Here is a 144179-nt window from a genome sequence, read left to right on the forward strand (position 1 = left end):
ATTAAGGGCCGTCATTTCAACAATATTGTTTGCTCTGGGTCTAAACAGCGCGTTGTGTGTGACATCTTCTTTTGCGCATGCGGGCCGCTTTGAGCGTTCACACTAGAGAGCGTTTGCTGTCGCATTTTATTTGTAGCGTGAACAAGCAGACAAAAAAAAATCGGATTTGATCAAAAAATCGGAATTGAGCATTAAGACCTGCAGTGTGAACGTAGCCTTAGTCATAGATAGTATTAAACACAGTCAAAAAAAAGCCAGTGGAGTACCTTAACCTACATTCTATCCAAAAGACACCAGATTGTGTGTAGTTGCAAAACGACAGGTTTATGGGAAAATGTATTTCATACATTATCTCTGTAAACACTTTCCTGGTAAATTTATGGTACCACTCAATTGTTTTATCTGTTTTGTAAGTGATTATCTTTGGTATGAAACAGCCCTCTAATTGGCTAATTGGTTGTCGGTCACAAATCATTAGCCCTTCCTTATCACATGTTTGGTTTTACAACCAGCGTGGTTTTGCTCATCTAGAGGCTTCAGAAACAAATGGGTGACATCACTGTAGTTACATTCACTTTTTAAGCTGCCTGTGTTAGTAATATATTTATGAGAAAGCACAGCTTCACCTCTAAGATCATGATTATATAACCATTTCTAAACAAACAGGCCCTATTTAAATGAACACACTTACATAATTTTATCAAGTCATTCATGCAATAAAGAACCTTTCCATTAATAATTTCAGTACTTTGATTGTAACTACATTGAATTCAGGACACGATTAAGTTCTCTGAGTAATTCTGCTTCCTTCTCTAAAAATTATTTCTCAGCACCATGAATGACTGCTTTCATTTTTTCCCCCCCAAGGACAACTCTCTACAGTGGGTTATTCAAGTGTTTGCCTTGGTTTCTAAGATACTGGATGTGCATGCGTGTGTGCCTGTGCATGTATGTGTGTGAGCTGCCAAGTTTCATTTTCAATTTTGCTCTGTTTATCCAGCAGATTCTCTGCAATCTGTTGACAAAGAGGCAGCCATGACAGCTAGGGCAAATGTGGCAAAATTGCATGGAGGCTGACAGAAAAAAAATGAAACTGATGGCTGTCAACTCTGAACAACTCTTTATAAGAGGACAGATCTATAGAGGCAGTATGGCTGAGTGCTGTGCTGCAAATAAAAATGTCGCTTCTGAACTAACAGTTGAACCGCAACTGTATCTCAGTTAGATGATCAATTTTCTCCTCTTATCAACTTCAAAGGTTGAATTTTAATTTGTTGTGTTGTCATTGGTGGTTGAACTCTCAAACACGTACGTGCAGTTATTCAGGCAACAGGATTTTCAGTATAATGGAGTTTATTGAGGATGTGCAGAAAACACTGTTGTGGGAAAGAAGCCCTGAGGTGATGAATACATCGATTAGCTTCACGGCGGTGAAATAAACAGGTGGTGTCAGAGATAGGCAGCTTTTCTCAGCTCTGAGAGGCAGTGTTTTCCATTGCCGCTGACAATCTTGGTGACAAGGAGGGTACCAAGGTTGAGGACTAAGGGCTGTAGAACACAGGTGTTAAATGAGAAGTTATGAGTGGGGAGAGGGGCAAGTAACAGACTGCAAATTTATGATTTTAAATTTATTACAGTTGTGTTTGAGGAAGATTACTTTCTCTTAAAGCAGGCAGTTGGTAAGGAATTAGGAGGCGACAGAGATAATGAATCTGCTGGTGAGGCGGAGCTCACTGCAGCAGTGGATAATTCAGATTTGTTTATGGAGCTATATCACTGTCTGTCACTATAAAATTTCACTGTGCGCAAGGGGAAGATGCGTCGCTCCGTGCCAAGACATAACTTACTGTGGCAGATGAGAAGCCAGGGGTAAGATGTCGAAAAGCTGCACTCTAAGCAAACACGGTGATACCAGAGCTTCATTGTGACATCACAGTTAGCATCAGGGCAAAAGTTTTAAAACTGGCAATTAGTTAAGAAGATTATAAAGTGATATTTTCTGACAAAGTGAAAGTTTCTTGCAGAGTTTGTAGAAAGCTGTTTGCTAACATTTATATTTTAAGAGCAAATGGATAATATAGTGGCAATTTATCAGTTTGATACAAACAAATATTTTCAACCAACATCATTATTAGCCATTAATCTTTTTGAGGGGGGTCTTAATTCATGGTAACGATTGGTACATGATGTTGTTTGAAAAAAAAAACCCATCTGCATGATAATCTGTTTCTATTTTGTTCTAAAGAAGTTTAATTGCACTAACCCAAAATACATTAATATGGGGAAAAAGATCTACATGTACCATATGAGTACATACTTTCCATTACATTTATGTATGCTCTTTATCATCGTGTTTGCCTTCCAGGTTGTAAATTGCCAGTGTATGCATATCTTAAACTTCAAGGTGAACATAGCTAAACACCCTTTAGCACATACATGTGAAAGTAAAACCGCCTTCTTATGTCAGGCTTGCCCTGGCTCAAAGGAACTCCCATGAGAACACCAGAACACAATAAAGCCAAGGCTCTTAAAAAAGCTATTTTGGCAATAGTACAGAGACAAGCTAACAAGAGAAGCTAAAATACAGATTTTACTCTCTTGGGGTCCTCCAGTAACTAGAGATGGATTTTGTTGCCAAGAATAAACAGCAGAACTTATCTTGGCTGCCACTTGTACACCGCGAGTCAGATCAAGTAGGCATGGACAAAGATACATATCAATATTGGCATCCATTTGGATTTACTTAGATACCTTGTATCACAGACTGCCAGGAGAGGCTTCACTGCTTCATGTTGGTGGCACAATGTGAAGTGGTAACATGAAGGATGAACCATTAGGGTGAACAAGATGAAAATAAATTGGCCACTGAGGGAGCTGAAGGCCACTGGCCTTTAGCTTACCCTCAGGGTAGCGGAGCCACAGAGCAGGACTTGGGGTCTCAGGTGGGGTGCATGTAAACCACCACACTGTTTGAATGTTGCAATTAGCCAAATGTCATGAGTCACAATTCAGCCTTTCGAGGCAAGGTTACACATACTCAGACTGAAAAGGTTGTCTGCCACATGTTGGGAAAATTTCATGAAATGACACCGCTCATGCTGAACTGCGATCTAAAAAAAAGCGAGCAAATAGTTCTGTTTTTTCTCCTTTGAAAGTGAAAATAAACAAAAATTGCACAGCTGTTCATGTGCTATCTGAACAGCTAATGTAATTAATGTAAAGTTGAGCTGTCATGTACACTATTTCTAAACCAAAAATGCATTATAATGAATGCAGCTCACTCTGATACCAGCTTATATTGGACTTTATAATGTTCTTTGCATTTCAATTTATACAGTGGCTCTTTACAAGCTCTTTAATCACTCTATCCACATTTCCTCTGAAAATGGATTATTCTGACATTTCATGTGTCTAAAATTGGCTCTGCTCTGGGGTGAAAGCGCCACAGATATGAATATCCTGTACTGAAATGTGTTAATATCGCTTTACATGTTTATATTATCTTAAACAAAAATGTCTACTAACAGGAACTGTGTGAGGCTGACTTTGTCAGTGTAAATAGCAGACTGTTAATATTTCTCTTTTGCTGTTTAAAGTGACAAACCAAGCTGAAATTACTAACAACCTGCAACCGCCAAATCACAACAGAAGTCGCCTCAAGGTGCTTCATAGTTTGTGGTAGCAATTCCCCTCCAAAAGCTGGAAGAGCTATAACATCTCAAGCCCTACGATTTATTATAAATACAAAATGTTATACTCTACACATCCTTAAAAGATAAAACTTATTCAACAGTGTGCCCAAGCCTGCAAACCACCAACGATTCCTCTGAACACTTAACTTTTTACCCAGTAGATTACTTCCAAATGGATTTTCCATTAAGAAATGAAATATAGCCTCTATAATCAGTTCAGTGTTGTTTTCTCATAATAGTGTTATTACTACACTAGAGTTCAAATAATATGCAGAGTGGATTGTTTCATTTTTTTAATCAAATTGTTTTAGCTGTTTTGTTGTCATTATTACTACTTGTACCACAGTAAAACAGGGACTTCATTATGAGTATTTTTCATTTGTTCGCAGCAATATCTGAAGAAGTGAAGCCGTTTCAGGCCAAATTGGTCCCCTGAGAGCTGAAAATGTATCTCAGCAATAAATTTGTTACAGTAAACTGAATTTTTATTGAACCAAAAGCCATAATGACCCACAAAGTCAGCAACATCACCGCTAGACCGATATATTAATGTATAGCTTTTATCAGACTGAGGTGTAGGTATTGAAATGCAGGGACCTTGTAATTGGGCTCTGTGGGCTAAGTTGTGAGTCTGCTCCTGTATTAAAGTCACATGTAGTACAAATTGGGTAAATTAGGAGGAGTCACATTTGGTGATGGGATTGCGTCTGTGTGCAGTGTTGTCCTTGTGATGGAATGATAGGTAGCTAAATTGAGTGAAAGTGTGACAAAATTGTCAACATGATGCTAATTTATCTGTCCTTGTGGCGCTTCTGGAAACCTAGGCAGTTGGATTATAGAGTTTAAATGGTCAATTGAACATTGTACTCCTTGTCTGCACAGTATCTGCAGCCTATCCTAATCCCTGTCCATCCATTTCCGAGTTACTAATGCTGACAGGCTGGCCCACCCTGTGCATAGCACCTATTGCAACATTGCCCGAAGCAACTCTCCACAATGCCGATCGTCTCCAGCAACAACAAAAAAAGCTATCTCTATGTAACATTGAGCTGTCATGGGGTCCCGAGATAATGATGATGGAAGTTGAGCCTGAAACTCTGAAAAAGAACCAGCGTCAGACAAAGTTAACAAGAAGGCAAAGAGGTATTTTTTTGTTGTTTTTTCTAAGACACGCCAGTGTTTGAAGTGGGTACACTATTTTTACATATACAGGTATGCCTATAAAAGTAGATACATTGATGTTACACTGTTTATAATACATCTTTTTTTTACATTTATGCACTGGTGTGCAGCTTATTTTTGAATTATTGCTGAAGAACAATTGGCGTGGTTTCTAAAGTTTGTTTTAAGATTCCCTGGGTAAACAATTTACCATAGCTTTTATATATATATAAAAAAAACACCCAGCACGCCCCTGCGGGCGGTTTATCCTTCAAGCTCGGGTCCTCTACCAGAGGCCTGGGAGCTTGAGGGTCCTGCGCAGTATCTTAGCTGTTCCCAGGACTGCGCTCTTCTGGACAGAGATCTCCGATGTTATTCCCGGGATCTGCTGGAGCCACTCACCTAGCTTGGGAGTCACCGCACCTAGTGCTCCGATTACCACGGGGACCACCGTTACCTTCACCCTCCACATCCTCTCGAGCTCTTCTCTGAGCCCTTGGTATTTTTCCAGCTTCTCGTGTTCCTTCTTCCTGATATTGCTGTCATTCGGAACTGCTACATCGATCACTACGGCTGTCTTCTTATATATATATATATATATATATATATATATATATATATATATATATATATATATATATATATATATATATGGAATAACATTTCTTTAGTTTAAACTGTAACTGTGGAGTATCTTTTAAAACCATTTGTAATGTAAAAATTGCTTAAGTGTTTCAGAAAAATCCAAAATGGGCATTTCTTGTTAAATACAAATCATATTTCAAACTTTGTTAATTTTCACATACACATTTTATTTTGCATCATAGGATTGGAAAAAAAAATGGCCCTACTGTATGTGGCTGTGTATTCCTGAGGGCAAACCAATCTGGCATGTAAAGATTCTTCATAGGGAGAGCCATTACCAGAACAACGGTCAGAACATAACCATCCAAACAAATGCAAAGACATCACATTCCCAATCTCACTGGCAGAAAATGATAATTGGCTGTATTTGTTTTTTAAAACTTTACAAAACATCTTTCAATTTGGCAGTCATTCAAGTCTATACATGTTGATGATAGTGGAAATCCATAACCATTCTGCTCTGTCGTTCATAACAACAAATTTGAACAGTACCATTTCTTTGATGTTTAACATCATAAACACATGTCATTAAAACATCCTATTTCTCTACAAGTGACATTGGACATTTTTAATTAATCTATCCAATGCATTATAGGTGACCTGCTCCAAATTCCTGTCAACTGTCATATTGTATTTTTAAATATTGCACTATCATCATGTCACTGAATGTAACTGTAAAAGGAACAGATATATATATAAATATGTATTAAGAGATTAATGCTGGGAATGGCAGAGAAGTATATTTCCATTTGTGTTTGCTTTGGATATCACAGCTGATGTGTTACTTGGTTACCATACAAAATCTTCTATTAACCATTTGTTGAGAAACATTTTTAGTATAATGCATAATAGGTTTCCCAGCAAAAGAAGTATGAAACACAGTTAGTTATTTTGGCATATTAGTTTTCGCCCGTGTTTTTTGCCTCATAATTCTCAATAGATGACCATTTCTCAAAAAAACAAAAAACAAAAAATACCGCACAGCCAAGTATACATGTCTTTTTGTTTATGTTCTCGATTCCCCTCTTTGCCATTATGATTCTCCTCCTCAGCTTAGCTGACAATGGGTTTGTGCTTATTTTCACCAAAATGCTCTGTGCAAAAATACAATGATACAGTAGCTTCATCAAAACAAGCTAACAGTTTGAGCATTAATGAAAAAAAGGACTCACGGTAATAAATCACAAAAAAAAGACAACATTGGGTTTGGCTTGCATAGCAAAGCAAAAGAAAGAGAAAAACATTAAAAAATCTATTTACAAATTATGCAAGTCCTTTTTCATTTGAATCATTAGTCATTTTGTTAGTTGTGTGTTTTCTTCCTCATCTCCACTGTGTGAATTGTTGTACACCATGTGACAGAAAATAGAAGCGGACATATAACGCACTGTTTACTCTTTTGAAGAGGGGGATGAAAATAACACTGTGAGAGTGGTGTCTGTGTCTGTACATGACATTTACAGCTCTGCATTTTATCCTGCACAATTTTGCTTCTTTGTCTTTATTCTGTCTTCTCTCCATCTTCCAAACATCATACAGTGTCACTCGCAGAGAAAAATCTCATAGCGCTTATAAACAAGGTGTCCTGGGACAGGCAGCAACTGCGGGGAATGATGCTTCACATAAACTCTGAAAGAAAGACAGACAGACACAAAGGAAATGATGTAAAGTCTGAATGATATAAAAAACTTTACTCGCACAATCTGGATTTACAGCTGCCACTCTCAGGATGTGTCTGAAGTGACAAGACAAAATATTTTGTTTAATCTATACCAAAACTGTATTTGTTTTGGTTTTTATGTTATGTATGAAATTTAATAAAAAAACCCACCAGATTCTATAGTTTCTTTTAACTGAATTTTACCATTCATAGGAACAGCCTTTTTAACTTTGGGGTTCACTGTTAGTAGAATATAACATCACTGCTAATATTGCAAACCCTTGAATGTGGTATACTGTTCCAGAGAACACTTAGTGTTTGTTAGATTTAGGAAAAACTGGCAAGGATAAGAGTGTCAGGAACTTTGCCAATAGCCAAAATGGTATGGCTACACTACTGGTCAGAGCATCTCAGTCCTGTCAGTTGATCTCACATGACTGAGATGCTACATTTTGATCATTACATACAAAAAATACAACAAAAGATAAGTTTGAACTGGTGGCATGAAGAGTGAATTCTAGCCTGTAGCATCCACTGCTGAAAGCCTTAAGGCTGCTTATGAGAGAAAGGTGAAAACACAATGGAGCTGTGCTTGGTGGCCTGATCTTATACATCACATTTTCAGTGAGGTGTGTTTCCCTGTTATGCAGGAAAGACACTGGTGCATAACAAGAAGCTATTATACATTGGGAGAGTGATGCTCTGGCCAATGTTCTTCTCAGTAACACTATGTAAAGGCACTCATGTAGTTTATCCCTTAACATATATCAACTCCCTAAACACTCTTACAGACTATCTACACCCCTTCCTGTCCCCTTCGATTGATGATTCCTTCATACCGTAAATTTCATTCAAGACTAGGGTTAAAGTTTTCTATCTGTCCTCCAAATTTTCCAGATCTCAACTCAACTGAGCATCTGAAGGATGTCCTGGAAAAAGTCCAATCTGTGGGAGCCTTACCTTTACATGCCACTAGTCATATTCAGAGGTTAAACGGTATTACGGAAGTGGTTTTAATGTTGTGTCTGATCAGTGTATGTAGTATATATGTAGTATGTAACTGAACCTGTCTAATGTTAATCTTTGCAGAGTGAAAATTATTAAATGCATCAGAATTCATGAAAACTTTTCTTGCTTGTGTTTGCTTTACAAGAGGATCAATCCAATATTTGTAATGTGCACACATGTGCGCACACACACACACACACACACACAAATACAGTAGATCCTTTTGAGGATGAACACTCACAGTGTTCCCTTTTCTCTGTGCCGTTTGTGGAAGGATGCCCGTTGTGGGAGGGTTCTATGCCAGCTCTCTTGTTTGAACCCCTACTCAGGGTGGCCCTGCTGGATGATGTCGTGCCACTCCAGGATGCCATATGCTGCCGCTCCAGCGTGGACACACTCACCATGCACTCCTCAGAGGGGTCTGAGGGAGCAGCTGCCCACGAACTGTGCATGTGGGAACCCATGCCGTGCAGGGACTTCATGGCTGGTGTGTGGGCTATTGAGTGGATGGTAGATCAGGGTGTTTGGCAAAGGATACGAATCAGACGTCACGATATGGGCATTCTCATTAAATGTACTAGAAAGACTTAAAATAAATAAAAAGTAATAGCTGGGGGTATTAAAGTCCAGACTCACCGTCTGTGTTAGTGTCTCTTCGTCTGGGAAGAGTTCCAACCTTGTCTGTCTGAGGCTTGTTAGCAGTGAGTGGCGCCCTCTTGTGTCCAAGGCTATGCGAGCCTTGTGTACCATGGTCTGCTGTGCCAAAGCTGTCTGAGAGACACTGCTCAGAAACCTTACCTATAATGGACCGAAATGAGACAGTTATTGAATATTAAGGTTTGGGTATGAATTCAAAACCAAGTATTTGGAAAACCCATAGAGGATCAGCAGATCTATTAACAAGCCAAACGTGTCAGTTGGAATGATAGCGGACCTCAAAGCTGCGATTGAAATCAACAAATACTAGAAATTTCAAAAACTGTCTGTTCTACATCCTAGCCTATACGTGATGTCGAAACAGAAGGTATGAGAGCATATTGCTACTGAATGCCAGAATCAGAGCACAGAACTGTTTTTCTTTGTTTGAGTGACAATAAAATCAAGCTCTAAAACCAGACAAGCATTTGAAAATAAATAAACTATTTAAAGAAGTACTCCACAAATGCAATATGGCAGCCGCTGTGGAAATACTGCCACCACTAAAAAACCTTATTCATGTTTTGATTCACTGGACTGAAATAATTCCCTCGCTGTGACTGAATGCACTTCTAAAATAGGAAGAACTCTTGACAGCTAAATAGGAGTTCATAAAATGTTTGCATTGCTAATGTTGGTAAATATTTTTAGTCACACTGACCTGCATTTTACCCTGCAATGGGTTAATAAAGGGGCTTAAAAAACACATATTCTCAATTCACATTGCAATCTTAACCTTTCAAACAATGGAGTCTAAAAATGGTACAATCCTGTCCCTGTGGGAGAAGCCATCAAGTTTCTCTTTAAAGAAACATTTTCACACAGTAAACCTATTTATAAATGCATCAAATCTTAAATGCAAGATGTGTTTCTTACTACTAAAGATGTTGAAATATCATATATTATTGCTTTGACATCTATCCACGGAGGACTTCGAGCAGCTTTTAACAGACTGTCTGAATATTTCTTTGAAAAAGAATAAAGAGGTATTAATGGTTAAGCCTAAACTATCTGAATATCCTTGAGATGATGAAACTGTTTTACATTTGCCCAAATGTAGTGTCTGCATCACATTCCGCGCTAATCGCGGTCCAAACGACCAATCAATGTCCTAAAAGACCAGAACAGTGTACGGGGGGCTTGCATGCATGTGATTAAATGATCCATTTTATGCTTTTGTGTTTGTGTTGCCGACCCATAATTGATTAGCAAGGCTACACACTGCAAAACATTTTCACTTCAAGCTTCAGTGGCCCAACCACATTGGCAGATAGAGTGTTGATATTGAAGAAATCTGCAATACCTTGAAAAGTTAGAAAGCCGATTTTCCTGATTATTCACTGCTGTTTTTACATTATTTACGTGTGATAATTGGATAGTGGATATTGTTAAAAAGACAATATTGGTTGTCACCCACCATAAAAGGCACTTCTTCTTGTTGCGAGTTAAAAAAAATGTATTTCAGAAACTATCTGACATGAATGCAGTTTCTCAGATTGGCTGAATGTATGAAGAAGAAAAGCAGAATTGTCTCCTCTTTGATATCGTCCTTTTCTTAAGTACCCCATTCAAAATCTCTGATAAGAGACAGATTTTCTTTTGTTGCATTTTGACTTCTGTATTGTTATATGATTTAAATTTACACTTTTGTGGTTTTTCAGTAGTGATGACAGCAAAACACATGTTTCCTTTCAGTGAATCATAACTATATCCACATGTCTCCCATTCATATGCAGTCATGGTGAAAAGAAAGCACACCCTCTTTCAATCCTAACGTTTTCCGTATCAGGACATAACAAATAATCATCTGTTCCTTAGCATGTCTTAAAATTATTTAAATACAACCTCACATGAACAACAATGCATGGGATATTAGATAGTGCCATTATTTATTTGACAAAAAGTAAGGAAAAATGTTGAAATGATGTGTGAAAGTCTAAATACAGCCTCACTTATAGCCTCAATTAGGTTACTAATCAAATGCATTAATAGCAACTACTTTTTGCAGTTTTAGTCTGGAGCATTCAGGTGTGTGTTAACACAATACCAAGGAGGAAAACCATCCACAGTAATCCTAGAGAAGCCGTTACTGCTGCCAATCAATCTGGAAAGCATTATGAGGCCATTTCCAAACAATCTTAAGTTCATCATTCCACTGTGAGAAAATTATTCATTAGTGAAAAACATTTAAGACAGTTGCTAATTTTCCCAGGAGTGGACTCTGCAGTAAACTCACCTCAAAGAAACTGAAAAAAAGAAAAGAAAAAAAAAATCTACATCTCAGATACTACAGGCCTCAGTCCGTATGTGAAAAGTTAAAGTTTGTGACAGTTTAATTAGAAAAAGACTGAATATGTATGGTTTGTTTGGAAATAGGTTGCCAGGAGAAAGTCTCGTCTCACGAAAAGAACATGGCAGCAAGGTTTAGGTTTGTAAAGTTACATCTGGATAATCTGAAGACTTCTGAATGGAGATGTTTGGCCATACAGCCCAGCACCACATCTGACAAAAGCCAAAGACAATATATTACCACCAACACGTCACACCAGTTGTCAAGCACAGTAATGGAAGGGGGATAGTTTGGGCTTGTAGTTTGCCATGGGACCCAGGAACCTTGCAGTCACTGAGTCAAATATGGACTCATCTGTGTTCCAAAGTATTCTAGGGTCAAATGTGAGGCCATTTGACCCTAGAACAGCTAAAACTTGGTGCTAAAGGTAATTGCATAAGCTACTGATTCATGGCTTAGTTTTTCACACACTGCTTCAGCATTTTGGCTTATTTTTTGCTACATGGTGTAATATGCAATGCATTGTTGTTCATCTGAGGTTGTATTTTTAAAAAAATGTTTTTTTAGTTATGTCCTCCAACATAAAATTTGGAAATTGAGAGAGGTTGTACTTTCTTGCTTTCTCGATGCTTTTCATCGACTATACTGAAGATGTAAAACTTCTACTAACTACATTCTTACATGGGAATAATATTATTCTTAAAAGTGGCATGCCTTCAGTGAGAACACATCAAATGAAAGCTATGAATTAAAAATGGGCGCCATAAATAAGTAATAATCATACCTCAGTTTCACTAATTATCCATATTCCTAATGAAAGCGCTATCGGTGAACTTGGTGTAGGCGTATAAAAATATAATTAGAGCATGCATGTTAATATCTGTCATATTTTCAGCACCTATGCATTATTATTTACCCATATTTCCATGTGAGCATGACCTCATAGTGTCAATGACTCAGTGGTCTATTCACTTAAAAATGAAGACAGCAATTAATTTTTAAAAGATTTTTACCTGAGCCCTCAAGGTTATCCATGCTGTGACCAGGAGTGTATTCAAAGCCACACAAATTCTTTGACACCACAGCATATCTTTCATCCTCCTCCTCCTCTTCCTCCTCGTCTTCAGAAAGGAGAGTGGTTCCCAAATCAGAACCCAGTGTACTAGACATGAAGTCGATTGGAGAGTTGGACACGTTTGGACTGGTTTTCATATGCCTATTCAAATGTGGGGAAACAGTGTGTATTAATAAAATGTTTTTAAAGCAACAGAAGTCAGATAATGGGCGCGAAAAATGCTGCAAAACAAGCATTACAAATTCAGAATCAGTAGATATTCAGGAGGGTGGAGATGCAATGTGCATACACTATGAATGCCTGCAGTGATTTTACTGATTACTTTCTCAGTGCTGGTGTGTGTTGTGCTAACACAATGGAGTTGTAATTGGACTGGATTAAGGATATCTGGATGGGCAGGGCTGTCACCAACATGCCTGTTATCTCCCGCACAGCTGTCCTCCATGATGGCTCGCATCCCACCATAGAGGAGATGCATGCATAATTACTAACTCTATTTACTGATGTCAGAACAGCATGTAAGACTAAACCCAGTCATTACCCTCCATGTCGCCACTGACTTGTCAAGTTTTCCAATGCTCCATCAAAGGTGTAATCAATGGAGAGATGTTTTTATCGCTTGCAAGACACACGGGCCGCAGGTCTGAGCTGACACATGTAAATACCAGCATTGAAAGGCGCTCAGACATTTTCCATTGATATGCAAAATCCAAACTTTCACCAGAATAAAATGAATAAAATTACATGCATCTCTCTAACAGAGCAAAGCAAACATAGTTGAATGGATCTGCGTTGCCATGCAAAGCTTTCACACTTTCACATTATTACCAAAAACAAGAATATGAAATGTGGTCTTAAAAAGCCATCTTTGCATTTCCTTGTTTGGTGTTCTAGCATTTTGGTTGTGAAGCATTTTGTGATGCTTACTGTATATTGAAAAGTGCTATATAAATACATTTTTATAAAACCTAGCTTTACAAGGGATTCTTACCATGCCTGCTTGGCCACTTCATACTGGTAGGCTCTAGTCAGCTCATCCAAGTGAGCCTGCAAGATGGACTGCATTTCTTCATGGTGGGCAGAGCTGAGAGAGGATGACGAAGGCTGACTAAAAGTAGCTGCCGCCGGGGAGGAGGACCTTCCTCTCAGGGGAGGAGTGGGACCTCTCTCTTCCTCTACTTCATTTTCCAAATTCTGATGGCGGTAGGTCTGGACAGACATTGGTGGTGCCCAGCTGCCGTTGTCATATCTGGCATGTGGACAAAATGTTTTCATGTTAATCATCACATTGACTTTCCTAAATAACTGATTAGAGATGTATGCCAAAGACAGAAAATACCTGTAAATATTCCACTAACAAAAGTGTTCTCAACACTTTTAAATGATCAGAAAATAGCAGCCACAATATGTTTAGGCTTTACAATGCCAGTGTGACTGTGCAATTCAGGATGGAAAAATGTGGTCCTGAAGACATCTGCTCTAGAAGATTTACCACACAGAGAGTAGCACTTTAGCCACCATTCAGAAAAATCTGAATCTGTCATATCTCATCATCATATCATATTATCCCAATAGAGCACTTTGCTCTCTAAGTGCAGGCCTACGTGTGGTTCCTAGAGCTTCCAACAATACAGTGGAAGACAGAGCCTTCAGCTGTGAGGCTCCTCCCCCGTTAAACCAGCTCCCTGTTTGGATTTATCATAATCCAAAGACAAGCACCTAATATGGATATCTTTGGTGTGAACCCACACAGGCACAGAAAGATCCCCAGCTAGTGGTTGGGTTCAAACACACCCAGTGGTTTCACAACTGTAGAAATCGTGCTAGATAAATAACAAAAAAATTTAATTCACTCCAAGAACTTTTTCATTTTGTTGAGTTAAATTATAGTGTTTTGTTTATATGTTAATTAGCACTTATTAGCAGCTATGTTAAGGATACAGCTTGCTAACTAAGCTCACACTGTTAGCGCTTATGTGGTTTATATATAGTCACTTCTAACTCGAAAAAACATGGCATAGACAAAAAACAAACAAAAAGGCTTCACATTGCAGAGTTCAGAAATTAGTGTGGGGCAGCATGGCGACCACATCCATTTTTCATAACAAAGACTTTAGCTTAGTCTTAGCCAAAAGGGCTAAATGTAGGCCAGCAGTCACTCAACTAACTAGGGTACTAGCGTTTAACAGGCTAATACAGCTAATTTTTTTTTCTTTCACAAGGTAAATTAAACAGGAAGCTTATATCCAAATTCTGATAATAACACAAAGCCACCCATGCATAATAAAAATGGATTGGATTTATATAGCGCTTTTCAAAGCACTCAAAGTGCTTTACAATGCCACCATTCATTCACATTCACACACTGGTGGAGGCAAGCTCCAGTTGTAGCCACAGCTCCACAGCCATATTGCGCCATCGGCCCCTCTGGCCAACACCAGTAGGCGGTAGGGTAAAGTTACTTGCCCAAGGACACAACGACCAGGACAGAGAGCCCGGGAATCGAACCAGCAACCTTCCGGTTACAGATTCGCTTCCCAACCCCCTGAGCAATGGGGCATACACTCTGCCTGGCAAACACAGAGCCCAAGTGCAGGCTCTGTGTTTGCATGTGTTTCTTTTCTGTTTTTATGTGTTTTAGTAGAGACTGATGACATATGAAAGTACATTACCCTCCTCCATGATTTTCCTGGGGGTAACAGTCAAGGTCAACCTCAGTCCCAGGCAGGGGGTTCATGGGTGGTGGTGGCAGAGGCATATTAGCCCAACATGTCCCATTTGATTTAGAGGTTTTTGTTCCACTTTTTAGCTTCTTTTTCTTCCCAGCCTTTGCACCTGGGGATAGGCAAAGAGAGGTTTAGCTTCCTCTATACAAAATACGCAAGAGTATTATTCTACTCTCAGTCCACACACATTCGGTTTTGCTTGGAAAAAGGTACCTTCTATCTTCCTCTGCTGCTTCTCTCAGTGAACTTTTACCCAACCTGTCTTCTACCCAGTTTTCATTATTCGTCTTTTCTGTGTGCTGACAGCACATTACAACATTTTCTAAATGTTGACATTTCTTAAATAGGCATCAAAACCTGCGGCAAACCACTTTAAGTTGCTTCTCCACTTGTTCTCTTTATCTGTGGTTAGCTTGACATTTAACTGAGCACACGGCCTATAGTGCAAAAAAAAAAAAAAAAAAAAAAAAACACACACAGAAAAGCCTCCACGACTTTACTAAATGTATAGAAGCTACATAAATAGCTCCAAACACTGAGGGATTTTCTTCTTCCATCTAATCAAATTAACCCAAAAGAAATGTGTCATGATTGCGTGACATTTCTAGGCAAGATAAGCTCCCAGGGTACAATTGTGATGAAGACAGAAGAGTAATTAAGGACATTATCCTAAGGGTTTATTTTTAGTGAATATGTAAACAAATTCTCTCCTTCCTAGTTTGGTCTTTCCTTGGTTTAGCTCCCAGTAATTTAAATGATAGGAAAAAAAGTGCTTGTGATTTTGCTGCAAAAATGCTGCACTTAGTTCACAGAGACCCAAGGAGTTTATCATAAAATGAAAAACCCCCAAAACAAAACCAAAAACAATCAAATAAACAAAGATCTTGATCATTTCATCGTGGCTCATACCACTGCCAGGGCGTCTGTCAGTTAGCGAGTAGCCCAGGTTTGCTATTTCCTGCTGGGCTTGAAGAGAAGCCTTCCAGCGGGGATCTGGCCTATCCACCGCCAGCTCGTGGAAACTATTGGACTGAAGTATTTGAGTGGTGGCATAGGGGGTGGGCTGAGTGCCTCGTGCTGGGCTGCTGTAGCCTGCCTTCCCCATGAAGTCGATACTGCTGTAGATGGCACCATCAGACAGCATGGTACCAGTTTTCTCCACCGCTGCAGACGGTAAAACATCTGAGGCAAAAAAAGAGGATGAACACAGAGAGGGGAGGGAAATGGAAAAGGCATCATGGAGAGATAAGTTGACATGAAGTTAACGATCTTTAAGGTCATTAACACTCCCTGCTGCTCCAGCACTCTGTATTAGTTAAATACATTTCTCAAATGGACTTGATATAAATGAAAGTGATTATCAACAACCATAATTAGCATGCAATGCTCTGTGGGAGCCGGGTGGAGTGCTCACAAGAGGGATGCTCAAACAGTGCTAACCTTCAGCTCAACAGTCTTGCACGAATAAAGCCTGAAGCTCACCAGGGTTCCATTGAACTTTGAGAACATGTAGGCATACAAACACATAATGGAAACCAATATACTTCAACCACTGTGCGCAACCTCGAAAAACGCACAATGGCAGAGCATGACAAAGAATGATGGGGAAAAAAATATATCTAAACAGTGCAAATTTAAGCCAGATATCAGGCTTGTCACATCAAATTAGTAAAACAGAGCCCTTAAAGGCTGTTTTAATTTGTGCGTGTGTGTGTGTTAACCTATTTGTGTATATGTGCTTAAGTGTGACATCCTGTCAGCATGCTTCCCAAGGGATCAACATCAAAACTGTCCAACTAGGCATCGCTAAACCGTATTCTTCATCGCTCCGGCTTGTTTATGTTTCTTACCTCCTCGGCCAAAGTTGCTGCCGCCTTTTGGACTCCCTAAGCCCCCGTTAGCTGGGAGACTTGTGGAAGGCCAGGAGTCAGCTAACCAGGGGAGGCCTGGATCACCTGCTTTTAACAACCCTGGACGGCTGTGAGAAAATGTTTAAAGTCAGACAAAGGTGGATGAGAGGTGGAAAGGACACCAGAGAACCAGTGGCATTGTTAAATATTCAGCCTGCCCTGCTCATTTTCTTCCTGCTGCATCAACAACAAATTGATGCGAAAACTCATTCAGCATATTCTCGCCCGTGGAGCAGCCGAGCACGCAGGCAACAATAAACAACAGAGAGACATAAAATGGCAAGTCTATAAATCAGACTTCTGCCTCCCCTCGACTCTACCACCCCTAACTCTCCCCGGAGAAGCAAGGCAGGCCTAAATACACACTAAATCCACTTTAGAGCCTTAGCACAACAGAAATTTACATTTTAAATTGAGAATCATGGACAGCCTCTGGCAGATCAGCTACACTGCTGCTCAGTCTCCATAGCAACAGAGACAGCAAAAGCCCATTAAGTGGTTTAGGAACGCTACCATGTCATTTTGTCTTTGTGAAGTACAACGTCCACGAATAAAGGCGTTCGCTTCAAGGTAGGAAAGTTGTGGGCAGCAATTCAGGGAGGAACAAAAAATAGAAAAAGACATTTTACACCCCCTCTATATCAGCTGCTGTAAAAATGGCAAAACATTCACATGCCTGCACATTAAGTAAACATACCGTGTGTCTGCATATGTTTACTTAATGTGCAGCTTTACAGTGAGTTTTCCACTGAGCCTGATTTACCAAGTGCCAGGGGAGTTGTTCACAGCTGACTTGGTGATGGCTCAAAGGTGTTCAAACAATTACGTCAATAATTTCCATTTTAAACTACACAAGCATAATACATATATTTACATATATTTCCTTAGAAGAACAGGGCAAAGCTACGCACAGTAGCGCGAGCAGTCTGTGCAACTTCAGTGTGGAGAAAGGCACTCATGCGAAAGGGTTTTTACAAGAAAGCGTTTATTTTTAGTCTATTACTTGCAACATTTGTTCTGGCTTTGGGCTTATCTGCTTGCTTAGGTGTAACAAATATGTAGAGCAAACCACTGTCCACAGAGCAAATTCACCTCTTTCCCCCTGTTGTTTTCAGGAATACTTTGATATTCTGTGGACACGCTGTCTTTGCTTTGGGCGTTTTGAGCGGTCTGAAAATTCTATCGGCCACTGAGAGGAGTCTCAAGGTCCGACGCATTGTTCTTCTGTCTCCACATAAAGCCCATGACTCTACTTACTCTGGGCCAAGCTTTTTAAACAGCACATTCATCACCTCTCCCCTCCTTTATTGACCTCTGGCACACTCAGATGAACTGAGAAGCGCGCCGGTGACTAAAACACCTGCATTAATTGGTAGCTCCCAGTTCAAAGGAGTGATTAATGATTTCATCACAGTGAACAACAGTGGAAATTGTGCACTGATACAATATGAATAGGCGGGGGTGGGGGTAGGGGGGGGCATAAATGCAAATTCCATTCATCAGGAGAGAACTCTTCATATTAAGTTTTACAATAGCATGTAGTCATTAAAAAGTTCACCGTGTGAAACCGGAATGTCAGCTTGGAAGCTTTAGCAGTAGGGTTTCTGAAGGGTTTTAGTGGAGAAATTCTCACCTTCCATTGCGGATCAGGCCTCTGTCTCTTTGGAATGTCACTTGGAGGGAAAAGAGGGAGGAGAGAGAAACAATTAAACTGTCAAGTAATCAACAGCATGACTGTAGATTTGAATGGCTGATACATTACTGCTGTCAAGAATGAAGGCACCTAAATTGCCAGGATATTGTATATATAATGGCACAATGTAAAGACATACCTGCTCGAGTGAAGGTGAAGGACTGAACTGCAATTTAAAGAGACATAAAGAACGTACATATCAGAAGGCATATCAAGTGGCATAAAGAGTGCGTAGAAATATTAAAAAAGATTCAAAATGCTCTCGTGTTCGAAAGATGTAGATTGTATGCCTTCATTTTTGCTTTGTTTGTTCATCCATCACTAATATGTCAGCACTGTGATCATATTTTGATGAAGCTTGGGCAATAACGCAGCTAACATTTCAGCATTTTCTGATTTACACTGACTGCCCTGAGGGAGAAGTTTAAATGAAGGTGACATTTTTAACCTTTTTTTTTTTATTTTTACTCGCCTTAGGTGATCTGCACTCTCATCATAATTCTATTTTTTTATGAAAGCCTTCCAAAATACATCTTGAAACAATACGTGTGCAACAAGAAAGACAATTTCTGATGCAATAGCATTTTAAAACTATTGCTATAAATTATTTAAAAATGAAGAAATCAATGATTTTTTTAAGTCAATGGTTCTTATAGAAAGAAAAAAAAAAGAATCCATTGTTTTCCAAATGGAAATATGAAATTTTGGACTTAAACTCTCCTGCAGTTTTTGAAGAAAGGGATCAGAAAACCAGCCCTCAATCACATAAATCCCTGCTGAATTAGGAAATCGCACCGCTCTCTCCCCAAGTCACTAAATAAAAGCTGCAATACGCAATATGAAATTTGCACACAGCTTCATGCTCGACTCGCAGTGGAATACAAGAATATTCCATACATAAACCTAGATGTACCTCATGTTAATGTGCAAACAACACCAGGCATGGTCTGATAATGGAAGGGGATGTTAAATTACTTATCTCGCATGAATGTATTAGAGTGTTGAGGTGTGCTGCTGATGGAACGCAGCACAGTCGATGCACATCAGTGCACAGTGAATTAAAGTAAATAGGGCCTATTTCCATCCGCGCTGAATACATTTTCTTTGTTCTGCGTTTCAGCCAGCTCAAATGGAGTCACATCTGTGATGGCATCAGCTTCCGCTGGAGAGAGACCTACTTTGCTTTGTGAGCCAGTTTTGATGCAGAACCATGTAAATTGATTTTTTTTTTTTTTACCTGCATAGTTGCTAAGTCCTTTCCTCTTTTTTCTCCTCCAGTACAGCCAGGCACTGAAGCCCATGAGGACAATCCAGCAAGCCCCTCCCAAAGCAGCGATGAAGGCCGGCTGCTTCACCACATCTGAGATGCTGTTGTTGCTGTCCGATCCTGTCATTACGTCCCTCAGTTCTGCACCTGGAGGCACCACACACCCACACAGCGAGAAAAGGGAAAGAATTTAGAATTTTAATTTCAGTATCAGTGACTGAATGGGATTAAAAAAAAAATATTGAGCAGGAAAAAATACAGTTCAGAGAAATTAAATTGTAACAAAATTTTATTCAATATCATCACAATGTTTGACATAGAGATAAATAAATATGGTGAAAATGTACAAGTTTAAGCAAATCAAAGAAGTGTGGAACACACTATGTATCAAACCAGGACACATGGACTACAGAGACCACCGAAAGAAGAGCTCGTGAAAAAATACAAACACAAAGAGATAAAAAAAAAATAGCATCAGTGCATCCAATATAGCGTTAATCAATTCAGCAGTGCACTTATCAACTTGAGCTGCAAGACACAAGATTGACAGAGCAGCTCTGACAGAGTTTGATTTTCTGTTGCGGCTACTGTGCTGTGAAATTAGATTCACAGTCTCCAGCAGGAACCACCCCCCCATCATTAAGCTTCATTCCACAGGCCTGTTTCCCTTTCTCTGGGCGTTAGGGTGTTATTATATATCAGTCAAAAGTCACAGATGAAGAGCATCTGGCCTGAGCTCCCATATTGATTCTGGGCTTATATACGCTGGGCATACTTTAGTGATTTCATAAGATGTGATAGGCTGATAAGCTCCTACAAAAACACTGTCTACTTTGTTAGCGCCAGCTGCACACATATTGGAGAGGATTATTGATATGGCTAACAGTACTTGGCACAGTGTTACCAGGCACTACACTTAATGAACTGCTATTGATTTCTCTATAGACATCTGGCGTTGTAAAGCGCAATTTTCTTTCTTCAAGTGCGATAAATTGATAAATCATTTTCCCAGACCCCCAATCTGTGATAGAGACCTAGGTCTCCTATCATGGGGTCATTTTATTTGACTCGAGGTTTGGCGTGTGTGTGAGTGTTTGTGAGAAAGAGAGAGTGGATTACCCAAAGTGATGAGCTGGGGTATGCTCTTGACCCCCACCCCTGCGCTGGTGCCTGCAGCCACCTCTACACGGTACTGCACTCCGGTCTGCAGACCCCCAACTACCACTGAACGGATGGTCGCGTCCACAGACTTATTGACATGAAAGCGAGTTTCGTTGGCCAAACACCAGATCTGACAAAGACAGACACACCAGACAGATTTCATTGTGAGGTTGTACATCACTAAATCACTAAACTATTCAGTCTGGAGAAGCCTGGGCTCACCTTGTACTCTTGTATGATGCCATTCTGTTGGTCAGAAGGAGGAGGGTCCCAGGATACACTGATGGATGTGCTGTTGTGGTTTCCCACTGTCAGCACTGTCACTTGCTGTGGAGGCGCACTTGGTGCTGATGGGTCACACCGGGAAGGGGGGGGGGGGGGGGGGGGGGGGGGGTAAAAAGATTAAAGACAGAAAAGGTAAAAAAGAAAGAAAGAATGAAATCACTACACATAGTTTATTCTGAAAAACGAGTGTGTCTTGTTTTATTTATTTCTTTTGTCATATGTCAAAGACGGATTTGTCTCACTCGCTACCTCAATTCATATTAATTCAGCAAGCCAAACAACATGGGTTTTTCTATTTCCTACGCCAGCCTGGCAGATGGCTGCTGGGAGTACTTCATCTCAGTTTCTTGTCTTAATAGTGAGATTCTTATTGTGTTGCTGAACCCAGTAAGTAAATCACTTTCATCATGTCCTACGCGCACTACACCATATTGGCCACATGCAAATGCTTCCAGTGTAGATGCACTCAATTTAGCATGTCTGTTTGAATAAAATTGTTCAGTACCCATGTCTGATAATGAGTTTGAGGTGATTTCTTGGTATGTATGTGGAGACTAAGGGCATAAAAAAAACAAACTTTAATAGTTCTTTTTTTAGATTAGAGATTGTGGCACCCTCCATAGATAGATGTAAAATTTAAAGAAACTATAGGCAGCAGGAGGCAAAAAGATCATATCTGTGGAACTGTGCAAAACAGGCAATCCCTGGGCACATAGTCTCTCTCGATTCCTAATAAAATCATCATTACGTTCTGACTGAATGGATGAAACAGCTAGTTTGAGCCCGATCAAGGAGGTTTAAAATAACAATACTAATCACAGTGTTTCAATATATGGAAGGCACTGTCTTACTGTACTGAGAAGTAAAGGCAGGTGGGCCACTGTGGAAATGGGCCTCGTGAGTCAAATTCTCAAAATGGACATGGTGTCTGTACTCGGCCAACTCAAAGTCAAAAGCGCATGTATTAGCGCATATGAACTAATGACACAACAGCATATTAGAAGTGTATGACAGAGCATTTGTGCAAGATTTGATCCTGACCTCTGCCAGTTATTTGACATCTGCAAAGCTCAACATCAGCCTCGGGTAATTTACATAGCAAAAAGATGACAAAACAATAGATTTCTTTTGTTGCCAGATGAAACAAATCTCCCTGTATAATGTAGCTTGTGCTTAAAAGAGCGGCTATGAACAGATATGGCTGTGTCTGCAAAGTACTTGACAGGCTGGCAGGACAAAGGAATTAAATCAGCCATAGGAGATGCGGTTTATTTTTATTACATTTAACAAATTAACTGAGCCCAGTTTGAGGATATCTATATTCAGACATTTAGGCAGTATTGACTTTCCAAAGCAATTACTGTTAAACAGACTCACACAGATGTACTGTCCCAGTATTGAGATGACTATTGTTCAGAAGGAAGGAAAAAATACACACGCAATGAAGGAAGAGTCAAATATAAAATACAGGATATTATATTATACCATATCATCCTGCCACAAATCTCTACTCCTTTCATTCAAGTAAACATTTACAAGTAATTCCAATTTGATTACAGGTGAAGGAATTCAACTTTCTAAGTCATCAACAGTCTGAACAAAGAAGGCTCCTAATATTCATCTTTGGGCTCATAATATTTGAGGCAATCCTTTTGTCTCTGAAAACAAAAATCTAATCATAATAACAAATCTGATGGAGCAAAAAACAAATAAACAAAGCATTCCATAAAACACAGACCTCTACAACTGTTTGAGGATTTTGGGGGGGCTTTCAAAACCTCAGCCAGGAACAGTTTATTTGTCAGTTTTGTTTGTTTATCTTTTCAGTTTTGATTTTCTGAAAAAAGGAAATTACACATATACAGATAAAATCAGAAGGTATGCTATAAGTCAGAAAGTACACAGAATAATGGGCATGTACACGGTTCCACATTTTTTAAAATAAATGAAATGATCATAATTTCTGATTATACCACGTTTAACATTTTATTTCAAAAGTATTCATTCCTTTTGTCACTGCATGTTATTCTGGAAATACTATCACTGTCTGTATATTTTATAATAATGCTGCTTCATACACTTTCCACAAGGCACCTAGTAAGCTTCGAGCAAGCTTAGAGCAGTAGTAGAGTGACCAATAAAAAAACTGCAGGAGGGCAATGACCACTAAATGCCTTCAGTGCTCTAAGTAGGGTAATATCAGGTCACAATTATCCAAGTAACTTTCAGCTTTCCAGATGTCATTTCAGAGGTGCTCTTTTAGCAAACAGTGCCTTTCCAGTCAGTCAAAGGTCTGCATTAGGAGAAGACAGGAACCATTACGTGTAGTTCTACAATTTCCATATGTACCACAACAATCCCCCTGGATGAATAATAGCTAGAATACCAGTAATGACTCGGGATAATGTTACTATAAATGGCTGCAAAACCAAGAAAAGGTCAAAGATTATGTTCTTACTAATGTGACTAATACTTATATTAGGACTGATGTGAACTGTAGCTAGAGAGTAATTTCAAGCAATTAATGCTTCCAATGTCTAAGTAAACATTTCAGGGTTTTTTTTTACCCACAGCTGTGCAATTAAACAAAAGCTACTAAAGCTGCTTAATGTTCTGCTATGCAGGATATGAAGTAGTAAACATAACCTGTTATGCAAATGGATGCATAATTTAAGCTAATTAATTCATGAACTGGTGAACATTACTCTACAACACATCTGCCCCCGCCCCCAAAAAACAAAAACAAAAAACCAGTAATAAACTCTATCTAGCAAGAGAAGGGAGCTCTGTTTCATATGAGAATTTCAGCTTTTAGCTTCACTAATGTCCATATGAGACCAGGTCAGATCAGAGGTTCTCTTTTTAACAACTATACAAGCATAGAACCTTGACTCATGGGTTCATTTGACTTGCTGTGAATACTGGCTGAAAGCCTACTCTCCTCTTTAAACTCACTGAAAGGTTGTGAGGTGCATTAGTATACAAATTCTCCCTTGTGCAGTAGGGAACTTCATTTCCAATCTACCTTTGATGGATAACAAGTAATTTTCTTGCAATTTTTTGCAAGAATTGCATTTCTGTGCAGTAGAGAATAGGTTGAGCGAGGCAATTTTTCCCCTGTACCACAATGCCTTGTTTCTAGGTATCCCTGAGCAGACCATATGCCCCCATCTGCAAAGACCTCTGTGATCCTGTGTGGCCATTTTAATTGGGCTCCAGTGAGGTGAGTCTCTCTTTTTTCCACCAGCTGTATCCCCTAGACTAAGCTAGCCCTGTTCTCCTACTGGGGGGAAGATGCAGCCCTGTGATCCACTCATCATCAAACACAGATGCTTTGGGCTAATATTTTCTCTGACATTAATGGCCTTGTCATTACTTGTTTTTTCAGCGCAAGCCAAGTTCCACACCGTTCAAATGATGCAACCCCTGAATGATGCAATGAAGTAAGTGAAGATATTGTCTTGTTCACCCACAGGCAACATATGTAGCCGCTGTAAATGAATGCTGATACAGTGCATTCACTTTTTTTACTCTTGAAGTCCAAAATGCAGTCTCACCTTCAGGGGAATTGATTAAATTTGAAAACAGTGTTAACCTTAATGCCATAGCCTGTATCACCCGATCATGTTTGCTCAGTTGTTATGGAGATCTTTTGCAAAGAGAGGACAGTAACTCTCATTGCTTTTAGCACATTTTCAGATGAGCCGGTAACGGCTTGCAATTTCGGTGAAAAAAAAAGCTAGTGAGTGGATGTTTAGTTGGGATTGTCACACAACCATATTCAAGGTTAAAGTGAATTTTCACATCAGGGGCTTTAAATAATAAATATTGGGTGATTTGACTGGAAGGTATAGAGAAAGTTAATAAGAATCAATGAGAGCATGAATCCTTTAACCTGAATGAGTAGCACTGATTCAGTGACTCCACCTGTAAGATTCATATGCACAATTGAAATTTTGTGCATATTTCTTTCAAAGTTGTCTCCTCTCCACCTGCCTAAGATCCTTCACTCCACAGCTGAGTTGGTGCATCTAAAAGCCAGTGTTTTTGACACCACAGCTGAGATAGTTTCCACCAAATGTTCAAATGCTCCTTAGAATTTTTATAGTTAAGGTCTGTACTGACAGGTTGAATCCGGGGGTGAAGAGCCCATTCAATGTGAAAACACAACGAGAGTGATGCAGCAAATGAAGTCGCAGCCATGACCTGATTCTCTACCTTTGGGCTTTGTGCACTGTGGTCTCTTTCACTTCAATCTGCTTTTTCATCTCCGATCACAGAAAACCCAACATAAAAGTTGGGGTTCATCTCTTGTGATGTTTGCATTGGCCGCATTAAATAATTTCTATTATAGCATTAGCATGCACAAATAATTCTTATCATTTCCTGTTTGCAAAGAATTGAGAATGAATAGAGAAGTCTGATATTAATAACATTTCAAATACCGATGAATAACACGAGGAGAAAGACGAAACCAGGAAGTGTAATTAGACAAAGAGCTCATTGGTGTGTGAGTGTAAGTGAGGTGGGAGGTCATATCATGTACATTTAGACAGAGACATGGCAGCAGGCACAGACGAGGTGAGAGAGAGTTAAGCTTTACTGCTCGCCCTCTTTGCCCACCAACCCACAGAGGCTCGGGGTTGTCATAGAGCCCTACTGCGCTGTCTGGGAGAACTGCTTTCACACACTGGGGACATAGCACTGCAGCAGTGTGCGTATGTGGGAGGGTGTACTTGAAATGCCATTATCCATTCCTATCTAGCCAAGAAGCCATTAGTAGGAGCAACTAAATATGAAAGTAGGTAGAAACATTTACACAAGAGCTCCTGCTCATGCATTAGTAACCATATCTTACTTCTTTCGAACATTAAGTCAGCAGAGAAATTAATTTTTATCAGAAATGCGAATTAATTTGTGGCTCACCTTCTTCCATGGTGCGTGCTGTCATGGATTCACTGTCGGCGCCCTGAAATTCATTGAAATACGGCCGCACTTTAATCTCATATACAATGCCTTTCTTCAGACCAGAGAGAGTTATGTCCCTCTCTGAGGCAACCTTCAAGTCCTGTATCTGCCACGGCCCTGGGGAGGGCAGCCCTGAAGTTTGCCGGTACAAAACACGGTAGCCTTGAATAAACTTGGATGGATTCTCCACCTGACAAGAGAGGAGAAGGAGAAAGAGAGAGACACGCTGTATTGTAATAGTGCGGAAGGTGTCATAAAAACTGCTATGACTCAACATCCGTTTATTTAATCACACAGTTCAATTAGCAGAAGAGAAGCAAGAAACCGTACAAAGACAGTAGTAGTGCATTTGCCAGATCTGCTGCTAAGTAGTTAAATCTAGGCTAAAAATATGGGATCAGAGTATGTTTTTCCTCTTGTTTTTTTTAATTTTCCCAGGTTCTTTTAAGGACAGGTACTTCTTGACAGGGGGAGAAGCAAGAAAAAGCTTTTACAAGGAAAATAACACACTGGATTATCACCAAAACAGTGCAAGAGTGGCTCTTTTCTGGCTTATTTCTTTTCTTTCGCTGTCTCTCTGTAGTCTCAGCTTGTATGTTCTTAACAAAATGATTTGTGCATCTAAATGTCCCAAAAGTCATCTCTTTTTCCTTTTTTGCCTATGTTTAAAAAAACGGAATTGCTGTTATTGGGAGTGTGAATAAAAAATAAACACAAATTCCTATTTTCTTCAAAAGATAGAAAAAAGTAATACAATTATTCCAAATTTGTGGAAGTTTGTGCACACCGGTTCTTATGTTCTCAAATCTCATTACTACCAAACCCTTATCTTTACAGAAATGTGATTTTTCATAAGGCAGGAAGAATTTGCTTTGTGATTTTTGATGTCTTAGTGGAACTGTTTCTAGTAAATGTAATGTCTGATGTAATCCTGCATAAGTTGTGCATATAGGCCAGAAATGTGGAGATCCAAGTTTAACAAGACGTATGCAATGAAGTTCTCAACTACCACACAGACAAAGGTGACTGACAACTTTATGTTCTGAGCAACAAACTACTGAAATTAAAGTTGAGTAAAATCCAAAAAACAAAATGGGAAATGCTGTTTTTCCCAAATAACATGCAAAAGACAACAATTAAAAAAATTATGCTGCAACTGTTTAATACATAAAGTTTGGGCACTGAAAAAAACTTCTGTTAAATGGAGCCAGGTCAAATAACGCCTGTGAACCTATTCAGATCCACCACAAACACAGTTGTCTCAGTCTAAAAGCTGTGTGACAGTACACGGTTGTCATGCTGACAAGCATGAAATAGCAGACTGCAGTAAATGTATCCAAGGTGTGTTATTAACCTACAGCAGCAGGCACTGGGACACCTTGCCAACAGACAGAAATAACATTTCCCAGATAAAGCACTGCAAACTGCTTCCAGAAGTGACACATGTAGTGCCTAATGGTGATGTATTTGTCCTGAATAGAAACATTAGTCTTGATTCCTGCATCGCTTCACACCAATCAAAATTGATGCAGCAGCAGCTGTTCATTCTACAAATGTGTATCCATCCCCTCATATTTATTCTGTGTGTGTGCCAGCTAATCCAAAACAAAGTGACGTGCCAGGTATAAAGTTCTCAAACAAGCTTAGACCAGATTTGTTTTTCCTACACTGCTCCAAAGGTAACAGTCGGTACTTCGGCTATACTTTTACAAATCTTTTAAGGGTTGTGGGTACTCACAGTCCAGGTGACCTGCACTGACGTGGAGCTGAGGACAACAGGATTGTGCATGTTGACTACAACATCCCCCAACTCTTTCTGCACACGACGGTGGTCCACTCCCTGTGCTGTAGGACTAATGTCTGTGACAGAGAAAAAAACCCCAAAACACAAGCAATGTAAGTGGGAACAGGAATTCTTATCGCTAAAAATTTATTAGAATCCATTCTCATTTCTGTACCTTGAGTGCGAACGGGCTCAGACATGGGGCTCGGATCCCCGAGCCCTTGAGCGTTGACTGCCCTGATGATGAACAAGTAGACGGTATTGGGTCGTAGATCTTTGACTGTGAACTCTGTGGTTTTCACATGATCTGCCACGGTCTGCCAGCTGTTACTCACTGACTGACTGTAAAAAGAATAAATTAAATAAGCAGTGAACAACTTGAAATGCAAGAAATCCAGACAATTCATTTGAGATAACTAGATGTATTGCTGAGAGGGGGAGCTCAAATGATGTGCCACATAGTAATGAAACGCCAGAATAACTATTTGAAATGAAAGGCTTTGAAAAACATTTTGTTTGGTGAAAGAATAGTCAGTCCAACAAACACAAGACACACACACAAACACACAAAAAGTGTGCTAATCATATTCTGCTTAAAAACAACCAATAAAGTTATTATTTACATATAATACAAGCTACTTTGTACTCTTTGGAAACTAACTGTATAAATAAATAAATATATATATTTATATATAAAAGAGCTACTCATGAATGTTCTCCTTCAAACTGCCCAGGCTTGCTTGACTGCCCACAGAAACACCCACATCTGTTACTGCCATGAAAGTTCGGGGTCACTAAATGTTGCTCGAGGCCATAGGTCACAGACATACCCAAAAGCCTCAATGACATAGGAGGACACTGGGGAGCCCCCCTCTGGTCCCGGTTTCCATGACAACGAGATACTGCTCTTGGTAACATTAGTAACCTCGGGTTTGGAGGGAGGCCCTGGGAGGGCGGTCGAATTGTGAGATATGAAGTCAACGAGGTCAGTAGCGTCTAAGGAAACAAGACAGACACAATTAAAGCAAAAACCCCCCACAAAAACAAAACAAATGCAAGCCATGTTATAAGTGATATGCATAAAACATGTGAATCATTTTCTACTGAAGCAGACCTCTGACATCCAAGTAGGCACTCCACGATGTTTCTCCACTGGAGCTGGTAGCAACGCAGGTATACAGCCCCGAGTCAGACAGCTAAGAAAGACACAATTTAAATTTCAAGTTAATTCAAGCTCCCATTTAATCTGAAATCTACAAGAACTGGGCAGATTTCAAAACTGCAACAGAAACCAAATTCAACACTAAAAAACAGTAACTAACGATAAAAAATAATAATAATGATTGCAGACACTGTGTCTATTAAACTAACAAACATTTTCTGCTCATCTGCATCATAATACAGCTTTTAGAGTGTACTCTGTTGCTTTGTACAGCTGAATCCAACTCTGATCCCAGATGGTTTCCAGAAGCTCTTACGTCAGTCTGGGCTTTGCACCTACTAGTACAGTAAAAACGCATTAACCTCCGCTGGCCTGCATTTGGCTCGAGAAAAGCCGGAGAGTGGATGAGAGGGAACTTTAATGCTGGCCAATGAAAAAAAAAAAAAAAAAAAAAAAGACAGATCCCAGTGAAAGCTTACATTAATTTTCTTAATTGATTTGCTCCAGTAATGGTCACCCGCCATTCCAAAAGCCATTGACATTATCATCACTAGTGCTGACACAGGAAATAGTAGATATGACAACCAATTTCATATTGGCAATGCCTTAGGAGAGACTGACAACTATGTTATCTCTCGAGAGAAAGTACACGAGTGACACAGGAGGAGCACTTTGACATTGTGACAGTACAGCGTATATTGGAGATTCTCCATTTTATTCCCCCCTTAAGACTTCTGAATTCAGACTATATAAAAGACTTTAAAAACTAACAAAAATCTATACTCACTATTTACCATTTAACAGCAACCTGACTGTACCTGTTCATCTGTAATGCATTGAAGCTGACATCATTTATCAGATACGTAGATTCCTCTTTATTCTTTCACACGCAATGAAGGGTGTGAAAGCTACACATGCAAAAACAAACAAAAGCCCCATAGACTAAATATGCTGTTTTGCTTTCATGTGTTTATGAACTGCATTCACATTCACTTCAATGTCCTTCTCACCAAAAGAGAAAGATTGCACTGCAAAATATATGAATAATTTGCAGGTCAGAGGAATGTGAAATATGTGCAGTGGGATTAATTGAAGGCACAATAATCAACAGGAGATTCAATTGATATGCTGCTGAGAAGATAACAAGGGCATTTTAATTTTGGTGGTAAAACACTGTCTCCAAGATTAATTAACTGTCCTTTATTTTGATTAATTAGTCCTGAGGACCTGATTGAACTATTGCAAAGGACACTTCAATTCCGTCTGCCACATCTGGCATGAGGAAATATAAAGGTCGTACGTAATGCTAACTGGCAGAATGTTTGCTGCAATTGTGGTTTATCATTTTATATATTTGGTAATTTTTTCATCTCTTTTAAAAAAATTAATTAGACTAAACCAAGTGAACAACTAAAACCTAGGAAAACAGCTGACTGGCAACAAAGATGGATTGAATGCCAGGAGCCCAGCTGGCATTTAAAAAACAAAAAAGAAAAAGAAAAAAGAAACACTACTATATATGCTTTAAACATCCACAGACTGAGCAGAAAAGTCAGATGTAACTGGAAAGTGATGTCAGTGAAGAGTCTTTTAAAACTCAATTCTTTCTAATGACAGGCATGGAGAAACGTAATTTGTTGGAGACAAGATTAATTATCTAGAAGTCTAGAAAAAGAAAAAATACAACTTTTCACTCAGCAAGTAGTTTCTTAATATGTCTTACGTCTGAATCACAAGTTTCATTTAGAGTTAAACGAACACTTAAGTTGAGCATGATTCACGACTATTTTGTGGCAGATCAGTTGCTACTCTTTCCAATAATATAAGAGAAAATGCCTTTAAAATAAGAGTCCAGAAACCAGTGGGAAACTCAGCGGTGATCTATGGTTAACCCATCAACTTCTTCCAACTGGACTTCAATCATTTTTTAAAGCAAAGTTATGGGGAAAACAATTAAAATAGCAATTAGAGCTATTCTTTGGTGGTTAGTAGGCCACTGTCCCCAGAAGAAACTAGAGTACATATTACAGATACAAGGTATCACTCGCTACTTCAACATAACCCACCCTGGTACTCTGGATCTGAAGGCTGCCATGTTCCAGAAGGGAAAACCTTGTGTCCTTTCCAAGCAGATTGGCCCCATTCTTCCGCCAAGTGATTGTAGGCTCTGGGTCCCCAGACGCCTGACACCTGAGTAGGGACATGCCTCCCAAAGCCTGAGTTTGGTTGGATGGGCCCTGCCGGATGATCGGTGGTGGGCGGTCCTTCAGGGCTGAGTATAACAATCAAGAATCCGATGTTATTATTTGAATGCTTTCCTAACAATGTAATTTGAATGTCATAGTCTTGGCAAGAAACATGCAACTGTTTTCTTGGTAGTTATCAGATATGTGGGAAAAAATACATGACCTTATCACAAGGTGTTAATTTGTGATTGCAATAATTATATTTGTGGTTACATGCCCGAGATGTTAGGGTTCAATCTGGTGGATTTGTTGTGAGAGGAACTGACTGTTTTGTGAGCCTTTTCCACAGTAGGGCGGAGTGTTCATGGCACTGCATCACACCTTTGAGTTTTAATTACTAGGTGAGGATTAACGATGCTTCACCCGTGGTGCTAATTACCATACCTTCTTTATAACACCTTTCAGCACATTCATGCCTGTCCTCTCTCTTTCCACTGTGACTCATGGCTCTATCTCCACCCTTTTGGCAAGTCCCCCACAAACACACATGAACGAAACTCAGAATTAGCATGCCAAGCAGAACAACAATACAACTCTTTTAAAGCTTTTTAGAGCATGTTATATCATCCAGAAAACAGCCTCTGCACTCTCAAACAGTAATTTCGGTAGTGTTGAATCTCTCTAGGCCTTGTAACTATCCCTCGCTTCCAATTTCCTCACTGCTGCTCTCCACTGTTATCAGGGCTGTCTCCATTCACACAAGTGTTTACAGCAGGCTCTCTCTGCCTTATCTTTCATCACACCTCCTTCAGGACAATGTGCAATACAGCAACTCAAGCAGAATAACAGAAAAATCATGTACAACTAGGTGCAGCGTAGTGTACAGTAAGCAGAACCGCATGTGATTTTCAGAGAGCTAAATTGTTTGCACATATATGGCAATATTATCACGTTGTGTTGTTGAAAAGTATATATTAAGGTTTAACTTAGATGTAAATGTGAACATTAAATAAATGGGAAGATGCCATTATTACTTTTTCTAGTTCAACACAAAATTAGTTTATGTGTTATCTAACAAAAGATGCTCTAGCAAACGTTTTCTAATATTACATTTGCTGTAGAGCACGCTCTCATTATCCCAAGTGATTACGGTATAAACAAAAATATGATATTGCGTTTCCTGATTTAGTCTGCTCTGTGAAAAATGCAATCATACTCACAAACCTTGGTGACAAAAGAAAAAATTACAATACTGCTTTCCAAGGTTGTTACAGGGATGCAAGAGAACACTCTCCAGTATTAGTCCCTGCTGCTACTTATTGAACTGTATCAAAACACTAATTACTGATTATGCATAAGAATATCAATTTCTACACTGCTGGTCCAGGTTTGTAGTCCTCAATCAAACATCACAGCTAAAAAAAATAGCTAAAGTTATAGCTATACTTACATAGTTATAAAGTACTTTTACACTCACGCATATTAGAGAAACCAGCACTTCAGAAAATCCTTATCTAGTGGACACATACAGTATGGCAGCTGATCGTACAAGCTTAGTGCATGCCACAAAACGATACAATTCAAGCTTCCAAACATCCCAGGCGTCACGCCAACTCTATCCATCTTTGTTTTCAGCCATCAGTCAAAGGAATTTCTCCTATCCCTTGCGCTCTACACCTTACATTTGGATATTTATCCATCTCCTCTGAGTGACAGAACAGAAGTCATTTGCTCTCCAAAAAAACACTTCAACAGATGCTAATTTAATAATGTGTGGGAGAAAAAGCCAAGAAACAAATGGGGAGAAGGGCATAAACAGCTCCCAGCTGGCAGCAGCTCAGCACTTAATGCTGACATTAAAGCTTTGTCAAAAAAAAAAAAAAAAGCGTTGCGTCTCTCCATGAAGTAGATCGTTTTATTTTACATGTTTTCAGTCTTTAAAAAAGTAAGGTGCAAATGGAAAGGTTCATTGTCAGTGGCTGGCTTTTAGAAGATACAGATGCATCTTTGTAAATGTGGGCAGATAAATTATCTTTGATACAGTGATGTTCAGTGTTTGAGTAATGTTATAAGCTATATGTGCCCCATCAAAATAATAAACATTAATGAGACTCTTAAGTTATGCACAATGTTATTATGCCGATATACTTTACGCACAACATTGCGAAATCACTGTAACTTCAGGAAGCAAAGTTTTCTTTAACATCTCTCATCTTTCTTTTATCCTATTTGCTCTTTAATCCAGCTAAACTGTGTATATATAAATCGCATAACTCGATAAGTGGTATTTTCCTTCATAGGTAAACATTTTCTCTCTCTCTGAGGATGGTGTCTGCTATATCAACTCTCGTCTTACCGTCTGCTACTTCAAGCTGGGCCTTGGCCATGATGCTTCCGGCCACAGTGAGGGCTTGGCAGATGTAGTACCCCGCATCTGAGCGCTGTACAGGAGAGATGGTCAACTCTCCATTCACAGACACAGACACACGGCTGTCTCCTTGTGCTTGCTGACTGGGGAAAAGAAGATCCTATTGGGAGGGACAGTGGAGAGAAACATAAATAAACTAGATGATGTACTCGTTTAGTAGCACAAAGGTTTGGTTCATATTAACACGACAGCATCACACAGTTGATGTAGATTTGTCAGCTCCACATCCATGACACAAATCTCCTGTTAAACCACAGTGCAAAAGTGCTCTGTTGGATTGAGATCTTGTGACTGTGGATGCCATTTGAGTACAGTGAACTCTGTTTAATGTTCCAGCATCCTGCTGGAGGCAGCTATCAGAAGATGGGTATACTGTGGTCATAAAGGATCGACATGGTCAGCGAGTAGACTCAGGTAGGCTGTGACATTTAAACAATGCTCAATTGGTACTTAGGGCCCCGGTGTTTGTCAAGAGCATACCTCACAAACCATTACACCTGCAGCCTGAGTTACTTAGCCAAGGCAGGATGGATCCTGCTTTTATGTTGTTTATGCCAAATTCTGACCATACAAGCTAACTGTCCAGGCAGAAATTCACACTCATTAGACCAGACAATGGAATTCCAGTGTTATCCAAAATTGGACAATGTTGAGCCCGTGAAAATTGTAGCGTCAGTTTTGCGTTTCTCTGATGCGGTCTTCTGCTGCTATACCCTGCTTCAAGATTCAAAATGTTGTGCATTCAGTGATGCTCTTCTGTATAATTGCAACAATTGTAACGAAACAACCTTATCTGACTAACTGTTGCTTTCCTTGTCAGCTGGGAGAGGTCTGGCTATTCTACTCTGACCTCTAACATCAACAAGGCATTTTTTTCTCAAAGAACTGCCACTCATTGGATATTTTTGGATCATTCTCTGTAAATCCTAGAGACAGTTGTGTAAGAAAATCCCAATGAGTCAGGGTGTTGTTGCTATTCCAGCCTGTCTGGCACCAAGAACCATGCCAAAGTCACTTAAATCTAATTTCTTCCCCATTCTTAAGCCTGGCTTGAACTTTAGCAGGTTATCTTGACCATGTCTACAAGGCTAAATGCATTGAGTTGTTGACATGATTAGATTAGATATCTGTATTAAAGAGCAGATCATGTTCATGTAATTAAGTGGACTGAGTGAGTGTTCTGACAATGCTCGGGTCATGTGTTTAGCTCGCCAGTGGTCGAATATGATGATACGCACTATTCCTGACAGTTATAGTTATTATTAATTATTTCAAAATGATTCTTCCGACCAAAACAACATCAACACATGCTTTCAATATACTTGAATATTCACTCCCCTGTGTACAATTCGGTTAGAAAAGTGGGTCAATGTCTGTTTCCTACAAGGTCTGAATAGCTGTTTACCACAAGAGTGCTAATTCTACTGTGATAACCTGAAGTCATGGTCATAAAACTGAGGCATCAGCGTTGTCCATTTCTGCACCCTAGGCAGACAAGCTGATGGGCAGGAAAGGACATTAGCCTGCTTTCATTATGTCTAATGACTCTAATGCAGTACATGACATTGTCTCTTGCTAAGTGAATTGGCTAGTCAGACCAGTGTAGATTGATGATAAATGACCACTTCATTATATGCATGTGGAACAGAACCGCACTGCTTACCATTGGCTTGTTCCATTTAGTCAGATTTTGACCATTTTATGAAAAATTATTATGCTAGTTGTGTAATCGATGCCTGTATAGGAATGCAAGCCTAAAAGAGACACGCACACCACCCTACAAAACAAATAAAAATAAGTACATATCGTTCAAATCACAGTCTTTATCCTTACCTGGCTCCCTTCTCTTTGCCAGAAGACAGTGGGTTGAGGTTTTCCTCTGGTCTCACAGGGAAAGGTTGCTGTTCGTCCTTGAGCGACTATTTGGTCACGGGGACGCACCACAAACTGAGGTGCCTCTGAGTTTAAAGGCAAAATAAACCATAAAACAACTGCAAAGCAATTTTACAGAATTCTGATTGTGTTTTTAACAGGACTCCAGTTAAACTTTCAAAGTAAAATCCATAAACTGAATGTCCAGCTGCTAATTAAAGGGATTCATGCACTGGGTTTTACTGACTGAAAAGCTATACAGCTAAAATGAGCTAAATCCAGCTGCCAAAGTATCAGAATATTTAATAATAACTCATATATCTTCATTTTTTTCTAAATAAGGCACATCTCACATATCTGTAACTCATTTTATTTCTTTTTAAAGTGACGTGGTAAATTTAAGGACTGCGGGAATAGATCAGTGGTTGACTAAAACAACCTATATATGCATGTCTAAAATTAGTTTGATGGTTGCGTTTGTGGAATGCCACAACGGTACATGCATACTGAACAGGTGTGTGATTAAAAACAAAGAGCAGCGCATGCACAATGGGATCAGCTCTTACTTACCAACGGGGCGAGCTGATGACACAACAATGGTGTGAGTGAGATTTACACACAACACAGAGAGAAGGAAAGCAGAGGAGTAGAACAGAGGGACAGAAAACAAAAAAGAAATTAATGAAAATCAGAGATGAATGAGATGGAGTTGGGTTTCCATCCATGAAACTCAGGGACAGGGAGGGTAAAAATCAGTCACCAAAGCAGGTGATGACGTGGACCTTGAGGAAATAGTACCTTGTTGGTGTTTGTGAGATAAGAAACTGATGGCAAAAACTGCTGAACAGTTATATCGCTAATGATTTATCAGTTTTAAGACTAACAGACTTGCAAACTTAATAGATCTGTTGGTAGATCAAAAGTCATGTAAATGAAATGGATCAATGATGAGAGCGGGCTGATTAAAGATGAGATATGTTGTGTACATTATGCTGTGTTTTCTATGTATTTGTTGTTAAGAAGTTAAGAAGATAATTTTAGGTGATTCAAAATCAGCTGCACTTGGTTTCCTTTCTTCTGTCATACATACAGTCTGTTCTATCATCAAAGTGTCAGCTGACATTTAACATGTCCAAAGTTTAAAATAAGAAGGTCGGAATATGTGCTGAGGTAATGTAATCCTTTTTTGGTTATGTTTCGTTAAGAAAGTTGGCTTAAAGTGAGGGAAGGAGAGCTAAACCAGCTCATTTTAGGCAGCGGAGAAAATACACCAAGGACAAGTACAAGAAAAATAAGGATTATTTTGATGTTTGAGTCACGTGAAGCTACATCAGTAGAGTCCAGGAACAAAAATGTGGAGTGTATGCAAATGAGTATCCCCTTTTAGCTCTGTCAACAATGTTTTTTCATACAAAAAAGAAGGAAAGAGAAAAACGAAAAGCGGAGATAATGTTATTGGTCTGAATTTGGCTTAATTTTTGCTCGAGCTTTTCAAATATGAAACAGCTTCTTCCCACTGATAAGGTGTAAATATGGAGTGAGTGGCTGGATGGAGAATTAGCCCCCCAGGAGAGGTCATAAAAGTTCACTTAAAGCTGGTAAGATTGTTCATATCTGGCGCCTAGCTGGAGATCTAGAGCAATCAACTACATCAGCCCACTGTATGAAAGAAAAGCTGAGGCCAGGCCTAGCCTTTCAGCAGGGGGGCAATAATGCTCATAAAGTGGGCAATAAAGGACTGATTGTCCTGTGGCCTGCTTTGGGAGATACAAAAAAAAAAATATTAGGGATGGGTTATGAGCTTTGCCAAGTGTGAGTCCACAACCAGTTACCCACCTCTGATAGTCAGATAGGCGGAGGCCTCCGCTTTACCCACACGGTTCTCTGCGAGGCACGTGAAGGTTCCCTGATCAATCATGGATGCTTTCTTTATCCTCAAAAGGAAGTCGTCTTTTTCATATCTAATGTCATACCTGGTGACAGAGAGGAACAGTGACAGCAAGTCAAGTAACATCCCCAGCTGATTTAATAAAGCTGGAAGCATGATAACGGTTATATGCAAATTAAAAATCTCACTTTTAAAGTGTAGTGTAAAAACAACAAACAAACAATGATATCAAATTGCTGTTGTATAAACTACCGTGTGATGTTTTAGATGGAAGCTTTAAACGGGTTGTGTCTTTTTTTTTGATACATTAAAGGCAGACTTTCTAAGGCAATTTCTACAGTGCTAGAAAAAGGGAAGTAATTATATTGCGATGAATGCATGGCAAAATGAAAGGTGCTTTCAGCTGGAACCCTGACTGTTCCACTTTTTCAATATTTATAATGACGAACCACCCACTGTGGTGTGGGCTGTGCAGTATACCTACGTGTGTGTGTGTGCCTAAGTGTATGAGTGTGGAAGAGAGCAACGAAAAAAGACAGAAAGGCAGAGGGAGAGAGAGAGAGAGAGAGAGAGAGAAAAAGAGAGAGAGGAAGAGATAGACAAACAGTCTGAGAATAAGGGAGTGGCATAGTCTGACAAACAGAGTATGATGAATGAGCTGAGCAGTAAGAAATGACTAATTCATAGAGATGTTCCATGCATCAGTGTGTATCCACCAGTGCAGCATACTGTAAGTCAGCATCACTGAAGTTAGAGGGAGAGAAACATCTAAGCTACCAGAGTTTAGATAAGTGCCTCATAGGGGCTACAGACAGAATGAGTAAAGGAGCAAGGAGTCGGGCTCTCCCTCTCTCGGGTCCCTTTTGGCGTGAGCGATCCTGTGAAATTGTCTAGCCAGCCATACTGATTCAAAGATGGGAGACAAGTCGAGCAGAGAAATGGCACAAGGGGTGAGAAAAAGTCACATCAGAAATAGCTCTTCCAAAGGGTGTGGGCGGAATATCGATGGGAGTTGTGGGGTCTGTCCAGAGTCTGGTGAAGACTCCATTCACAGCACATCCCTGACCCAGATACAGACTTCCCAGGAGGCTGGTGGGTTTCGGAAAAGAATGAAAGAAGTTGAAGGAGGGAAGTGAGGCGAGGTAGGCCTGAAAGTAGGACATGTTTCTGGAGTCAGGGGGTACTGAGGTACAGGACATAACATAGGTAAGCAGACAGACTGCCAGACATAGGGCGGCAATCAGTTGTTATAGTCTAACTCAAAATATAATCTAACATAGAGGCACTTTATAGCGTGTTAATGGCTTACACCATGTTTATTTCTTTTTAAAAGTAAAGCCATTAAACAGCATTCATTTCGACATGAATAATCACATTTTTGTATAAAAAAGATGAACTACTATGTTTCGGCTAAGGAAAACATACCCTTCAATGCTTTAATTAACTAATATAGCTGATTAATTTCGAAGCAGCTCCAAAAGTAATTGAAAACATCTCCAAGAACAAAACCTATAATTATTTTTGCATTACAGCTGCAAAATTGAATCTCAGAAGCAGTTCAGAGAAACAAATAAACTAGTTAAACAGTCATAACTATAGACTGCTGTTGCGATTAGCATAATTGCAGCGTACCTAGTGCTGTACTGGCTGATAGGCTGATAATATTTATAATGAAATAGTTTAGACAGAATGCTTGCCATGGTTGTTTTTTTATTTAATTAAATGTAATTGTCTGTTACAGTTTGTGATAAAAATCTGATTCATATCACATCTTGCAAAGTCCTTGAAAAATGTCTGAGATGACGAGCTGATGTAAGTTACATACTTCAGACAATGACAATTTATCAGTCTTCAGACTTCAAACTTCAGTTAGAGAAATGTAGTGACTGAATCACACTGTTTCTATGCAGAGATCATATATTAAAAGCATATAAAGCATAAGACAAACAATGATAGGTTAATAATAACTTTTTAAAATGAATACTCCTATGTGATACACGAACTGATGCATATGATGTGGCCTAAATGTGTGGAACAAATCGCAGGAACACTACATATTATAAAGCAATCCATTGCAAAATTACCATAAACTGGATTAAAACATGACATGATTAAATAAACACCATTACAGCTGAATATCCAGTTACTAGGCCATTGTAGTTCGTTTCCTTTATACTCTAGACAGTATATAGGATCCTATTGTGTTTCTTTTAGTGCCTTTTGTGCCACAATTGAATTGTACAAAGCTGGCATTAGTAAAAAGAACACAGGGACAGACATTCATGTGTTTTTTGGCTGAGGAATTTAAACAGCAAAAAAATGAGATTCTCTGCAGCTAATAAATTATTTTTTGACAGACTAATTAAAGTCTCCCATGAGTAATACAGTATGTTAAAACTTCTTTTCCTGATGGGACTCATTAGCTCTCCTCAAACATTTATCTATTATCGTTTTAGCATCGATACACATTCACACAAACGCGAACGCGCACATGGCACACAGACGTGCACTAAACACATTCAGTCACAGTCCTCACCTGCCACGAGTAATATCCACATCCTCTTTTTTCCATCGCAGCGCAGGCGGCGGGTCACCGTGGACTTGACACCTGAACTCTACGCTCTCGTCAACTAAGACCACCTGGTTCACTGGCCGTTGCACAAACACTGGTCTTTCTGGATGTCAGCAGGAACGATAATACAGAGGCGAAATTTACTTTTGATATACTGGTTAAATGATGTAGGTGGCAAAAAAAGAAGAAGCTATAATCTATTATTTTCTGAACGGAGCATATGTGAGTGTCAGACTTCTTACCAAAAACTGAGAGCTGAGCTTTTTCACTATCTCTCTCCCCAACCATGTTGGCTGCCACACAGACATAAATCCCTGAATCACTCTTCTTGGTATTTGAGATGGTCAGCTTTCCTCCACGGACCTGAGGAAGAAAAGGCACCTGTAACTAGAATGAACCGGTTCAATGCAAAGTCCTTTACCCCCGTGACAGTTCCGGGTTAATGTGAGTAGCTGAGTATGTGATTTAGTGTATAGGTCCTGAAACAGCAAAGGAGTCCCCTCCCTAAGGGAATTAACCTACTGTGATCCTGTCGTCCTTGAGGTCAAGACGAGTTTTATCTTTCCTCCAGAAGGTGGTAGGTTCGGGGTGCCCACGTGGCGGCTGACACTCAAAACTGGCAGTCTCTCCAACTGCCACAACCACGTCCTGTGGATTCTGCCTGAAGTCATCACGCAACACTTAGAAATATAAAAAAAAGAGAGCAAGGATTGTTACCATTTCTTTAAGAAAATCTACTTCAGGTCACTAGTTTAAATTTTCATTCAGGTTCAGCTGTTCCATTATGTGAACCAAAAATTACCTTTAAGATTGAGCTGCCACAGGCTAACAGAACTCTATGACTCTTTTTTTGTAATTTAAGAGTTCAAAGATAATTCTGTCAAGTAGACTGTCGCAGGAGACAATCGCCCATCTGTCTCCGATAATACAGTCATCACTCTGAGGGCATAATGAAATGTATGGGCTCTGCAGATAAATGCAACACCATGTATATATCTAGGTGGGGTTAGCAGTACAATGTGCGAAGGAAAGACACACCGAAACACAGAAAGAGACATGAAAGCAAAGCACAACTATTAAAGACACACAAACAGGCAAGTCTAGATAAGAAGTAAAGTAAATGATCATGCATTAAAAATTTAAACTGTAATAAGTCTGACTACTTGAGGCTGAATCACTCAGTGTAAAAGTACCTGATAAAAGCAAGTGAGCTACACTCTGGTAAGTGCACAAAAGACATTGGCATACGGACATAGACATCAGCCTATACTAGCAATGATCCGGTCAACATTGAAATACCTGATTGGGTGAGGTGAAAAACTTTGATCATTTTGCTACAATGCAATGCTATCCTTTGAGTAGAATCTACACAAAACAACCTTGATTCCATGAGGTCACCTACAGCCTAGGGGATGCAAGGCTCCACAGCTAATGGGCTAGTGCTGGACACCACAGTATCCTCCTCAAACTAAACACACTCAGCAGGTTCAATCTCAGGGTACCATGAATTATCCCGGCACTTTAAAACTAATTTTTCTAGAAAACTTTGATAGTAAAGTACACACTGGCCTGAAATTCACCGAGTCCCTAAATCATTAAAATTCATATTCTGTGAATTTTGAATACTCCAAAAGCAGCCCAGTAAAAACATGAATAACTCTCTTCATAAATTTAATAGCCAGAACTTACTATTTACTCACTTGCTAATGAAAGTTCATGAAAATGGATACTATGGTTCAAAATGATATTAGGCGTCGGTGTGTTATGGCTATGGTCAAATCAGGCACCTTGAGATGATTGAAAATATTCACTCTCCAATTCATTATTGTGTTTACTTTAAAACGCTACCAAGCTGCATCAAAGGCTGCACAGCGGTCTCTTAAATAATTCAAACAGTTATTGAACATTTTCTTATACAAAATTTATGATTTTCAATGTTTTATGAAATTCATTATAACCATAGTTACATTTCCAGTAATATTTCTTGACATAAAATATTTATTTATTTTTTCTCTTTCTGAGACCTTGGATGACAACAACGGTTGGTAATGGGCCTGAATTTTTCAGCAGACACAGGGTCAAACTTTGGTTTCTTAAAAAGAAGTTGAAACACCGCATATAGGAGTTAGGAGAGGTAGTGCAAATAGTGACTGGGGATGCCAATTAGATCAGACTCTGTTGGTGGATGTCTATGAAAAAACAGGAGCAGGAACAAGGCCAGATTTAGAACTAAGAATAAAAATTTGTTTCAAAACAACATCTTTAACAGAGATGCTCACGTTATACTTGAAGTTATACACTGACATGATATGCTATGACACCTGGATGAAGTATGGTGGTTAAAAAAATATGCCTTGTTTATTCTAATTTTCTATCTAGGGAGCTGTAGTTCATTAGAATGCCATTCATGAGCACATTCTCCTTTCTTCCTCTCTTGTCAACATTTTAATTTACCCACGGCAGGGATATCTGCTCTTGATTTTGTGTGTTCAAAGGATCGGAAACATCAAGGATTGTCAAGCAGTCCCTGTAAAAACCATGCATTTTGAACAGATGTATGTGATAGCCGCTGCTAAGTTAAAGGTTAATGCTTCAAAAACTCCCCAGTTCTGTCACAGTTGTTTTCCACATATCATTTTTAAAACTTGTTTTTTTTAACTAACCACAGGATTGACTGTACTGTAAGCCATCACTGAAATAACAGTTAAAAATAGATATCATGATCTGGTTCATGCAATGAGCTGTTGCCTCTTTACATTAACAACTTTTGACGTCTTTTATTTATTTATTTATTTTTTTAACAAGTCTTGCTCTAGGCCTGTTTTAAATTACAAAGTGTGCTGTATGGCAACAATGATGATTTACAAAATTAAAAAATAAATAAATGAATAAAGGGAAGTTTTCAAATTAAATAACTGTCTGTTGTTTAATACAATTCTGCTGTTTCTAATTTTCAGTGAGATGAATTAATGAAAAACTAGAGCACTTTATCATATCCCACACTAGATGATAGCCTGTGTTTGCTTTTCATCCACATTACTGCCATAAGCTATTCTGCTGATATACTGTAACATGAATTCCAAGTCCCAGAGGACACCTCTAGTGAAAAAGCAAATCAGGAAGGAGCCAACAGCCCTTTTGGCCTAACTGTCAATCACATCCAGTAGCTAGAGTAAACGAGCCTCAGTCGCAGACACTACTTTGGCACAGACATATGCCTAGCTGGCTGTCACGTTGTACTCTACGCTTACTGACCCATTCCATGAAGGCAACACTGCACTCATCCAGTCACACAACTGCTTTCCTGTTTTTGTGTTGTCACATCAGAGATGCTTCTCTAACAGCTTGTCCCAAGAGACCGTGAAACACACAGGAATAACTGGAAAACCAGTTAGTTGAAGATGAAGTGAAAACCCAATTACAAGAAGTAAGGCAGGGGAAAAGGCAGTCTGTCTTAAACAAAGGTTGCTGGTTTAATGTAATGGTGGAATTTATAACTGTCACACTATACTGGCAATACACTACAAAAGAAACATATTCTAGGCATGATGTCTGGTGTCAGATACTAATCCATTATCAGCCACTTGCAGCTATACAGTATCTAAATCTAAAGTACCAAATTCTCCCTGTCTCAGTGTGAGCTTGGTCGAGCAGCCAAGAGCCGAAATGTGGAGGTCACAAGTCCAAGAGGAGTTTTTGAAATATGAAGCACATTTATTTCTTCTTCCAAAAGACACAAGAAAACATATTTCTAGCCAAACCCTCTACCCAGACACCAATTCAAAATGCAACTAACATAATCTCTACTCTACTTTAATCCTATCTGGTGCATACCAGATAAAGAGTTTCTTGCACACACACAAAAATGCTCAATATTCACATAAAAAGCACTTCCAAAGCAATTTACAACATCTATCTATATTGACAATTCCCCAAATGCAAGTAAATATCATTCAAATAAATATATCAATACATCTAAACGGTAACACTAAACACCCTTCTAACTAATACGCACTTGATATTACTCTCCAGGAAATAATAAAAGACTGTAGTGGGCCTAGGCTTCTGCTTGAACATATCAAGACTGAGGAAGAGGCAGGGGCAAATTTGTATAATGGATGGATTACATTGTAGTGCTTGTGTGCCAGTAGCTGGGCAGCAAATATCTGTGTATCAATTACTCCCATTATTAATAGCAATGCTCTGTGGTAACTGAATCTAACTAGCAGTTACATTCTGATACACTGTACCTATTGTCTCTGGGCTATTTTTTACTTGTGATGCCACACATGATTTAAAATAACAATTTATCTCTTGATTTACTTTGGTTTGCCATGAATGGTGCACACAATTATCTAAATAGTTTTGGAAGAGAGTAACTTACAATTTCTTGATGATGGACTACTGCAAACTTGAAATTTGGTCTCATTAATAAAGGTTGCATAGTTACAAATTATACATGTTACGGCGCAGCGTAGTAGTGCAGGGGTTTGCACTGCTGCTGCATTGTAAGCAGGTTCTTGGTTCAATCACCTGTCAGTGTCCAGTTACTCTGGCTCCTTCACGCAATCCAAAGATATCCAAGTTAGGTTAATTGTTGATACTAAACTTTGTGACGTGAGATACTTAAAGTGTATGAGTAAAACCAGAGAAGTGCTATGTAAATGCCATTCTGTGAACATTATCAGACTATACAAAAAGCAAAATAATAAAGCCCAGCAGTCTGACTGCTGCTTTCTCTCTGATACACTGAAGTAAACCTGTTTTCTTATACAGGAGAGATAAGATTGTCACAGTACACAGACTCATCCTGTCTATTTCAAATGATTTTGATTCCCTAAGAAGAAAATTGTTCTTTTTGTATGTTTCCAGAATTTTCCATGCTCACTTATTCTCTGTGCAAGGAAAGAACATTTCTACACAGGTATTAGTGACACCCACTGAGAGGTCTAGGCAGGTTTCTGTGAGTGCTAAACTCAAACTTATGTGAGGAATAAGGTTAAGGTGATGTTAATCTGTTGATCCTAAATGTGGAACCCCTGTGGAGGCAGCATCCATGCGTAGGCTGTTGTCAGATGGTAATTATTTCAGATGGTGGGCTGCCACCACTGCCTAATGTTGTCTGATTGAGTACTGCTCAATTATTCAAACAAGGCATTCAGAGGACTCACTCATTTGCCAGTTACATTTATCAAATCAGAAGGAGAGTGACTTGTAAATGGGCTTCATTTCGTGGCACAATGGGTGGTAAAAATATGTGACAAGGTAGAAGTGTCTGAATACAAATAACTATACAGAGGCTCATTCTATGACTAATAGAAAAAGGGTGTTAATGTGGCAGTTGTAAATTCTGAGATATTCCATCTCACTGTTTTGATTTCTTGAGACTCTCTACAGGCTCACTCTACAACTGAATTTCATTACAGCATTTCACCAGCACATCAAATCTGTGAAGATCCCACTTGAGCACTGGATGCATGTTGCTCAGTTTGCAAGCTGCCCAGACGACTCAGAAATAGAAAATCATCTCCATTTTGTCACAAGTACATGGATTTAAAGCAGTATTTATTAACTTACAGCAGGTGATGTTTCAAAACATGCCTTGCTCTATACAGACAGGGCATTTATTAGACGCTGCATTATCTGGTACAACTGCTGTCTCATGTACCCATTAGGCATGCATACATTTACTGCAGAGTCTATCTCCAACAATGCACATCAGCTTAATATTAGTCATAATGCATCCCTTCTGAAAACAAAATGCAATGTTGATATTTGTATTTTAGCTACACCCATCTATAAAACTACTGAGATATTTTGCTAATTTCAGGGCTCACATAGCATGCTAATAAATTAAAAGGCGTGCCGGGATACTAAAAGGATTGCAGTGCAGCAATTCTATATTTAGCCAAAGTCCTTATAATGTCTCTGATATAGGTAAGGTTGATAATGTTCACTTGAAACCCACAAAGTAATGTTCACACAGACAAGTCTGACTAATGAGAGTAGCTGTTCATTAACCTTAGGTGGCTGAATGTTCTCTTTTAAATTCCTCGAGAAAATACAGTAGAATTTAGTACAGATAACTTTTTCCATGGTGCAAAAATCAGTTAAATTCAATGTTATTAATATAGTGCCAAATCACAACAGACACCTCAAAGTGCTTCATATTGTTAGGTAAATACCTGCTATACCCACAATACCAGACCACTAGATGAGTTCAAATATACAATTTAGAAACAGCAGCTGCACAGAAAGCTGTTTAGAAATGCATTTAGCCTTCATTAGTCATAAATCCATAACGAATAAAATTCGATTTTATTAAGAAAAAGTTAGCCCAGAGCAGCTCAATTAGATAGCTAGATAGGTGAGGTAATGATGTAGATGTGTAAACTGGGAGGTTTATTCTGCGTATTTAAAATATCTGAGAAAAATCTTTCAGGTCAATGTAAGAAAATGCAGATTACATTTTTTAAAAATCACTGTGGACCTGCTAGTCGAGTCATTTCAGAGCAGTAATTAATCATAAAAGGCATTTGTACAATATACACAGTGACAGATGGTGACTGTGTATATTTAAATTACAAGCAAATTAACACAGGAAGAATTCTGTGTCTCATTTCCTAACATATAGTGTTTAGAGTGCCTTTATGAGTCAATGTTATATAAACTGCTTGAGGTATAGCAGCGCTATACCTCAGGAGCCAAAAGAAAACAAATATGTGCACAAAGTATATGACTAGCGAGGAAAGATGAAGATAGTAACATCTGAGTTGTTGTGTGTAACAGATGGTTGGATTTCCATTTGGGACTCACAGATGCGGTGAAAAAATGAGGTGCTTCATGTAGACAAAGCTTGACACATACAGTCAACATATTATAAATTCAGGTTTAAACAGCATATCAGCCTTTATTTATAGAAATTGTTATAGCAGCTCTATTTCTGTGAATACATTGTATTTGAGCATAAGGAAAATCCTGCTATTGTACAGCCTTTTGCAGTCAATGATCCAGTGTCCACGAACAAACTACAGCCGTGCCATTTCTTGTGACAGAGGTCTATTACATTTTTGTTTTCTTTTTCAAGTTTGCTTGAGGTTTGTTTTTGTTTTTTTGAACAAGATAGCCTGTAGGGAAATGTCATGTTCTCAGCAGCAGTCAAGGATGTCCCATATCTGTCACATGCATAATATCTACACTGACATACGCGCACATATACACATAAACAAACAGCAAAACAGCTGCCCTGTTCCTATATCACAAACTGTGCTGATGACCATAACACATCATCACTGTTCAAGAGATAGAAACAGAAACCAAGACAGTTATGCCGACACGCACTCAGGGAACAGGGACAGGGAACATGGAGTCAAGAAGGCTATTTGCATTGGGCATTTTTTTTTGAATAAATAAACAACTTAGCATGTCTGTGCCCTAAAAAAGTCATCAGTAATCAGTCAGGACTAAGATCAGCAGGGAGATGAGGAACATTTACACAATGTCCCCTGAGGCTAACAGCCCAGTACAAACGTGCATTACCTATTATATTTCTGGCTTCCCAACAGGAAGACACAACATGAGTAAATTAAGCCCCCCTTCTTTATGTAGACAACACGGTAGCCTGAATATATAACTATATACACTTGAATTTCTGCCATGATTGCAAGGTGTAAGAGTATCGATGACATCAAATGTAGCAGAAAATAATAGACTGCATTGGCTTGAAGCCTTATTGGTATCTCTACACACTTTCCAAGTATAATTTGTATTCCTGACAGCTCCTTAAATATATATGTGAAAATCTTTATTTAATTCAACTATACTTATTAGTGCACATTACTATTAAGTCCAATTATGACCTAATTTTATTTCCATTCTTGCAACGTGAAATATAGAGGGGGAAGACCAGGAGGTACATAGTAACTGAGGTCAGCAGCCTTCAAAAGTATGTTCAGACAGCCCTAGCACCGCTTTGCTTTGCTTTTTTGGCATCATTAGTGTCAACACCAATTAGTGTCAATACGAGAGCTGAAAATAGATGAACGGTGAAATCTGTGTACGCCTGTGGCAACACAAAAATATAGCAGAGTTTTAGATGCAATTTAGTTTAGTTTTCACTTTGACTTTAGCTAGCACAGGCAGAATTTAGTGAATGCTATTTTGAATTGCTGTTTGTTTAAACGCTCCTCCTTAGCTTCATTATTAACCGCAAAAGGACATTTTACTTTTCCCCTCTTTGCAACCAGATATGTGACACACACGACCACAGGGCACATTTTACCCATATCTTTACTCGTAACCTTTCTTTCCACGGAACGTTTGAGTGAGAGTTTACACCTCACGCTATAAAAATAGTCATTATGAAATCTTTGGCCTTTGAGTTAGGAACCAGTCAGCCACCGTGAAGGGTTAAGAATAAATGCCCTATACCATTGTCATGTTTAATTAACCTCCGTTCTCTTGTCGTGTAAAGTAAATTGAAGTTGTGGATGGTATAGGAGGAATCACCCCTCCTCCCATTACCCACTCCCTCATCTCTCACTTGCTTTGCCTCTAGTTACTGTAACAGCATTCCCTCGGACCACATTTCCACATCTATAATTAATTACTCCTGTCTGCATGAATTTCTTCGCAAGAACACATTCCTTTATCTCTAAGAGTAACCTATGTAAATCTGCTTCTCCCTCCTCTCCAGAGTCACAGTTTCAATCTCATCTATATAAACCGCTAAATCCAGATGCACTGTTGTTTGTACAGGAGTGTTCAAACATTTTTGTGTGGACTTAGTTTGTGAATTTGCATCTATGGAGACTTAATTCCTACCCATTCTTACCAGTGTTCTATCTTTCTATTTGGTATCTAAAGATAAAGAAACCTGCTTTGATACTTCACTGTTAGTTATTGGAGAAAGAAGAAAAGGAGAGAAAAAAAATGGAAGAAAGCAAGATATATAAAAGGTCAATCACAATATTTTTTTCTCAAAAACCATGGGTGTCATAGACCCTTAGAGCAATATTTTCAAGAAGTACAACATGAGGGGAAAAATGAGTCAGGGATCAGAATCTCACATTTGATTCGCCTTGTTTCACTAAAGCAGTGGTCACCAAGGGGAAGAAACCTTACTTGCAGGCACTAGTTATATCTAACTGAATTTATGCACCCTGCTGTGTTTTATATTCATCATTGTTGGTATCATCACAGTACTGCACAGGGTAAAAACAAAAGCTATTGCAGACTTTTAAAAGTTAAAATGGCTTGATCTTTTCTAGCAACCACTTTTTTCTCTTCACTTTTCTGTTCACTACAACCTTGTTCACTGTCTTCTGTTTATACCAGTAGAATATATGCAATTTCCAAGCTGTCTTGAGTCATGTGGTAAAAACTGAACTAAAAAAAAAAGTCAGAGAATATCAGAAACAGAAAAATCCAACTGAGATGCCATGATCTAAGCACCTGCACAATGATGTCCACCAGAGATAGTAGTAGTAGCCTATATATAGAAATATATGATTGAATTTGAATAAATTATTGGAACAACTATGTAGGGCACAGCTCACTACAGCTGTCATTCAACACAAAAAAGAAAACTAATTAATATGATAATCTCAGTCAAACACATTAACTGATGATATATGGGAGGTTTTGTTACTTTGATTGCATGGATTTGACCTTTGATCTCTAAATGAGAAAATTAACTGAATTAATCAATTATATATGAAGGCTGGATATATAACAGGCTATCAGAATATAAACTGATAGCCTGTAAAAAATGTACCTACATACCATTTCTCATTCAGGTCTCTGAGTTCTCATCTCTGAATCTGAATACGTAAATTTTAATGTTTTGGCTATGGCCATTTTAAAATTTTGGAGTCAGATTTGGACGAGAGAGTAAAATGCCAAGTCATAAGCTAACGGGACTTAGCTTGGTTAGCAAACTGTAACCACAGACTGAATGGATGCAATATACGGACACAGATATCTGCTAGTTAGAAACAAAAACCAAAAATGCACACTACACTTTTATATTAAAGATTCTCCCAAAACACCACAAACATGGGACAGAAGATGAATTCTGTGTCTCAAATTAGCCAAAGGAAACTTAGCAGAAAGCTAGCAGCTAAGCTCTTTAACTTGCAATAGGTGAGTTATCAATACTATATAGCCACATGAGACCCTCTTCTACGGGCTTCAAGTTTTCAATAAGGCACAGGACCTTATTATAAAAATTATAATAATAAAAATCATAGTAAAAAATAATAATAGAAAAATAATTTCTCATAAAAATGGATCACCATCAGCAAGCCTAAACTTATTTCTTAGCAGCTAAGAGTTTTGACTAGAATATAGATAAGCTATTTAACAAATAATCAATTTAAAAAAATCAACTGAACAGGACAAAATTCAACTTATTTTTCATTCCTTGGTACAAACACAATCACGCCGAACATCTAACATTTACACTGATTTAATAGAGCTGATGAGCTAAAACTGGCTGCCCACAATGCTGATGTATTAGTCAAAACCTCATTTAGCATTTCAAAGTGATAATCCCGAATGCACAAGGAAGGATAAGAGTCCAGTTATATCTCCCAGTAATTCTTAAGCTTCTCCCACAGCCAACTAGCCTCGATACAAATACTCCCTTGAGCAGTTTAGGAGATTATTCACCACAAAATGCAGTTAATCACATCTATATACACCTTCTGGTAAGCCCCAGGTCACCAGTTACATACTCTGTATGTACACAGCAACTGGAAGGGAGCAAGTGTTGGTGGCTGATCCATACCTGCCACCTGCAGTACCTTCCTATGATCCCTCTGTGTGTCCTCCATAACATAAAGCAGATTAAAAAGCACTATCTATGAGACAAAAGACTTCAGAAAATGGCATCAATTTTTCATATATGACATTTCCATAGAGAGATAGGTATGGAGAATCAGACCAATCTTCCAGTGATAGCCCATCATGGGGTGATCGGTCTCAGCTGAGAGAGGGCGTCCTTTCCTGCATGAACACACACAAGCATATTCATCCACACACAGGGAGGTACATGTGCAAACACAATCACACCTAACTCCTCTATCTTTCTCTCACACACACATAAGACAAATCTGCTCCGTTCATCAACATATTCTTGCTGCTGACATCCACATTTCAATTTCATGTCTCTCTTCATCCTCTGTCTTCTATTTTTCCCCTCACATTCTCCATCTGTGGTACATTTTTGCAAAACAAAACAAAGGAGTTGGCGTCTTTCAACTCTTCAGAAAGTTCTGTTTATCCACGTAACCAAGCATTATTCTGTTTCACAGCAATCTAACCCGTCTATCTCCATCAAACCATGCTCCCTGAATCCCTCCGCATATCCCTCCCTAAACACAAAAAGCGCATGTCATTTTTCACGATGAATCCAGTGGCAAAAATGTAAAACAAAACAGACCAGGAAAATCAAAAATCACAGTTCGTTATTTGAGCAGAGCGTGTGGTGCACTGCTTGACAAAATAACTGTAAATACTGACACGGCTAATCTCAACACAGCTGTTAGTATTAGGTCCTTTAATCCTGGTCCAGATCGGTGATGTGCTCACACTGGCTTGGGGACAGATGAGCAACAGCCACCAGGCTGCCAAGTAGGCTAAAGGCAGCAGACTGGCCTGACGCTCACTTTTCGACATGATAAGCCGGGAATCCGTGAGCCCTGGAGCGGGGCTCTAAAAGCAGTCTTTGTGGTGCATCATACAGCCTTTGACTAAATATCACTGGCCATGCTGCAATCTAACACCAGATCGCTGCAATGTATTTTTTACCTTTGATCATGCCTGTTACATACATCTGTGCTGACAGAAATCCTACTTCTGAACGAAAACAGGGGTGCACGACAGGAGTGGCGCACAATTTTTATTTACCTGGTATTATTATTTTTTTCATTTGTTAATATTAAATTATTAAAAGACAAATAATTTCAGTGTAAACAGCACTGATGTGTCAGGTTGAATTAAAACTATGTAGGAGATACCAATTTTTTAAAAAAAGATCCTGTAAGCTATGAAGTGGCACTATGCTAATAACAAAAAGATGACAGCTAATGCTCTGCTCAGCTTTAGCTTTCTTCTGAAATTAGTGTAATGTTTTTGTAGTATTATAACAGGAACATCTAAAGTGAATTCTCTTTGAATGTCCTGCAAACCTGTCTCTAACTATGACTGAATAAAGCGACAAACAAATCTGAGCCGCACTTGCTCTCTGAACCATCTATTGTTGATTCATCAGTTGCTTTCTTTCCACTCTTTCTTCCTCTAATTATAGTGTGAATACTAAGTAAATCCTTTTAAGCCTGGCAGTAAAGGGAAAAAGTAAACACACGCTACATATGACGTGCATCAGTACAGTTAGCTCAGATGCTCTTCATATAAAGAAGGATAATACCTATTTGATTTTCTAGTCCAATGTTTCCTCTGATTTTATCAAATCATATTTGTTCATGCTTTCACAATCTGTCAATCACGGCTTCTAACTGACACACTATCACTCACTGGTGAGTGCTCCGTCTGATGAAATACTGTGCACAACAGAGGGATGGTTCTTTTCCTTCAAGCAACATAATAACCCTTTAAATCTCTGTGAAAATGACTGCTTTGAGAGGCTGACTGTGCAAGTGCTGCACTTCTCTGTTGCTGACATGCTGGAGCCAGTTGCACTGACTTTACAGTCTGATCTGCATACGACGCCGTGTGCCAGACCCGATTGTCTGTGGTCAGGAGAAGAAGCGAGAGAAAGAGACACGGCAGCATCTGTGCCACGTATCTGTAAGAATAAAGGTCATAAGTGTAAGACATGCAATAAATGACTGACAGATGGAAGCACAGACATGGATGCCAACTCAAATTCTCTAGGTACACGGCGTAAGGAAACTGACAATCCTGTCTCAATCTTCTGGATTAGGAAAAACAACCAACACCCTTGCGGCATACACACAGGCAATGCAAACAAACTGTACCCTGTTCTGTACAGCTTCTTTATTGCACAACTGGAATCTAAAGAGAAACCGTTAAAAGACAGAATTCACTAAAATTATGGCATCCTAAATATATTCTTTAAATTCACTGGGCAGATATTACACCAAATGTATTTTAGATGTAATCTGCAATTGTGAAACTGGTTTATTAACCCATTGGTGAGCCTGTACAATCTTAGTCAGAAAGCCCAGGTAGGAAAATGACAACAAAGATTTAAATCAGCTCTGTAATTGGCTATTAAAAAATACTGCAGGTTTTATATGCCAAAACCAATGAACAGGTTTCCTTTAACTGCCAATTAGTAAATCTTCTAATCTTCTAGGTAAGCGCTCAGATGCTTTGAAATGAAATTTTCAAAAACAGTAGAAAGTGATCAAATATTATCTTTTCATAACAACACCATCCTGTTATGATTTGTGGTGTTTTTTCATTCATTTACGGAAAACTATGAGTGCAGTGGATGTCAAAAGAGAAGAAACAAAGTTGTCAATCATGACACGTAAGTTGGCTTTTTATAGTTAATAAAGCAGTATTCAGCCTGTGCTCCCTGCACTACAAAGACTGCACTTATTATTGTTAAGTTGCACCAATTACTGGCTGGCAAAGGCATTTGAGAAAAGCACCATTAAACTCAGCATCCGAAGAAACAGAAAACAGCCGGGTGTTTTCTCTCAGGGAATGTAATTGATGAGACGCTGTGGAACAACACACCCACTGGAGCGTCCAGTCCCTCAGCAAATTATTACTTGGCTTACAGTATGTGCGGCGTCTACCTAGTTGTCATTTCTTATATATCTCCTTGTTATTACATACTTTGACTCATAGATATCAAACATATATAATACTGTGACTATATAACATCTGCTACCATAAAATCAAAACTTCTTTTAATTTCTTTTTGTGTACAAATGTTTAATTGTGCTTAATGTTCATTGTAATTATCGCCATGTTTGGAGTCAAGATTAATGTTTGTGCATTTCAGCATCGCACATCTCCTGGAAGCAGTGATGTGCATAAACAGAGCTGCATTCAAAGTATGCTCAATAGACAATCTAATCCACACAGCAGCAGGAGAATCGTCTTTCAGACTGACACCATGAGCCTTGAGCATCCACACATTAATAATGCGCTTCCCCCCCCTAAATCTTTATATTAGATGCTATGTGTAAATAAATTATTTCTGCATCTCTGAATGAAATCCACAGGGTGAGCAATGTGTAAAAAGTGTCCTTTGCTAAAAAAGCGCAAGCAGTAAGTGGTGAACACTGTCACCAAACAGCAAGGAGGCCTCAGGCTTGAAGTGAGTTTGCATGTTTTCCCTTTGGGTTATATACCTCCCTCTACAGTCCAATGACGTGCACTTTAGGTGACTTGGAAATTATGAATTGCTTGTAGGTGGGAAAGTATTTGTGGTCCATATGTGACAATAGGAAGGAAAAACTCCCTTTTAACAGCAGGGATCAGGCTCAGAAAGGGAAGCCATCTCCTTCAACCAGATGGGGGTAAGGGGAGGGAGACGGGACAAAAGACACACTGTGGAAAAGAGCCAGAGTTTAATAATAACTAATGATTAAATGTGTATATACAGAGGTGAAGAGCTTAGTGTATCATATGAAGCCTCCAGCATCCTAGGATTATTTCAGGGTAACTAAGGGAGGATTCAGGATCACCTAATCAAGACCTAATTATAAGCTTTATCAAAAAAAAAAAAAAAAAAGAAGTTTTAAGCCTAATCTTGAAAGTAGAGAGGTTCCACTGAGGAGGGGCCTTAAAGTTGAAAAGACTTCTATTCTGCTTTTAAATACCCTGAGAACCACAAGCCACCACCCTGAAAGCAAAGTGCTCTAGTCAGGTAATAAGGTGCTAATAATCTTAAAAATTAAACCATAATGCTGAAAGTCCCTTTTTTGTTAGGTTTATCATGCATTTAGCAGTGACAGCTAAGGACTAACAACTGTTTATCAGTTCACCAATCAAATATTTCAAAAGCTTGATTTGGGGTTTAATTCTGAGAGATCCATGCTCCACTCAGGGTGAACCAAACTTTGGGCAGATCAAATGTTTATGCAACTCCCCTTCATGTGCCTCTAGGTGAAGTTTCTATTTACTTGTAACAGAGAGTTTGAGAGCATACTAAGGAAACTGTTATGGTATTTGGGGTTAGTGTTTTGGACAGTATTAAATGCCAGGTTTGTCAAAGCCTGCCTTCCATCATTTAACAAATAGACTACAGCAGCATCTTTAGTTATACTGTCTACATATATATGGGAAAATGAACATCAGGTGGCAAATACACATAATGTGTATTTGTACTCATGTGACCTGTTTCACAGCTGTGGCTGGTGATTTGACAGCCACATTAATATCACATGCTTTAACTGATTGTGTGTCAGTGTGATAAGTGCCACTCCTTTTGAAAAGGATAAGGCCTGTGAAAATTGACAAATTTCATCAGTAAAAGTCTGCTGAAAACTATTCATGGATGTGCGAGGTGCAGCCAGATAGATTACTGTTGAGTTTCCAATATCTGGAATCACATCTCTGCCCCCATCGGCTTAATGGACTGAATCCTATGGGAACCTTCGCTCCTATGTTACTGCTCTACACCACTTCTGGCTCAACAAAAGCCAAAAATATTACCGCATGAAGGTGAGTAGACTCTACATTCCCTTCGAAAACGAAATTCAAAAGGCTACGATTTATCCTGTAAGCACAAGAATCTTCCTTTGGCGCATGCAAGACCTTGATGAGTCTTCTCCACCTTGTCAGCCATCTGATGTAGGTATTAAACGACTCCTCCATATTCTGGGTGCAAGGAGATAGGGGCAAAGCATAATGAGCTAGGCTATCACATAAGGGTAGGCTTCAATATCTTTCAATTTTACGGAAGGCTTTCTTCACTATAGCATTTTCCATTAGCTGATTTGTCTTCATCCTATGCAAGCAGTCGGAATTATTGCGAAGCAAACAGTTTTCTTTGTTTCCTTATCATTTAATTGATCAGCGGAACGATCTGTAATAATGAATTGTTTCTGAGCAAATTCATAAATGGCAGAGCGCAGCATGTAGTAACAACTTCATTAGCCGGTGCTTGAGGTTTTATCAAAATGAAATGCTCATCGTAGTGTTACCTTGCATTCACGATCCTATCTATGACCAATCCATCTTAGAGCAATATTTAACAAAAAGAAGACATTCCATTGTAAGCAGTTCCAGCTGAACAAATTCTACCTTAGACTGTGTGTACTTTTCTTTGTTTGAGGAGTATGCATGAATTAGTAATAAGCTCAGTGATCCCCTTGCTGCTAAATAGGTTAGAGGAAAGAATATATAATTATGTATGAGGGAAGATGGAGGTTGTGACTGACAGTTCTACAGATATAAAAAAAAGGGAAAAAAAGAGAAGAGTTTGTTAATTCTGGATGGGTAGCTGTATAGTTCCAACCTTGGTGGGTGAGCTGTTGAGCACTACATGCCTGAGTTGATCTGCACTGCCTCTCACTGTGGCTCACTCTAAAAAAAACCCTCACCCACAGAGAGTTCCCCAACTGTCACATGCCACTGAACCACAGTAAATACAAACACACACGCACACACACAGCATAGCCATTTTCATTAACAGAACCACTGGCACACTCAACCCAGCTGGTCCCTGAGTCGACACTGGAACTGCACATCTGGTGTCAATGCTCTGTTAGAGGGAGGCCATCTGGTTGGGTAGAGGGAGGGGAGAGGGGAGACAGGACCAGAGTGGGGAAGTCTAAAGACGTTTGGGGAGACAACAAAAACAGACTTCTCATCGATACTGTGCCATCGGAGGTATGTGCATTAAAAAAAATGGATCTGTTTGTGAGATGTACTACATGCTCTGCGTGCATTAGTTCGCTTCCGAGTAAGAGGATTAGATGTCAAAGTCAGGTTTTTCTCTCGGAGCATTTGGAGCTAATGGCAATGAACAGATAGCTTGTTTAATGGCTCTGACTCTCAGCATAACACACGTCTTCTCAACATGAATAATGCTCTCTCTGTATTGTCCCATGGCTTCCACGAGGAACTTAATATTACATAATACATAGAAACATTAATAATTCTTAAGTGTTTCCATGTGATGCTGCAGTACATTTTTACTTCCCTGTCCTTCTTGCTGTAATGTTTTACGTTATTAAGCGTTGCCGTTCCTACCAGTCTGCTTGTATTAGATGACTGGCTGTTGACAGGATGCCTGTAAAGAATCTAGGACTATATCATATTTACCTATATTGAAGAGATTCTCCCCTTATAGCTGCAAGCATAGGCCAGTGCAATAACCGTTTATGACAACAAGTTCTAAAGACATTTACTGATACACAAGTCCAGAATGTATATGAGCGGTCCTGCATTGGTTAGCAAGCAGACAGAGAACAAGTGCATAAGCATTAATCTGTTACTGCCACTTTGCTTACATTATTAAGGACTCATACCACCAGTGTGACAGTGATATAGTCATGCACCTCACTTTTAGGCTTTCGATTTGTGTCAATGTGAGGAGAAAGGTCGGAAATTGACCACCAAAACCTTTGAATGCACCCCAGTAATGCACTTTACTTTACCTTAAAGAATATACACACACGCACAAAGTGCCTTCTGCTGCCAGTAGCCGACTGAATCATGCTCTTATTAAACCTTGATCGGAATTCGAACGAGGGCATTATCCACTTACAGTTATTAATGCTGCGGCTCTCAAGGGAGGACAAAGCAGACAGCGACGGACGGGGTGGGGGGTGGGTGTGTGCACACCGCACATACAGATGTTACTATAAAGTTCTGTCTGGAGGTAGGGTTCTTGAGATTGCATACATAGATAAGGTTTGCACTTCCATTAAGTAGGAGTTGGATAAATATCCATCTTTCATTAAATAGAGAAGCCCACGCACACACACACATACATACACACACAATTATCAAACGAATCATCAAAATGTTGTATCTGGATACAATAACCACACCAAACACCAAATGCTTGATTAGTGATAGGAAGGACTGCTCCTAAAATCCCAGCCTCAAGGAAGTCAAAGAAAATGAGATTCTCATTTTACATTTCCAATATACTACAACCTCAGCATCTCTTAATTAGGAACCAAAAGACAGTCTTTATTTTGGCAGAGTTAATTAAGAAAGAGCAAAATTTGCACAACTATTGCAAGGTACAGTAGATAAACATAAGAGTACGGGAAGAGCAAAAAAAAATATAGATAAAAGTGCTCGTCAATGTACTGTAATGCCTTTACGGGAAGGCAAGTAGAGATTAGCTGTCAGTCCTGTGAAAAACAGAGGTAAGGTGTCAATAGAGAGTCAGAAAGAAATGTTGCCATGTTACAGAAGTGATAATTCTGTCTCTGCATAGCATCCAGGGGGCATTTTGTGAAAGCATCCTCTATAAAAACTAGGAGAATTAATAGCCTTAAATTCTATCTCTGCTTGAAGGTTTTGCACTAGAGCACATGCTCCTATAACACTGACATCCAGAATTAGTCTACGTGATTTGAAGAAACACATATACTTACAAAAGCCTTGGAAATACACTATTTGGACTATTTCCAGTTTTATATGCTTTATTTTTTGTAGCTCTATGTTTGTGTAACGATTTAAACAACGCAGCACCTCTTAATTGTGCTGCTGTTTTCAAGGGGCTTTGTTTAAAATTGAGAACAAACAAAGGTTGTATGGAAACCAAATTGATTTTTTTGCCACCTACACACACTGCTTTTAATTAGACAGAACTGAATCATGCGACTGTTTCTATTGTGTCTGTGGAAATAAATTGCATATGTGCATTGCATTTGGATCATTCTTTGCCTTACATTCATTTACACACACAAGTTTCTATCAATTTGTTTATTTATAGATGGTATTGCACATAAATTGACAGTGACTTTGTTAGCTAAAGCATCTGATTTGCACCTGTAGTTTGCAGAAAAATGTCCTCTCTCCACTCCCAATGCCAGCAACTTGAGGCTTTGTGCTTTTAGCAGTTTATCATCCCCCCTAATCCCAAATAGCCGTTCCAAGAGTTACAGCACCTGTACGTGCATCCGCCAAGCCACATGAATTTTCCTCTTGGGGATTGCATGATACCAGCAAGGTCTGACTGCCTAGACAACGCAGTAATACAAGGGGAGTGGCTGCTGCTGAACACAAGCCAAACCAGCTAGACGGGGGAGGGGGACACGTGCAGGGAGAGGGAAGCGACAACTGTGGTTGGATCTGGCTTTGATGAGAAGGCTTGAGAAGAGGGGAGGCTCAGTCTTCGATGGAAGCAGGTGTGTGAGGAGGTGATAAGAACATTGTGACAGGCACTACACACAAACACCCCGGCACACACACACACACACACACACACACACACACACACAAACATGCAAACAAATAAATAAATAAAAATACTCCTGCAAACACCACTTACTGAAACTGTTCCTTCAACTTCAACACTAATTTAAATGGCATCCCTTCAAATAACTGAGCCTGCACTTGTGCAGGCTCCAACTCTTTTCTGGTCCCTCGTAAGAAGACAGATAGAGAATTATGGTGTGAGAAGAGAAAAATTTAAGAGGGGAATGAAAATGATGAGAAAGGGGAAATGGGAGTGAGGTTGATTTAGGCAGCTAATATTGTGATAAACAACTCTTTACTAGGAAAGACTACACGTGTCTCAGTTTGCACTGTAAGGGTTTCAGGCTGCGCACATATACTGCACACATATATATTAATTTATAAGCATCCCCAGTGGGTGCTTTGTGGCAACATGTGTTACGGCACAGAGAAAAGTAATTTATGGATAAGATATTTGTTTGGCTGGCTTATTTCAGAAACCATTAAGATTAATTAAGTGCTGCTAAATGTGGTGCTGTGGAGTTCAGATGTTGCAGATGCATTCTCGTCATTAGCTCACAGTTTATTCACCCCGCTTAACAGCTTCTAATAGCCTAAGTAAAGCCAGACCTGAGCGTTTTAATGGCTGGAAAACAGAAAGTATGATTTAGTGATCGAGAACGACTATCAAAGTGTTAATGTATAATCTATAGTGTGGGAATGTAAATCTAAATCATGCACACTTCAGCACAGTACGCACCTGCCCATGCTTGTTAATCAAAGGCAGCGAGTGAGTGAGATAGAAAGCAGGCAATTAGACACTCTGTCATCAAATATTTGGTTTGTTTGGCAGGAAGACTGCATTAAAGAGTGAAGAAGAAATCGCCAAGTGTCTTCAGCCTACTTTATATCCAGCCTTATTTCAAATAGACGTTACACAAGTAATTAGCTCCAATCAGGGATTAATTGAGCTAACACAGAAGGAGAAGGAGAAGGGTGGCTTTGGAATTGTTCTACTTCAGCATTTGTCCTATGTCCAATTAAAAAAATCATTTAAATGATTGCCTAACTGCTCACTACAACTTCACAATGTGTTGTGTGTGCAGTTGCACTGCATAAAGATCCTGGTGTGAACATGTGCACTTCCAAAGAAATGATAAAATTCACACTTGAGATCAAAACTATTACAATGTGTGCAATACTACAGAAAGCTTCAGAAAACTAAAAGGTGGATGTTGAGCTGATAGTATTTTGCTAAATGTTGTTTATCGAGGTCAAGACATTTTCACAAGATTATCTTTTCAGTCTTGATTTTCACTGCACTGAGTCATGTTTGCTCAAGAGAAAAAAACTAAAGTGATCACAAATATTCCAAAATGTCAGCTAGTAGTTGTAGTTATGTAGTTCTGAGACTAAAAAGAAAGAAAGGAAGGAAAATGTGATTAACAGTCTTCTAGCCCCCCCAAAAAAGAACAAAAAAAACAAACAAACAAAACAAACAAACAAAAAACAAAACAGGCATCTTACTCACAGTAGGAATGTTGTTAAAATGAGACTGATTGAGTGAGAAATCTTTGATCTAAACAAGTGTTACCCTTAACGATATCAGGGGACATGAAATGACATGCATGGCCATTATCTACGCAACCTGCAAAATGCTTCAGTCAATAGAATTTTTGTTTCTTTTTCTTTTTTTTTTACAGCCACATATAAACGTATAAATGAGTCAATTTTAAGAACAGGAAGAAAACAAAAAGAAAATTGTGGCAGTGTGACATGGAGTACTTATTTAAATATAATAATATCATTAAAAAAATCTAATGTTGTAAATACTTAATACAATATGAAATAATTCAATGAAATATGCAAAACAGACAAGAAAAAAAAAGTCATATTTGATGTTGAAAAATACTTATGCTTGACTGCTCAAGGAATAACTTGTGCTATGTCTGATTCAACACAGAAGCTGGTTATCTGAGGTTATCTGAAACTTACTGAGGCTGTCAGAGGAAAGGAATGGCCTCTCTAAACGTGGACACAAATGTGAAACCAGTGTTTGGTTGCACCACTAAAAGGATTTTTGCTTTGTTTTTCAGTCAATTCAACTGCAGACAATTTTTTTCTGCTTCAAAAGAAAATAAATTCTGCTAATTTGTGTCATGACTTACATTGGCATCATCTTCAGTTTGGACAGAAGTAGTCAAACTGGGGAACTGGCAAGTTGTCTGTGAGCGGCATTAACCAGCAGACAAAGGAATTTAAATTAGCAATTTTAATCCCATGGATCCTTTTTTTCAGGCTCTTATTAAAAACAATAGTCATGATGCATCTGCCACTGCACCTACCAACATTTGTGCCTTTTTAAGTGAAAAAGAGTCCTAATTTCATGAATGCTTTTGTGTCTACATAGACCAAAACAAGCAGTGTTTGTTCCTCTTGCAACTTTTTGTTGTATGGAAGGTAAACGTACTATTTATATCATAACTTTTTAATTATCATCATCATTCCTAAAACCATGCATAAGACAACTATACATAGTCATCCATTTTCAGAGGCTCAAAGGTAGTTGGACAAACTACCCTATAGGTTTGAATATAAGGATTGCTTTCGATTCCTATCTCTTTTACTCTCTCTATGTCTTTAGAACTACAACATTATTTTTATTAACTGAAAATTATTTAGTTTTCATTTTTGTAGCCAAATTTAAAACAGCATACTGGACTTTTCTGAGAAGCCAGAAATTAATCAAGCATAACACTGAACCACCAACCACAAAAATGGTTTTCTTTGTTCAGGAATGCAATCTGGGCAGAGTAATGGATGAATTATTACAAAAACAATTAAAGAGGATTTTGGTAATTTAGAACAGCTGTGGCATAACCCACTATATCCACTATGAATCTTTGAGGATGTCAAAACAAAATCAACCTTGTCTCTTAAACATTGACTCTAAAAACTTGAGCTGTCCCTCTGATGTACTCATTTCGGTCTATGAAAGTCTTAACATCAGCTCTGCTCCCTCCACCTCAGCCTGCTGTCTATTTGTTGGTGCCATGGTCTCAAAACCGTACATAGCAGTAGGTCTCACTACCTTCATGTACACCTTCTCATTCACTCTTACTGCTATCCTTCTTTGATAAATCACCCCTGACAGTTGTCTCCATCTGGTCCACCATGTCTGCACCCCCTTTCAACAACTGACTCAAGGTATTTAAACTCATCCGTCTTCACTTCTCCTCCATACATCTCCAGCATTACACCTGTGTCGCTCTTATTCATGACATATTCTGTCTTGCTTCGACTGACTTTGATTCCTCTTCTCTCCACAGCATACCTCCAGCTCTCCAGGCACTCTTCCACTCATTCCCAACTTTCACTGCATATCACAATATTGTCTGTGAACATCGTAGTCCACAGAAACTCCTGCTTAACCTCATCGTTCCTCACTTGCCACCCTTCCATGGGTTATCTCTAGATCCATAAAGACAGTGCAACTTTTTCTGACCATTGCTATACTTCTCCATCAACACTCTCCACGACTGTGTTAAACAGTCTGGCTAAAATCCAAGTCCACTGTCTCACTGGCATCTTCATACCTCAAGAAGTATGTCATAACCAACTTTCCACTCTTTATCCTCTTCATAGCTGACTTCACTTCCTCCTTACCAGTTTACTGCACTTCTAGATTTACTTCTCCATTCATTCATCCATCCATCTCCCTTCCACTATCATTTTCTTCATTCATTTTCTCAAAGTTCTTCTTCCACCCTCTCAGCACTGTCTTCATTGGTACATTGCTATCCTTAATCACGCTAACCTGCTGCACACCCTTTCCAGCTGGATTCCTCTGCCTAGCCAATCAGTACAAGTCATTTTCTAACTATAAGTATTTTCCTTCATCTTTGCCACCTCTCTCTTTGCTGTATCTCACCTCCCCATATTCTACTTTTTTTTTATTGACCTCTTCCTCTTATAATGCCTCATTCCACCACTAAGCTCTCTTGTCCTCTTTTCTTTCTTCAAAAGACACATGAAATACCTTCTTGGCAGTTTCTCTCGTCAAATCAGAGCTCTACTCTGCCCTACTACCCAAAGCCTGTCTCAATGCCTTCCTGAAGTTTGTGCAATATTCTTCCTTCTTCAGCTTCCACTAGTTAACCCTTGACTCTCCCTTCCCTCCCTTCCTCTTCTTGATTTCCAAATTCATCCTACTGACTACCATCTGATGGTATCTAGCTACATTCTCCCCTTGACACTCCCTTGCATCTTTTTTAGATTGCACTGTCTACACAGGATACAGTCCACCTGTGTGCACCTTCCTCTACTCTTGTATGCCACCCTATGGTCCGCCCTCATCTTGAAAAACATCTTCACCACAGCTATTTCCAACCTTTTTTTTCCCCGTGTAACACCACAGGAACAATAGTCAGCAGTGTGGAAATAATAAGCCAAACATGCTAGGAAAAAACAGTGTACACAAAGTAGACGAGCAGTGTAACTAAACGTGATGGTTCCCAGCTACCTGCAATGACAGTTGCATCTACAGTACTGTGGTGAAGATGAATATTGTGGCAAAACTGAAGGTAGCCAACTATAGAAAAATATGGCACACTGATTGCCCATTTAAGAAAATGTCTGTGAATATGAATACTGGTCAATGCATCATCTGTACTACCAGTATCACTGAAACCATTGAGGTCACATATACATACCATTGCCACAGTAATCTTAAAATCACTTGGATATAGATCCAGGATGCAGGTAGAGGAAAAGCCAAAATCATGGAAACCAAAAAGTTGGAGGATGTTAATTGATTGAGTTGCAGAAGGGAATCATAAGAGACACATCCTGGATGAAAAAGAGGTACAACAAGATAACTGAGGTTCTAGAAACTGTCAACTAAAGGCTCACAGCTCTGGTTACATGGCTGAAGAACTAGACTGTAGAATCAGTTTTCCAAAGATCCATTCAGAGTAATCTCTCAATAGCAGCTAAACTCTCAATGATCACCTCACAGCAAAGTGACCTCTAACAGCAGGTATGCACCAGGACTGATTGACACAGGGCAGAGCAATTTTTAAGGACTGCCACATATATCATGATATATCATATAATGGGTATGATAGTCTCGAACTACCAATTACCTCCACTCCACAACATGGAAGCTCCTCTCAGACATGGTAGCACCCAGGATGAGTAGGCAAATGAGTCGAAAAAATTGGAAATAACACCACTGGGCCCCAAATCACCTCCTGGTTGACAGAGCAACACATCAGGACTCTAAGACAAGGCAGAACTGAGCTGACAATAACAATCCCTGTGACTCAACGCACCACTCATGGATACTGTAGTGTTTGGCACTATACAAAGGAATAAGATCCAAACCATCAATGCATACGCCTTTCCAGTCATTAGACACCCAAACTAAATAATAAGCTGGCAAGCCACAAGAAAATATACACACTCAGTGTGATATCAGCATCATGCTAGGTCTAGTATCTGTCTAGCCAGGTTACATCTTCAGCAAAATATTGTGCCTGCTAAAGCTCTGCACTGTTACAAAAAACATCTTAAAAAAACAGTAATATTTCGGCAGCTGGGACGCCAAAATACTACCGTAAAATAACAGAAAATAACTCCCTCATAAAAATACGGTTATTTCCAGTAATGACAATATAGTTTGTTGCGCTAATTTTACATGGGATCTTGCCTTTTCAAGTGATTTTAAACATTAAATTAGGAACATGTTAATGTGATTACACAATGAAATTATCTATAAATAGGAAAAAAAAAAACAAATCTTAAAAAAACGGTAATATTCCGGCAGCTGGGGCGCCAAAATACTACCGTAAAATAACAGAAAATAACTTTCTCGTAAAAATACAGTCATTTTCAGTAATGAAAATAGAGTTTGTTGCGCTAATTTTACATGGGATTCTGCCTTTTCCAAGTGCTTTTAGACAAATAAATTAGGAACATCTTAACGTGATCAAACAATGAAATTACTTATAAACAAGGTCAATGTATGTGGCAATATGAACCATAATATGTAATATGTACAGAAATATACAGTTAACAGTTGGTTTAAATAATAATGGATTGCATGCCCTGGGACAGGCTGACAGAGGCGAGGCTGCCATATCGCACCATCAGCAGTAGGCGGTAAGTGAAGAGTCTTGACCGCGGACACAATACCGAGAGAGTCCGAGCCAGGGCTTGAACCGGCAACATTCTGATCACAAGGCGAACTGCCAACTCTTGAGCCACGATCACCCTAAACAGCAATGATAATAATACTTATGTGATGTAACACAAGCTTATAGGAATCATGTTATATGCTTTTCCATAGCATTACATTTGAATTCAACAGTTCGATCTTTCAAATAACGGACAGATATTTGTGAAATCATGATACATTTGTGAATGTATTTTTACAATCTAAATATGCATATGTACAAAAAATATATTTAAAAAACAAGTAAATTGTGTTTTACTATATGCACAGTGATGTTATGTTATTTTACCTTTGACATGTAAAATCACAGTCTACTTATGTAAATGTCATGATATTCTAGAAAGACAGTACAAAACTGTAAAATATACAGAAAGATACTTTGACATTACTATTTTTTGGAACAGTGTGGCTCACACGCACTCCAGCGTTAGTCTATATTTTGTAGGTACTGCCAAGAAAATATTGAACATTTCATTTTTGCTTGCTGTGATGATTCCTTCATTCTGCAGTCATCACACTATAATCTGCTTAAGTGCAACCAAAAGCCTGAAACTTTATCTCCAACTTCAATTCAATATTCAGTGTGGCACTCTTTAAAAGCGCGTTGTTCATTAGAAATGAATGAAGTTAGGTACGGTAAGTTGGATTGAAGTAGTTTGTCACAACAGCTTGCAAAAAAAACCCCAAAAAACTTTTGGCTGTACCATCTGAATTTATTTCATTAGATGTTACAGGGGAGTTATTCCAGCAATAAATAAAAAAGACTGTCACCATTTGGTCATTGGTGTTTTTGTCATATCCAGATCACAGCTATACCCTTTGGCAAAGCCAATAGAACAGCACTGACCTTACAATGCTTTATCTGTTGGATATGGAAGTGCTTGTCATCTGAAAGGCACTGGCTGTAGGTAGGCAATATAAACCAACAACTAGACCTTTTAAGGGACTTCATGACCCCTCTTGATAACTGCTTCCCTATTCAATATTCATGATAAGAAATGATGATGTGTATGTTTGTCTCCACTCTATATGCATTTCTGCACATTCTGACAGAAAGCTGTCAGCGGTGAAGCTGGAATGATTTTCCACTGGCATCCATGGAGAAAATCCTGGTTGGATTCAGAGCTGGCTTTTCTGATGTGTAAGAGTGCTGGAGACAGGCCTAGCAGGTTTAAGCAGATTAATTAGGGTGTAGCGTAGACTGTGAAGAAATCTCTCTTCCATAGATGCTATATCCACTGACAAAGCTTTGCATAGCAGCAAGTCCCTAAAATGTGCACACAAGCACCAGCATATCTTTTTAACTCTATAACACACACAAATGTGCTGCACATACACACAGATGAGACACTGTAGGAGGGCCAAAAGTCTGCCATGGCCCAGACTCATCCAATAATGACACCTCCCTCCCCTCTCTCTTCACTGAATATGTTTATCCTCCCTGTTTCCCTCTTACTCGGTCTTTGCTCAGAACACATTTCCGTTCGTTAGCACACTTGCAAGGAAAATGTTATTCTATTAGGGATAATTTTCACTTCCTGTCTCTTCCTCAGAACACACTGTTCAAGCAATCATGGGTGCCCTTGAAGTGAACAAAACAAACAAACAAACAAAAAAACAGAAGAAGAGTGACTGACCCAGAGATTAGCAACCATGAAAGTCGGAGTTTATAATTCTAAACTGATGCTAAACACAAGCAGCGATGAATCCTACTTTTTTGTGTATAATACTGAGTGCTGTTCATGATTGCATGAAAAGTGAACAGGAACTCGTCCAAACTCGAACCAAAACTTATTACCCATGCTTCACTCTGTGTGACCACCATTTATCTACTGTCTAATCTCAATGCACTGATTGATACTGAAGAAAAGACAAGGGCAAAAAATAGAAGCACACCCCCTCTCCAACCCCATCCCCGCCTCTCCCTGATTCCTCATCACCATCATCATTTTCATCATTACATGAAATATGACCGAGAGCAGAATCCCACAATGCCGTGCAAATGTCTACGTGAGTTAGCATCAAGAAGACACAAGAGATATGCATGCATCATCTGGCCAGGAGAACATCACTTGTGGGGAGACAGCCAGAGGCCCTAAGGAGGAGAGGCACGGAGGAGGAGGAGGGTAAGGCAAGGGGGTGGAGAGTGGTGGTGTTGATGGTTGATGGTGGTGGTTGTGTGTGTGTGTGTAGGGGTGGGGGGTGAATAGAGGAGAATGGTAGAAAGCAGGGGAATAGACTGTGTACAACAGAGGAAAACTGAGTGAAAACCAAAAACAGAATGAAGTACAATATTAGGGAAGAAAAAGGGATGAAATAAGTAGAGGATTCACTACGGCACAACCAAGGGAAATAATACAAAGAGGCAATCAGAGAAAATGGAGGCATAATATCCCAGCACTGCATAATCTCCACAGATTCAAGCATGATGCATAATCTCCACAGGTTCAACAATAGTCCGTGTGCCCTAATTCTGAGCCAATTACAAAGTGTGGTGTTTGCTTTTGCGTGCGTACATGAGTATGGATTTGAATAGGAGGACCTTGAATGTTCGAGTGAATTTAGGATTTGTGGTGAGGGGTGGAGGGGTGGGTGACTTCTCAAGAGTGCTGACAGCTGGGGTCCCCATCCATGCAGCATCTATGCCCTTCACTGACCAGATTAAAGCTGAAATGACAAATGCACAAAGGCTGGAAACATCTGTTCTGGAACACACTGTCCGTCCCTCCCCACGTTGAGCTCTGTTGGTCACTCCTCAGCTCCAGTCCCCATGCGGACAACATCTGCAGCAATGGACTAGTACACATTAACTACTGGAGCATGAGAGACCAAGCAAACCAACTAACCATGGGAACAACATCCTTTACAGAGGAACACTTTATAAAACAGCCTTCTGCAGTGCTACAGTCCTATTGTCTCTTAACCAAAATGTTAATTTTGTAATGACTCGTGATTCTCATTGTAGCTCCCTCATATTGCATATGTGTTCTAAATATAAGATTTATCATGTGACATTTTGCTCTTTCCCATTAGTTATCTGAGGCGTAAAAACGGTTACGGCAAGGATAACGTAGGGAGAAGAAATAAAGTGTTGTGCTTTCCATGAAAATACTACTATTGTACACATAAGCATTTTTTTTTCTGCCAAGCCAGTGTCGAGGGAGACAAACAGGAAAAACAGTGAAGAAGAACAATGTTTTTCTGAGGAGTCTTTGGTAATGAAATCTTTCGCTTCTACAAAAATGAAATTTCACGGCGTGACATCCCTCATTGTGAACTACTTTAAGTATGGAATTAAGACTCTGTAGCTCACGACATGTTTCCCATCACTTTTCACTCTGATAAGGGAGTTTTACAGCTGCAGTAGAGGGCTTAAAAGTCCTTAGATGTAGTAGCTGCATTGACAAATCCATGAAGTAAAAGGTACCTGACTCATCCAACAACCTAGAAAATCTGTTTTGTACATGCAACATAAAAAGAATAATCAAGAATCTAAAGGATCATAGTATACCTGGTCTCTGGCATATACAAATAAAGAACAACACAGGACATGTGTGTGTTGGGCGCTGGAGAGGAGAAAGTAATAAAAGAGAGTGGAATGATAAGTAAGCTTTCAAGGTTGAAGAGAATATGAAATCAGAAAAAGCAGGGTTATGCAACTGAATGAAGAACTAAATAGAGCATTTGGTTTAAAGGAAATGAAAATCTGTAAAGTATAAATCAACAACACGGTATGCGATGGTTAGTAGCCGTCTTGATTATCAGAAATCCCACTTAGACCCCTGAAACACTAGTCCTGAGTCTACCATCTAACCACACCAAGTGTAAGTATCACTTACGTTACACAAACAGACACATGTCAGATGGGATGTAATGTTATTTGGTGCCTTGTTGCAATTACACCCTTTACAGCAGTTGAGAATAAATTAAGACACACAGGGGTGCAGCACTTTATGGATTTGCTGATATAAAAGGTAGTGACAGGAAACATTCTGTCAGCCCACTTTGTCTTGTAGAAAGCATTTATTTATGAAATCACCTTAGCCAGGTAAAAGCACGAGCAGACAGATGCTCGTGAGTTTCGGGGTTAGATAAAAGAAAAATACTACATCCAGCAGATTTCATGAATTAATGAAGCTTCCGGATATTCCCATTCCTCTTTACTCATTCAGGTGTGTACTCTTGGAAGCCTGATGTCATTTTATTGCTGCTCTGGTCCTAGCACTCTCAACATTTTGTGAATCAGAGTATAGGGTGGATGGACTTCAGCATAGACTGATGCAATGGGAGTGAATGAATGGGCAAACGGAAGTCTTGCGTGTGACACTTAGCAGTTATAATAGCGCTTTGGCCTAGATTGGGTAGAATGTTGGGTAGACAACATGAATAATAAACCAACTACAGAGACCCTCTGGCTGGTTGGTGATGTTCCTCACTCTCATCACCCCAGCCAGACTGAAGAAAGGAGGGGATAGGCACACTTAAGTTAGCAGTATTACACAGTGAAACAGCAGATATTTCAACACATTCACTGGCTTCCAGCGATGGTTAATATACCACGAAAAGAATGATGATAATACATTTTAATAAAACTGCATGTGTTATAGTCCACGGGGGATTTTTTTTCTTTTTTGCATTAGGGCAATCTGCCTAAATATGCCCTCTAACCCACATCGAGAACATGCATATATTGTACATCAATAACTGCAGTGCAACAATTATGAAGCATTATCATTTTGCTGAGAGACACACGCCTTTGCTTTGTCACACTCAGATGCACACACAATCACACATGAGTAAAGACACCCAATCCCGCGCGCAAACACACAAATACAGTGTGAACACATTATCATGCTAGGGGTCACTTTAAATTACTGATTTCGTTTTACGTTAAAAAGAAAATTAAATTCTTCATTTAATTTCTGAATATAATCCATTACCCGTCCTAATAGCGTCACGCCGCTTTATATATTTGTCATAAAACATGGCTGGATGTCGCTTTCTGAAAACAGAAGGCTACACCCAGCAGCAGCTTCTACGGATGACAGAAGCAATAAGTTACAGCTATATCTGTAATAGTGTGAAGGCCCCATTCAAGGTCTGCTAATGGAGTAGCTCAAGCCAGCGCCAACTCATCTAAAAGGAGATGTATAGCCATATTTCAAATTCAAATGTTGGAACACGACTGCATTAAATTATAGCCAGTAATGTACTGTGTTTGGCATCACAATATAATACCTTGAAAAGTAGACGGTGGTGTGTAATGAATCATTTTGTGATCCGTCATATTGAAAATGTATTTTGTAGCTGGTCTTTGCAAGCTCAACACAAACGTGTTGAATATAAAATGTTGTATGCATGGCTGAATTCTTCTGACAAATACTGTTACATGTATGTTATTTAATGGTTTAAAAATAATAATAATATCTAATAATAATAATATAATAAAATAAATAATAATTCTTACCACACAGTCCTCAACTTAGGCATTAAAGTTGAAGGCTACTTTGACAGTAAACACATATCTTTCCTCGCTGGATGAGAAATCTGTAGCTGGAAACTGCAACCCTCAACACAATTTTGAAAGAAGATTTTCAATATGTGTGCAGGACTCCTCAGGTAGATAGCAATATTTGGTTTATTCATAACAGCAATCCCCAGTCACAGGTTGTGACAGGAGCATGTGAGTAGCTTGACCCAATATGACCTAGCCACTGACTCAGTAAACACAATCACTTAAATGAAAGGATGACACTGACTGCTGCTTTCATTAGGATGAATTCTATAGTTACTGGGACACCAGACACTTTCAACTTGTGAATAAAATAGTCTGTTTATAATCTGTCAGACTTGTAACTATTGATGATATTTTCTACTATTAGAATACTAAATGCCTTTGCCAAGCACTACTCCCTGAAGTCTTTTAGAGTACTTGTTTTTATCAGACAGAGTTAGTGTTGTTTTCCTTTTGAAAGAATGCAAATAATAGTCCCAAACGTGATGAAGCAATGCAGGATGATAAAATCCCAAGAGGGTAAAGATCAACTGACCATGAAAAGTAACTAGATTCCATAATTTAATAGTTAGCATCTGTTTGACAAGCAACCTTGTTTATCACTGACTTATGTAACTCAGAATTCCTTCTAAAAAAAACCAAACAAACTTTAGTCATCATTTTGCTGGATAACATTAAAAGTGCTTTGTGAAGGGGGAACAGTTGTATTAGCAAGTTAGTGTGTTATTGTGAGTAAAATAAAATAGTGCTTATTTAAAGAAACATTTATTCAGTGAAATTCAGTGAGATATTTAAGTACATTTCCATTCTTATTAAATGTTGTCATTATATTAAAGAAAAAACATAACCACTTACAAGCATTTTAAATATGACACTCGGGTAAAATATATAAAACAAGGTAAAAAGACAGGATGTTATAAGATGTTATATCTTGAATTTCCACCTACATATAACTGATTCTCATCATAAATTAGAAAGTTGAAACAAGCTTGAACACAGCAAATCAAGCTAGTGTGCTTCTTCACGCCAGGCATATGTTTCTTCCAACCAACTGTAAGAAAGTGCACCAGAGCTCTTAAAGGTGTTTGCATGGTCCAATTAACACCAGATGCTAGCCCTTAGCTAACTTACCGAACCTCATAATGCACAGACCTCCAAGGAGTGAACATGGTCCAGTTAGCACCAGATGCTAGCCCCTTCACTCACTGTCTTCAGCCAAAAAATAAAATTAAAAAAAAAAAATCCATAAATTAGTTCTACTTCCTTGCCCTGGCCACCTCTATATCTGCAGTTTAGAAATACTTTTAACATAAAACTGCCTGAAAAGACAGGAAAATAAATATGTGGTTTGTATTTTCACTACCTGGAAGAAACAAAAGTATTCTCCTACACTACTATTAAGACCCCAAAACAAATCGAGAAACATATCTAACAGATTCTAAGATGTTCATTTGGGATTCTACAGTCATAGGAGATATATATATACAGTACAGATTAATTCAGTCTTCTTTGAATTCAACACCTATTCTATAAAATGTGACTAGACTCTCATTCAGAAGTAAATATAGTTTTGAAGCACTGGATAGAATGAATTTCTTTAATAAGTTATTTAGCTATTTTTGTGTATATGCAATATGTTTTCAATAAGTGACCTGCGATAGGAAAAAGTTCAATGCTGAGCATTTCAGCTTTTCTCTACTTTGACAATCCAAGAGCTTGGCCTTTCCAAATGCAAGGTCAACAGCAGAAATGAAGAAAAAAAAAACTAAGATTACTGAAAATCTGACATGTGTAGTATCCACATGTATGGGGCGATCGTGGCTCAAGAATTGGGAGTTCGCCTTGTAATTGGAAGGTTGCCGGTTTGAGCCCCGGCTTGGTCAGTCTCGGTCGTTGTGTCCTTGGGCAAGACACTTCACCCGTTGCCTACTGGTGGTGGTCAGAGGGCCCGGTGGCGCCAGTGTCCGGCAGCCTCGCCTCTGTCAGTGCGCCCCAGGGTGGCTGTGGCTACAATGTAGCTTGCCATCACCAGTGTGTGAATGGGTGGATGACTGGTTGTGTAAAGCGCTTTGGGGACTAGAAAAGCGCTATACAAATACAGGCCATTTACCATTTAGTATCCATTTTTGATGAACAGAAAAAAATCAAATATAAGAGCATGAACCATGCCTAGAGGAACATTTGTCATAAAATGATGGCATATATATATATATTTATATATATATATATTACATAATTAACAACAACAGCAAAAAAAAAAAAAGATCCCCACACACATACTAAACAACTTGAATAGAAATAAAGCCACCTTACGAATCCACGGACCATAACCTGAAAGCTACTCGAATACATATTATTCACATCATCTTCAAGGATTTGATAATTATCACATTCAAAAAGCTTCCCATGCATACTAATGTCCACATGAGTGTGATCAGGTTATATTTGCATGTGGAGTCTTGATACCATTTTCCCTGTCTGAGCTTCACAATGATCTACAAATGTAAGCCACATTTTAAGTGCTGTGGAAAAGACTGGATAGTTAAACACCAACAGACGTTTAGGCTCTCTCTGTAGCTTATTGTCTAAAATGAGTACATGTTTGGAACAGTTTGTAATGTGAATAACTATAATCTCATTATTTTAGAAAAAGCCTAACTACCTAACAGGTGGAAAATCAGAATATACCAGCTGTGATTCAGCTGTGTTAACAATGCACCATGGTCTTTGTTCGTTTTTCATTTGGAAATTATATGATGCTTCATTTGTGACTATTTGGGGGCTTGTTTCTCTCTTTCACTTCAAGGTTTCTGTTTTTGATGTCCTAATATAGCTACTGTAAATTATACTGTACGTAGCTCACTGACATACAAGAAACTGATGGATGATTACAGGCTGCTTAGCAACACCAAAATGGCCCTATGGAGAGAAAAAAAAGAATCAGTGTGATTGGGATCATAAATGCACGTTGAGAAGCATCCCTTTTTTTGTGCAATCACCTCTAAGAGGTATTAAAGAAATATACGCTTGCACAGTTTTGAATTTATTTTTTTACATCTGCTCGCATTAGATACAACCAACTTAATTGTGAAAAAAATATGGAATAACCACACATAATACTGCAATGCTGCTAAAGTATGACGGCATGTATTAATAATGCTAATGATTAAATTTGGTGAAAACCTGAGAAAGCTCACTTCTTATCAGCTGGGTTCAAAACCCTATACTGGCTTAACAAAAGCAGGGTAAACAGAGGAAAGATACACAAGGGCTGGTGAACTGGAAACAGATTGTACAATGTGGCCAACCTATCTACTCATACAAAACATTGACAGTCTGCCTAGAAACACACAGGGCTGGCAGGCAGACACTAACCCTGGGTGTTTTCAAAACAGTGAAATGCATGATTAATGGCAAGTTGCCACTTTTTGAAGCACCACAGAATGTCTCCCAATAGAACGGCTACTAAACCTTGAGTGATTTACTACGTTTTCAGACTCACACCATCAGTTCTAACTACAGGTAAGTACCTTAAAATAGTAATGACTGTTCACAGCAAAACTCTAAACCCAAATACACAGCTTTCTGAAGAAAACCTCCCCATATGATATATACCAAATGTAAAGCATAACTATGATGATGTAGATAAATGATGCCTTCTATGAGATGCACTTTGTGGAAGAAGATATTTTCATGCCTGGAGAAAGCATTGCTTTGACTCTCACAGTACATTATACCAACCAGTAGCCATGTTGCTCAGGGTAATGCACATCACTGAGGAGAAGACAATGACAAGGAAGCAGTGACTGATGCTATAGATCACAGCACAGCTATATGGCTGCAAACTGAATATATTGCCCATACTGTACATGTTGAACATAATTGGTAGCTCAACTTTTTTTTGTGCTCTTCTTTATATATGGTTTCCAAGGAGTGCGCTTTTTTAAAAATTATTGAAATTGGACTAAAGCAATAGGACATTTTTATGCAGTTCTTGTACTAGATCATATTCAGAGAAATGTTCTGTCAACACATAAAAGACCACTTAACATGTGGTGTGCAATAATTTTAGAGAATAGGTAGAAAATAATATTTTTGCACCAACAGGATGATTCCTAAAGAGCTACTATTTGAAAACTTGGCCTGTCTTGGCATGGTGTGCAGTATTTATTTATTTATTTATTTTTAAATGAGGACAAAACAAAGAAGCGTTAGGCCTAAAAAGCTATGTCATTCCCTTTGGAAAATGGAATAACTCCATCAAAGACCTGACATAGGACCTGAGAGATGGATCTGATATTTATTCTGATCTATCTACTGTTCACCGAAAAAAATCTATGGTATGCCAAATAAACAAGAAGGAGACTGAACGAATCAAATTCTGGTCCAAAGCCTCATCCAAATGTGCAGAGAAGGTCAGGAAACCCGTTAAACCTGGAGGAGGCTCTGTCATGATTTTGGGCTGCATGTATATCACCTGTAAATTGATTGTCAACTGCTTTATTTTTCAGCTTGGCAATGATTCCAAACACACTTCCAAAAACACACCTAGAAAGAAAATCACACAGTGCAACATTATTAGTCATAGCTTGGCCTCCCCATTGGCCAAATGTCAACAATATTGAAGTAGAGTGGGACCATCTTAACACTTTAAGGCCTATTGGAGCAGAACTCCCCGCTTTGCGGAACTTTTTTAAATCCCAGTAGAATTGCAACCACATAAGTTACTGCAAAAATGTATTTTGCATAGGAAACCGGAGGAGTTGTACTTACATCTTATGCATTCAGCTTGTCCTCGGTTTGCTTCCACATATGGTTTTGCAAAAATTGCACAAAGAGCACTTGCAGCAACAAAAACATAATATTTCAGAAACACGCTTTTGCCAATCCGATCAGCTGTTTATAGCGTTTCATACATTAGAATAGACTTCAGCATGAACAAACGCATGTCTGCCATTACCTGACAAAACCGGAAGTGATGTGGGAAACGTATTTTTTTCCTTTAGGGCCTTTATAAACCTATACTGGTGTTTTAAATGTCATGTTTGAGTTTATGCTTTTCTGTATAGTTTCTGGGACACGTAGAACTCAAATTGCACTGTTGGAAATAGTTTATTTTGATGCACATGCTGGTTTTTTTTTGCAAATTTGCAATATAATATTTATTTTCGTTTTTCCTGCAGTATACAAAAATTGGTGTATCTAACAAATAAAACTATGAAGACATTCAAAATTAATTTCCTGTGGTTGGAAACTATTTTCTGCACCTTTTTTGTATTTACAGTTTTGAAGTATATACCTCTGAAATAAATTGCAAAAAAGGGCAATAAACTACAAAAAAAAGGAAAATAGTTTTTGTTTTTTGAACATATTTCTAGTTATGTACTTACTATTGACTTAATGCATACGTATTATTACATTTGGGATATAACGGTTGTATTGATGTATAGCAACTTGTAATGTAAAGAGAAGCTCGGTTGGACTTGGTTCTATGGTGGAGAACAGAACAAAAGCAAACAAAAAAAAAGCTTTAGCTAAAAGACGCCTGATGAACTATTCCTGAAAACTACTTGAAGAAATTACAAGAAATCCAACAATCAAAAAGAATTCAGATAGTGCTAAAGAACAAAGAAAGTCTTACCAAATGCTGACTTTCAAGAATTGTACAAACTGTCCTTTTAACTTATATACTTTATTTCCATTTATGTTTGAACATGTTTCAATGAATCACTGCACCTATTTTCCCATTTTCCAGGCAAAATCTAAAGACGTTATGGGCAGCTCAAGACTTTTTCACATATCCCACCTCGCAGATTTCAGTCTGAAATCAAACTGTCAGTAAATGAATCTATTCTTCTATTATACTAAAATTCCAAAATTGTGTGTTCAATATTTCAGCAAAAACGATTACCAAAGGGAACTATGGTAAAAAAAATAAAAATAAAAATCTAGCACTAGATTTATCTAGCATTGTTTCTGCTTAGTTCACTAGTTGTCTGAGACTGAGGATTTAATTGATGATTGTCTGGCTGAGTGACTATACATCTAATTCTCCTAGCACAGTTGAACAGAAGGGGACTCGTCTTGTTCTTGAGTTTGGTGCTAATGAATACCCTCGCATCTGCCGCCTCTCCGCCCACAACTCCCTTCAAAACATCACCGTTCATGTCTTTCTGTCCCTTCTCTTAATAGTTTGAGGAAGCTGTTCTAATTCCATCAACAGTCACTCACTCTGATGATTAGTGCCAGTCCACTGGTGGCCTGGAGGTTACACAGTTGTTTGTTCGCGTTGCTCAGAAGTAGCGCTCAGCTGTAATGTCTGACTTAACAGAGTGAATATGTAAAAAAGCTGCCTCAGTGGTTGGCCAAGTGTGATTGTACACACTGACAGCAGGTGCCTGTCGATTATTAAAATTACATACTTGGATGTGAGATTCAGGTGACATGTTGCAACAGTAGCAAAAACACAATGGGTCTTGTTTATCAAGAAAAAAATACATGACATTCTAATAATAAACAGGTATTTTTTTTCCTTTGAAATAGCTGATGTTATCATTTGTGTCAGATATACACCAAATAAGACGGTCAGGAAATAGAATCTCGACAAGCCTGAAAATTCTTCTGTTTCGTGCCTTGCTATAGTCCATCAGCTTAGAAAATAAATATGCTCCCATTCTCCACAGGATAAAATTTATGCTCTCTAGACTTCATTTTTTTCCCACTTCTACTTATTCAGGGTTAGTTCAGTCTCGCTCAGCTAAGAGTCAATGTAAATGTAAAACATTTCCTCTGAAAAACCACAGTGCTGGAAAATATCCACAGTGCGCTAAAAGATTTAACAAGGAAGGAATAACCATGCAGATGGTATGAAAATATGTTAATACTGTCCCTCTAGACATCACAGTTGTATTGAAGTCAGCCTGAAGCTAGATGATTAGGCACAAGAAGGAAGTTAAAGGCAAAGACTTTAAAATATGCCAATGTGTTAAGTGAGTAGCAAATCAAATAATGGAGGAAATAAAGAAATGGTGAGTTATGCACAATAATTTCTTCAGATTTCAAGAAAAACTAACATTTTGTCTGTCCTTTTAGATGATTCTCAACAACAACAAAAACACTTGTGGTTTAAATTTGCGCTGTTACTATTAATTCTTTAACATGAGCCCTGTTAAGGCGTAAGGGGAGAAAGAAAATATGTGTGCAAATAGATGTTTTAGTATGGACTGGCTAATTTATATGACAAACAAATGTTGTGAGGTACATCATTTGTTGATGCCAGGCTGTCAGCTGTAGGTTTGTCTGGCATATCTGCATAATTTACATATTTTAAGCTTTGCTGCCATCTTAAACAGCTGAAGTGTTTTGCATCACACGGAATGAATAATGTCTCTTCAAATTTCACTCAGACTCAAGCTCACAAAATGCATGACGAACCACCAAAATTGAGCTTGTATAGCACAAATGTACCCGAGGGAGCAGCACCCCTCTAGTTAGCTGCATTTTCTGAGCCACTGGTTAAGATACAATGCTACAGCCCATTAGAAAATCGGAGGATGTGTGTGGACTCCTAAAGAAACAGACCATTCTAGAGCTACACTCACTGTCAGATCATCCCCACAGCACTTTCATATACCCGTTTGCTCCCACCCGGAGCATTGCATGACAACTTTGGCTGCAGCAATACTGGCAGGAACCTGCAGTCCCTGGAGGAGTCATGTGATTATGCATCCCTGTAGCCATGATATTCTGAATTACACAGAGAAGACTAAAATCTGCCCGGCATGTACTGTCCTTTATGTAAGAAAGGCCGTGGAAAACAAAAATGATCCCTTAACATTATGTACACAAGGCAGTTACTGTAAATATAATAAATACTGAAAATATGTGGATCCTATTCTGGGCTTCCTTATAATAGACAAGATATACTGAGCTGTACAAATAGATTAATGAGTATTTGGACCATTTATTTTTTGTTTTTAGTTTTGCTTCTGTACATCAATGAAGATTGATTCATGTGAAGGCAATTATTAGGGTGGAAATCAAAATAATAAAGTTAGAATTGGGAAATTAAACATCTGATACACTGCTAAAAAAGAACAAATGCACTGACAAGAACAGCAACACCAAAAAGTAACATCTAACCAAATCATCTTGTGGGGGTAGATGCATCACTGTCAAAGTCGTCTACATAAATGTAAATATTGGTCAATTGACGTTGCCAGAAAAAATCTGAAACGTTTTGAAAAAAATATATATATATTTGGACATATGAAACCAAGCTTAACTTGTTCTACAATCATCAGGAGTGAAAAGTATGGCGAAGAAGAGAAACAGTTTGTGATCCAAAGCATACCACATCATCTGTCAAACATGGTTGAAGTAATGTTATGGCATGTATGGCTGCCTGTGGAACCGAGTGGTTATTGATGATGTGACTGCTTAAAGAAGTAGCACTAGCAGGCTATGCTAGTGCTACTTCTCTGCTCAGACTCAGCCAAATGCTGCAAAACAGATCAGACAGGACTTCACAGTGCAAATATATAATTAATCAGAGTGCAGCAAAAGCAACCTAAGAGTTTCTCAAGGCAACAGAATGGGAAACTCTTCAATGGCCTTGTTAGTCACCTGATCTCGGCTCAAAAGAGCGTACTTTTCTTTTATTAAAGAAAAATAAATTGAAGGCAAAAAGACCCACAAAAAACAGGAACTAAAGGTGGTGGCAGTAAAGGACTTAGAGAGCAGAAAGAACATTTCGTGATGTCCATGGGTTGTAGAATTCAGGCAGTCATTTAATTTACTTTTGGTAAATCCATTGAATTACTGCCATAAGTTTGCACTCAAATCACATCTCGCTTGTGTGATTTAAATGTAGAAAGAAAAAATACACACAAAAAAGTGTCATTCTCCAAATATGTATGGCTCTATCTAGAAATACGAAGTGTACTCATGAGGTGTACTCCTCAGAGCCAACACTGATCCTTCAAAATGTCCTCAAAATAATCATGATGGTGCTTTGAATACAAAAAATATAAACCAATTGGTGTGGATTCAAGAATGTGTCCTATGATATGCAACAAAACATGCATTTCAAAGAATATTAAAGCTTTGCTGAGCCATGCTGAGGAAGACAGTTCTATATTTTCTAATATTTAGGTGTTGCTACTCTATTTTTGGTAAGTCACATTTACAACATATGTATGGTTGCTACACATAACATAGGTTTCTCACGAAAAACAAACCAAGAAACAATTTATAAGAAGCTGCAGCTTTAACAGTGACAAAGAATGTGAGAATTAACTCAGAAAATGAATTCAGAATGCCTGTTTGAGCTACAACATACACACGAGCTTTATTGTGTTTAGGGAGAACCAGAAAATCCCCACAAAATCACTCTGACAGAGTCACTGTGCTCATAAAGTAGGCATCTATTCAGTCAAGGGAATCAGTGAAGCCGCCAGAAGATGTGTCTCTTGACACTATAACGACAGTTTTGGGTCTCTGGTTTCTTTATGAGAAAGAATTATTCACTATCTTCAAAGACAACTGTACAGCTCAAGGAGTGCAGTGTAAATGTGATACAAAGTGCAGTGTAAATTCCGATTACAGTGAGACAGGGATGCTAGATAATACCAGCTATAATACCCGACACCACAATGTCTCGTTTTGTATGGGGAAGCCAATGTTGTATCCTCTGACGCACACATACACACAGACACACAGACACACACTCGTTCTTATGGCTCGATTTGTACGTCCTATTACATTGCCAGCATCTTCTTAAGCCTCAGCACTTCCAGGACAGTTCACTGCCTTGAAACAAAGACGAGGTATCATCAGTAAAAGAAGACAACAGAAACACAAGACAACGGGGACTGAATACAGCAATAAGGCAAAGAGATCATGTGGTGCACAAAAAGAAGGCACAGAGATTTCAGATAATGTCTTGAGCTACAATTAGCTTCATGGTTCTTATCTCAGTTTTTTTCCCTTCCTGTTCTGTGACTTGCCCATAACGCCAAGGGTGACAAATCAGCTGAAGCCACAACAGTGCCATAATTCTGACTCTGACATGTTCTTGTTTTAACTGTAGTAATGTAATTGTAGTACATCATAGTCAAGTCATTAGGTTCATGTCTTATATTCACCGATTTTGGAATTCAAAAAGAAAATATAACAGAATGCCATTTTTTTAAAATTATTATTTTAAAACCAAATTGCAATATATTGTTTGCATGGAATTCCCCATCTGTGCTAATGATAAACACAGAGCAGGGGAGACAGTGTGGGTGTTTTTGTGTGCATGCATGTGCGTCCGAGCGTGTGTGCATCTTGTTCATGGCAAGAAATCAGCTCAGTTTAGCACATAATGGAAATGTGAATAGCCCAGAGCGCCTTTCTCCCACACAGGGAGAGAACTGGCTGGGAGCTGGCCGCGTCTTTCCAAATCCAAACACTGAAAGGGAGTTCGCTGGGTTAAAATCCTGCCTCCTTTTGCTCTCCCTCCCTGGAGCGATTCACAGCTTTGCCCATACATTACTCAAACAGGTCATCCAAACAGGTCTCACTAGCAGTCAGGAAACATATTCACACACATATGCGCACACACGTTATGCACACGGCTGGGTAAATTAACACACACTTGTAGGTTCAGCGGAAAGGTTATGTGATCTTGCGTGCACTGTGACAGATGACATCAGATGACATATACGGTAGCACAACAGCTCCACATTGTTTGCTTAATTTAACCTCTACTTTTTTATGCAATATTAGCACATTTTCATATTTTCATATACCCCACAAAAGGTTACCACCCTCACCCATGCTCCATATTCATTTATTTCCCTTTTTTTCATGCAACATTGAGATTTCTTTGACCATGTTATTACCTTTGTGCCTAGAGGGGCACGATGAAAAGTCAAACTTACGTGCTACTTCTAGAGACGCGTTCCGGCTTTTGGCCTCCCCCAGATAGTTTCGGGCCACGCAAACATAGATGCCATCGTCTGGCTTGCTCCGTCGTCCATGAACGATGCGCAGGAAGAAGAGGGACCCACTGGGAAGCAGCATACGGTGGGAACGGGGATTTTCCCTGTTTGTCTCAACACGCTCCCCGTCTTTGTACCATTCCACCGTAGGCGGTGGACGACCCTCTGCCTTACAGTTGAGAGTGGCTGGCTCCCCCTTGGACACAATGAGGTCAGAAGGGTGTTCCACAATGCGGGGAGGGAAGTCTTCCTGGCGAAGACGAGACCCTAAAGGAAAGGAATGATGATAATGTTTATTTCATATACACATATATTTCTTTTTTAACCAACAGTATGTTTGGGATAAAGGTTGGTAGCCCCTGAGTTACCAAAAACAGCAATAGCAACTACAAATGAGCAACCTTTAAAAGTTAATAGGCACTCAGAATGCACTGTGTCATACAACAGCAGTAAAGCAATACTGGCGTATCACAGTTTCTCTAAAATAAAAAAAAGAGAGAAAAACAGGGAATTGTTGATTATCATACTTCTTTTGATTAAAATAATGACAGCTGATGACAGAGAGAAATCTTGGGGAATTATGTTGGAAAATAAGTAATGGTTTTCATCTGTCACTAAAATAATAATTTGCACTGCAATTTAAACTGTAAATCATGCCTCTGCATCAATTTGTAAATATGATTGGTGGAACACACAAAGTATAATGTGATTACAGTACCTGGAAAAAAAAAGAAAGCTGATTAGTGTCAGGTTTTTATTTGCTCTACAATATGCTGTGTTACTAAACTGAAGCTTCCATATTTACTTTCACAGACAGGAGCTGAGGAGTCATTACATCTCATTAACTTTTTCATTAACACGTTCCGTCAAACACTGACATCATCAAACATGTTGTCACAGTGGGTGTATAACAGCAGCTGCTACAATGGATTTTTTGATTTGTACTTTGTACACTAAGGATGTGCAAAGTTCACTATGTGCTTTTCAAATCAACGGCTATATTTCGCCATAAATAATATTTACGTTTTAACCCCCAGTATTTGATAGCTGATCTCCATCAAATGTCACGGGAATGTCAGATTTTTTTTTTCCATTTATTGACCAATTCAGTGGTGTTTCATATATTCCACCTCTAAATGTCACAGAGTAATGACCCGAATGTAGTGGCACTGTGTTTGTTTACCGACATGACAATCTCACAACTTTCATCTGTTCCATGGTGTATGAGCACATTATAATATCTGAGTTAAAAGGTCTTCTCTGTCGTGTGCATACAAACAAGTCAAGTGTGTAGTGTTTAAGTCGCTAGAACGTACTTTTTCGACTGTCTTAAGGAGAAAATAAATAAGATACATAATAAATAAATGAAAGTGATGTTTGGCACTCTCTTGTCTTTTTAACTGTGAGGGGGACAAATCATACAAACTGCACAGGCAGCCGTGATCATTGGCTGCTCTACAGCAACTGAAATAAAGTCATAAAAGTGAATAAAAATTGATGTTATGGTCTATAATGTTAAGAGGTTTGCTGACAAAAAGCGTTCCATTAGCTGGCACCAGCATGCCAAAGCAGGGAGATACACTGCGTATTAAAAATGCTTTTAAAACTCTATAATCTATAACATTTGTGTGGGTCTGCAAAGTCACACCAACACATATTTTGTGAAATACTGGCTTTGTTTAATTGGTCTTCCCATTACCCGGTCTCCACAGTAGCTAATGCAGAGTTTGAGGCTTGTTCTGTCAGACAACAGAATTTAAATTAGATGATTTAAGTTGTGGGTGGCACATTGGCTCAGTGGTTGGTACTGTCATCTAACAGCAAGAAGGTCCTGTGGGGTCCTGTCAGTCTGTTGGCCCTGTGATAGACTGGCATCTCATCAGCAGGGGGTTGTCTATTTCTTACTCGGGGCAGGCTCCATGCACACTATGACCCTGAATGTAAATGAGTGAAAAAAGAAGGGAGTTTTTTTTTATGTAACTCCTTAAAATGGGGGTTAAAAAGGCAGATATAATTTAATGGAGTCTGAAAGTAAAGAGTTATATTTAGATACATTTAGAACAGTTAAAATATTTTTTAAAATATTTTGTCCAGGTCCAGCCTTTGAGGCTCATTTTTCTTCCCAAGTATGTCCGTTTAGTGAGAACTATCCATGGTGCTGAAGCACACGCTCAAAGCCTTGCAGAAAATAAGTAGTTATTTGGGAGCTTACATGCAGTGGACACTTTGATAAAAACCAGGTTACGCTGACAGTGTTTTACCAGTAAAAGCTTCAGCTTATAACTTGGAAGATTCCATTAACTGAAAACATAAGAATGGGTATGCTGGATGTGTATTAGCATATATCTCCATATTAATACATATATATCCAAAGAAACCAATTTAAACCAATGCAACAGACATGCATTAACAATGGCTTATGATGTAACTGCCAGAATGTGCTGATTCAACCCAGTAAATGTATAGAAAAATGTGGTGTGCCAATCACCGGAAACACCTGTCAGCAGGAGTCCAATACAAACTTCAACTCCTGTGATGACCTCAGCGTTCAATCAACACCCGCCCCCCAACTACAGGTTTCATAAAGATGAGATGATTGCTGCTCTTGTGTGCTGCATTGACACGCTGTACCATATAAACTCAGCATTTCCAGTGTACAGGAAACACCCGTTTCAAAAGCCACTTTATGTGCTGTGTAGTGCTTACACCTGCACACATTTACTCTACTGACACAGATTTGTGCTATATGGGACAAAGTAGCACAAAACACTTCAGGAGATTGAACAACACAAGATTCTTGAAATGTAAAGGTGCAAATGAATTTTTGTGCATACAGTGTTTATGTTAAAAGGTCCATTGTACTGAGCACATGCACACTTTGGGAGAGATTTTAAGACTATGTGAAGGTACACTGCCTCCACATCAGACTAGACATTTCAAATTTGAGACAGCAGAAGGTCCATTAAGTTAACTGATCAACCTGAACGTGAGGCCACGTATCTGACGCAAGATAAAGAGAATTAAAGCAATATGTGGGTCCAGCAGGAGCCATTATAGGTTTCGATATGAGTAGAACATGACACTGAAGGAGCAGAAAATATTATTTTTTCAGATAATATAGGGGGGGAAAGTTAAGTTTGGCTGCCTGGACTTTTTCTTTTTTTTTTGTCAGATTACTCAATATTGATAAGCTGTCAACCATTTAATTCAAGTAAGACATCTATTCAGCCAAGGGTACCCCGTATAAATAAATAATCACTTTGTCTACCTAACCATTAAATAGTTGGTCTGGAACAATATCTTATACAGGGGCTAAACTAAAAAGAAAGAGAAGAAAGTATATAATATGATGACCGAGAATTGAAGGGTGCCAGCTGTTAATCGTGTACCATACTCAGTATCTTCTTGGTGGACTTAAGCTGGAATCACTGTGGTCGAATACGCATCGGGTCACAGTTGACTATTCTTTCTATAGCATAACGTGGGACGAGACATCCTTTTAACCACGACGCTAAGTAAGAGATGCATGCACTGTATGAACTTACCATAGGTCTGGGTGTGCAGAAGTCCACAGAGAAATAAATACTGTAGAGGACCCATTCTGGCATATTGGCCTCGTAAGCTATCGGCGCATGAATTCCTCCTCAAGCAGAAACAAAAAAAGAAAAAATGAAAAAGAATCTCATCAATCCTGTTTTCACTTGTGAGACTTTGTGACGATTTGTGAACTAAAAGAACCAAAACAGTTTTTGTAGCCGCCGAGGGAAATCGTTCTCATTCACATGTCCATTCTCCCACTCCAAGAGCGCACAAGTAAGCTGTGGTCTGTCGACTCGCCGACACGTTGGCAGTTTCTGCAGTCACCAATTGCAAACATCACCGACGCCCAAAGACCCTCCAGTGACTGTCGGTCCCCCAGTTCAGACGCATTGGTCTGATACTTTACAAGGTCCGACGGCGGTGGAACTCATCCATCCCTACGTGGGACAAGTTGAGGGATGAAAGGTGGAGACGGGATTCAGTGAGAGGTGAGCAGCTGAACGGTGCAGCACAGCACAGCTCAGCCCCTCCTCTCCTCTCTCCTGCCCTGGGAGAAAAAGCCGCGCGAATGTAACAAGCACAATAAATCCGAGCATTAAAACTCAGCAGCAGTTTAGAGCTGAACTGGTACATCTATGGTCAGGAGTCGTTTTCTTTCTTTCTGTTTTTCAAGGAGATCACAGACAGCTGATATACTCATAGGCAAAGTCAGCAACATGATGAGTGTCGAGTAAATGAAAGCGCGCTGTTTTGGCTGGCTTCTATTAGATTTTATTTCCTTTCATTCAATTTGTATGTACTTGGACTGATAAGATCTTAAAGCACGCCCTATTATTCCTAACTGTTATTTCAAAATGTTATTATATATGTATAAATATATATTTAGCTAGTTCATCTCCGTTTGAATGAATTAAAACATCAGAATGCGTAACATACACTTGCTCGGTGTATACTTTTAGAGACTCGGTGTTAGATCCCCCAACACATTATTTCCATTCCCAACATTGCACCTGCAACTAGATATACTAGAGCCATTTTGTTTATCCAGCACACAAACATTCCTCCTTTATCTTGCAGATGTGCTCTCGCAGAGCTGATGCATCATTTCTGTTATCATTTGTCTCCTCCTGAACTTGACCCTGCGTCACCCCGCCAAAAGACACGAACGGTTGAGTAAAACGATTGAAACAAAGCTGTCTGATTTTTAGTAGCTGGCATTTTATTTTCATGTTCACGGTTGAGAGAGCTATTACAAAGGTGTACAGCTGTGAAGAAATGGCACTTCATTCCTGCCCGCTGCCTGAGGCTCTTATCCAGTTTTTTCGTCAATACTGCTCAATATTGTCAATAGCATTATAAACGCAGTGCCTCACTGTTAGATGAGAATGAGATGAGGCTGTATCAGGTGCTATTGATCTGGCGAGTGAAATTAAAGCATTTTTTTAGTGCTGTGTTCACAGCAGTAGATCGAATAATAATTGCGGACAATGGCTAAAATTAGTCTGTATGAAAGGGGTGTAAAGTGAACAGAATTATTTACACTGGATAGATCTCATTTATCACACAATTGTGTTTTCAAAATATTTTTTTTCCTATGGCAGCAGCCTTGTTCTTGGTGTTGTGGAGACCTCTTTTATGTCTATAACTCTTTGCCTTAAAAGGGCAAGCCTTTACCAAAACTAGATTACTGCCATTACGTGTCATCTGGGAGGAATAAAGTACTGCATTACCATTCCTGCCAAACCACAAAGGAATGGTCGCTTTAAGTGACCTGACACCAAATGACAGTTTTTCAAAATTTGATGTTCAAAGTGATCTTAGCCTACAGCGAGACCTTCCTCTCGGAAGTGCAAAGAGGAGATAATAAATAGGCTTTTCAAGAAATTAAAAACCTCACAGAATCCATCAAGGTGAACTTTAATGACAAGTAGAGGAATCTTCAAGAACGTGGTGAGTCCAATTGTGGCAAATAGCTTGATACATAATGCTGCTATTCATCATTAACACTGAATCATGCAAACACATATTTTATAATATGGTGCTTGTTCTGTGCTTTATTTTAAAATCACAAATGTTATTAATTAAGTTACTTATTAAGTCAAAGTATTTTTAAGTATCCCTCAATTAAAATAGATGAATGAATGCAACTGAAAAAGGTTATGTTGCAAAAGTATTTGTGTATTGGCATGTGAGATCTTGCATAAGGTTAAAAAAAAAGAAATACATTTATTGAGTGTGGTGATTTGATGTTTATCTTGAAGTTGAATAAGATAAGGGAGGCAGAGAAAGACCCCATCTTTCATCACATACTACAAGATAGATAGGTTTCCAGGCAACGTGGGATTCTGCTGCCTTTCTCACACAAACCAAAATCAAAAAGACTCTCATCAATCTACCTCTCTCCCCGCGCTGATCACACATAGGAGACAGTGTCAAGGTCAGAAGTTTTGTCTGCACCATTACCTGCTCATAGCTGTGTTTGTCCAAGCCAGAAGTGTTAGAGGTAACAGATGGTGTGTGTGACAGTGTGCTCAACACACTCACACTCAGCCTTACTGAGAGTAGACAGAGTAGACATGTGTCCTGACCACAAAGTCCAAACCTGCATACAAGTGTCAAACCTCTGTCTAACCGCTCAGGGTGCTGAGTGCAGTGGCAATGCCTTGAAAATCAAACTAGTGATCCGAGTAATTGATATAATAAAACTATTATAAAAATTGCTCAGATCAGTGACTTTTTGGATTTTCAAGGCATTGCCACTGCACTCAGCACCTTAATAATATCTATATATCTATATATCTATATATATGTGTGTGTGTGTGTGTGTGTGTGTGTTTTCCATTTTCAATTTCTAAAGAGCATTTTTTTTACTTTTCTTGCTTTTATACTATTAAAAGTAAGTATTATATTATACTTACTGTTTTTTTCTACAATATAAAAGCCAAATACTTTCCAGAAAACAAACAAACAAACAAACAAACAAAAAACGTCAATTACAAGTCAATAGAATAATATCCTACACATGGTCTTACTTAATTAAGTAATACAGATCACATAAACATTAAAAGCAATTAGTTCTAGGACTGATAATACTAGGTTAACAAACCAGACTAGTTAATGGAGATCACTGAATCATTTTGTTTCTTAGTTTATTCCACAAGATACATGAAGTTGTATTGATTCATCCATCCTTCCATTCTGTTAACTGCTCATTCAGCTAGGATACAGGGTGGTAGTGGGCACCCTCTGGGATAGTGCCGTAGCATATCCCAGAGGGGGGGTGGTCAAAAGGCAGAATATACCCTGGACAGGTTCCAAGTCCATTGCATTGCTATCTCAAGGATCAATGTATTCCAAAACAGTGCAATGCTTCAGTTGCAATGAAAAAAGTATTTTGTTGTGGTAGGAAGTTTCTCCCTTCATCTCCTCCCCCTATTTTCAGGGTTGAACATTATGAATTATAAGGATCATGTGTGGGTGTGTTTTTTTTATACATGTCATGGAAAAATGGTCTGACCTTCCTTCCAAATACAACATGATGTAGTTGGAAGCTTATAAAAAAACTAGAATGGAAATCTAAAATTGTGAAGGTCTGACTGACTTACGAAGGAACAAATCACTCTCTTGGGATCTCTTTTGTAACAACACAACAACACAGCAGGCACAGTCACAAGGAATGTCTGTCTACTACTGTACTTGGGCCTATTACAGTAAGAGTGTGAAATCTGAGAAAAACAGCTTCACAGGAAAAAGAATGAGGTTCCGCTGGGGCAAACCTCTGTGTTCCTTTCTGACCTGGATTCTTTAAGGCTAGGGCAACGTGATTGGCATTGGCATCATGGTTACTGAATTTACCAGTTGTAAATTTGAGTTTACACAACAAAGTGGGATAATTACACAGAATTAGGCTGTAGAACAACTACAGTACATAGAGTAGAGTAGATGCTGCTCAGAAAAGGCCGTCATCTAACACATGCACAGGGACATCACTGTATGCCATCCCACCTGTTTAAGGGCAAAGATTATTGGCTCCTCACTCTGAAACGTTGCCCTTTGTCTCCTTGAGTTTGAGAAGGCAGATTTTATCCTCCAGACCCAGCAGGCTGTGAATAAAGTAAGTATGCAATGCAAATCAAAAACCATGGGAATAACTGTCTCCACTGAGGTTCTTTCGAGTTCCCGTGTTGCTGTGCTTTTCTGGATCAAACCTGTTCTTTAAATTTCAAAGTGTACCATACCTCTTGGGATACTTTTGTAGGACTCTTAAAAAAATCAAAGCTAAACATCGCAAGATGTCTCTTTTCAAGAGATGTATTTTACTTTCTGGGCGATGAGTGGTGTTGTCAATGCATTACTGTCACTTTATTCTCTTGCCGTAGTCACATTGCTTCCCCTGTATAACTTCACGCTTCACAAGACACCATTGAACTCCTGACATACCTTGCAAGAGTGGGGAGAGGAGAGTCCAATCCTAGCAACTCCATTTAAATGCTTTCAAGGTGAAAAAGACCCCATTCAGCTTCTGAAAGAGGTACTTTGGGGACACTAGTGGGGAAACTTCTCTGGCAATATATAGATGTAGAAGAAGCAGAAAGGGTTTTTGCTTAATCAGGCAAAAGGACATTTAAACCATTTGTTTTTCCTCTGGATGAGCACAGGGGAGAAAGAAGAAAACAAGGAAGAAAATGCTGAGAGCAATATGAGGTAGAAACCCCAGGAAGCACTGTGCACATTTTCAAAATGGCAGATAATAGACTTCTCCCATGCGTGTAAACATTGGATTTCCATAGAAATGGCCTCTTTCTGTGTTTCAAACGGCTAGTCATGGGTGAGAGAGTTATGTGGCACTCACCTCTTAATCTTGTTAGATGTTTTTAAAATAGCACTGGTTCTGTTTTTTTTGTTTGTTTTGTTTTGTTTTGTTTGTTTTTTTAAACATTGAGAGACAGAAAGCTTGTTTCAGTATTTGTAATTTGAAATCTGATTTAAAAATTATGGTTCTGTTAATGACAAAGATATGATTTATTTTAATATATGTTTTGCTGATGGACGTGACAGGTTATTGGCCAAATGTCACAGCTGAAATACTCCCCCCACCTCCCAAACATGTTTTCTGTTGCTTCTTGTAACTTCCTGTATGAAACCAATTTAATATAGGAGATTAAACAAGAAATTTTAAGTTAAGTTTACACGTGCTTCCAATGAAAAAATGAATCTGCACCATCTCTTCCTGTGACTGGATTCATATATTTTATCATTACTGTTTATGAACAATTATGTTGTGAACGTAGCAGTTTTTTTTAAACAATTCATGGTTATATATTTTCACATGTGGAAAGGTTTATGTGATATTAACTGAAGTGAGTGATGACAGTTTGTAAATTGTTATTAGTACATTAAACCATTTAAAGTTTGTGTTTGCACGGAGATCCTAACAGCGCAAAGTTTTATTAACAAATATAGCCCAAGGATTCCAATTCATAAGAAGTACAGATGATAGATGTGTATTAATAATGTGAGGACCGCTGCGTACTGTGTCTTGTTACAGTGCAATAGGTGTGGGACATTATGCATCATTGTGACATGCTTGTGTGTAGGCACAGTCTTGAGAAACATAATAACCCAAGAACAATGCATGCCAGAAAGCTAATACCTAAATTGTACTTACGCCACAGGTCTCCTCTTGAAATCTGTCATGCACTCCTCCATACTAGATGATCTTATTAGATTTTGGATGACTTTCCTGCATAAATTTGCATTTCTTTGAGTAAAAAAATGCATTCATTTTACTCTATCGAGTTTACACAGCTGAGGGAAAAGTTCTCCCCTAGATAAATGGCGGGCCGCTCGATTAATGGGGTGATATGATCCATGCAGAGCAGTGCGGGTTTGTCAGGAAGCAGGAGTAAGAGGAACAGTGAGTTTGCTGGTTTTGTGCATCAAATGAAACTCTGTTTTCTGATCAGTCTTCTCTTTGCCACTGACCTGCGGTCATAAGGCTTCTGGGTAGTGACCGAAAGAATGAGCCAGTGGATATAAGTGACTGAGGGTTTAAGGCTTGACTTTGCGTGACTGGGTAAGGGATTTAGTGATCCAAAAAGACTTTGATATTGTTGTTGCTCCCTCACATTGGCAGGAGGTTGTTCAGGCTTCTCCCTGGAGCCTTCGCCAAGTTTAATAGAAAATGTACTAAAAACGTTTTATTCATGAATGTAAAAAAAAAAAAAACCCTCTTTGTGAAGTTTGTTATTATGAAACCTATTTTGTTACACAAAAGGTTCAAAATCTTATGAAATATTTTATGCCTTCTTATGAAGCATTAGCTGACAAAATTGATGCCACTCTTATGCCTATGAAAGAAATAGGAAACCATAACCTTAAAACTGCCATGTTATATGGTCCTTGCCCCCCACCTCCTAAAAATAATTTAAAAAATACAGCTTTTAAAATAACAACTTTAAAATAACATAAATGAGACAAAAACTGCTGTTTTTACATTTCAGCTGTGATGGTACTGCAAGTCATTCAACAGGTCCAATAAGAAGAATTCTATAATAAATTGTTATAATGTTATATGAATATAAATTGGATGAAATATTGACTCATGTCTACATCCCTAAATTGCATTTAGGAATGTGGACATGGTCAAGACAAACTGCTGAATTTTAAACTGAACATCAGAATGGGGAAGAAAGGTGGTTTAAATGACTTTGAATGTGACGTGTTTAATGCTGCCGGATAGGCTGGTCTGAGTATTTTACAAACTGCAGATCTACAAGGATTTTCCAGCACGATCACGTCTGGGGTTTACCGAGAATGGTCTGAAAAGGAAAAGAAAATATTGTGTGAGTGACAGATATTCAGGTGAAAATGCCTTGTTGATTCTAGAGGCCAGAGGAGAATGGTCAGAGTGCTTGAAGCTGATATGAAAGCAACGGTAACTCAAATAACCACTCGTTACAATCAAGGTATGCAGTTTTTCTGAACACACACCACATTGAACATTGAAGGAAATGGGATACAGCAGCCTGCTCGAATTTTGCTGCATACATATTATAGTGTTATATCACTCACGTAGTATTAAAATACTTCTAATCCTTAAGACATATGCAATACACAGCTGAGAGGGTCATGCTGTACAAGGCTGTTGTATATGAGAGAAATATCAGATTTATACTCAAATGAAATACAATGTATTAGCTTCTCAGTATTATGAAGCTGGTAATGATTGGCCAAGCAAGTTACTTAGAATTACCTTTCCATACATAGTGTGTTATATATAGTTCTTTTTTTTAAAAAAAAATTCAGTATATGTTAGAGAATGGCCTTTGATTTGTTGGAAATCAGGAAGAGGAATTCTCAGATATGTAGCTTTTACAACAGTGCCACTGTACACCGCATATAGGGCATATTTTGTAAAATAGTTGGGTTTTTATTGGAGAAACAAAGGCATCTAATTGGGTTATGTCTTTCAATCATGTCCCCCTTTTTTTGGTTGGGGGGATATAGACAAGTCTGATCGCTAAGGTAGTACAGACTGCGGATTGTGAACAGCCAGTAGGGATTAGACTGGTCTTGGTAGATCTTCATTAAATGGATCAATGTCCAAGGAGAAGCTCATTATTTGTAGCTAAATCAGGTAATACACTCAGATTGAATGGAGTTGAAAGAGTGATTAGGTATAGAAGAACACAGGCTTGAGAAGCTGTCTGCCTGAGAACAGAAGTGAGACATTTGATGAGGAGATGCTGGTAAAGGAATTTTAATTTGCCAAATTAGTCGTTGCTCTTGAACTTGTTATAGCTTCATTTGTCAACTCTAACTGAAGACCTAGCTATAGTGATATTCCTACAGTGAATGGCGGCGGTAACTGTTGGCTACGTGTATAGAGATCACTGTCAAGTATTGTTAATATTACATGCTGCGGTCTCTAACACTCTACACAAATTTTCATACTGGCTGGGTGAATTCTTGTAATAAGTATGCGCTTCTGTGCATTTCTTGTAATACAACTTTGCTGATTTGTCGGACGAGAGATATTTTTGTTCGAATATTCCTGTGAGAGATGATGCTAATATGAGCAGGAAGGGGGATTATTTCTGTAGCTGTAATAAGGCCTAATGCGCTATTGCTGTGTTAAATTCTGGTCATCCACAGCAACCTGAAAACAAAGCAATGACCTAAAGGCTTGGTATACATGAGATTACTTTACTTTGTGTAAATATTTGAAAAAAGGGAATAAAATTGGACATTTATGTTGGAAAATTGTATTTTTCAATATTGTTTTAGCAAGAAACAATGTTGGGAAATAGCCAGTAGCAATATCTCCATTACTGAAAGACAGATAGGCCTGTATACCGTTTTATTCTACACTTCTGATTTAAATCTTTAGACAGTTTAAAATACATTATGGTTTATATCCAAATACTACAAAGTGATTTTTTTCATATAGATTGTATGGATTATGATATTTCTCTGATATACATGTCTACAAAGGAATTAATTAATAAGAAGAACATGGCATAATGACATGTTTTAGATTAAAGACAACTCATACCAAAATTGTACCCAAAAATGTTCATTCCTGTGGCCCTAAATACCCTTTGGTCACTGTAACCCTGCACTGAATACTCATTTCAACAGTGTGAATAGAAGGGAAGAAAGTATGCATCCCAGCTGCAATCATACCACTTTCCAGGTGCTGGGATTCTGGGCTAAATTCCAGTGTTTTGAAGAACATTTGCATGAATTGGAAATAGGCCTTATGCAGATTTATGGTGACAGCTGGTACTCTTAAGACCTAAAAGCTACACACACAGATCTATGTGCCATTTTTTTAGGTCTAGAAAAAACATAACCAACTGTAGATATCGCTCTTGAGCTGTTGTGAAAATTGTTTTGTGACCTCTGTTGCTTGTGTGTCATATATCTGTCACTGGAGATTGCCTCACATTTTCCCCCAAATGATCGAGTTGTAATTTATGTTTTCCAAAAAGCAATACAAGAAATGTAAAACCACTCTCTCTGACACCAGTATTGTGACTTGCTGCAGTCACCATGGCAGTCAGAGTAAGAGGCCATTCTCTGCTGCTGAGCATAAGGAGCCTTTTTGATGACTTTGTAGCAGGTTGAGTAGACGAGCTTCTGTAGCTTCTTTTGTTCCAAACACAGTTTTTCATCCTAAAAGCTGGTCTGAGACTTTGTTCAGTTCCATATGTTTGAATGACATAAGAAAATATGGTGGCTTTCTTTGTATGTTAGACAAGACCTCTGCTGCAAACACAGTGTGTTCTGTTTCTAAAACCCATGCAACTTTATTTTAAATTCAAATGGAGATCCAAAAGTTTGCAAAGATATCAGTCATGTCAGCTTGGATAATGGGGAAAAGTTTCCCTTGGTGTCAGTGGAGAGCTGACAGTGTGGATTAAGATGATTTTGAACCGCCCAAGGCTATGCAGACGTGAACAAAGAGGGAGTGACACTGTATGTTAAAGGTATTAATTGTTGTGACAAGTTTAATTCTATTTTATAGCTATTTTACTGCATAACCTTGCTGTTTGTGACTATTTAACACGCTCTTGTTAGCGTTCTCCTTAATTTTGCTTCTGCACTGGAAGATCTGAGATATCATGAAGCTGTGGAACTGTCTGAAGTTGGATGAATGGATGGATGAAGACCACTAGATCAGAATTGCCACATAATGTGGGACAACAATGAACAATTAATATATACCTGTATGTTGTAATCCCTTTATAATAAACCATCTCACAAAACCACCCGGTGAGCTGGACGGGATCCTCAACTGAGCCTACTGAGTTGCTTAGACTTATGTCTGGAAAGAATTTTTTAACATCTTATGTTTTTAAATTTTTTATTTTTAGTATGTTTATGTAACACACAGAGTACAGTGGAAGCAATCAAAGAGATTGTGGCAGAGTGCTAAGCAGCTGTTGAAGTACTAAAAAATATTAAAATATTTGTGGCAACCGTCAGCTTAGTGTTCTTTTTTCCTTCACCGTTCAGACAAATCATATTCCCTGCTGTGCTGCCGGTGTATATTTATAATCAAAGCACAACATTTCCTCCATAGGCCAGCTCTGAATATCACAGTATCACAGTCAGTCTAGTTTGGATGCACATTTAAGAGGTATTTACAGGTATTTACAATTTTGAGCTGCACAGAAGCACACACTATGTTTATCCAACCTCTACCACAGCTTTGTCTGCCTCTGCAGTTGTTTTGATTATTGCCTTTGCAGCAATTACCAATTGTTTGTATTGCACTACTGCCCCCTACTTATGGGCTGTGGTAAATAAACCTTCTAGGAGGTATTCAATGCGCTCTTTTTTTTAATACAGTATGTTACAAAGACATCTGTTTCTACAAAACTGCACATTTGCTGCCACTCCAACACCCACTGTTCACTAAGTTGAAAAAAATGTTTATGCATTTTTGTTTGCACTTTTTAAAATATTCAAATAACTTCCCATTTTCAGAAAAAAGAAGTCTATTCTATTCTAAAAAAATGTACAAAAGTAGAAATGAGAGCGACCGTCAGTGTCTCTAGCAGCCTCTAGACACTTGTTATTCAGTGCTATTGTTTTGAGTGCCAAACAGACAGAATAAAAGGAAGAAAAGCGTATACATAATATACTATAGATGGCACTCTCAAGACAGCAGAGTTACAAAGGAATATATCCAACAGATTTGCATTCATTCCCTGGAGAGGTGCTGCGCACTGCACATCTAGTTGGAAAATCAGCCTATTCTTAGATTCTTAGAGGGAGGGAAAAAAAGTTCCTTTCATATACATAAAATATGGTGCTGTCTTCAGGAGCAAGTAATATTCATGCCGAGTAATGTCACCTTAAATGTTAAAAACAAAACAAAACAAAACAAAACAAAAAATATCCATCCTTGAACAGACTCCTTAAAATAAAGCGCATTCTTCTTTATTGGACTCTCAGGCAAACTCTGAGACTGAAAGCTGTAGCTGAAGAACATACAGTACATTGCATGCTGAACCAACAGTCAGTAAGATCTACCTCCTGTAGTGTTATCACCACTATGCCCTGAATTTAACATGCAGCTCTGTGACAGGAGAGAGCTTAAGGTGTCTGCTTTAAGTCATCAGCACATAATACTGCATCTGAGGTAAATAGATGGGTGGCAAAGAGAGGTAAAAGGAATATGTGTTGAATATAGCAGCCAGCACTAATAAGGAAAAGCTAAGCTCTTAGTGAGGCTTAAAGCAGCTTACAGATGAAGAGTCTCAAATTGGCTGCAGTATTTTTTCTATTCCAAAAACTAAAATCTTGTGGGGCTTAGTAATTTCTTCACATATACACTATGCCAGACGGAATGAAGGGAAATCCAGATCTGCTGAAATGCATCCTCTGCTGCCCACAGCTTAAGTTGAGCTCTTAATATGTCGTAAAGGGAGCTTAATTGGAAAGGAGATGTAGACACTTTCATTCCTGGCTGATGTAATTTTACACAATATTAACACTGATGCAAGTGAACCATCCATATCCAGCCGTGTCTCCTTGTGATTTAATTTTCCTCAAGTGATATATATTTGACAGAAGTTGGCACAGAGCAATGTGCATTTTTCGTATGCATTATGATGAGCGATCTACCAGCAGAAATGCAATGCTTAAAGGAGGATATGAAGTTATGTGACATTAGACGCAGTTCTTACATAGCTTTATTTTTTTTCAAGTGGTAAAGTTTGGCTTGCAGAGGGCATGAATATTTCAGTGATGTTGCCTTCATTTGCTAGCTCTGTGGTAATGACTCATTGGGGAGTTACATTTCTGCTATAGTGGTTATATAGGAAATGTAATAATATAGGGCATCTTTTAATCAAATGAACCCACTAAAATGGACAAAGTCACATTCTTATATCCTACTAAGCAATAACTCTGCATGGCTAAGCCCCAATACATGCAAGTTCGGAACATTTAACTGACTCACTCACCATTTTTCTCTTAGCATATCTTAGTAAAAATCACATATATTTTTCTTTATGCTCACACAATACTCTCCTTAATTTCCTGCAAATTTTATTTTCTGAATTGGTTTTATTTATTTTTTATTATTTATTTTTTTTTGCAATTTTAACTTAAAAAACCAAATCAAACAAACAAAAATATTCATTCCTTTCCCAGTTTCATGATTAGTCCTTTTAATCTTGAGTTAAATGTTCACCGCCTGAATTATCGGGTAGTTGGTAGGTATTCGCATTACCTACAAGATGAATTAGTAATGACTTTACCTGCTAAGCAAGTGTGTCACTACTGTATTGTGAATTTTAAGCAATGTTATGGACAAATACAGCTTCATAAAGTTCCTAGCATTGCTCTGGACACTTAATTATCATTTTTGCAATCTGTTAAGCCCAAATGACCAGTTTTTGTGGTGTGTTTTGGGTTTATAGCGCTCATCGTGTGGGGTGTTTTAAAAGTGCAAAAGCTATATACAGTGAGAAAATTAGGCTTCTAAAGAACCCAGCACAACAACACAGCAAGGACTGGGAAGAAATATATATATTTTGAGGCTTACAATGAGGAGCAATAACAGAGAGGAAAAGACAAACAGATGGTGGATGTAACATACACGTAGATAAAAAAAGTGGTAACTTCAGTCTCGGTCTCAGGTGGCAGGACAGGTACCAACAAATAAGAAACGGAAGAAAACAGGGGAAATCAGTTGAACTCTCCTGGGGCAGACCACATAATATGAAGACACTATACAGAGAAAAGTAAACACAACTCAATTTAATGGACATCAAGGACGACAATAATAGGAAAGTAGTGAGGAGAGCTATACTATTAAAAACCCGCCTCATGCCTTCCTTGTTGCAGATGCTGCCAATTTGACTCTCTCTTCAAGCATGACCAGGTGCTGGGTATTTTAAGAGCTGAACTTTGTGCTGAGGCTCTCCCTCAGCATTAAGTGTCACTCACTACGAAGCAAAGGAAAAAGCACTCTGTGCAGCTTCCACAGCTGGACACACCACAATGCATTTGTTCCCAACAGCAACACCTCCCCCCCCCCTCTATTCTTAATCTAATCAGTTCAAATTAACCTTAATACACATTGTGCCCCGGGCTTTTGAATCTGTGCTGTATCTCCCTGACACACCTTGTATAACGTCCCCGTGTTCCTCGCTGAATGACAGCCGCAGCGCCTAACTTGAGGTGACGTGGGGAGTTTAAGAAAAGTTCATTGGTTGACAATTTTGACAAAACAGAATATGGGGTCTCAATGGATCAAGGTGCAAGAAAAACATAATTTTGTATTTGTTTGATTCAGGCAGTCTACTTATTGTTGACAAGAACCAAAAATGCTGGTTTAGTGTAAAGCACACAGATGAAAAGTTGGTGACCTTAAAATGCCCACGGGTTGTCTACATAAGAGCATTAAGAGCCAAAAACATTTGCTAGGTTGCATACAAGGTAATTACTTTACATTCATCTGGGAGTGGAGTGGACTCCACTTTGCCCCCAGAACAGCCCAACAACTTCAGGGCATAGAACCATCTAATTATCTCTGCCGAAGCACTGCACGGATAGCAGCAGAATGGTGATGGTTATATACAAAGCTGGGGTCACATCATTACATACTGTGACATTCATAATGAAATATTCATCTTTGCACAATACACAGTGGTTTGTTTAAAGCATTAAAACTTTGCCAGCAGGCTGCCTCTAGTTCTCCTAACACTGACAGAGACTGCTTCACAACAGCCTGTTAACCATTTCAGACTTCTTCCTGCTCAACTAAACAAGACAGATTCCACTAAAGAACGAAGAGTATATCAGTATATATGCAGCTTTTAAAATGTTTGTGGCACACAGATTTAGTGGCAAAGTACAGACACATAGAGATCTCCTCAAAAATCAAAAGTTCTTCTTCTTGTTTTAGGTCAATAGGCAGTAGATCCAGATCTCTTGAGGTACTCTTTCACATCTCTAGGACACATCATTCCTATTCCATGTGTAGATGGGTTTTTTTTTTTTTGGTTTTGTCTTTTAATTAAACTGTGAATTAAACAGGGTGCATATTTCCCCCTTATCTGATCTAATATATTGTTTTAATCAAATGAAGAAAATCAAATGTCCACAGTTACACTGCCATCAAGTGGTGAAAAGCAACATTTTTTGCTTTTTTTTAATTATTATTTTGGGAGTCATTCCACGTGACTAAGTCATTATTCTTGCACTGAAGGCAGAGGAAAGGAAGAAAAACATACTATTGAGGTTTATTTGAATAGGAATTAACTAAATTGGAATATGGCAGATGAAAGAAAATGTTCAGATATAGAGTTTGGCATGCATTTGAGCCTTACACTGTCGCTACTGTGCAGTGTGTTCAACTAGGAAACACTAGGTTGTGATAAAACAATAAAAGCAACAAATGAACAACACATGGAGCGCCGCCTCTCTCATCACACACCAGTCAAAACAAGCAACAGGAAATTATTTTTGATCTGGTGCATGAATGAGTTTTGCTGCCATCTCCTGGTAACATCACCTTATCGCAGGTAATATAACACATTTGCCCCACTTAATACAATATTGACTTTGCTTTCATAAATGTGCTCTGTTAAGCAACATTGAGCAGACAAATCCATACTTATTTGCTCTACTTTTGAAAAATGGTGCACTTTGCTATTGGTCTCAATTCACTGGAATGATATAATGTGCAAAAGGCTGAAACTAGTTACCAGAGAAACAGTAGTTGCAGCAGTGACGGACTTGATTTGTTTAGTGTTTGAACATCCGAATTAAGAGTAAGCCCCTCGCCACACCACAACTTAAAACTCAATTCAAGGTCCTATTAACGATAAGGCTCGAAGGCAGCGTATACAGTTTCAGTGTTTACATGCTGGGCTTGAGCCATTGTTTAAAGAGAGAGTTGTGCCAAACCTTGAAGCAGTGAGATTCGACATACAAGTTGGATTTTGTACTTCTGCTGCCCGCATATCTGAAATTTGGAACTTCTGTTTTGTATTCCTTTGGTTTGACCTTGCAAAACACATGCTGTGGGACTGTGCTGCAGTTGACCAAGAATGACATGTGAAAAAGGATTACGACTGTGTTTGGTGCAAGTATCAGTTTCAATCATATATGCACATTCACACATGTACATAGAACAGAAATAGCTAAGAAATGATCAAAAACGTTATTATTTCATTGGTACAAAACAAGCCAGTTCCTACAGGCTGCATGCAGTACTTCAATATATTTTATTAGACTCAGCCATATAGCCTTGACCTTTTACCTCAGATCTTTTCATGCTGCATCACTGCAGCAGACAAGTTTGGTAAGGGCTGTTGACAACCACGCACAAATCCAGCCAAACATGCAGGAGGGGGTTCCCTTGAGGGCAGCGTTCATAACTAGGAGGTTGATTGTTGTTTTGACGTTTAATTGCCTTTTAACTCAAGTGGGACGCAGAAGGTATTTGGTTTAGATGTAAGGACGAGGGGATCGGGGGAGAAAGCAATTGGAACTGACAACTGAAAATACTGCCCTATTAAATATGTTAGACCAGTAATATACAGAGGTAAATAACATAAATATTTCATGAAAGCCGTACAGGTGGACCAGTTCGCCTTCAGGCTGACCAGAGATGATTTAGCCTCTTTGCTTCTTTAGCCACTGGCTCGTCTAGCTTTGAAAACGTATATTGAGGTGCTATCTGGCAGTGCCTCTGCATTGTTGACAAATGTTGGTAATTGGCATCCAACTTAATAAGGTCCACCTCTGCTCCAGTGCAATAGTTTCTTTTCAGTGAAATTCCTCGTCCTTGAGGTGGTAGCGCGACGTGCCACCGTTATAGTTCATCCAGAGTTTAACATGAAGTGATTCCTTATTCCAAGTTCTTTTTTTGTTATTCAATTAAATCTAATTTAGGAAATTGCTTAAGTGAATATTTACATCACAGAATAATAATGATAAAAATGATAATGGTTTGTTTTAAAGTAGGCAAACAACCATCTGAACAATCAGCTATTAAAACTGAAGATTTGCACAGCTAGCTCCCATTAAGTTCTACAATCCACTCAGCAAGATTCATTAACCATATTGGATCACCACAAGGAAATTAAGAAATGTGCCAGAACAGTTATGACACCAGTGTGAGAGTATCAGTTAAATGAAAGTTTTCTTGGTAATAGGTTCTTAAAGCACTATGTGTTCATATTAAGATAGCAGTCATGATATATTAATTATATATATGTATTTTTACACAAGTTGCAGTATAGAAAATACACTCAATTTATGTAACAAATTACCAAAGCATCTTCCATAACGAGTACTTGTACTATCCAGGAAAATATCAACAGATGTATACATTGTCACGTTGTAAAAGTGTGTGTGTGTGTGTGTGTGCGTGTGTGCGTGCGTGCGTGCGTGTGCGTGCGTGTGTGTGAGAGAGAGAGAATTTAGGTCACATGCTTGATCTGGTCACCTCAGGCACTGTAGATCTGAACATACCAGATCTACAACTACCCAGTTCAAAACATCTTTTTATGGGAAGCAACAAATCAGAAAAAAAAAAAGTTGGCTGAAAGGAATGGGAACTGGAACTATAACATCTTTTTGCAGACAGTGCATGAAGGGCTGCACATAGCCCCAGAAATAAAATATGGAGCTGGAAATTAACCTGACAGGGTACTTTTAATCTCCTGTGCATAATCAGACTGTCAACACAAACCCGATCAAGGTGACATGCATCAAGTTATTGACTTACAGGGAGCTGCTGAACACATGATTACTGCATGTAGTTGATTTTTTAACATAACCATGACAATGTAACATTTGGCAGTGGCATCTTGGCCTCAAGTGTTTACTACAAAAAGCTGTTGTGTCATCTTATGCTCTAAACACTTTTAATGTCCACAGCAATAGGCAGTATTACTGTTATCGAATGTGTTCTTCAGCTGAATAACAGTAGTTAGATTATATAATGTTGCTTTAATTTTCAACATTGATTTTCATGTAACAATTTATGCCACATCTTTGTTGATATACTGTATCTGTGCAGACTTTACTTCCTCTGCTTTTCTCCTGACCAGTTAAAAAAATGGCCGTTCACCCTGTTACATTTACATCTACCATCAAAGAAACTTTTAATCTGTTCCTAGAAGGTAAAGTAATATTTATAGGATAAAAGGCTTTGGAAGCAAAGGTCCTGTGCAGACCTTTTATCTTGTTGCACATTGCAAACTATAACAAGTTTAAACAATACCTAAAAGGTCCACTAACTGAAGTTTGCATTTATGAACATTTGTTATAATGTATGTTAGGATATTACAGAAGATTATTTGAAAATTAGACACTGTTATGCATGCCATATTGTACATTGCATTGGTTTATTCTGTTTTATAAACAGTGCTCCTTTTTCCAGGTTGCAAGCCATTTGACAAACTGTGACATTTTCATGTCTTTGTGCTCGTCCATATCACAACTGCCTATAAATCCCAAACTCTGTTACTGAGCCCACTGTAAACAACCAGAATCGGAGGGAAAGAGATGCTATTGTGCTTCCTCAGCATTTACCAAAGGACAGTGCTACCCTCAGGTACTTGTACTTTAATGTCATACTGTAATTTAGAGTCTTAGGACTAAAAACAAATATGGAGTGTGTATCTATGACAAACAGTAGCTTTCATATTGTGAAGGTTAGGTTTATTTTATTGTGATATTTACATCAATGTCATAATTCAAATGGGAATGATAATCCCCCCCCCCATACGTTTAAATGTATGGTACACTATTTTGGGAATTGTTATCATCAAAGCTCAGTCACATACATAGAACAAATATGGCTCCATCTTTCTAGGATTATTTACTTAATATGCCATGAGTGGCCTGGTACTGCTGATAAATATGTCTTATTAATTTATGGTGAACTGTCAAATGGCTTTTAAGGGTTATAAATATCAGACTGCAACATTTTGGAGACAGCTACACAGAGTGGGTGAGGAAAAGGGTCAAGAAGACAGGAGGACAGGATTTCTTTAGAGGGTAATTTCCAGTTTAGCCTGTTTAGTGCAAAGGTATGTCTGTAAAAAAACCACAATGTCTTATGTTTTAAAGGTGCAATGTGTAAAAAACTTGTGGTTCTGAAGTCTGAAAATAAAATCAAGAACAAATAATGTCTTGTAATGTCATATTTTTCAGAAAAATGCTGTAGGTATTATGTTAGCAGATGGTACATTTAAACTGATACAAAAAATAAATCATACCTTACATAATTAATTTTATAAATCTGTTAATATTTTTTGTGCTATAATTACTTACGCATGTTTATTTATTTTGAAAAGTAAGACGGCACAAGCCTAATCTGGTTGTTAAGTGATGATATATAAACTCCTTCCGGGTCCAAGTTTTACTGTGCTCATTAAGGCTATCATCTTTATAATGTGTTCTAATGCTTTGTATCTTGTTCTATTTAATCTGAACAAGGCCCTAAAAATAGTCAGTGGTCACTATCAGCCTGTCTGGGTTTTTAATATCACTATTCATCTGCAGCACATTTTAAATTTCAGTTTTTTAAACCTTATGATGTAACTACAGCCAGTGTTGGGGAGTAACGGAATACATGTACCGCCGTTATGTATTTAAAATACAAAATATGAGTAACTGTATTCCGTTACAGTTACCGTTTAAAAAGGTGGTATTTAGAATACAGTTACTTTGTTGAAATAAATGGATTACACGGCGGTACTTCCCTGTTTCATATTGTGGCAGGTCAGGGCTGTTTGGGTTTTGTTTGACAGCTATGTTCTGTTGTTCCAGGTGGCAGCGTTACTGTTGCCATAGTTACAGGGTGACGCTCTCTCTCTGCGTGTTTCCTGGGTGAGAGAGGCCTTGTTGTTGTTGTTGTTGTTGTGCTAAGCTAATAGGCAGAATGCTACCGGTATAGCTCTAAAGAATGTAGCATCATGGGCAGTGTAGTGCATGCTGCAGGGAGAATGGACTGCCATACCCGTTATGTGTCTGTGAGCGAGGGAGGGAGAAAAAGGAAAAGTACGAGCTGTCATCGAGCAGAAACAGGAGCTGGAAGCATGTAAATATAATAATAACCACTGCAGCCAAGAAGAGAGCCTGACGAGCCCAGTTGTAAGTAAACTATTAAGACTCGACTGTACACCGTGTTCGTGTTTTCCTCCAAATACAATAAGTTCCGTTGGAGCAGCCTTTCAACGCCTCTCTCTGCCCTCTCTCTAGCAAAGTTGACCCAGACAACAAAGTAAAGCTAGTTTTCAGCTATGAGCCCGACAGGAACCCGACGTATTAGCCAGAGGTCCCTTTACTACGGTTCGGAGCCGCGGACCTTCAGTAACAGTAATAAATCACAGCAATAGTACATTCATGTAGTTGTAAACAGCATGATAATATATTAAGTAATCCAAAGTATTCAGAATACGTTACTCGTATCGAGTAACGTAACGGAATACATTACAGAATACATTTTGGGGCATGTATTCTGTAATCTGTAATGGAATACATTTTAAAAGTAACCTTCCCAACACTGACTACAGCCCACTGGCTCATGGTTTGCCAGACACCACATATTTTAACGATTAGAAAAGAATCACTTTGGGGCTAAGGAAGACTTTAATGGGTACATCAAGATGAGGATCGGACAGTTTTCATAGTGAGTAATCCAAACCATGCATTAATGACTAACCTAGTGCTGAGGATAAATCAGCTCACATGTTCCTTTGACTGAAGGTTGTTTTTCAGCATATTTTTCCTGCCCTATGATTGCATTTGTCTCTGCTCATCCAGGACTCTCATGTTAACTTTTATTGAAGGGAAAAAAAGTTACCGTTTGTCCTTTAGCTTCACTGTGCTTATGTGTTTATATTATCCTAACCATAGCTCTGTAGCTAGTCACCACGTAGCACACAATTATTTGCCAGCTAGTCCAACTTCAGTAACCCTACAAAGAGTCACTGCTCTTTAGTTTTCTGTCTTTGTGTATGTCTGAAGTGATAGCAGAGCTATATATTTTAATTTAATTAATTTTTCAGAAATCCCTCAGTCGGAACATGGTAGATCATCTTTAGCGAGCTAACTCCCTGCTAGCTTCTAACTCTATTAAACTTGTTATATCCAGTTTTTCATAGATGCCTGGATGTTAAACTTTATTGTTACACCTGGCAGAGCTGCCACACTGATCATTATATTAAAATTATAATAATTTAGACAGTATTAAACTTTCAGAGATGCCATAGTGTTTGTTTGACTTTGGGAAGTGAAGAGAAGTTTGGACCCAGAAACAGCTGATGATGTCAGACTTAAGAGGCAGATAGAATAATGCAGAAAATTCTGATGTTTCCTTAGCAACTTCTTAGTAGCTTCTAGGATTTGCCAGAACTTACCACATATACATTAGATACAAGTTTGCTTTTTTGTTAGGTTTGAAATAAGAAAAATGTCAAATATTTAGAGACACCATTGAAGGTTTATTTATTATTTTCAGCATGATGCTCTTTTAGATCAGTGACAGATGACGACAACAGCATGCACCATTGTGGTGTATGCTGTACAGTGCAGCGAGGAATGCCTCTCTCCATTGGAGAGACCAAACAGCCACTTCACAAATTTATGGCACAACATAGAAGAGCCACCTCCGCGGGACAAGACTCGGTGGTCCATCTGCATCTAAAGGACAAAGGTCACTCTTTCGAGGATGCCAATGTTCACATTTTGGACAGAGAGGACAGATGGTTTGGGAGAAGAGTACAAGATCATTAGGGGGTCCATTGTCCCTCTCGGTGGGTTACTCCCACAGAGCTTAAATCTGGGACTCTCCACCATTTGACCCTACAACTGAAGAAGCTTCTCAGATGAGAGGTGAAACGTCTTCAAGCAACTTAAAAAGTCCAGACCTTTTCTTTCCAAGCTCCTTAGACCGCCGTTACAACAGTAGGCAAAGCTCTGCTACTTATTAAGCATTCTTATGTACTGGCTGTGGCCATGCAGGGACTAGGGATGGGAATTGATAAAAATTTAGCTATTCTATCCATTTCTGATACCACTAATCAATTCTCATTTGGTTCTCATTGGCTCTATTTTGATAATAACCTTCATTGCTAAGCAGCAATAAAGAAATTAGATTTATGCAAATTAAGTGCATGCTGCAGGTGAAATTTTCTTTCATGTATCTTTCATTTGTTATAATACTAGTTACATTATTTTCATGTTATTCTGTAAAATAGCTGAAATAAACTGCCTCATAGTCAGCATTTAACAATATAAACCTGAGGCTGCAACCCCCCACACCACCATAAATCCATAATGAGGACACACATCTCTAAGATGTTTCTCTTAGTAGAATACAAAGTTGACCACAAAGCAAAGATGAAAACCAGCACAAAAAGTGATTCTGCTTTAGAAAATGTCTGGCTGCTGGGGTTGACATTTATTCAGCTTTCACTCTGGGTTCTTGGCTAGCTTAGCATTAGCATAGTGGCGTGTGCCGATGTTTGCAAAGAACCAAAGTTGTGTTAGCAACAGTTAATCGAGCTGTTTCTTTCCTGGATGCAGTTCTCCCCTTTACCATTGTGCCCTTATCCTTTTTTGTAATAAATGTCCATGTCCATGATGTAGACTGCGTCACCATTTTCAGCTGATTTCAGTGGGAGTGCAGATCTCAGTTCTCCTTTTTTTAGAATTTCTTTCAACATGATTGAAAAGAATCACAAACACAGATTCTAGAATTCTTCTTACCTTGAAAATTAAACTGACTGGTCCTATTTTAAGGTATATAGTAGTATAAGTGTGAGTAGTGAGGAGCAAGGGTAGGACATGCTGGTTAGCATGCTGGCTTTAGTAGATATTTCTGAAACACAATGCATAAATGTGTCTGATATAATGCCATTAATCTTGCATACATATAGAGAAGCCTGAAGCACAGTACTGTTCAATTTGGCCTTATTCAAGGATTTATGAAATCTGCCCTCTGATCAATTGATGTATGGACAGCGGAGAAAGTCAGAGTTTATTTATACACATGGATTTTTTTTTTCTTTTGGGGGGGGGTGTATGTGATTACTAGCAATGCTACCTCTTCCTCCTCTTATATTGGACTGTGGACAGACTGGCCAATACAAAAACTACATTTCGGCTCTTGGCATACAACGTATCCCATAATGAGCCAAGCCACGTGTTTGGAATGATTTTAAAACTTTTTCTTTACATTCCAGAAACAATTTTCTTTATTTATTTACGACTAATATATACATCTATATACCTCCTTTAACTTCAGTATCTTAGTTCAGTTGAAACATCCTGTGCTAATGTATAGCAATGCAAGACAAACATAATCAGCCACTTCACAATATTTAGCTAGACTCGCTATAATGTTGAATCATAGTTTAAGGTCACTACGTGTAGTATAAAGCCACTAGATGGCCATTTTGTGAACATTTTTGCTTTTATGTAAAAAAGTAAAAATAGCATATTTTATAACACCTACATATTTAAATGAAATAAACCAAATACAGTTTACCAAAAATTAAATACACAAAAACAAACAAAAAACAGTTTGTTCAACAAAGGTGTTGATAAAATGTGTTGCAGACAAACTCGAAATAGCGTGCATTTTATCCCACATACACGATCCAGTAAACACGTATCTATGAGCAGGTTTTATTATTGTTGTGCGACTGTACCTCGGCATTTCTAATTTACTGATGTGCAATAAAATGCTGATGCTAGTTTGACTCTGATACAGACAAGAGACAGAAGAATAACCCTTAATGAGGGGCAACAAAGCATGAATTTCTTTCACGGCAGAACAAGTGTTGAAATCAGTTTGTTGAAAACTTGCAAAGTGTTGTCTGGAGAGGAATAAAACAGCACTCAGTGGGATAGGAAGACACACATGACTAGAAATGATGGGAACAGCTTAACCAGTTCACCTTTTATGTCATTTTCCCTTTCTGGTACACACTTGAGTTAACAGAGAATACAGTACTACTGTGCTGGGTTCTCATTCCAAGCATCATAAGCTGCACCAAACTCTAGGTTTGCTCAAATATCCCTGCTCTCTAATGCTCTGGGTTCTTTCTCTTTCGGCTGTCTTGCATACAATTGTCTGGCATGAGCTTGTGTGCTAAGCACGACTGCCCACAATCAGCTCTAAACAAATGCTCATAGAAAGTCTGTGGGGGATTTGGCATGGTGAAAATAAATATTTTAACAGTGTATATTAAATGTTGTGTTAAAACAATGGGAAGATTTCAAAAATCAAAAGTGTCTGATAGCATTTCTTGGAAGTGTCAGTACAGAAGTGTTTATTCACGGCGGAAGAAGAAGGACATTTGCTGATTTGCCGAGGAGATAATTAAATGCTAAAATTAGAAACGTGACATGTTCTTATCTTATCTTACGTAGGATTGAATTATGGCTTTCTGTTCTTCAAGTACAGGAGAAAAAAATAGATCTCTGTAAGGGTACTGACTGATTATTACCAAAATAACTGCAAACAACATTATAATTAAGATATGTTGTCAATATAAATGCAGGACAGCACAAGCACATAAGCACAGAAATAGTTGATGAGGAGATAATTTTACTGAATGCTTATGGGCATCCCCTAATTTCCATTCTAAGAGTAGAGCCCCCATAGAAGTTCAAAAAAATTGTAAACATTTAAAATCAATGACAGTTACTCCAATTAAGTGATACTAAAAGGGTGAAAAGCACTTGTTTTATCTTAAAAGACCTTAAGTGTTTTACAAGCTCATATCATATTTTACTCACTGCAAAATCTTAATCAGAAACGCATGGCAATTTATAGAGACATAAAAAGTGAAATACTTAGGTAGCATGACATGGAATGATTAAAGGGGTGGAGATCAAAGCAGCAGCTACTGCATATAATATGAGTTGTTTTTTTGTTTTTTTTCATGTATTATTCCAAAAATGTACAAGACTAGCGGATAAAAGATAAGTGCATTATTTAGGAATGTGTTACATTTAAAAACTCTCCTACTAACTGCTTAGAAAGATGATAGGATTGGTGCGTTCTGCAAGAATCACTGACAATATATATTTTCACTTAAGCGTCACTAATAATTGACAACAAAAGGTCATGTGAAGAGGAACAACAACTGTCTTGAAAGTTTGTGTCTCAACAGATGTGGTCTGCGGACATAAGACTGCTAATGGATGAAAACTCACATGACATTCTACTCAAGTTATGTAGTTATTGTCGGTAATACAAATGATAGCAATACACATAAGGTAGCAGTGTCACTGCTGAACATTTTATAGTAGCCGTTTCTTTTTTCTTTTCTTTTATGATCCATCATTTTGAAATCCATGTGCCGAAGATAACTTTGATTGAGTTAAATAAATACAAGCAAGCCAGTCTGTCTGCCTGTTTACCTGTTCTTGTGATTGAGTGTTTGGAGGAAATCACTCCAAATTTAGCGCAAATGTTAATGTAGACACAAGGAACCAATTAGATTTTAGCGGTCAGTAGTCAAAGGTCATGGTGACAGTGACCTCACATCCAGGGAATTCTTTCAAGTCTGGCACATGTCCCTTTGGATTAAATGTTGAAATGATTGGATTTGTGACTTAAAGGTCAAAGTCATGTTACCTCATGCCCGTTCCACTCTTGTGCATACGAAGACATTCAGGAAATTTCATTGATTCTGATACAAGCATTCCCTCGTACACGAGGAAAAACTTGTAAGTTAGATTATGGTGACAATTTTCTAATTAGATTATTCATTAGAATCTGGTGGTTGAATGAGAAATGCTTTTCGTCATAAGTCAAGAATTCATTTGCTAATTAAGACTCGAAATATAGTAGGATAAGATGATGAAGTCTTGCAGTTACTCAATGCCATGATTTAGGAACAAGAAGGAGAATTGTTACAAAGTATTACATTTAGTTAGATACTTAATTGGAGACAATGATCCTTGGTGTCAACCTTTTAAACTCCTTATATCATATTTGTCTGGACAGACAACTCTCTGCTGCTGAAGCCATGCTAATATAAGGAATTGTGCTAATTTGCCCCTATAACCAGGATATTAATGAGTACAGCCAGATCTCCTCCTCTTCCGCAGCACTGTGTACACAACCACTAAGTTATTTAAGCACTGTATATAAAAATGGCTGTAATGACTAAAGTCAATGCACGTTTTGTTTTTTCTTGTTAAAGATAAACAGTAACAAAGATAGATGAACAAGTATTGCTGTTACTAAAGCCTATTATGTAAATGTTATTACCTGTGATGTGAATTCTCTGCAAAACCTTAAACTGAATTTGTTGAATTTTTTGTGTTGCATGACATAAAATAGATATCATACTTAAATGTCATGATGTGACAACAGCTTATATATTAAAGCCACTTTATTTAAATCTGAATGCCTTCACTTCAATACCAACTTGATTTTTTGATTTAATATCCATTGTTATGTTGTACAGGGCAACATTGAAAAAAGGATAGATAGCAAAAAAAAAAAAAAAAAAAAAGCCAGAGACTTTAAACTCGAACACACAGTCTCATCAGAAAGCTGTTTTATAGCACTTGGGGTATTTTTTAACTTGGTAACAAAGGTAACAAATTTCTAACCTTTACCAATTTTGATCTTTTATTTATTAAACAATTTTGTTTTTTTTATTATTTCATATTTTTTGCCTAAAATCTGATAAAAGTTTTACCATAACATTAAGAATTCTTGGGGAAATGGTGTATAATGCCCTGAGCCCTTATAGTACTGGTAAACACCAGTTTTGATAGTAGTAGTAGTAGCTGATAGAGTTAGAAGCATTTTGACACTGATAAAGTAAAAATGGGAGTTTCTGTTATCTAGTTAATTATAAAGGGAAAGTCAGCCATGATGACATGTTGCCATCATATAAAACTTTAATACTCACACATGTGAAGACCGATGTATTTGTCATAAGAATTCATAAATGTTGTACTGCAACAATCGCATAGAGTGACAACTGTCTGGGGGACGGGAGAAAAATGGTGCCGTCTTTGTAAGGCAGAAATGTTTGCACTGCTGAAAGGAATCGGTTTATTGTACATTCAGCGCCAATGTTAATTCCTCATAATAATAGGTATTTGATGTCCTTTATCATCAGTACTTATGCCTGCATAAAGCAATTTGTTCAAGTTATTTGTTTACACTGTCATGCCACTTCTTTTTCTTGTTTAAGGCATCTTTCACATTCTTGATGAACACTGTGCAAACAGAACATCAAAAAATTACAGAGCAGCATTAACACTGACTAACACAGCATGGCGAAAAATGGGAGAAAGAATTGCCTCCCAGCACTTTCACAGCCCTAGGAGATTTAAATAATAAAAAGCACTGGGCCTCTGAACAAACAGGATAATTATGGCCTACAGTCTTCCTGTCGCTCGTCTGGCACGACCAAGCGGAAAGAAACATGTTATTACCACTCAAAGGTTCTGCAAGGAGAATTAGGAGAAATAAATGTTTCATGTGGAAGGATAGCTCCACTGTGAATCCCTCTGACCAAATCAACAGCCGCAGTTTATTGCTTTCATTTATTTTATAGAGCAGCAATGACAAAAATGCACTGTGTGGAATGTACCTTATTACTTATATGATTTTTTATATTACTTTACTTTTTTTAAATGTTGGATTTGCTCAGTCAAGTCTTCCTTTAGTATAGATAAAATCATTCATTTACTTTGGTTAAACACATTGTTATGATAACAGAAACATTAATATTCTGTAATTGTTTGCTGCCTTAGATACTTCACCTTATTCAATCAAATTAACATCAGAGCTTCTGAAAAGGTTAGCTCATGGTGTTGTGTCACAAAGCGCATCAAGCAGCGGAATCAAAGGACTTTCACTCTTAAGTTGAGCTAATTAAAATCTTCGCTATAAAATAACTGTCAGGTTTTCACAGGGCACATGGACTCGGACCTTTCTGTCTGGTTTCAAGGTACAGCTCCAACATCTGTGTAGCTGCCAGCAGAATGTTTCAGTGGAACAGATGGTGTTGTAATGGAATGAGCTTGTCTCCATTAGCAGCTTTCCCTTTCTGTAACATAGTCATCCAAGGCAGCCATCGCTTTCAGATTGCTACACTTTTCAAAGCGTAACAATGTCAGCAAAACACTATATGACCTTTATGTCTGAGGCTGCATGACTGTCATACAAAGGCAGTGTCTTCACATTGATCTATTCCTTCATTTCGCTCATATTTTTTTTATTTTTCCACATAATATAATGAAATTGAGAGCACGATCTTATTTGCAATCCCTTATTATTTAGGTATCATAAAAGATGAAGATTAAAAAAATGCTACAACAGCCTGGTTACTTCCAGTTTAAACAGTTTTTATGTTTAGATTTAGCTGCAACTTGCGATGCACAATACTTGAGCAAAGATTTCAGGCATTTAGATTTTTTTGTAATGAGGTTTCATGACCACGTATGTATATCTACTGACAAGGCTGTGCACAGAGAAATTACATTTGGTCTCTATATTTTTCAATTTTAATGAGGAATGCTGCATGCTCTAATTCAAATGTCACATTCTTGCATCTTCTTTTCATATTTAGCTTGGGTAAGAGTGAAAGACCTTTCAATCAAAAAAAAAAAAAAGCCACCTTCCACCAGACTTTGTGTATTAATTATGAATATGCTTTCAGGGCAAGGCCATCCAGATGTCTTGTGGCAATTGGAAAACCTTTTTGCTTCTTATTTTTGAATTCAGGTTGTGGGATTCCTAAATGAACTCAGGAGGCCATTTCCACAGCCCAATTAGCATCTCAAGCAATTATAGTAGAGAAGAAGCCCATGGTAATTTTCAGTGCAGGGTATTTGAACCTTGGGTTAAAGCATACTGTGCAGTGGAATACTAGCAACAAGAGAGCAAATATGCAACCAAAAAACACAGAAATCTAATTTGTGCTGGAGAATAGCACTACAGAAAAATAATATTTATGCAAATGCCTTTTACAATATTGCACCCTGGGTGTCCTGTTAAAGCCAGCTATGGCAGATGCAGCAAATGGTATACAGTGTTGTGAAGAAACCTTGTATTTTCAGTCAATTTCATTGCTCATTGTGTATTAACAACTCAGTCATTTTCTTTGACATTGTTTTGGAAGCATAATGAGATTTAAAGTGCGCCAAGCCTTCACTCAAAACACAGACTACAAATAAGACTATATTAAATTGTGCGTGCTGTGTGTAACGCGCACTCACAATCAGGCAGCTGAAAAGGCAAAATCAATACAAAAGCAACCAACTTTCAGACGTTCAAATGCAACACTTAAATCTCACCATGTCACTATTTATGTTGCAACACCATGCTGAAAAATGTTGAAGCTAAAAATGGGACACGATGTAACAAGGTTACCCATATGTGCAATGGAACAATTATATAGTGATGATGATTGACTTAAAATCAGGGTCCCAGAAAGCTGATGGTTTCTTTATAGAAACATATACATGAGAGAAATGGATTACAGTAATAGTTATAATGTTCTTCCTGGCTTCTCTGACAACAATCAAAAAACGAAATTAATGTTGCTTCTTTATAATTAGATATCAAGCAGGACACAAATATAGCAAAGAAAACAAAATTAATATAGAACAAGCAAAATATGATAGAAACACAGATTTCAAAAAAAATAATAACACTGATAGGTATATATGAGCCCCAGCTCTTACCTTTAACAGTAGATAACACTTGATAAATGACCTAGCTGTTACTACAACAACACTGTGTTTTCTTAACTGGCTTCTGAGTCCTTGTTAAAATGCTGGTACAGCACCTTAGGTAAGTCCTGAGCTTGAAGTCATTTGCCATCTAAAATCAGCAGTCGCCGAAACTACAAATTTCATCTGCACAACATTGCCTCAAGGTTGAAGTCAAACTCTTGAGAGCCATGGAGAGGAACATTAAGACATGTAACTCTTTTTAATATTTGCTGCAGCGTCACTGGCTCAAACCAACGTGCCTTATTCAATGTCAATTAAAGAAAATTCTCTAAATGGGCTTACATAAAGGACCCAGCTCCACTTTATACAAAGACTTATCTGAAGAGATCAATTCACCTGTGACATTTTCTTAAACACTATACTGTGTCTACTGGTGTTCTATCTATCAACACTAGTGAGTCATAAATACTACTGAAGAATATTGCTGCTTGGTTTCTTATGGCCAAAGGGTTTATGTGATGCCCTCCTCTTTTGTATTGGATGCTGTCCTGGCCGACCTCAGCAGAAACCTGGCTACCATGGAAGAGTAGTTGGTCTTGTTTACTTGGGCCTTACACGCTTTAAAAGCTGGCACATGTGCTCTCTCCGCATCACCTTTTTTTTGCTTTTGCCCCTTCAACACCTCCACAGCACACCCGGAATGCATATCCACTCCTGCCATCATTTAGTATTTCTGTTCTCCAAGTCTTTGCTTCTGTGAGTTTTAGTTTTAATAAATTGCATTTGGTTTCAGTTAACCTTTACATGGGCTCCCTTCATCTATCACAATGTTGAAGCCAGATTATGAAAGAGTCAAAACAGATATAAGAAACAACGGAAAACAAGAATAATCATTGTCTTTATTTGTAATCTGAGGTAAAATAGCAGATTGTCAGATACTGAAAATCAAGACAAATACACAGTATTTTTCTGCTTTATTATAGTCATGCACTCTGGAGGAAATGTCGATCTTGCTTGAAATCCATAAATACAGAACAGTTTGAAATGCACATGGTTGAAGCGTTCTTCCAAGAATTCTTAAGAGAGAGACTAATCCTTAACAGAAATGTTTGCACAATTAAATATTTGGCTCACATAATCATCTTTCCTTTGCCACTCTGCACTCACTGGATTCTCTCAAGGATACGGCTTACAAAAAAAAGTGTATGTGCAGCTTTTAGATGACTAAAAATGCAGATTCTGGGTCTAAGTAATAGAAACAATAAGCTGAAAGTCCTGTTATGTATCATATTTCTCAACTCACTATAATATTGGGTGTTTTGCTATAAAATGTGTGTGTGGTTTTAGATGTATTTCATCAGGCAAAAACATTTAATTTAAAGCTGAGTGCTGAAATGATGAATGTATGATGAGTTACATGGAGAATGCAGATGGCATACTCTCCCCCATCTCTGTCCATTCCGCACCATGTTGCTCTCACACTACATTTCCTGCCACCGTCCCTCAAAAAAAGGGTGTACTTTTCAGAGAAGGAGGCTTTTAATTGCATTTTCATGTAGGTGTTTTCTGAGGGTGTCGTTCCCCAGGCAGAAGGAAGAGTGCTCTGAGATGAGCTTTACATGCTCACCAGTGCAGTCAAGCCCCACTAGGGGAAGTGCGTCAGAGTAGAGAGGTGCTGGAAGTGCAGACAGCCCTGTAGGGACACTTGAAAAAGCCATAACAGCCAGAGTATAAATAAATGCATGGGGAGAGCATTTTTCCTCATGGATGAAAAGCCTTTAACCTTTTGGTCTACATAAGAGCAAAAATCATTCTGTGACATTTAACTTGCATATTTGTCCTTTTTTTCTGGATAGATAATTTCTGGCTTTATAGGTAAATCGACAGAGCCTTATTGGACTCCAGCAGTCTATTAAAAATTCTGTTTCAGTGCTACTGAATTTGAATTTGGAAATTCCAAGGGAACACTTGTGAATTTCAAGGTGCAATCTCTTTGCCCTTGGACAATTTATTCAGCATTACTGAACGGTCATCACTGTCTCCTCCTGTGTAGCCAAAAAAAAAAGATAGAAAGGAGTTTGTTTTAGCCCCAGTCTAGGATGCCACACTGATGCATAATTGATTTGGAAAAGGACAGAAAAGGAAACAGTGACATAACCAGAACAGTGTTCTAATCTAGGGTATGCTTACTGGTTTGAACAGATTTCGCAAACAAAAAGACTGATAAGAAGTCAGAAGTCTGCACAAAAATTGGAAATATCTTAATCACCTATAGTTTTGTGGCCATCAACTCTGTATGCATTTAAACTAATCATTTGACTACAGTTGTCTTTCCTTGTTATTAAATTCATTTGAAAAGAGATTGGATTCTGTGGTTTTCGACATTTAGTAGTCAATCTGTTCTTTTGCAAGCATTTGATTCACAAATTCCACCTTCAAAACAATAAAGCAGCAAGAAACAAAGGATGGCTGATCAATAGAGTCAGGCAACAGTTATACTAGACAGCCAATCACTGCCAAGACATGTTCACATATCCAGGTTTCACAGGATAAATAATGGTTAAAAAATCCACCCAGTTTCCCATCCATTGAAGTAGAAGAACAGCTCCAGGCTGTACATCAATGTGACATCACAGATCACAGACATATATCTCTGAGGGCTCATTTATAAAGCTTGTATACACTGAAGATACACCCTAAAAACTGTGCACGGCAGCTTCCCATCTCAGAGGCACAGATTAAGAGAATAGGAATGTGGTCATGTGTCAGTGCAGAGGGAATAGCTCTTAAATATTGAATACAAAGGAAGAGGCGATGTGTAAAAAACGATGTAAACTTGCGCTTGCTGAAGTGTACCATGAGCTCTCGCAAATCACTAACTCAGATGCCGTATGAGGCAAAATTACTAATTAGCAGACTTTTAACGAGCTTGATGAATATGAGTTTACACAATTTTACATTACACTTTAGATTCTCTTCACCAGAATTTAAAAAAAACAAAACAAAACTAAGAATAATTAAAACAAATGTCTTAAGAGGAATGAAAATGAGGTAATTATGGCTTAACTATTTTATTGTAAATATACAGTTCTTAATCATACGCTGTTTACTGTATAAATAACAGATGCCAGTGATTAGTTTGTAGACTCAAAATTTCTCTTTCTGGCACAGATCTGTGTTTCTGTTAAACAGAAAGTTATCTACACCCTTATAAACCTTATAACCAACTTTATTGCACACTTTAAGGTAAATGGGATTTTAATTTACAAATGTACACAATTTAATACAAAAAAAACACCAAACCAAACAAAATAAAATAGAAACTAGAAACGCACACCGTAGACTGGAGAGGTAAGGTAATAAATCATGTGAGACTTTTTCTCATTGTTTTAATAAGCAATCTTACATTTGCAGGCATTTTTGTTTTGCGTTAAATTAAAAGATATTCAGCTCTGACCTATTTAGCAGCGTTCAAATAACGGTTGTAACAGGTTTAAGTGACAGGGACGACTCACTCAATATTTAACACATAAATGGTGAAATTAACCACTACCTCAAGAAAGACCATGAGCTAACCCATGGTCCACATTGCATATTGTACAAAACACTTTTTTAATCTGAAAAAAAATATTAATATCCTTTTAGAACTGTTGATTCAAAATACGGACTTTGCAGGCTGATTTAGTGAAATTATACAGAGCAGAAACATGACATTGGGATAAATATATGCAGGGCATTACAAGATGGGCATAGAACTAGAAATTGCTCAGAGATAAATGCACATTTTTATGTGAGGAAAGAAAAACGTTTGTTACGAAAATGTTGCAGAATGCGACTAAATAGTCACAAAGGAGATAGAGAATGAAATTTAAAAAGAAAGAAAGATTTCAATAATTCAGTGACCCATCTGTCCTGGTTTCATCAAAGTGAACCTGGTGGATTGTAAGTTACAATATTTACAAGGTTTTAAATTTTCACCTTGACATATTATGTCCCCATCAGGCACATACACTTATGTGTCTGATGGGGACATAATATGTATTCAGGCACATACACATAAGTGTATGTGCCTGAATACTGGACAGAATACTGAATACTGGACAAATAAATACAAATCTGCTTTGATTGAGGTCACAAGAGGAGTATATGGGTTTGGAAGCTTAGGATACATTTACTTTTGTCATGTTGTCGTATTTTTTAAGTTTATGTTCTATTATAGATTCTATAATATATATATAGTCTATGTGGTATATATGAGAGTTCTTATTTCATTTCCAATCATCAATCTCATGAATGACTCAGCTCAGCTGATTAAAAGTTGTGTAGTATATATCAGACTTCTTGCTCCAACTCTAAGCATCAATATCATGAATGACTCAGCTCAATTTTGCTGAAAGTACAGATAGATCAATGTCCTGTGGTTGTACTATAGCCTACACTATCCTGATCAAAGTGTGTCGACAAGTTTGCTAACATAAAACGAGTGTTCGGGGCAAACACAATTATTTTCTATCTACCTTTGGGAATAACTTCAATTCTGGCTGGCTGCTCTCCAAAACATGTGGCTGAACAGCCACATTCACAGGAATTAATCGCGAATCAAATGAACCGGCCCTGAGTGTATTCACTGCAGTTGGACAGCTTGCGAGAATTAAAGAATATTCTCCCCACTCTAATTCCACTCACTGGCATTTCAAAAAAAACAAAAAAACAAAAACAAAAAGTCTGCATCACCAGTCAGTCAATGCACAAAGCAAATGCAGTGCATGCAGCAGACTAGTGTTCCGTTTCTTTAGACCTTTATTGTTAACACGCACACTAGTAAGAAATAAGTTATAAGATATACTATACAAGGTTAGAGTTTGTATCTGTACACTCGGTGACTTGTAAGAAATGTAAGAATCTTTGTCCTCACAGCAGAGGTCTTACATTTTCAGTAATTCACCATGGATTTCTGGAGGCGTACTCAGAGAAAATGGAGTTTAAAAACCAATGCCATGTTCTATTTAACAATATGAGTGAGCTGGTCGCTTATTTTTGTGTGTTGGTCTCCTTTTTTACTCTCTGTATCTTCCTTCTATTCTCCTGGGATTTCTGTATTGACAACCTCGATAAAACTCTCGGGCAATTCATTGTATTGTTTTGATCTTTCACTTGCTATGAATTACCCATGTATGTTGCAGAAAATGTCACAGGAGTGTGCGCTGTATGAAATAACAATGCAGTTCACAGTGTGCAGTCTTAGCTGTTCTTTCCTCTTGTTGCCTGGCTCTCATGTCTGCATCTCTCTTTGATGTCTGCATTGAAAGACACCAGGGCTTGAATTTGTTCTGTTTTTGTGCGTGGAAAGATTGGGGAGGGTTTCACAGAATGCTCCTGAATGGTTACTCGACTCTTCCTGTCGGAAAGAACAACAGTTGCTACATGTCAAACAAATGGTAATAAATTTTTGTCTTATTGCAGGATATTGTAAACAAGTCACAGCACAACAGTAAAACTGAGATTTTTCCAGTGTTCCTGCGTCTCTACCCCCCCTCAATAAATGCCTAATGTTCAGGAAGAAAACTAAAACTAAACAAATATTCTTTCCAGAGCCTGTGTAGCCAGGAGGCAAATTTGTGTAAAACAACCCTTAAATGCAATGCCATGCTGCATGAGATAATACATTATTATAACTCAGATTCCTATTCCTCACCTGGTCTTTTCTGATGTTTTGTCTGCTTTGCCTGCAGGCTCTATCATTCTTTCAAACTCTTTCAAATTTTATCTGATTCTGTTTTAACAGCAGGCAAGAACAACACCATACTTGGTATGAAGTAAAACATTAAAATTGAACATAAACATTACTTATTAAACAATGCTAATAGTCTGCTGCACAGCTACAAGGACACAATAGGCTGTTTATACGTAGTGCCAAAAGTAAGCTATTTGGCTGATAAATAGCTTGTCTTTACAGGTAGGTGGGCGATGGGTTCCATTAGCAATTACAAAAACAGGCAAAACAATACAACTTAGTTCATAAACTTTCTTATTATTCGGTTTCAGTCTACTAATAAATGCAATATTTCCACTCAAGTATATTCATAAAATGCAGGAAAAAAATATTCAAGCATCCCCAACAGAAATAGCCAGAGGCATGTAACAGAAATGTTCTTGTTTAGACAATGTTCAGTAATGTTGCTTTAAAACATGAATGCTTCAAAACAGAATAGAAAAATCCCCTTTAAAGGTTGAGAACAAATACAGCCTTCAGTAAATTATAATTTTTTTGTCTTTGCTTGAAGTGCACATTTGTGCGCGTGCCTGGGATAAAACAGGTGATTTACAGGTGATTGTCCATAGCCTGTCCATAGCTTGTACTCACTACAGCCTGTACATACTTATAGTTATAGAATATTCATAACATACTTCATACCGTGTACATTATATCTATATCATGGCTAAAGCACTTCTGGATGGATGCAAACTGCATTTCGTTGCCCTGTACCTGTGACATGTGCAATGACAATAAAGTTGAATTCTATTCTATTCTAATTCTATTTATCAAAAAATATATAAAAATGTAACCTCATGGCTGTGGACAATGACTGCTTTTTTCCCCCCATTATTTTTACTGATAAAATAACACTAACCTGGTTCTTTATTAAGTGCACCAGTTTAAGTCGTTCGTAATCCAACTATCTAATTACCCAATCACATGGGATCAACTCTGTGCATTCAGGCATGTAGACATGCTCAAGATGACCTGCTGAAGTTCAAACCAAGTCTTGGAATGAGGAAGAATGAGTTCAGATAGAATGACCCGAAAAAGACAGCATGTAAGAAAGGACCACACAAGTTGCCAGTCCTTTTTTGTAAGAACAGAAAACTAAGACTACAATTCACACGAGCTCCCCAAATTGAACAATAGAAGGCTGGAAAATAGTTGCCTGGAATGATGGGTGATGATGTGTATTGCAATATTCAGATGGTAGGGTCAGAATGTGGCATAAAACATAAAAGCCTGGAGCCATCCTGCCTTGCATGGATATAGGTGATATTTTCTTTAAATTACTCTTCTGGGTTTTTTTCTCACCTGCAAATTTTGTTGAAGATGAGATAGGAAAACAGAGAAAGACGCAGCAAATGGCCATAGGTCAGAATAGACCCCAGGCCATTCTATTTGGCCTTGCGGCATGTGGTTGCCTGCTCAGCCACTGAGCTAATCCAGCACCATTTGCGCACTTTCGACTTTGGTACTAAGTGAGCATCAATTGAATGCTCCAATCATCTTAAACTGGTTTCTTTAAGATGGCAATGAGTTTACTGTACTCTAGGGTCTACAGCATTGTTGGTGACTGGTCATTGTTGTTGGTTACTTGAAAAAAATAATTAGCAACTAATTACTGATTACTTCTCCAAAAAGTAATCCTGTTATTTTACTGATTACTTTTTCAAAAGTAATTAGTTACTTAGTTGCTTAGTTACTTTTAAAAAACATGATACACAAACTGAATAGGTAAAAAAGCAATAGACCTTTAGCCCAATTCTATTTTTCTCCATTATCCATCATATAAAAGGCAATCAAAGGAATGCGTCTCTTTCTAAAACTTGTTTTCTTAAAAAACTTTTAAGAAAAACTTAATCTTTTAACTTTATGCACATTGCATCAAGCAAAAATAAAATTATATGCAACTGTCTTTGACTTGAAGAAATGTGTTTAACATTTAAACCTATTTTCTGCATATTCCAGCATAAAAAAAATATATATATATTTTTCTGTTTACACTCACTCTTTCAAATAGATGCAAGTAAAACACAGCAGAAAAAAAATAAAATCAGCACCGCTGAGTCTTGTTGTGCTTAAATCTATTTCCACCAGTTTAGCAGAAGTGGAGCAGGCGGAGGTTTGCCCGGTGCCACAGCGGTCAAGTCAGTGGGTGAATCCAGGGGTTTCTCTGTGAATTTCACATTCACATTCACATGGCAGTGTGCTAGGTACTTGCTCAGAAGTTTGGGGGGGGGGGGGGGGGGGGGTTGCTGCTGTAGAAAGAAGTTTTCTTCCCATGCAGAGTGTACAGCGGACACTAATTTTATCTTCACTTTTTAAAGTAATGTCAGTACTTTCACTCTAAACGCTGCAGGGTCATACTCTATCCCATACTCTATATATTATCCATTGTTGTCTGTTAGGTTACCACGAACGTTGCACGTGCTTACTGCCCATCTCTGGTCTACAGTCAACAGAGTTTAACCCAATAGAGCACCTTCTGGATGTGGTTGAAGTGTAGATTTACATCATGAATCTCCAACCAATAAATCTGCAGCAACTGGAGTGATGCTGCCGTGTCAACAAAGTCCAAAATCTTGGAGAAATGTTTCCAGCACTCTTTTGAATCTATGCCACAAAGAATTAAGATGGTCCTGAGACCAACATTATGTTGAACCAGCTACTCGCAAGGTGTACCTAATATAATGGCTGGTAACTGTATAACTAACAGCTTAGAGAAACAGACCAAAATGCATAAAAATGAGGCATTTAAGTCAACGTAAACTGTTAGTGTACTGAATTGACTCACACAGTCTTGACAGTGTTGAGAAATATTTTTGGCAAAGTGTCTCAGGCCTTTAAGAACACACACACCGTGAAGGCAAAATCCATTAATTCCAATAATTCTCGATTTTTAATGGAAGAGCCTCTGCCTTCAAAAACGGAGGGCTAGATATTTTGTCTTTACTCAGAGCTTGAATTAGCTTTAAAACTACATGTTTGAAAATTTCACTTTTCTTCTGAACTAAAGCGTTTTCACAGTCTTGCTTAGAATTACTTTGTATAATTATATGAGCCCAACCACCTCCAACAAAGAGGAAGTCACTAGAATATCTGCACACAGTCAATTATGGATGTCCTCTCTTAGATATACATTTTACTTTGAATACTAAAGTAGTAATCAGGATAATTGCACTCTTCACTGTCTTCAGTATTAAGTGACTGTGAAGTACAAACAATCTGTGCTCTGCCCTCTGGTTCAAGATAGAAAAAGGGTTTGTTTGATTGTATAAAGTTAATTTAATATAACTTGACAAACTGAAATATAAAAATGAGATTGGGAAATTCTGTTATTGCTCCTTGAAGAATTTAATATATCTTCAATGTAGTACAAATCACGTATATGGATCTACTTTAATTCACTATGCACATCTCCAGTCAGATTCCCTGTTTACTCTTGCAGAACAACAGGAAACACATTAGCAGTATGAGCTGCTCACTGGGTTGGGCACAGAGCAGTGGAGAGGTAAAGTGTAAATTAGCTTTTCGTTACCAGTATGTGTTAGGCTGGCAGCCAAATATCTTTCTCAAGGTATTATCCTGAAATAATCTAATGCATATTGTGGAAACATGATTCTAATCTGACGTTATTATTTCATCATTACAATATTGCTACTCATTCTAACACCGTACATAGTGTTTTCCACTCTAATTAGCATTCTCTGTTATTACTTTTAAACTATTTTACTATATTATTGACCATTAAAGAAATTAATCGTTCAGGTATCAATTTATTCTTATCATCATACTCACATTATTACCACATCATCACTGTGCTAAAAAGTTACCTACTATGACTTATTTACCAGAATATTTCTTGTTTCGTAAAATCTGACTTAAACAATTGCCTGTTTAGGGTGTTTTTCCAATTTATTCAACAGCAAGAAGAATGGGAAACATGTCCTTGAAAAGGGTATTGATGTAAACTAAAGTAAACCAAATATTACTGGGTTCACTGTAGTTCACTTTACTCACACTGTAAAAGGGAAAATGAATTAAATATTTGTACCTTAAAAAAAAAAGATTCAAATGTAGTTTTCCAGCTAGATGAATATTTCAAGCAGAAAAGCTTTGATAGAGTGCATTTGAGAGTCGGTGCATGTTGTGTCTCTCTACAATGGGTTTGGCTCATGGCTCATGCTTAGAGCACTTTGGCTGCAGTGTGGCAGAGGGAGAATGGCCTCCGTCCAGCTGAGATAATGGAATTGGTGTGTTCTCCCTGAGCTGTGCTCCTGGCTGGAGTTAATTCTGTTAATAGCAGGAGCTTCCACAGTCAAACCCTTTCGCTGGCTCGGGCAGCGTTCAGAGAGCACAAGAGGTGGCTTCTGTAACATTGGTGATGGATGTATAATGGATTAAGTGGAAAGTGGCACATGCAACTTGCAATTGTTCTCAAAGCTGCTAATGTGTAATCATAAAAAGGACTTGGCACTCTGTGTTTAAATATTCCATATTCACTCAATGCTGAATGCATTACAGCATTCCTGTATTCAGTGCATCTTTTTGAGCCCACCACTGTTAACATCAGGAGTCTCTTTTTGACAAGATAAGGCTATTTGTGGAATACAAAATTACATATTATACCTTCATGGGATTTTTAAATCCATTACACATGGGATCCTCTCTTTTATCTGTTTAATTTGTCATAGACTAACAAGGGAACAGCTCTCACCTGGCCATTAAAATCAGTTGTCACTCATTTCTTCGATTACTTCAGAGCATCAGAGTAGTGCTTCTATTTAATCCCTTAAATTCATGCTGATTTGTGCTTTGATCATAATTTAAATATTAAGTGGCAACTTTAACAAAAGAAAAAGAAAAGAAAACTAACTGTAACTAACTAACTGTAGGTGGCAATCAGAGCTGTGAATGATCTACAACTCTGAATACTAATTTAATTATATTTATACATTGATTTATAATGCCTGGTATGATATGATCAGTGATATCTGATGTGATAAAATAAAAATTAGCAATTTCAGCCCTCACTGTCTGCATGGACAGCTTATTTATGGAAAAAGGTAAAAAATTAAGCTAACTCATTATTGTTTATATACTTTTCAAAACTACCCTTTCCATAAATGACAATAAAATGTTCTTTTTTTCTATTTAAAAATGCACATATATTTTACTAACCTGTAAACTACATTCTTCATAAACACATGCAAGTCTACAGATGAGCCAAACAAAACAACAGCCTCACCATGACTACCTGAACATTGGCAGTCACAAATCATAGGCTTCTTCTGTAAATGTGGTTCTTACAGGGACAATACAAATCCCTCGCTTTGTTCTCTTGCTTATGGTATAAAAGTGCATTGCCATGCACAGTACAGTTGCCATAAATATGTATCGATAACAAATGCCAGCTGGGGAGATTAATATGCAGTTTTGACTGCCGTCACACCCATTCGCTGTCAGTTGAAGTAGAAGCTGTAAATGAGGCTCATTGTTTTGGGCTTAGGTCAGAATATGAATTCTGCATGATGTGTACACACTAGAGAAGAAATCTCCCATAATCTTCACCTCGAGTTAATTACTGGAGACAAACATTATGGAGACCGGAGAGTCTTATCACTGGCTGTTTGAACACAGAGGAGATTTGCCCCACATCTGATATGATTTTAAACTAAATAATCATTGCAACAAAACAATCTGTTTGCCCTATTGTGAAATTTATCCCCTTTTTCATGAGTCGATCTGAAGGAGATAGATGTACATTCTCACTAATTACAGCAATTATTACTAGGTGATGATATAATAAGCTCTCAAACAATTACTCCTTCTCCCCTTACTCTTCTTCCCACATAGTCTCAGAAGAAGTATTTCGTTGCACAAATATATGCTTGCCATTTATACTAGCTCATAAGGAAAACTACAAGCATATCATTCATTATTTTTGCATGCCAGCATGGAAACTAAACAAGACCATCACCCGGGAGCCAAGTTACTTCCTGCTGAGCACAAGATGTTGAGATGGTGACACTCTCTATTCTGCAAATTTACAAGACTGCTGACTAAACTTGTGCTTATGGCTTACATACACAGAAAAAATATAATGCCTGGAGTGCATCCACCTTTAAGTACGGTATTGTAGAACTTTAGTGACTGTACCATCATAAACCAGAATTCTTAGTCCTCTTAGTCCTGATTTAACAGCGTTTACTAAAAATGTTTGACTTTTTAAAGCAATAGCTTTTGAAAGAAGTTAGAGGTTATGTGAACCAGCACTCACAGCTGGGAGCTACCGTGTACAAACAAAAGAGCCTTGTCTTGTTGCCCTCAGAGCAGACGTACTACTGCAGTTTCTCCATGTCTTCTTCAGTGTCCTGCTCAGGGGCATTTCAGCTATGGTGGCTGACAGCAGTGAGGTCACTGTATCAGATTCTTGACCATATTTGCTGCTATGGTACCAGCTTTATTTGCAGCACAAGCTTGTTTTCAACTCTGACCAGTGTTGCACCATAGATGGACGAGTTTGTTTCTGTACTTTTCTATACGGCAGTATTATTAAACTTCAGCATGAAAATTGCTTAGAAAACAATATTGAAGAAGTGATTCCTCTCTAGGAATACTTGGAATCTCATCAAAGTTTTCTTCTCCACTCAATCCCTGTCTCCAGCCAGGATTTTGTGTGCCACATGCCAGAGACTGTTGAGGGCCCATGGGGGAGTGAAAAGTGAGTACAATGGACAAAGGCATGTGTGGCACCTTACATCCATTTTTTCTCTACCTTGCAGCTATTATTGTATGAAAGTGCTGTCGACAGCTTTTGCACTGCACCGTGACTTCTCAAACAATGGGGAACTTACCTTCCTTTTCTACATGGAAATAGTGATGCCTGCAAACCTAAAGAAAAGATCTTGATCACGTGCAATAAAGATGCCCCTGTATCTTGAAATTTGCTTTCATCACTCAAGAATTTAGGATTATGAAAAAAAAATGCTTGTACAACAGCACTGAAATGTGCCAAAGTTGGGTCTGATGATTGCTCATGATTTTACTTCCTCATCACTACAGACAAGTATTGCTGCATGTCAGTTAAAATTAGCACGCAATAATAAATAAAGTCTAATAAATAAATAAATAAATTATTATTTATTATTTAAACAATAGAATCTGTGCCATGAAGTGAGACCCTTAATTGGTCCAGGATAAAATAATATCACAAATTCACATACATAAAATACATGTAAAATGTACAGTACAGTACAACCAAGGCAAATTTCTCTTACGCAGAGAAATTTAAAAATAAACATAACCTTAAATAATACCAAGGTGAAAACAATCTCGCTCCTTATAGGAATATGCTTCATCCTATGAACAATCTCGCAGCACCTACTGGGTAGCACTTTCTAATACAGCCTGTTAATAATATGGTAATAATATACTAATACCATATGGTAATAGTATATGTCAAAATATCAACCAATATTACCTCATTAGGAGGTTACTACCACATAAGGTTATAAAAGTTCTAGTCCACAGTCAATACAATGCTATTGCTAGCAGGTTATTATATTGTTAACAATATGTTACTATACTATTATTAACTGATTGCAGCAATGTTTGTTATAGGCAAATATTATTACATTTTTGCCTTTTTTTCTGGCCTGTCATTACCCAGTTAAATAAATTTCAATGTAATATTACTCATCCATCCATTACTACTTGGCATCCATCCTGTAAATTACTGTCATTTTGCAGCTGCGCTTGGTTGCTGGATTGTAGCTTGACTACCAGACATTTAAACGGTTGTTTCTGTCATTTTCATGAGCATTTATATCTTTTTAAGAAAGGCTAGAAGCCTCATAAGCTGAGAAGGGAGCTGACTGTTTTGGCTGTTGTGCATGCGCATTGTGGATAAAGCTTTGAGAAACTATGCACATGCAGATGTTATGGGTCTATTCTTTTCACATTTTTTGTGCGTATATTCCAATCCATGCATGCATATTTAGGATTATTGTGAATAAAGAATACAGTATGCACATTCAGACCGGATTATGTGCTAATGTAGTTCAAATCATGAACTCATGAACAGATCTAAATAAGCACATATGGATCTGTACACAAATTGGCATACAGATTCAGAGGGACCATGGCTTACTTGGGTGTGATAATGGTTGCCACTGGCAACCATTATTTTAAATGTGATCTCTGTAAAATATTTTGGGTTTGTTTTTTGTGGGTTTTTTTTAATTTTGAAAATAAAATTTCGACAACCACAAATATTTATATATCATGTTTGAGATGCATTTTTGAGTGCATTCTCTCACTGAAGTGATGATGTGAAGCTCATAATTTCTGTTAACGTCACTGGAAACAACTAATTGCCTGGTCAACTTTTGTTGGTACTTAAGCTTCACTTAGGTTTGGACTTCATTTTATGTGGGAACAAAAAAGTAGCTTAGAAATGAGCAAAACAAACAATAACAAAAACCACTTTTCTTTTAGGCTTTTTTTTAAGGCACAAAGCACACTGCTGAGTCTCCAACTGTTGCAATGATACTAGCATTTTGATGGAGATGATGATGGAGATTTCTGTTATCGACATCTGCTCACCCAGTGCTGAGTACTCCTGTTCTAAGATGACTGGCAAAAGAGTGGACTCACATCGATGAACAACTATCAAAATATTGGAATTGATGCTGAAACCATTTTGCTGCAGTTTGATGGAGAGCCACAGAATGCACTTCAAATGGTTAGAAAAACTACTTCATTTTATCGTGTCATCTGACATTTTGCTTTATGTGAGTGCTGCACATAGTTGATATTGTTTCTGTGTCCAGTTTTAATAATAGTGTTTCTGTTACATGCAGAAATTCTCCATATTAGCAAATTAGGTCAACTTTGAGAGGGGAGGATAGGTGCATTATTTGAATGCGTCCTGCTGACACCACTGGTGTGGACTAGCATTTAATAATTCTTTTAGCACTTTAGGAAAGTGCTGACAGTGATGATGGCAACATCAACTCTTACCATGGGTTTTATTAAACAGGCAAGTTCAACATGTGCAGACTCCAGCAGACTTTTCGGATTAGACATATGAGAAATTAATTTAATTAACATAGGTAGATGATGCATTTAGCGTTTGTTTTCATTTATTGTGTTTCAAATGACGTTCGAATAAAAATGGACAATTTGATTTTAACAACAGTTTTGAACTGCTCTACCCTCAACTAGATTAAAGATGGGGAAAAACTCCTGGGCTCTTTGGTAACTTCTGGCCCCACTAAACCAGTGAAAACCTTGATTCCACTGTACCAGGCCCAGCCCCAGGCTTCAGATCCATGGATCACATGGGTGCCAAACTAAAGGTTCTACTAACAGAGCCCTGGACCACAGTCTGAAAAAGCAAGCACTGGAAAAAGTGTTCTAATTCCATCCCATGGTCCCAGGACAACCAGCGGCCAACAAATTCAGATAAAAAGTGGACTTCACTCCACTAAAAAGAACCCTTCAATCGTTATCACAAAGCACTGCATGGAATTCAACTGGACCAGGCCCTTTTATAAAATTAATTATTTACGCACCAAATGTTTTTAAGGTGGTGGAGGTGAGTAGTTGTGAAACAGCTGGGTGATCAAGTGCAGAAGACTGATTTATTTGAAGCATTTCAGTCAAGATTTAGAGTTCACCATAGCACAGAAACAGACTTAGTGAAGGTTACCAATGATTTTTGTGGAACCAATTCCCAGTTTAAATTGAAAAGACAGACATAAAACTTTTCACTCTGATAAAACTAATAGTTTAACGTTGGATCAGGTGACGCTGAGCCATTCTTTAGTAATACTGTAGGCTCAGACTGTTGCAATGCAGTATGCAATTAGATTTCTGTTTGCTCTGTCACTTAATATGTGTTTTGTCCAAAGAGAGTTTCCCCTTAACACATTTGCACATTCATATTTAAAGCATATCTGCGATTTTAACAGATAGAGAGCATAAGGGTTTACTTAGAAACAATATGAGTTATATAGATTTAGTAATGTCGGCATACTCAGCAAAAAAAGGCGCTATAGTATGGTTCTGAAAGAGCTGAATAGGTTTATTAAGCATTTATATCACAGCAATTTGTTGTTTAATACTAATAATTAAGGCAATTTCTGGTAAGAATAATCATTTTCATAATCTCATTCTACTCTAATAGTATCAGTCAGAAATAGTTCATTTACTATGTCCAGCTGTACTAGATCTTCAAATCCAGATGGACTGACACCGTGCGAGTCATGCTTTAGTTCCTGGTTTATGGTGGAGCCCAGCTGGTGAAGTATTAACAGATTTGCCACATGCCCTTCTTTCAGCTTTCAAGATTTAATCCTTCTGTTTTAAGTATTCCTAAGATTCCAGTGTTGCTGTGAGTATAATGTACTGTAACCGCGTATTTATTTATTTATTTCAAAATGAGATAATTACTTTCCGCCAGTATGTTTATTATAAAAGCCAATATAATAGCAAGTTGGACACACATTTTCTATGGCCTTTGGATGCCAAGATGTAAACTGCTGTCTAAGGCCTTGAGATTCACCTCCAGTCTAATCACACCATTAGTGTTTCCCTCCGTGCAAATGTGCCTGTTGATGGGCTGTCTAATGTGAGAACTGTGGCCAGGCCTGGAAGAAGTCATCCACTCGCCTCATTTGTTCGCTTCATTGCACTCTGGGAAATTTTTCATGAGGTCTAAGTGACTAAAACACGCAGTGAGCATTTTTTATCAGATCTTTATAATTTAATATGGTTGAGATATTTGAAAGTTTGAAGCTGAGTAAAGCAACTTACAAAGTCTTACACGAGCCTAGGTTATTGATACACAGTAAATGTCACCTCAAGGTTCTTTGTATTGTAAGGTTACTGAACCTACGATATTAGAGAGAAGACTCCAACAACAGATGGTTTTCTTTGAGCAGGCGCTTGGCGACACTAGGAAGGAAGAACCTGACATGCAGTGGTGGTGTATAAACACTTGAGGAGCGAAAAGAGGCAAGTGGAGAAGAAAGCCTCAGTGCTGCTGGTTTTATTATGATTGTAGGGCCTAGGTTGTCATGTGGGGTGAAACTCAACTTGATAAATATCAGGTAAACAAAAAAACTGATAATTTTCCAGTAAAAAATCAAGTGAATTATAATAGAAACTCAAACGGCAATTTGGGTTACAAATCATTTGTTCTGATAGCTCAAAATAATATGTCAGTCTTACTCGGTATACTCTTGGTATCTAAAGTGGAGAAACTCAAATACTTTTGAGGCAAAAACTTAAGTACATAGATATATTAGACATATAGGCATATAGAATCAAGGTTCCTGTATGCAGCCATTTGGGGAATAAGCTCAGGTGTACATGCTGTATTGGTAAACATTAGGGTTTGACATTTAACAACTTTATACCTTTGTGATTTCAACTTTTCATCATATTAATGCTGTCCTTAGGGGGCTGGTGTGATTCACTGAAGCCATGGCTTGATGACCCTATTCACCAATCTTATCACCAAGGGAGCTACCCTTTACTGAAAAAAAAATTGCATCGATATGATATATCATAGACTGCAGCCTTGGTTGGAAGCAAGTGTCTGAGCACAATGTCAGGTAAGAAAGTCTGTAAGATATAATAAGAGACTTGTATTGCACAGTATGGCTCAGGCACGTAGACTCCCATAATACTATTCACAGGAATCTACAGTATATGCCAGTTGAGTCAGCAGATATCAGATGAACTCGTGCGTTTTACACTTGCACAATAACAAAGAGGGCTCTCCACAAGCTCCTCATATTTAAGGGGCTATTAAACCACTTGGGTAAAGCATAAATGTTGAAGCAAGCCACTGATCACTGAGTGATCTTGCCAAATGATTCTTAGGCCGATTATGGATCAATTGCCTTGGACACAGACTGCAACATTGGAAATGAAAGGAATTTGAAGCTCCTTTTGGCTGCTTCTTTATTCACAAGGGGTTAGTGAGTAGCTGTGCATGTTTGATTTGGTAGACTTTTGCACTGGACACACTTCCTGGCACAACCCCAAAGGGACTGGTGTCTCCTCCCAGGAATGAACCAGGGATGTCTCACTTGTTAGGTGAATGTGCACACCACTTGAAATAACTATGAGAATAGCTGTACATGTTTAAGTAATATCTACACAATGTGTAAGTTATGCATTTAAAAAAAGAAAGAAAAAAAGTGAAACTTATTGGGGAACTCTGACAGACCTCAAGTAAAATGGAAAAAAAAAGAAAAGAAAAACAAAAAGTGTTTCTCGAGCAAAATCAAGCCATGGGGGATAGGTGTAGTTATTAAATGTGGAGCTTCAGTGCATGCTTTGGGTCTTTTCAGGCTGACTTTTTGACTTCTGCAGTCAACCGGATTTATACTTTCTTGTTTTTCGTTTTCTGTTTTTCAATTAACTCTTCAAGAGGTCATCGTGGTCAACAAAATTCTGTGTGTTTGTGTGTAACACAGTATGACTCAGCGTGCTGTTAAAATAACTGGAATTTATTCCAGTATTCCAGTGCACTTGTAGCCATAGTTATACAGTTTCTAATGGCCCGGCATTATTAACTGGTTTTCAGCTTAATTATCTTAAGACCATATCTGTGTTGTTAAGCCTGCACCTTTACACATTCATTTAATCTTCATTTCTGCAATGACCTGGAATGTGTGAATGTGTTAAATCAAAACTTTTCCACTTACCGTCTTTGGTAAGTGGAAAAGTTACTGGTGACGTAACGGTTATTATTATTATTATTATAATATAATGACACTTCATGAAGACTTCTAATAATATGATTAATAAAATTTTACTATTTGCCTTCTGTTGTGTGTGCCTTCCATCTAAGATTAAAGAGTTAGTCTGGTCCATTTAAGAATTCTTTCAATATATTTGCACTACTTTGTTTCATTTGACTTTTTTGTGTGTCATTTTATGGAATCCCAACAGAAGATGAATGAGTTGCTCCCACATGGATGAATTAGTGTCTGTTCTTTTCTGTTATGCAACTATCTGGCAGAATACCTAGTACTAGTACTCTTATGCATGAGGACCATAACATTTCAGATGAAATATAATGAGAAATTTCATTTGTGTCCTGTTGTTTGAGTTGAGAGCCCAGATTTTGCAAGAAAAAAAAAAAACTTCAAATACATTATTCAACATGACACAAAACCTTATGTTTTGGATTTGCTGTTGATCTCAATGAGGACTTAAAAACACACCATTTATTGAGATGTGCATTTATAGATGAATTTATGAAATGAGCTAGTTGTGTTTCAGTGTGTCAAGGCTATATAAATACTTCACATCGTAATTCATGGTTAGGTTGGGCAGTTAGTTATACCTCAGTAAATACCGACATTCAATACCTATAATCAATCTAAAATCAAAACTTCAAAATACAACTCGAACACAATACAGAATATGTGGACAATAAATCAATTTACCCTACAGTGCATCCGGAAAGTATTCACAGCACTTCACTTGTTCCACATTTTGTCATGTTGCAGCCTTTTTCCAAAATGGTATAAAGTCCCTATGGCTGTACAGTGGAAAGGCCAGCATGGAAAGGCATGGTGGTTAGCACTGTGGTCTGTGTAAATCTGTTCTACCCCTGTTTGTATAGGTTCTCTCCAGGTACACCAGCAATAGTACCCATACTTCACTGTAGGGATGATACTGAACAAGTGATGCGTGGTGTATGTTTTTTTCTTTGGCAAGAGTTAAGTATTAGTTTCATCAGACAAGAGAAATGGAACAAGTGAAGCACAGTGAAAAATACTATATGCAAAGTATTTATTTGGTGTTGCAATTCTCAGACAGATTATTCTACCTTTTTTACATCAATGCAACTTCTTTTTTGCTTTTTAGCAAGTTTATCGTCACACTACAGTTATCCGCAGTCAGCAGTTACTATAGTATATTTTTGCTTTAATAAATTAAATGGAAATTTGACACATAAATTGCAGCTTTATTTGTTGTTAATGCAAGGTTACACTTGCTACCATTCACACTCTGGTCTGACTTACATTTCAATATTCTGCAAACCTTAAGTTGTGTTTGTATCTTGCATTAAGTATTTGCATGAGCTGTATCGCTTTGTTCTTTGTCTATTTTCTTTTTTCTCTTGTGAAATAACTGAGAGTAGTTTGTCTAAAGGTTCTTCTGACCTTCTGAGTATGAAATAAGTATTGATACACTGGCAAACAACTAGCTCTTTTCATGTACAGTGTATCTAAAAATGTCAATGCATGCTCAATAAAGCAAGTGAAAAGATTCCTAGAAAGTTGACTCAATTCATTTGTATGCAACATTTCCATCACTGAGCGGGCAGGGGGCCATGTACATTTCTAATCCTGTCCATTTTGGTCTCTCCCATTGAAAATCCCAGCATCTTCTTAGCATTGAGCTCTGCATCCTGTGTTTCTTTTAGTATGCCATCTCTAAACTAATGCATCATAGCCGCTATTACTGCCATCTTGTAAACCTTCCCTTTCACTCTTGCTGCTATCCTTTTGTCACAAATCACTCCTGACATTTGTCTCCTTCCACTTCACCTTGCATGCACTTTCCTTGTCACCCCTCTTGTGTACTGTTAATATGATATATAATTTAAATGGGGGAGGGGGGATAATTTGATTTATATCTGACTCGAAAGTATTGCCACTGTAGGTGGAAAAAGTTGGGTCAGAGTATCCCTGCTTTTTACACAAGGAGATGTGTCAGAGTCACCTGATCAGTCACCTGATCCAGACCCATCAAATGAAGAAAGCTTTTACCTTTGTTTTTTCTCATGGAGCTTTAGTATTAAGGAATTACAATATTCCAGCTTAGAAGGGAGAAGCGCGGATTATTTTTTAGCATCACTCTGACACAGGTGTTGCAGAGATGAAAGAATGCAGTCTTAATATTACGTTTAGAGGACGAGCTAAATGAAAAGTTGTGTTCAAATGGATGCAAAAGGCAATCAGTGTGTATAAATAAAGATAGCAGTCTGCAGCCACACTCAAAAGTTCAAAAACTTGTCACTGGGAAAATTTCTGACTACTAACCTTGGGGCTAGTGTGAGGTTTGTGATAAGTTTGTACAAAAGCAAGAATAGAACTTACTAGGGTTGGGTACTCTGTCTTCATTTAGATTAGATAGCTGTCCATCTCTCAGCTGTAAGTTTAGGCAACTGTTTCTGACCACAAGCTCACAGGTAACAATCATTTTGTATTTGTTTGCTGTAAAAGGTGGGAGTGTCGCCAAACTGGCCCATGGTAATTCACAATCTGTGACTCTCTATAACAGGGATGCCAAACTCCAGTCCTCGAGGGCCGTTGTCCTGAAACTTTTAAATGTGTCATTGCTGAAACAAACTTGAATAAAATGGCCACTGGTATTAGACCAGGGCTCACTCTGTATGCAGTTCCCTGACTTTTTTTTTTATAACAAAGTAGGTCTTTCAGCTACTGTGCGCCTATACAAACCTGCACGGTAGCCAAAGTTGTGAGGATTGGAGGGGTATAGATGAAATAGAGATGAGAGCCTACACCAGAATAAAGCAACATGTGGGATGTTGGATGACAAGACTGGAAGTTCCCAGGAAGTTAAAAAGGAAAAGGGCTTCACTCTCCTACTGACAGAGGAGCATATCAGTTTGAATGGGGATATTTTTTAAACCCTTTTTAAAATTTTACTTAATATTTGATTGTTTCTTAGTTTGCATTTGTTGCATTTGCCACTGACATCCTTAATGTTATGTTGTTATTGCAATAATAGACAACTGGGAAAAAGACTGTTCTGTTTTTTCTACAAAATAGAGCTAAAAATTCATGGTTTTTTTTTAAATATCCTACTTTTATAAAAAGGACCATTATTTAAATAATAGGTATTTAATTAAAAAATCTCTATTCATCTAAAAGGTATAACAAAAAGAGTAAAGAAAACAACCGTTTTTGCTTGATTTAACCTCCTAGGACCTGGTGTCCACATATGTGGACATCACATTTTGGGTTATTTAGACCAAAATACTCAATTTTGCTCTACAGGGGCCTGATATCCACTCACAAGGACATTATACTGCTACTGTTCTATCAAAATTTTAAACTAATATCCTCATATGTGGCTCTCATTTTCCTTAGAAACAAAAATCAGGTAAAAAAAAAATCTGGTAATTTTTTGTTTTTACATTCATCGGGTCCCAATATGCCCAAATATCAAAGAGAAATTAAAAATGCAAGCCGTGGAAGAGTTTGGGTCTTAGGAGGTTAATGAATAAAAGTAACTGCAATCAAAGTAGTGGCAAAGATACGTGGGCAGGTTGTCATATTATAGAACTATAAAAAATAGAGATGCACCAAGTAGAAACTGTGGCCGAATATAGTATTCAAGAAATAGGAATGTAATATCTAAAAGGTCTGTGCTCATCTGAGTCTCACAGCTATATTATACTGATAATAAATCAGATAAAATACTGCAAATAATTATTTCTGCATTTGTGTGATTGAAATTAATTGAAAATGTGTATGCAGTGACACCATTTGAAAGATTTGACCTAAGATTTTTCTACATATTCGAGCTATAATACATGTTTTTTTAAACATGTTATATGTGAGCTTATTAAGCAAGATTAACATTTATATCCATGTTCATAAATGACTCACTAAGGATGACCAATGCTTGATAAATGAGTGTACATGTTAGATTGTAATGACTCTGAGTCTATCTGAAAATACAAATGAGTTAAAGCGCCCGCCTTTCCCTTTAAGAAAAAACATGTTATCTGTTCAACGCCTTACATAGTGAAAATGTCACTTTGCCTTTGTAACAGCTGTCAAATCATTTATGTGTTCAGAAAGCAGAGAAGAATGTGCAATACTTTAATATTTTTATATAAATGTGCCCAATTATCAGATTGGCTTTTAAAATGGACAGTGGCTTTGAATATGTCAATCTCTATTCCTGGACTCTAATCTCCTTTGCTGCAGTAAAAGATTTGGGGTAAGACAGCGTAGTCCCTTCACTGTTCTTCCTGCATATTTCTACATGATGTAAGAAGAAAAAAAAAATCAGTGTCAGAATTAAGGAAACAACAAAAAGAGCACTGTGCTGGCCCAATGTCAAATGCAATACTATTATACATTACTAAATGCAGTATGACACTGCAAGGTTCATCGCTTGGTATATCTGACTAGCGTTACAGCATGTGATTTCTAGTATCCAAGAAATCTGTTTTTAATTTAATTTAACTTCGGACTTATAGAGATGAACATAAGTACGTATATTGAACGTAAGTTTCAATATATATTCAATAGCAGACGGAACTGATCATAGGTCATTGTATAAAAAACCTTTATCACGTCTGAGTGGATGTGTTGAAGAAAATATGTCTGTTCTTTTACACTGGAAATGTCAAATGTCTACAATCAAACAAACAAACAAACAAAAAAATTAACCAAATTGTACGTAGTGACTCCCAAATGGGCAAAAACATTTGAATATCGAAAACAGGACTTCAAGTTATGGAGGGATACAGAACGAAAACAAACAAAATGTTGACATATTTTGGACAAAAAAGAAAATAAAATGAGTCCAGGCTGAGTTGTTTTGGATTTTTGCAAAGATTTCAATTTCATTGTTACAGCACAGCCTATGAGTATGTTAGTTAGATAAAAGGACCAACATGAGAAATGTATTGAAATATTTTAGTCGCAGGCAAAACCCCAGCTTAATATATCCACTCGTAAGTTCGATATGTTTTATTGCCATACATCTAACATGTTTTATCCTGGTTTAGAAGCTGGAAATTCTATGTGTAATTCATTCATGACTGAAATACCTTTTTTATGTTCTGTTTTTAGATGAACCATTTTGTCTGTCCTTGACCAATTTTGAAAGACATCTCTGTTGGCAGTACATATTTACTTTTTTTTTTTTCCTATTTAAATAATCCTTTTTCTGTCCGCTCATTGCACTTTTGTCTTTGTTATTTACTTTGGTGAGTGACTATCTTATAAAAAAAAATTATCAAACAAAAAAATTGAATAAACTTTTGGACGTCTGTCCTTTACTGTACTCACTTGTCATTTTATGTAATAACTAGTACTTTTTTCAATATTTTGCAGAAATAGTGTATACTTCTGAGTAAAAAACACAAACTCTGCACACAGTATCGTCTTTATCATTTTCCCTACATTTAAGCTGTCTCCTTTACTTTTATGTCTTCTTGTCCCTTCTTCTTCTAAGACATTTTTGTCCATTTTTCAATGCGACTTTAAATTAAGAATTAAAATTGCAAAATATGTGTAGTCCACATCAGAAAAATGTCCGTAACATAAATAATTGCAATATCACTTACAATACCATAATAATCGTAGAAATTCAGAGCTCTGATGGAACGTGAAGAAAAAGTTGCAGAAAAAAGATAGCTTCAATGAGACATCATCCAATTTAAACAGCGGAAATGTGGGGCATTCATTACTGCAGTGCACTGCTGGAATATGACTTTGATGTGTATATGATGTGCAACTAGAAAGGGAGAGAAGTGACAGTGGAACGGTAACTACTCTGATAGCAGAGCTGAAACCCTGTTGAGGGGGCCATTGCTTTGTACACTCCAACTACATAACTCTCATGCGTGGCCATCATGAATCATAGAACAGATCATGATCCTTTAATGGAGACATTGAATTACTGACGAGTTGGGTTTGGTTGTTTTCTCATCCTGTTATTCTGTGCTCAGTGGTGTTAGGAATGGACCAAAATGATTTTTACTTATCACAACTGTGGTATGCAAAGTGAACTGAAGCAGAGGGAATTACGTTATGATTGAGCAAATGATTGCAGGACGAAGAGCAATGGTGATGTAAAAAAAAATCTGCTGCTAATGACATGGAAAGAAACTGGAGGGCATGTCAGTATTGTAAAATAGTCAACAGTGACATGTGACTGGTGTGTAAATGTCTTTATGTATATTGCACAAATAACTGCATGAAAAATATTCATTAGGGATTTGGTGGCTGCTCAGTCACCATATTTGTCGGCATATTAGGCAGAAGTATTTTTCAGCGGTTGTCTTTGTTGCCTCACAGCATGATGATCCTAGGTTTGAAATTGGCTGTTTCTTTTTTGTGTGTTGTTCATTTGCTCTGTGAGTTCCCCCGGGCTCTACTAGTTTCCTCCTATCCTCCAAAGAAAAGCAGCGTGGTTGAATTGGAAGTCAGTAACTGCGCATGTGTGAAAATAAGTGTGAATATGTTTGTCTATGTGTTATCCCTGCTATCGATTTGAACCCCTCCAGAGTGTTAAAATGTGCAAATCAATGCTTGAATGTCAATATCTTCAACCCTGATGTCTCTTTTTGACTAGAAATATCAATACCAGTATCATTTTTAACAAGTAATTTTAATGTTTTGCGAAGTCAAATGCACATCTGATGCTGAAGACAAAATGAAAAAATGACAAACGTGCCAATTACTGCACTGGAGAGAAGGAGCCTCTCATTCCGTCAATAAATAAGGTTGTTTGTTGGTCCTTGCTATATGCCTTGTATCTAGTGCTTCTCATACAATATGAGAACAGGCAGTTATATAGATACTCACTGCATTTATTTAGACTGCACAAAGGTTTCTATAAACAACCTGTTTAAATCCCATATATATTAAAGCAATCATAATATTAAACAACTGATAGTCATTTAAATATCAGAAATAGATATATTTAGATTAATATAAAAAAATGTTCTGATTACCAATCACTTCAGCTATCGAAGTTATTATTATTGAAGTTATTATTATATAACAAGCTCTGGCTTATACATAAAGAATAATAAATTTGAACGTAGACCACTATGTTTGAATTCTGTTTTTATATTTAATCTTTACTCTCAAACCCTGAGAGAATAAAAGCCGAAGCTGCCATTCGCAAGTTATGCTCCGAGTTTTGGTTTAAAATTTTCTGGAAGCGCTGCTTTTTCATTTACTTTTTGATTTACAGCATGTTTTAAGAATAATATAGATTCTCTGTTGGGAAAAAATGTTTCTTATATGCAAACTGTTAAGCTGTACTTTACTAAAACCACTGTCCGTTGCATTTTCACAGAAATGTGCATGCATTAATTTGGTGATTTAAAACAAAAAACATATAAAATGTTGTTACATTTGATACTAATCTGCTGCTAAGTGTCATGTTCCTGGGCTCGTGACCAAGGTTACAGAATCGGAGAAACTTTATTAATCCCAGAGGGAAATTTAGTTGTCATAGCAGCAAATATACAACAAACAACAAGAACTCATATAAAATTATTGTAGAAACAGAGTTGTGATATAATATATGATATGAATATTAAGATAAATTGATGCATATAGAAATATAGATATAAATATACATAAAAATATAAAAAGACAAGTATGTGTTCAAAAGTGACAGGGTGCATTGAAGTGTGATTAATTGTCTTCCACATGTGTGTGCCTAACCCAAGTGGATGAGTTAAAGAGTCTGATAGCAGCAGGAAGGAACAACCTCCTGTAATGTTCCCTCAGACAGCAAGGTTCAGGGAACATGTTGCTGAAACTGCTCTTCAGATTGTCCAGTGTTTTATGGAGGGGGTGGGAGTCAGTGTCCATGATTGCCAGCAGTCTTGCCAGCATTCTGTCACTGATCACCTCCTTGGACTATTTGTTTCTGACTTATTTAATATTCTAAAGTTCAGTTGATGTTTCTGGTTTTGGTTCTTACTGTTGTGATTCTGCTTTGTGTAGTATTTGTACATTCTGCTGTTAGTTTTGTCATCTTGTCTTTCATTTTCTGTTTCCATGCCTCCCCTGTGTTCCACATTCCATGTCTGCCACTTCGTCTTCATGTTTGTTTATCTCTTGTCCCCGGGTTCTATGTTCCCTTCTGTCTCCCCAGTCTGTTGTGTCTCCTTGTCAGGTTACTCCCAGTCCTAGTCGTAAGTTCATGTGTCTTTATCTGTGTCTTGGCGTTGGTTCCTGTTTTACTTTGATACTCTCCGCCTTGTGTGCATCAAGTACTAAACTTGATGCGTCAGTCTGATTACCAAAAGTTGATTCTGTTCATCTCGACGTAGCGTTTTCTGGGAGAAATGTTTCGTCACTCATCCAAGTGACTTCTTCAGTCTCAGCTGACTGCAGGTTTCCCCAATCTTATAAACAGTGCATTTGCATAATGACTAAAACCAGCCCACTGAGGGAACAATGGGCTGTGAGGTCAGTTCCTTAATCATAATTATGCAAATTCTCATGACCATTGATCAACAACCACTGACCAAAACCCACTGATCAAAGGCCATGAGTACCATTCACAGAGGCCATGAGTACAATTCACAGAGAGTTGGGGAATGGCTGCAGCCATTCCCCAACTCTAAGATTGGGGAAACCTGCAGTCAGCTGAGACTGAAGAAGTCACTTGGATGAGTGACGAAACGTTTCTCCCAGAAAACGCTACGTCCAGATGAACAGAATCAACTTTTGGAGATTTATTTTCCTGGATGATTGAGAATGCATCAGGACGTCAGTCTGATTAGTGTCAGCTGTGTTCCCACCTGTGGCCCGTTTCCTCGTTATCCTTTGTGTGTATATATTGTCTGTGTTCCCCTTTGTTCTCTGCCATGTTCTCCCTCATTGTAGATATTGGTTGTGTCTGTCTGTTTTCCTTCCCATCACTGAGTCAGTTTACTTTATGTTTTATAAAAATGTGGGACATGATACTAAAGAGGTAATTAACATTGTGGACATTGGGAGAAAGGGGAGGGATATGCCATCCTTTCCTACATAAAATAGGATAATTTGTCAACCTTATCCCAACCATGTTTAAGAAACCAATCATTAACCAATCAGTAGATCTTTTAAAAAATTATATCCCATTGCTTGTTTACAGCAAAGATGTTAATAGCTATCAAATTCCATGATAGGAGACATGATCATGCCCCCTAACCACTGATTAATCACCAAATTGCCTGCATTTTTTCATTCAAATAAGCAAAAAGTCCCCCCCCCCCCAAGAAACCACTACACACACATTTTTAAAAAGTTTTTTCAACATATATACGCCTTCAGATTTGAAGCTTTTACCAAGCTTTTTGTAAAGGTCACATATCTCTTATCTGTGCTCCCTGATTTCCTTTTCACACTATCCTTATCTTCAGCTAAAAGAACATCCTTATATCATGACAGTTCTGTTTGTGTTAGATTCATTCCATTCAGGTTATCCTCATCTTAAATCCAAGCTGTGTGGTTTGTCATTTGATTGAGTGATGTACTTTTGTGAATTACGTGGTCAGATTTGTATGCTGATGTGCTGCTTTTTGTCATCCTGACATCTCATTCTAAGCATGAAAATGTCACTGTGTAGAACTTTTCCCTTAAAAGGGGAAAAATAACTGGAATTCAAGTCAAATCATTAGTTGGAGTGTTCCAAAAAATATTTCAGTGGCTAGAACTGTCAAAATTATTAACCTCTGCTGCATTCTGATTGGATGTGGAGTTTGATGTGGAGCAGATGTCTTCAGCTTCCGGTACATTTATTTAATCTGCCCTTTTAGTCAACAGCTTCCTTGCTGGAGGAGCCATCCAAGTTAAAACACAATGAAGCAAGTTTATTTTTATTTCTTCAAATACATCAAATCATACAGTATATTACATCCTCTCCACTTCAGTACAGATATACACGGTTCTCCCTCTCCACAACCCAATAAACGTGTTATGCCTCTCAGGAGGACTTCACTCCCATTAAGTTCACACACAGTTCACTTTTTAAGGAGATAAGGGAGTCCTTTGACAGGGGGTCATTCAACTCGCAACCACTCTCACTTCGAAAACATCAAGCACTGACATGTGAAATTGACTGTGGATTTGAAAAGCCTACACTGCATGTATGAAATTCACTCAAACTGAGACGTATCTAATAAAACCAGGCAAATTGAGATGCAACCGAATTTTATGCTTAATTTAAGAAACATTAAAGCTGCACTATGCAGATATCCGTAAAAGGAAAAAGAACGACAAATTTGAAAGCCCTTACCACCAGATGAGCATGGGCATACTAAAAATAAATCAATGCTCACTTTTGGCACTACTAAAGATCAGCTTTCCCAGGTGAAGGCCTCTGATTATCTCACTGTGCCTCTGTGACTTTTCTCAACAATTATTTTATACTGCACGCCTTATCTGGTCTGAAAAGATCTGTGATTGGCTAAAGCCTCTCCTAATGGATTAAACTTTCCAATTCATGAAAACAGACCCCAGAGCAGATTTGGAAGTCTGGTTTGCAATATGCTGGAAATGCCAAACATGTTTCCTACCCACTAACAAAATACAGTAGAGCACTTTTGGACACTTTTTTTTTTTTTTTTTTTGGGGGGGGGTAGTTATGAGTGATCTAAATGGACTTTTTTTTTTTTTTGCCCTGGAATTTATGTCACCATCTTTACTACTGTAGAGTGCAGCTATAGATTTCAATATAATATTCGTCTAGGCTGCATAATGTCTCCGGAAGAGCGTACTAGTTCCTTTAGCTTGAAATACAGACACAATTTTATTGATTTTTCAAGTCAATCTAATACTTTGTCAAACAATAGAAGCATTTCTTCGCAGTTAAACAAACTGTTCCACCTCAAACTCTTGCTCCTTTTGTCTGTCAGTGTTTATGAGAGTAAAAGTGCCAAGTCAAGTGTTGTGCCACTAACAGAATAAGATAAAAGGGTATAAGACAACAAGTTTGGACAACTTTGTGAAGCACGAGATTATTTTTGTCAGCAAAAGTATAATGCTGTAGCAAAAAATAAAAATAAAAAAATAATGGAAATAGAATGAACAGAACAAACTCCGAAGCCTGTACAAAGAAATAAATCAGTTAGAATGTGTCGGGGATGATTCCCAAACGAATTCACCCCCAGACTGTTTATTTCTT

General features: G+C 38.1%; 1 protein-coding gene across 1 annotated transcript; it reads right to left on the reverse strand.

The window, feature by feature from the left end:
• Positions 1–5655: 5655 nt before the first annotated feature.
• LOC102792291 (roundabout homolog 2-like) lies at positions 5656–86273 on the reverse strand. The gene is made up of 27 exons (XM_087847167.1): positions 85777–86273; positions 82172–82498; positions 40651–40808; positions 40371–40491; positions 40093–40231; positions 37505–37641; positions 35630–35754; positions 33725–33896; positions 31249–31454; positions 29135–29216; positions 28851–29016; positions 28196–28362; positions 27976–28097; positions 26196–26427; positions 21207–21331; positions 20943–21114; positions 19794–19970; positions 18696–18722; positions 18497–18536; positions 16804–16931; positions 15863–16135; positions 14900–15062; positions 13219–13476; positions 12166–12368; positions 8803–8964; positions 8408–8662; positions 5656–7127 (listed from the first exon to the last, which is right to left on the reverse strand). Coding segments are annotated over exons 1-27 (4194 nt in total). The 5' UTR covers positions 85832–86273; the 3' UTR covers positions 5656–7125.
• Positions 86274–144179: the final 57906 nt, after the last annotated feature.

The sequence above is a fragment of the Neolamprologus brichardi genome, chromosome 10 (genome assembly GCF_056152115.1).
Source record: "Neolamprologus brichardi isolate AB-2024 chromosome 10, ASM5615211v1, whole genome shotgun sequence".
Classification (NCBI taxonomy): domain Eukaryota; kingdom Metazoa; phylum Chordata; class Actinopteri; order Cichliformes; family Cichlidae; genus Neolamprologus; species Neolamprologus brichardi.

Excerpts from the sequence above, each read along its gene's own strand:
- LOC102792291 (XM_087847167.1), bottom strand. The coding sequence starts at position 85,831 with ATGGGTCCTCTACAGTATTTATTTCTCTGTGGACTTCTGCACACCCAG. Across the intron at positions 18,723-19,793 it reads AGGACTTAGCAACTATGCAG|TTCAGTCCTTCACCTTCACT; the intron begins GTAAAAAAAAAA and ends TTTAAATTGCAG. Across the intron at positions 15,063-15,862 it reads TGACAGACGCCCTGGCAGTG|GTGCAAAGGCTGGGAAGAAA; the intron begins GTATGAGCCACG and ends GCCTATCCCCAG.